Raw genomic sequence first — 123,962 nt, 5'->3', positions numbered from 1 at the left:
CATTAAACTATAATTTGATTCAACTTATATATATATATATATCATTATTAAATCATGTGAAAATTGATGTTGTGAAATTTCATTATTTAATTTGATTTAAGTTGGAGAATCATATCTCCTACCCATGTCCAAATTTATATCAAATGCCAGAGATATATACAAGTACTTCAAAGAAAGATGAAGAGTCAGAGCAACATTAGTGCACTACTTTTACTTTGTTCATGGGGATGCAAATACTAGGAGGTTGAGTAATTACAGCTTTACCGCTGTCACAATTAGAATTTAGAAGTTAAATTGCAACTTTCAGCAAAAGCAAGATCCAAGTCCCATTAGGCATTCCAAATGTTGCACAATGGCAGACCAAATTAATAGACAGTTTCGAATTTGATCATTCAATGGACTTTTACATGAGATTCAAAGTGCACAAAGAATTAAAGTTTTAATTCAAAAGTAGAACAAAAGCAAAATACCTGAATGTCCCTGCCCCAGTCTACATGATCACGGACAACAAATGTTGTTTTAAACCTCTCTGATGAAACATCATATCTTGGCACTATCGGCGCCTTCCTATCTGACAGTGGCATAGTTGCTCATCTCTTATATTGAGATACAGGGTCTATGTTCTCAAAGTAAGCCGCAAACTCTTTGAATGACTAAACTTTTCTATCACCAAACAATTTAGCTATATATATTTCCGAATAATCTAACAATATATGCTATGAAAATCAGGAGTTTTACGGACCTAAACATTACATTTGAGCCCTTACTTGGAACCATACTCAGACATCATCAAAGCAGGGTCCCCCTTTCCGATGGCAATAATGAGTTCGTTCTCAAATCTGACTTAGAGACGACAAAGTTAGCAAATATGGGCTAACTGAGAAATACATGGGGTAGTTTGTTACCAATGTCAATATTCAAGAGAAAAGAGATTTAGCAGCAAAAGAAATAGGATTCCATATTCTCGACAGAGAAATTAAACAAATCACTTCCTTTCAGTTAGACAGGTCATTCTAAATAATATGTCATAAAACATGATAATATTTGATTAGATTCTGATTCTGATTCACCCAACTTATCCACTACAATAAAACCAAGAACAAAAACCTAAAATATCTCGTAGAACTATAAAATCCTCATAATGGGAACTTAGCAACTCCACGGTTTACTCCTCTAATTCATCTTCTTTACTACCACTCAATAATATGGAAGAGAATCAAAGTCATCCTCATTGTAACTCTTTGATTTTCTTTTTTACCAATCCAAACTGCACAGTGAACTTGCATACAATCCAATTCCATACCTCATAAAACAACAATCTCAATTTTTGCTTACCAAGTTGCTAATTCATTCAAATACCCCTCCTTAACATCTTAGACGATAAGCAGACATCCAAATCAAAATCTAAAATAGAAGAAGGTGATTCAAGTAAATATGCTGCAAGGTTTGACGATCATTTAAACTCAGATATGTCAAAATCAAAAACACATTGAAAGTCAATATCTAGTAACTTCTTCAATAAATTTATAAAAGGTGAGTGACCTTGTGCAACCTGCATCACAAGAAAATGGCAACAATCCATTTGTCAAACACACGGACATCAAAGATGGAAAACTCTACATTCATATAGAAATCCTAAACATTTACCTGCGAAGCCATAATATTTACTCCCAAAGGTTCACTTTAACTCCTTCGCTGTCTTAGTTTCTGGGACATCTCCTGTTCAAATCACACAGCCATCTAACTATACCAATGACATAAAGTAACACTCATACTACAAAAAATGTTGTGTAGGTTTTGGCTTCGGCAATTGGATCCAAACAATGCCAACTAAGTTCATAGTTTTCAACAACTGATACACCAAACCATAATTATATGTAACTTAAACATAACATCTTCAAATAAAAGCTAAACAAATACTGTCGTCGATATAAATCGTTAGGATTCCATCAATATTGCTAAAGTAGGCTCACTTTGGAGCACTCTATTCACCTGCAGAAATAAAAAAAAAAAAATTGATTAACAAAATTTCTCTGCATAATGTTCTTTGCATTTCAATTCAACCACACAAAGTTCATGATATTGAAAAAGTAAATCAGTAGAAAACACTTAATAGTACCCGGAATCTCCGTACAATCTTCTCAAAGCTTGTGGAGAACTTCCGATGAGAACACGGCCACGAAGAATAACACCGCCGTTATCAAATGCTACTCCAAAATTACACCTGAGAAAAATAAGCTCAATTTCCATACACTTCCTTGGGAACCAAATGAGAATTTGAAAGAAAAACTCAATTTTTTTTAAATGACCGTTTTAAAAGAATAAATTAATGTTACAAACTTTCGCATATACATGTAGTTAGGACCTTCAATGTATCATCTGCACGACCAGCAATGTACACTATAATAATTACTCTACTTAAAAAAATAATTCTGCTCATACACTAGATAAAAAAATCGTAACAATATCCGAATAATTTTGTCCATTATTCACACTATGTAAATTAAAATTATCATTATTTTTTTTCTAGGTTAAACACCCTCGGTAATAATCGGTAGAGGTGAGCATTGACCCATAATTGGTGTAATTTATATTTAGTACCAAAAAAATTATAAAAATAATTAAAACTTCTAAATTAATTATTAGATTTGAGTTGGGCCATTCATTATTTAAGTGTTTTCAATGAAATATTGTTCTCTTCACACACAAAAATTAAGTTTGAACAATTATATTTATATGTTGTAGATTAAATTTTTTAATAGATAATAGGGTAAACTACATGATTGATCACTTTTGTTTAAGTTTTGTACATTTTTTCTTATTAAATTCGAAAAATATAATATTTGATCACTTTCGTTTTTATTTAATCAAGATGTGATAATTGAGGGTTAACTACCCCTTTAACGGTTGCTGACATGACACAATGAATATATAAAGTTAAAAAGGGTAAACTGCACAAATGGTCACGATATTTGATTAAGTTTTTCTGTTTTTGTTTTCCCAAAGAAGTTTCAAAAGTAACAAATTGGTCACTAAAACATCAAATGAATCTTTAAACAATTATTTTATATCTAATTTACCCCAAAATTTTCTAATTTTCATTTTTTTCCAAACATCTCATCACCAAACAGTTTCATTGTGCGATCAACAAGCCGTGTTGGATTGGTGTTGGATGAAGGGTGGTTCACGTTAGTGGAGATGGTGAAGCGTTTGACAAAAAATAAAAAATAGAAAGTTTTTAAAGTAAATTAAATATAAAATCATTGTTCAAATGGACTATTTAATGTTTTAATAATCAATTTATTACTTTAAAATTTTGTGGGATAACAAAAATTAACTCAAACATTAGTGACCATTTGTATAGTTTATCTTTTTAAATTTTATATATTTACTGTGTCACGTCAGTACTTCGTTAAAGGTCTAACGACATTTAACTCTCGGTGAGCACATCTTAATTAAATAAAAACGAAAGTATTCAAATATTATATTTTTTAAGTCAATAAAGAAAATTGTATAAAACTTAAACGAAATTGATCAATTATATAATTTATTCTTGATAATATTTTGTAATCACTCAAATTACTTTTAAAAAATTCAAATTGTTCGCAATACTCTTAATTTTTTAAGTTAAATAAATTTATATTTAAATTTATGAACTCTAAAAAGATACCGATCAAACTAAAATTGCATTAATATTATTTTTATTTCTCGTATTTAAGTTTTGTTTGTTAGATTTAGATCATAGTTGACATTAAAAAATATTATCGTTTACCAACAACCAGTTGATCTAGTGAGATAGACATTAGATTCCTTTAAGTAAGGTCCGGGGTTCGAACCTTCGCATTTGCAAATGGAACAAATTGGGTTGGGAGGATCATCCTTGCCTTTGTATTACCCGATCCGGATTAGTGAATCAATAGATCGGATAGCAATGATTAATTCAAAAAAATATTATTATTTATTACCTCATTTTTTTTATTTTTTATAATATACAATTAGAGATGACGATTTAATTTGGATTCAATATATTTCTGACTTAATCTGATTTGATAAGATCAATATTGTTTTTAAATAAGTAGATCTGAATTTAATTGACTTTTATTGATTGTGAAATCTAGTCCGATTGAGTTTAGATTTAGAATGAAAAATATTTAATTCATATTTTATTGAATAATTTTTTATATATATTTTATCGGATCGATACGAATACATATTTTTACCCAACAATTCAAGTTGAGTCACATTCGTGTGAAAAATATATTTCTCAAGTCGAATGAGATTGTGATATGTTTTTACAATAAGACTAACTTCAGTCGATTGGATCTTGTCTAGTCATCACCTTACTATGCCTGAGACACGTGTAATCTAACAAACCATCTCCTCTACTTCAAATCTGAACCGTTGATAGAGTAATTCGTAAAATGCGATCGAAACCCTAAAAATTGAAATATATAAAGGCAAATCAACCGCGCTTGAAAGGGTTTCCATTTTACACTTTAGCCGGCTCGTCCTCTCTCCTTCAGTCTCTAACTTTCAGATTTCGGTGTCAGTAAAGCTTTTCCACCACCAATGAAAATGGGGTCAGATTTTTTTTATCTTATTTTTAAAATTGTTATTTTTTTTGCTCGTTTCAGGTTGACCATTGCATATAAAAGAATGCTGGCTTTGTGAATCAATTTTGACATCCCTTTGTTTATTTCAGTGAAATAGTACTTATAATCTGATTTATACGGTTAGATGTTTTGTGGGTCAATCATTTGTTATTCTGGGTGTTTGGTTAGTGAGAAAACTGCCGAATTTGTGGGTGAAAACGTCTTCGATTACCTGTTTGGTTAATGGTAAAATTGTAGAAGCAGCAATGGAATGTGAAAAACTAGGTTAGTATCTGTGATTAGGGTCAGGATCTTACTCAAAGCATTTGTCAAAAGAACCGATTGATGAACTTTTGAATCATTCCGTTTCTTTATATTTTGTATATTTGGCGCTTCTTTTCTCCATGATTGTCCTAGTGTTTGGTTCTGATTTTTATTAATATATTGGTTATGTTTTTAGTTTGTAATTTGAAAATTTGCCAATATTCTAACTGAACTGAACTGAATTATATTTTTGTTTAATTTTATTTGTTTGATATTCTTTACAATATAAAATTAAGTATTTTATTTCTAAATTGATGGGAAAAAAAACTTCAGAATGCCAATAAGGAAATAGAATATTTTAATCGATCAACCAACGAGTTGAACTGTAGTATTTCGGGTTGGTTTTGGGTATGTATGGTATTTGGTTTGGTTTTGATAACCCAGAATGTCACACATTATTTGTTTTGTTTTGTTTTTTCCCCCTGAGATCGAACAGTGTCAACCTTATTTAAGCCTTCTTAGGGTGATTCATGTTGTATTATTTGGAGATATGTTTTAAAAACGGAGCTTTGTGCAGGAAGACTCGTGGAATGGGAGCTGGTCGTAAGCTGAGGACCCACCGCAGAAGGCAGAGGTGGGCCGACAAGGCATATAAGAAATCGAATCTTGGAAATGAATGGAAGAAACCATTTGCTGGATCTTCACATGCCAAAGGCATAGTTCTTGAGAAAATGTAAGAATAAATTTGCACTTTATATATGGTTGGCAGGTTGTGCTTGAATCCAATTTGTAACTGTACAATTTCGTATTTGGCTTTTACATAGGCATTGAAGCTAAGCAGCCTAACTCCGCTATCCGAAAATGTGCTCTTGTTCAGCTGATCAAGAATGGAAAGAAAATCGCTGCTTTCGTACCCAATGATGGTTGCTTAAACTATATTGAAGAAAATGTAAGTCACACCGTTATACTCACCTTTTTAGTAGAGAATTTCATTGATTTATGTTTATATTTTCTCGGTTGCCAAAATGTTGTTCCATTAACCGGCATTGTGAAATAGCTTGTTGTAGATAAGTGACGACGGTGCCTCACTTTTTTGGTGTTTCCTACTCTAAATGGCATTCTTGGTTTTGAATTGGTGCGGGATGAGGTATTGATTGCCGGATTCGGACGAAATGGTCATACTGTCGGAGATATTCCCGGAGTCAGATTTAAGGTCGTTAAGGTTTCCGGTGCGTCTCTTCTAGTACTTTTCAAAGAGAAGAAGGAAAAGCCGAGGTCTTAAAAGATCACTGATAAGAATTTAGCTTTCAATTTCATCAATGCACTACTTTTCTTCCCTGGAAGCCTAGAGTTTTGGATTTTTTGTAATGAACTTATTTATCTCAACTCGAAAACTGCCCCTTTTCGTTTCAAATTCATATGTTAAAGTTTAGCCAAATGTTATTTATGTTGTTTTACAGAATTGAGCCCCATTCTTTACAAATCCAATATTTACTTTGCACATAAAATTAAGGTCCCTTTGTTTGTTAATGCAACAACAGAGTAAAAGTTTGTTTAGTTCAAGTCTTTGAAAATTAATTCTGATTGTATCAATTTTCACTGAATCTAGCGGGGTGCTAAAATGAGTCTCATTATTTTGTTAAGAGTAGTTTTGTTTTCGAGCTTAATGTTTTAATTGATAAATTGTTCTTGTAACATTTTGATTGTTTTTAAAGTTAATAATCACTTGGATAATGTTGGTTATTCACAATGACTTAGATTTAGGTGTAATGGACAGGACTATTGATTTAAGACAACTTATTTTAAAATTTTGATTTTATTATGAATGATATTTGTTTCTTTTAAATAAAATGTTGTAAGTGTAAATAGAATGGATGATCAAGCTCTGATAATGTTAAAAAAAAAGAATGAAATTTAATTTTAAAATTTTAAAATTTATTTTGAAAGCTTAGAATTAAATTTTATAACAGAAGAAATAAAAAAAATAAAAAATTGTAACTTTAAACAAAAATATGATTTTATAACAAAAATACTATCCATTAGAAACTGCGAGTAATGTAATATATATCCATCATAATAAAAATAACGGCCAAAATGGCCGCTCGCTCAATCCATAATTACCACTACATCACCACCACCGCCACCACCATTTATAACAGCTCTTTTCCACCGCCACTGCTAGCCTCTCCTCCATTCCTCAGTTTCCCTTCTTTCTTCACCTTGTACTTAACCACTGTATTATTATTATCCGCCATTGGAGTTGGAGGACCAGACCGTTTCACATTATTACTTGCTTTTGGAGGAAACGACAGCCGCTTCTTCGCAGCGGGGGGCAATCCTCTCTCCGGTATCACACTACGCCTAGGTGGACCCGACAATCTGGACTGCCTGGTTTTCGTGACTCGGGTCACCACCGTTGTCGCCTTAGAATTCGGGGCCGCTGCCGCCGAGATTACATGGCCCTCATCTTCTCTAACCGATGAAGAACCTCCAATGGTACTTTGTCGCCTCCGGAGGTGATCCCGTGTGGAGTCATCATTCCCTCCGGGTCTTGTAACGCTTAGATTTGGCTGTCTAATTTTACTAGAAACTGATGAAACGGAAGCTGTCTTTGACGGCGGATTCAGAAGTGATCGCCGGACGGGAAGTCGACTGGTCCATTTAGAAGGTGTTGGCGATGGCTTGTTATTATTATCGTTGTTAGAGATGGAAGAGACTGTCACAGTGTTGAGTGGTGCATTGTTAGGTGTTGAGGTTGACATCTCCCACGGCCGAGCTGCCATCCATCTCTCTAACCAACTCCATCCCCAGTGGGGATTCTGTTGATCCATTAACCTCTGACTCGCTGCTTTAGAAGACACCTTCCATGGTCGCTGTATTAAACATTCATTTCAATACATATCTCAAATATATTCGTATCAGATACATATTTGTATTCATACAATACCTGGTGAGTGAATGCATAAGCTAAAGCTCTTTCCCTTTTCTTTGCAGCTTCTTGCCTATACTGTTTTATTTCTTCAGTTTGTTCCTTGGATTTTTTACTATCATGCCAGTCTGATCCCATCTGTTTAAATTCCCAAACGTTAAAATCCGATCCGGAATAGTTGATAAATAAAAAATAAAATAACTAATTCATGTGAACTTACAGATGCATTCTTGTCCCCCAGCTCTTTCTCGCGTTTCATTTGAAGGTGTTGCTGAAGCATCTGGTTTTCTTCCGATATTCTACGTCTTCTTGCACGATTCCGGGATTGCAGCCGAGCTTGAGTTTGCATGCATCTCAGTGTAGTCGTCGTTTGTTTTACGGATTGCCCTTGGTACAATGACGATTTCAACCTCTCCAACCTTCTCAAACCTCCCGATTCCCTCTTTGCCTGACAGATTCATTCATCAAATACAACTAATTGTTCATCAATGGCATGTTTCATTCTACTTACGATACTATATTACTTAGACTCGAATAAGAGTATTAGACATGCATAAAATGAGTATCTCATACCAAGTATTCGCGGAATGCAGTTTGAATCTTGATAGCAGCTTTTTTCTCCAATGATTTACGTTGCCCAGAAGCGGCGTCAGCAGCTTCAGTGACGGTTTTCTGCGATGAATTCCGTTGCACGGAAGCGGCGTGAACAGCTTCAACAGCGCTTTTCTGCAATGATTTGCGTTGTGCGGAAGCGGCATGAACAGCTTCAGTTGCGGCTTTCCCCGAGGATTTGCCTTGTACGGAAGCGACGTGAACAGCTTCAGTAACGGCTTTCCCCGATGATTTGCCTTGAACGGAAGCGACGTGAACAGCTTCAGTGGCGGCTTTCCCCGATGATTTGCCTTGAACGGAAGCGACATGAACATCTTCAGTGGCGGCTTTCTCCGAGAATTTGCCTAGAACGGAAGCGACGTGAACAGCTTCAGTGGCGACTTTCTCCGAGGATTTGCCTAGAACGGAAGCGACGTGAACAGCTTCAGTAGCGGCTTTCCCCGAGGATTTGCCTTGAAAGGAAGCGACGTGAACAGCTTCAGTGGCGGCTTTTTCCGACGATTTGCCTTGAACGGAAGCGATGTGAACAGCTTCAGTGGCGGCTTTCTTCGCGGATTTGCCTTGAACGGAAGCGACATGAACAGCTTCAGTGGCTTCTTTCTCCGAGGATTTGCCTTGAACGGAAGTGACGTGAACAGCTTCAGTTGCGGCTTTCTCCGAGGATTTGCCTTGAACAGCTTCAGTAGCGGTTTTCTCCAGTGAATTGACTTGTACGGAAGCGACGTGAATAGCTTCAGTAGTGGTTATCTCCGGTGATATGTGTTGTTCGGAAGGGATGTGAACACCGGAAGTGGCAGCGGTGGCAAGAGCGACGGAATAGGCCTGTTTCTTATGCTCATTTTGAGCTTCCGGTGATTTGGCAAATTCAGCGGGTGTAGGTTTAGGCGTTTCAGGTTCTCTTTTAGGCAAAGAAACTACAGGCACGGAATCCTTGCTTTCGCCAAGCAATTTTTTCTTTGATTTAGAAGTTTCCTGATTAAACAAAATTCAAACCATAAATTACAATCAAAACAGTAATAGCAACAAATTAATTAAAAATAAAAGGTACTTATAGAAAAATGGTTGTCTCTTGTTCTCATATGTAATGGGGTAAGGAGAGGTAAGATAGTAGGAATGGTTGTCCCTTGTTCTCTTATGTAATGGGTAAGGGGAGGTAAGATAGTAGACTGCTTTTAATACTATATTGGGAACAGCTTCCGTAGGAGACATCCGAATTATGAAATGCCGGGACTCGATCCCACAACCTCAAGGTTAAGAACCTTGTGTCCTACCAACCAAATAAATAAATATTATTGACTGAAATTTATTAATTAAATTATCTAAACCTTATCTTTCTTTGAGTCGGGGGAAAATGCCTTCTTCACAACACACAACCAATCTCGTTTTCTTCCCATCTGTCAATATTTTTTTCTTCATAACACAAGAAAAGTCATGGAATTTCAGCTCCCATTCCAGATTTGAAATTGAAATGTGTTCATTAAAAGCAGAAAAAAAACTCATAAATATTTCCAGAATTTAAATAAATTTATGTAAAAAACATATCAAAGGCAAAAGTATAGCAGGACAAAAATTCAATACCAAGGAATTCCCAGATCTCTTTAAAGATATTGCAACCTTTTCCCTCTTTCAATCTATACCGATGCAAAATGGTTGATTAAAAAAAAGGGGGGGAAACCAAGAGAGAAATAAGAGAATTTTCGCCAATGGAAGAAAAGCTTGAAAAACAGAGGAAATTGGGAAATGAAAATAAAAAACATCGGTTGCCATAGCCATTTTTAGAGGATAACACCAGAAAAAGTTGAACCTAAAGTGCATTATTATAGCATCCAAAAATACTTTAAATGATCAAAACATAACTGCGTCTTTCATAAGTGATCGAATTTGACAAAAACCATTTGGGGTTGTCTAAAGATTACATAAATTTGAAAGGTTGGATGAGAAATTTAAAAAATGAGTATAATTATTATTTTTAAATAAATGAGAGACTTAATTGAAAGTTTTTTTTAATTGAATTGTTTGATCTAATTAAAAACTTTTAAAATATTAGGCTTAATGTTAAAATCTAAAAAAATTGTGTCCTTATTAATTTTTTTCAAGTTTTTATATTTTAGAGTGGTTGATAATATTCACTTTGAGGTCACTTAACAAATTCTACAAGATCTAAAACGAATTTTTCGATTTTTAAGACCAAATTCTTATCGGTTACTTTTCATCCATTACTATATAATATAAATTAAATTTAATCAGTGTTTATTATCATTCATAAATATGATATATATATGTAATTAATAAAATAATAATCAAATAAAATTTTTCCTAATTTTTAGGATCAAGGCCATTAGTTATATCAACTTTTATCTATGATGACTCGTTCACATGCCATGTTGAATTATAAACTTTTAATAAAATTCGAATATGAATAAGGAAAATTATTTGAAAATTATTAATATATATTTATAATTAAATATAAATAAAAAATATTTAATTTTAAGAAAAATTCAATAGAATCATATTAATTTAAATAAAAGATTATAGTATCAAAAGATAGACTCAAAAATTTAATTTTTAACGTAAATATATTATTTGTTTATAATTAAATACCAAAATACATCCATCTTCAATTATTTAATGAAATGGCATTATTCAACAAAAATGAAATTTATATTGTCTAGGATCGTTTTAAAATTTTAATTAAGTGATCAAAAATTATAAAAAAAATTAATTAAATTCATTTATCATGTCATTATACTTCCTCGCATCAATATTATAAATGGTCGCAAAAACATTATCATAATCAATAATAATTTTTATTGGTCAAAAGATTAAAATATTTTTTTCTCAATTTAAGGTTATACTACGTACAAAATAAATTCAATAGTCATAATTTAAATGAAATAAAATTTAAAATATAATCCTTTATGCTCAACCATACTGAAACGTTGAGAAGTTTGCTAGGCTAAAAGATTGAATTTGGGCTTTCGATGGACTTTATAACAGCTAAATTTACTATTTAGTTGTTATAAATATTACTGCTAATGCAGTTCAACGCGGGCATTTGGTCTAGTGGTATGATTCTCGCTTAGGGTGCGAGAGGTCCCGAGTTCAATTCTCGGAATGCCCCATACGTCTATATTTTTGTCTCAACTTTTGGGCTTTAACAAATTTTTTTTTATTACAGCCCATTGTCTGAAAAGATTCTACTTTTAATTAATTTGTGCGGGATAACAAGCCAATTATTTTCTTTATTTTCTATTATATATATATATATATTTTTAAATATAAGGAGAGACATAGACCAATTATATCAAGTTGATACTAAACATTCATGGGGCTATAAACGTCTCTATGAAAAACAGCAGAAAAGTAAGTATGGACAACATCGAAAAATTTTAAGTGGCTAGCTAATGTAGAGAACTCTTTGGTGATTTTATTAGTTATTTCGTGTCGGATAAGATTGATTTCTATAAATCAAATTTTGTTGATTAAAGTTTGATGGTACAAATTAAGGAGTAGGAGTTGCCCGGGTTTTCCGAGGATAAGAGATTAAAGATATTTATATTATCAATTTAGGCTGAGATTTTTTTAAAACCTTTGAGACCATGCTAGTTTGAGACTTTCATAGATATCACATAACTCCGCTTGGAGCACCGAAGTAATGTCGGGTGACTTATTGAAACCCAAAATAAAGTTATTTTGGTTGTTGCAAAAGATATCTCCTGTTGAACTGACATTGTTTATTAGAGATACCGCACCATCGGTATTGACTCTGACCAACATTCTCGAGGGAGCTCTCGTTGAATATTAAAATAGTTTTCCTTCGTGTTCAAATTTTCTTATTGTCTAAAACTAAAAAAAATTGTTTATATTTTATCATTTAAATAAATGGTTAGATAATGATGTGTCGCGATATCATTGAATTAGAATAAATATTTAAAAATCGTTAATATGATACTATACCACATTAATATTTAAGTTCATATAAATATACTATGTTAATTTTTACATTAATTATTAGTTCATTAATAATTTTTATCGAGAGAATAATTATTTTATTTAAAAATAAAATATCAATAATTAAGATATTTTAGAAGATAAAAAAATATTTTTCAATAAAAATTTAGTATTAATTTTTACATCATGCCAAATTAAAAACAAATACATGTAAGAAAATGACCAAAAACGTAAAACCAAACTGAACATTGAAGATTTTGATTGCATCGAGTAGTCTAATGTAAAAACCTTCAAAAAATAAAATAAAAGATTACTTTGGAGAAAAAAAAGGGTAAAACAAGAACAAAGAGAAGTTGGATCATTTTGCAGCTTCCCCACTTTCACTTCACACGAGAAAAAAGACAAGCCGTGAACAATTAAAGCACGGATTATCAAAACGACAAAACTTCTTCCTCTGTTCATCTTCATATCTGGTAAATTATCGTATCTTATTTTATTTTATTTTATTTTATTCATCCTTGTTGAACATGTTCGAATCTTAAAAGACCCTGGCAATATAATGGTTGAAGTTGTCCCTATTTGTAATGAAAACCCAGATCTTGTTTTGAATGGGGTTCATTTCTTTTTGGTTAATAGACTTCGGAAGTGAACTTTTTCTTTTAAATTTGGATAGAAAATGGAAAACCCAGAATCAAATCAGCTTCCTGAAGTGGATTCATTGCCTGATGGTTTTTTTGAGAGTGCTTCAGAGATTTTGGCTCCCAAAACTCCGATTGCTGAACAGGAAAAGCCTTTGCAACCTGATTGTAAAGAAGATGATTTAATTTCCAGTCAGTTTGGAGCAAACGAGGGACAAGAACAAATAAATTTCCCTGTGCCATTGTCCGAGGCGGATGGTTTCAACGGATTATCTGACTCGGTAGAAGGTACATTAGTTGGTCTCGTGTCGAGCAATTCGGTTTCCGAGGCTGTCAAATGCAATGAGGTGAAGGAAGTTATAGGGGAGCGTGAAAGTACAGAAACATGTAATTTTTCATACTTTTGAAGAAAAAAAATTCACAATGTCCTGTTTAAATTTCATTTATGAATGTTAGGGCAGTTTTTAGGGTTTTAGTGCTTGTTGGTGGTTGTTTTTTCACAGGCATTGAAGGAGGATCGGAAATGAACTCGACTACTTTGAAGGGTTCGTCTTCATCAGAGAGCGTAGATTTGCTGAAGAATAAAAAACCAGTTAGTAGTTTGTTGTACTTTACTAAGTTCTTTCAAATTCTTATGCTTGTAGTTACTGGTAGGGTTTAGTATGAGCATCAACAGTTTGAGTTTAGTAATGACTATTATATTAAAGGTTCAATCAAGTGATAGTCGATATTACAATTCGGGTGAGTGTTGGATATGGGTATGTCCCACATGTGTATGTTCAACTTTTTAAAGTTTTTTCATGTATTTAGAGGGCCAAATCTCAGTGACATGTCCAAATATTCATCTTTATATACTTCCACTTTGATTTGAGTTGAGTAATGAATATTATTTTTAAGTTTTAAAGAAGTGGTCATATAGTTATTTATTGTTTGTAAGGAAAACATATTTTCCTTTGTTTTCTTTCCTCTGTCGGTTCTTAACGTTTGACCTTTTCACATGCTTTTTCTTGATGACAATTTTTTCCGCAACCCAGGATGATCTAACTAATGTTTGTTTAGGAGAAAAAATGAATGTCGTGTCAGATGAATAAGCGGTTTGAAGAATTTCAGAATTTTATTTTTCACTCCACTAATCTATTTCACTGAAGTGTTTCATATATCTCCATTTTCTTTAGATCCCTTTGTATGATTGGAAGAACTCTTTACATGCAATGGTGATGGTTTATCACTATGCCACGCATTTTCAAGAATATTACAGTCGGTCTGTTGATCTAGGCTTAGTTTATACTGAGTTTATTTACATGTGCATATCTTATATTGCTTTCACCCAAATATAGTGAACTCACAGTAGTCTTAATTGGACGATTTATTATCAGGAAACTACAGAAACCAAACGCAAGAATGCAAAACGTACATTCAAATCAGAAAAGGAATTCCTTGAGTTCTCTTTGAAATATCAACAAGTTCTAGCAGAAAGAGATGCTGGTAAGTTGAAATAACATTTATGAGTTATGATGTCCGAAATGTCACTTCCATTTGATTAGATGAATATATATAGGTCTAGCTTCCCTGCTCTGCCAAATTTTCAGTTCATATCAGTAGTCTAATTTGTTTTGATGTAAAGCTATGTTGCTCTGATGCTTTTTTTTTTTTTTGAAATACCCGTGACCTACTCCAAAAATGTGAACATGCTCCTGTCGGACACACACCCATATTCTAGTCACATTCTAGTCCGAAAAACATAGATATGAACTACTATTAGTCTATTATGCTGCCAAGAATGATACTTATTCGGTAAGTTTTAATGCTGGTTTTTATTTCTGCATGTAGATGTAATTTCATCTTTCTACATGTTATGGTCACAAATCCAAAATTTACATCGGCCAATATTATTTCTTCTTTTACTTAAAGATTTGAGTATCAAAGATTGAAAATGAAAAAGGTTGATTTTCCATGAACGTGATTAGAGGTAACTATTCTCTCAACCATCTTGACGTAGTGAACTGTGGCCTAATGATACCCAATTTCCAATAAACTTAACTTAGTGTCGTCTCTTGTAATGAGTTATTCCTTTATGATTTCTATTGCACTTTAATCTTTCATTTTCTTTCCTTCTTTTCTTAATTGTTTTTTTTTTATAAAAATGGGAGGTCTCATTAATTTTCTTAATTGTTATAATGAGGAGAATATTCTTTTGACTTCACAAGGCACAAATATTTTCATTCCATGGATTTGTTGACCAATTAAAATTTAGATGCAGGTGGTGCATGTTAAGAGTCAAGCAAGTTTTGTATGATATAAATATCTAAGAGGCAAATTTGACATTTATATAAAATTTTATAATTAAAACGTTTCTATGCATCTTTAACATGATGGAGAATAATTTTATTTTATTTTCTCTTTTCTTTTTTTCTTTTTCCTTCTGTTGAAGCTATTGCTGTTCGAGATAAACTTGAATCACTTTGTAGGGAGTTACAACGTCAAAACAAAATGTTGATGGTATGATTCTCCTGGAATACTTTATTTATTTATTTATTTATTTTTTCTTAGTATGTTGATGTTTGAATAAGGTTATGAGTTATGGATCGACCTTGAAATTAGTCTCCTTTTATTAATAATCCTTCCATTTTTGTGGTTTGGGCCATTTATCAAGCTACTAAAGATACATTGTTCTAAATTTCTTAAGATAAAAGGGGTGAGTCGTGGAGTAAGCCAGTAAATGCAGAAGCATAGAATTCCTTGCACTAGGTTAGATGCAACTTGCAAGTATATTTAATTTCTGAGATCGCCCATTGCTGCGTCTGAACATAATCTGTGCAAAATCTTCAACTTGCATGACAAAGTGGTCTTTGTTCATCTTGGAGTTGTTTTTCATAATTTCTTTTATGAAGGTTCTGATGGCTTGTTCATGATTTCGCAGGATGAATGTAAACGGGTATCAACAGAAGGACAAAACTTAAGACTGGATTTATCAGCCCGGTTCCAAGATGCAATCAAGGTTTGATATCCCCATTTTGATTTTCGAGGTTATCTTTTGGATGGGTTGCCTTCCATGCTGCCTAGCCTGGCAATATCTAGTTATGTTACTTCACTATTTCTTTCAAGTACCCTTGTCCAACATTTATATCCAATGCATTTTCAGACAAAGGTAGGGGCATATGACCCTTTATGGAAAAACTTGAAGGAAAAAATAACTGAACAATCCCTCTCTCCGTATATGTGCGCTAATTTGCATACCCATGTTTGTGTCTGTGTTTGCTTCTAATAGCAAGCAATTAGATACGAGTTTTGGCATGTGCAAAGTGTAAATGTTTCCTCAACTTTGGATAACTTTGCGGAAACTTATTGTTTTTAGTTCCTTTTCTTCATTTCTTAGATATTCTACAATTAATTTCATTTTTCTCCCTCTTATAGGATGTCAGCAATAAGCTCGAAGAGCAGAAAGAAGATTGCCTATCTCAACTGAAGGAGAATGAGATGTATGAGACTAGAAATCTTATCAAATTGCTATATTCTTTTCCTCCTTTGACATCTGTTGAAGGATGAAGAAACCCGACCGGACTGGTTGGTCAGACTGTTTTAATCAGGAACCGGATGCCTGTCCCGTCAGGTGCTATATTGTTTTAGTGCCTGCCCTTTTGTTAATCGTAATTGTTTTTTTGGGGAATTGTTCATATATAGGTTAAGAAATAAGTTGAAGGAATTTGCTGATCAATACGCTCTCTCTGAACAACAATATCAGCAGAAGGTATGGTTTGACATCCTGGTATATCTAAGGTTTTTCATATTGAAATCCCAATCAATTCTATTATCAAGACTGTCAGCTTTACTCTTATGTTTCGGGCATTGTATGCACAGCTGAAGAAAAAAGCACTAGAACTACAGCTTTCGGATCTGAAAATCAAGCAACACGAAGAGAAGTTGATCCAGGAACAAGCACAGATGAAAGTATATGCTGAGCAAGTGTCGCAGTTATTGGCAACTGAAAAGAATTTGCGGATGCAGTTGACAGCTGATGGAGAAAAATTCCAACAGTTTCAGGTCAAATTATTTCCATTTCACTTTTCATCTTGGTTTCATTCGCAGCTTTTTGCGTTTAGGCTGATGAATAGAATTTCCAGTATTTGAGTGTTTGTATCATTTGTCTCGGATGGCTGTACTTCGAACGTTGTCGGTTAAGAAGTATTTTGTCGACAGAAAAGTAGTGATATCTTACTTAAAGTGCTATCATTGACAGAATAGTAGTGCAATGCCTTTTTAGGCAATTAAGAAGTGATCTCTATGTTACTCAGACTTGAGGATGGGTGTCAGATTCAAGTATGTATTGGACATGTGTATGCTCTATCTTTCTATTTTTGACGAGATAGCAATCCCGTACCCATTTGCTAATATTTTTTGGACATGGATACTATAGGTAAAATGAAGAGTCGGAGTGATATAGAGTGATACATCTTTCATGTTTGAGGTTTTTTCCTATAGATATGCTTGGACCTTGAATGCACTTCACTCTTCCAATTTCCTCTCTGTATTGACTGCCGAGAATCTCAGCCTGAGATGCGGCACCATTGCAGTCCGATTTGTGTTTCCATGTCCTTTTGATATGCCGTTGATATTTATCTCTCTCATCTTCATGACGTTTGAATTTATTTTTAATTCAGGATGCATTGGTAAAGAGCAATGAGATGTTTGAAACATTTAAGCAAGAGATTGAGAAGGTATATGTACCTTTTATCCTTGAGAGGCACTTTCCTCAAAGCTCTACTTTTTGACTTTTTCTATTGATATATCTACGATTGCCATTTGCGGTTGTCTTTTGTTACTTGGACTCGGGTGTGAGTGTTGGATGTGGGTATGTATGTGTCTTATACGGGTATTTTTGGTGGGTCATTATCCTTCTATCCATGTTGAATACAGCCATACAGGTGTCAAATATGTTCATTTCAAGAAAAACTAAGAGTCGGAGCAACATAATGGTTGCCTATGCTGCTTTGGCTTTTCATTTTTCTTTAAATATTTGTGTTCAACACTCATATCAGATGCATATCTAGACATTGGAATAGGGATATTAGGATCCTCCAAGTACAGGGAGAAACTTAGAAAAAAGTTAACACACCTGTGTGAGCCACGTCGGACACATTTGAGTCTAATTAACATACGCAATAGCTTATTATGTTATGATTTTGAAGTTACCTACTCCCCCCCCCCCCTTTATGTACAAATGTAGATGACAAAATCAATCAAGCAACTCAAGAAAGAAAATTTGTTCTTGAAGAGCAAATGTGACAAATCAGATGTTACTCTCATAGAACTTGTGGAAGAGGTAAATAGTTTTGAAATGTGTCGTTTTTTAAGCATTCATTCACCAGAATTAGTATCTATATCGAAAATGCTATCGAGCACTCACTCGTATCTTTGCTTGAGCAGCGTGAGCGATTGAGGAAACAACTGGAGAAGACAAAGAATCAGAAAGAAAAACTCGAATCGTTGTGCCGATCTCTTCAAGCCGAGAGGAAGCAAAGCTCCAGCTTGACCAACGGCTCAAACTCAGTGGCAGATCAAATGTAAACATATATGTACGACAAAAAGATATGGATGCAATATGTGAAGTATGATCTAAAAGCTACTGCATCTCTTTTGAAGAATTTTCTGAGTGTATGCACATTTTGGTATATTATTTGGTGTAACAGTATGCATCATTATTGTATTTGTGAAGAACTACCTCTTTAGCTGGTGGATTTCCTTGTAGGGTTATATAATTTCCTACTTTTTACTTATGTTACTTTTACCCAGAAATTTACACCACATGAGAATAACACTATTTAACATGAATTTTCTTCAGGAATATAGAAAAAGATTAAATTGAAATAACTTGTATTATAATTGAAAGTTTAAGGATTAAATTGATTCGAAAGATATATGATCATATAAATAATAGCTAATTATAACTAACAGCAGAAATACCTAACTCAACCTAAACGAAGAGAAAGAAAGCAAGAAAAAACAATAATGAATATCAGTTTTCTTTTCCATTTTTCGAACATTGATGAATTTTTAATTAAATATGAGATATTTATATGCTAAATTTTATTTTATAAAAATCTAAAAACTATAATTAATATAAAAAATCATTTCATCTGACATGAATACTTTTTTATTATCTTCAAGATTTAATTGGATTTCATAACTATTAAAACATAATTTAAAAAAATAGATTTGTCTAATAATTAAACACGAGATTACAAATATTTATTTATTTATAAATTATAATTATTGATTAAATAAGTTTTTATATAAAATATTTTGTTTGGTGTGTGAATATAACACAAGGACATGTTTTTTTTTTGTTGTCGAAGAATATAACACGAGGACATGTGAAAGTATGGGCGTGGGACTTATCCACATGAAACACGAGCTTTAATTTCTTTTAAAGTCAAATTATAATTAATTTTCTAAGAAATACACTTCCTTTGTTTTTTTAATTTATTACCATTTATAAATAATATAATTCATAAATTCGACACTTAAGTTAAACTATGGCCGCCACGCGCAAAGGTTGACCAACTCCTCCAGCCCACAAAGGCGTGTGCTCAAACGTCGACGTTTTCACTTTCCAGAAATTATTTTATTTCCTTCTTTCTTTATTCATTTCTCCTTCTTCTTGTTGATATCGTAATTGTAATTGCCAGCTGAAAAAGGTACGGATTTTTTTCTTCAGATTTTTTTGTAATATATTTTACTTAATTTCATCGCTTTATCTTTTCGAATTCTTAGATGAGTTGTGTAGATTTTTGGTTTTCTTAGCTTTCATGGTTTGTTCTTATTATTTTTAATGTTTTCTACTGTTTTTTTGGGGAGGATTAAGCTAAATTTTGTTCTTTTAGGGTTCATGTATGAAATTATGACGGTCTGACTATTGTTTGTGAATGATCTGAGGAGTAATCAAGAATTTTTTATTTTTTAGTAATTTTTTTAGATTTTTCTAGGTTTAATGACAGATTATTTTTCAAAGTAAATTCAGGATTTCTATTAAAATCTGTTGGTTTACTTATTGGCTATATTTTAAAATGATTTCAGTTACATATTTTACTGGTTTTTGTTCTTTGGTCTTCATGGTAATTATTTTTATTAAATTTTTTCGTCTTTAAAAGAGTAATGTACAATCTGCTGTTTAAAAACTTTGGCTTTATTCCCAACTGATGTGACTAAAATAAGAATGTGTGATTTTGATTTAAGATCTGAATCATATCGTTTTTTAATTAATTTCCGAGATTTGATCCTTGTTCATGTGTGATTTTAGTAAATTCCATGTTTTTTATAACAGTTGAGGTTGTGATTTTAGTTATGTTTTCCATAATCTGCTGTTTAAAAGCTTCAGTTTTTATTCTCAACTGCTTAGACTTTGATTAAACATATTTGATATTTCTTTAAGATCGACTTATATTGATTTGTTGGGCAATTTTCTCCCATCATTCTTGACCGCATTGGCTCAATAAAAGATGTTTGATTTCGGTTTAAGACTTTTTCGTGTCAATTCATGGTGTAATTTTCTGGCTCTAATATTTCATTCACAAGTTGTTTTGTAATTTACATGTGTTTGACAGAGCCGAAGTTGGGATTTTCATAATGTTTTCCAGTCTGCCGTTTAAAAGCTTCTATGTTTCTTATTGTGTTAGGAGTGCTTTACTTTGACCTGATCAATATCTTCGATTTTATTCTGTGATCAACTGATACCATTTCCTCACTGGACCGTTTAGATATGCGGCTCTTGTTCTTTGATCTATAGTTGCTCTTGGATTGTTAACATTAACTGTTGATTTATGCAGGGTTCAATCAATTTTTTCTTGATAGTTAACTTGTTTTACATGGCGAGTCATATATTAACCTTAGCACTTTTAAGATTTTATTTCAAATGTTTAATGGTTTTGTTCAGATTACGCTCGAAATGGATTTTCTCTTCAGAGGCCTAAATGAGGATTCTTCATCTTCCCAAATGGACATTCTCAGATGTCCATTTTTTGAGAAACATTAACGAGCCAACTAACTTTTCCTTCTCGACTGTCATGCCTTTCGCCATGCCGGTATGATTTTGTGTCTGTCTTGAGCTTTATGCTAGTTGGGTCTTGTGTTTTACTTGAGTTCTCATTAGGGTTTTATTTCTTGGCCTAAGGTTCGAGGAGCCAAAGGTCCAATATTTGAAGATGGTCCCAATTTCGACATGGCATTCAGGCTTTTCCATGGACGTGATGGAGTAGTTCCGCTATCTGAACGATCCTCCTTGCGTATTGAGAAAGCAGATATTGAAACAACCCCACCGAAGTTCAATCCTTTGGCTGCAAAGGCAGCCACCATTAGTCTCTCATCATTTGGACCAGGAGGGCCTTTCAGTTTTGATGCATTTTCTAATAAGTGGAACAGTCAGAAAGGAAAATCAAAATCATCCAAGAAAGAGTCTTCTTCACAGGTAGTTGAACATCTGATCTTTTCATTTCTTGACGTTAGTTTGGACCTGTGAATTCAAAGTTAGAATAATCAACAAATTTACTGAAGATTTTGGATTATTGTTTTGACATCATTCCATCTAATTTTCAGGGAGGAAATTCGAATCACGAAGCATTGGGCAATGAATGGCTGCAAAATGGGAACTGTCCGATTGCAAAGTCGTTTAGGGCGGTTAGCGGTGTTTTACCACTAGTTGCTAAGGTTCTTAAGCCACCTCCAGGGATGAAATACAGGTGCCCACCTGTAGTTGTTGCTGCTCGAGCAGCACTAGCACAAACCGCGTTTGCCAAGAATCTCCGCCCGCAATCCTTGCCCACAAAAGTACTGGTGATCGGGATGTTAGGCATGGCAGCAAATGTTCCGTTAGGGATATGGCGGGAACACACTGAAAAATTCTCACCATCTTGGTTTGTGGCTATACATGCAGCCGTTCCATTCATAGCCATGCTTCGGAAATCCGTCTTGATGCCGAAAACAGCTATGGCTTTTACCATTGCAGCATCTGTATTAGGACAGGTTATTGGCTCTAGGGCAGAACGGTCCCGATTGAAAGCAGTAGCGGGAAAACAGTTAGGTATCGAGGGATCATCGGTTTCCGTCCGTGGTGCAAATCAGTCAGACATTGTTGCCGTTAAGAACGGGGATTGCAGGAAAGATGTTGAATGGGATCCAGTCTCTCTGCAGGTGGCAATGGCAAGGCCATCTTCGTCCACCGAAGTTACCGCCATTACTGCATGATAGTGTAATTCTGTTGTGTGTTTAAAACAAAAGTTTAATGTTGTGGACCGTATGCCGTATTTGTTTTCTCGTGTTCCTTTTGGGAACCAGACACCATGCTTTGTTTCGGCAAAAAAATCATGCAGGTAATAAAAGATGCAGAAAGACATTGTCTTCGTATAGGGTATAATGTGCTCCTTTTTTGGTTTAAATTAAAAAAAATCAACTAAATCTACCGGTTTCAGTTTAAGACATTTTTCTGTCATAAGATTAGTTTGTTAGTTATTGTCTTTTGGATTTTACAACCAAAAACTGATTTTCATATTGATTTTAATTATTTGGTTAGATCAATTTTGTTTAAAAAAAAAATTAAAGACGATGAAATCGATTTAATAGAAAAACCAAATGCTCACCAACTTGTAAAAAATAACGAAATTAAGAACTGTTTACTTTTGTTTTTTTAAAAATAGTTCCATAACCGGCTGCATTATGCACTTTCACAAGGATAAAAAACCACTGCTAAACTGATGGATTAATTTTATTCGAAAATTCCATCATTCATTTCTGACCATTGACTTTATCCGGTTTATCTTTTCAAACTTTATTCGATGGAAGGCCGACCCAATCAAACAGTGGACAATTCATCGACCTCGCCGCAGCAGCATTGGCTCCATGCAGCAACCGCTGCATACGAACAACCCGTTTCCGCTATCAATGCCGTCGACGCCACTTCCGCTACTCAAAGGCACGGAGATAACTTTTTCTACTTTCCATTTATATATATATATATGATCTTTTCTACTGCTATTAATATATAGATAAAATCGTCTCAGTGACAAAAAATACCTTATAATATACGATTTTAACCAATTTTTTTTGAATTTACCAAAATGACCAACAAAACCGCAATGCGAAATAAAAACCGCAAAGCGATCTCCAGAATCGCAAATCAGTTCCCAGAATCGCAACGCGATTATGAAGAATCGCAATGCGATAGTACAAATTCGCATTGCGATTTTCCATAATCGCAACGCGAATATGAAAATCGCAACGCGAACATATAAATCGCAACGCGATTCTGACTATCGCAACGAGTATCCGTAAAATCGCAACGCGTATCCGTAAATCGCAACGACAATACGTAAAATCGCAACGCGTATCCGTAAATCGCAACGCGTATCTGTAAATCGCAACGAGAATACGTAATCGCAATGCGTATCCGTAAATCGCAATGCGAATACGTAAATCGCAATGCGAATACGTAAATCGCAATGCGAATCTGTAAATCGCAACGAGATTCTGACAATCGCAATACTGAATTTCAAATTCGCAACTCGATTTCTGAATTCGCAACAGGTTTTAATTTCGCAACACAAATGTTTTGGGTATATAGCTACGCAGCAGCAGCAACTCATAACCTAAATCCCTAGATCGCAACTCATTCCATCTCCATCTATCACTCTCTCCAGTGACATCCGTTCCTATATCCAACGACATCCTTCCCCATCCGGCAACAGGTTTTAGTTTCGCAGCTCGTTTGTTTAGTAAATTAATTTACAATAATGAAATCATCTAATGTTGATCATGTTTGGATAGATTTATGTTTTGGAGGGTCATGGGAGAATGTTAATGGTGTTTTACAATATATGCCTTTACCCATGAATCTTCAACTAAAACTGTCATTAAAAAAGTTAACTTATGAAACTCTAATGTTATGTGTTGCAAATAAATTGAATTTAGAGCCCCTAAGTGGATTTAGGCTATCTTATCAGAGAAATGGTAAAGTTTATTTGTTAACCGACAATGAAGATGTTGAACGATTCATTGCTTACATTAGTGTTTCAAGTGATGATGTTACATTGTGTGTTGTTAAACCTAGAAGTAGTGAAGTTGGGTCAGTAGCGGGTAGTAATCAACTAAGTTTTTCAACCCAGTTTATGGTGCTCAAAATTTAATGGTTCCACCACAATTTCATCACCAAGCAAATATTGTTTCACCACATTTCCAATACCAAACACAATCTCAAAACCCAACCTTTCCCTAATCCAAATCCCAATCAACTTTCAGCACCAAATTCCGGTTTTCGTATTGACCAGTTAGACGATGATGAGCCAACAGAAAAAATTGTGAGTACTAGTCAGTATTCGAAATTTAATCTTGGTCAATATCCGGACTTTGATCTTGGTCAATACTCGGATTTTGATGATTTTTCAGAAGAAGAAACAGACCCTGCGTGTAATGATTTTGATATTGGTTAATACCCGAATTTTGATGATGAAACAGCTGTTGCCGAGGAAGATGTTGTTGATGATAATGAGGAGGAAGTTACGACTGTAAATGAACATGTTGAACATCCATTCTGTAATTCATATAACACTGAAGAAGAAAAAGAAGAAGAATAAATCCCCAAAGAAAAGTCCCCGAAGAAAATGCCACGGGAGTATAACTGGAATATGCCAGAATTACTTCCGATACCGGAAGAAGAGTTGGTAAAGATAGCAGTTGATTGTTACACAAAAATTATTCGTATCAAGAAAGATGATTGTTTTGATACAAATGAAGACTTGAAGATAGCTTTGTATACGAAATGTGTGGAAAGATGGCTATCATTAAAGTTAACAAATCAAGCAAAGATCGTTTCGAAACAAGGTGTATGATTGACAAAAACTGTATGTGGCGTATGATTGCAAAGAGGATAAAAGATTGCGAAATGTTTCAAGTTAGGACTTTTATTGATAAACATACATGTTCAAGAACCCAAGTTTTTCCACACCATAGACAGGCAAACAAAAAGGTGTTGGGTGGTTTTCTGGCTGAGTTAATGTTTTTGAATGGTAGGGTATATCGGAGACATGAAATTATGACTGACATGAATGCTCGGTTCAAGATTAGTATCTCATATTCTCAAGCTTGGAGAGCCAAATGTTATGCCTTGGAATTGTTGAGGGGGTCGCCAGAAGCATCGTTTGTCCAATTGTCGGCTTATTGTCACAATTTAAAGCTGAAAAATCTTGGGTCGGTAACTCATATCAAAACAGATAGAGATGGACACTTTGAGTTGCTGTTTATCGCCATTGGTGCTGCGGTTAGTAAATCAATATAATTTTGTTGACTCATTTTTGTTAGTTACATGCATTTCACATTTAAATGATTATATTTCTTGTGTATATGATTTTGTAGATTCGTTCGTTTATTAATTGCATGCGCCCAGTTATTATAGTTGACGGAGCACATTTAAAAGGTCGATACCTTAGAGTAAACTTATTAGCAGTAGCCATGGATGTTAACAATGGGATACTACCAATAGCTTACGGGGTTGGCAAATCTGAAACCTCTGATTCATGGACATGATTTATGGGGCATCTTAGGGATTGCATAGGTCCTATTACCAATCTGACAATCATATCTGATAGGGCAAACTCAATTGACAACACTGTTAGAAGGTGTTTCCCAGATGCTTTTCATGGACTTTGTGGTGTTCATTTGTATAGAAATCTAAAATCAATGTCTGCTGGTATAAAAAATCACAAATGGACATACTGGAAGGCTGTAAAAGCTTATCGGGAAGTGGATTTTAATAAGCATATAAACTGTTTAAGACGTGTTTTGCCTCAGTGTGCTCAAACACTAGAAGATGTCGGGTTTGAAAGATGGTCAAGAGTACATCAACTTGGAGCAAGATATGGTTTCATGATGTCTAATAGAATCAATCAACGCTCTAAGTCATCATTCCCGAAAATTACACATTACTATGTTAATGGAGTTTTTTCGAGCCTCTATTCAACAGTGGTACTACAAGAAAAGAAACCATGCAGATATTATTTCTTTAAATTCGTAACTTATCATATATTTTTACTAAGTATTATTTATTTAAATTTACAGGAACATTGGAACATCATGTTACACCATGGACAAAAAAAAAGATAACGAAACATGTTGTGAAGTCAACGTCATGAAGAGTTGAACCATGTTCAAACACTTTGTTTGAAGTATTGGATAATAACTTAAATGGGCTTGTCGATCTAAATGCAAAGACGTGTATTTGTATGAAATGGAAAACATCTGGTTATCCGTGTGGCCATGTTATAAAAGTTTCTCTTCATCTAAACCAAGATGATTCAAGCGCATACGCTATGGATTGCTACACTACATAAGTATATCGACAGACTTATGGCGAGATTATCTACCCTATTCCACATCCTTCTGAGTGGGACATACCAGATGACTTACAAACAGTTTTGTCACCAGCCATGGACAAAAGGCTACCTGGCCGACCAAAACGTCACGATCGTATGTCGTCTAAGGGTGAAGAGAAGAAGAGATCGACATGTAGTCGGTACAAGGAAAGTTGTCATACAAGGTTGACATGTGGATCATCAGTGCCATCACAATCATCTTTTCCTCTACCAAAATATGGATCCTCATCAAAATCCCAATCACAACCGGCTTCACCTTTTGGGACTGTTAACTTAGGTGATTTTTAAATGCAAACGTTGTATTATGTGTGAACTTTTAACATTTTCAGTTAGGCATGTATTAGTAACTTGAGTTTGAACATTGCTATGATAAGTTCAGTTGTTATCACTTATTAGACATTCATTTGACTATCGCAATGCGGAATTGACTATCGCAACGCGGAAATTACTATCGCAAGGAGAGAATCGCAATGCGAAATGAAAATCGCAACGAGTGAATCGCAATGCGAAAATGAAAATCGCAATGCGAAATTTTATTTTCGCATTGCGATTCACTCGTTGCGATTTTCATTTCGCATTGCGATTTTCATTTCCGCGTTGCGATAGTCTGTTTTGCATTCAACATAATGCAGATTGAAATCAACAAATCAACTATTACATTTCAATCAATTAAACAAGCACAAATATTATGTACACATCAATTAAACAAATCAACATTTACAAATCAATTAAACAATCAAAAAATAATAATGAAATCAACTTTTGCACCCATACATCAATTTCACGCAGCTCACTTCAGGATTAACCTGCAGAAACCAAACATTGAATCAACAACACTTTTCTACACATCTAAAACCTACAAACAACAAATTATTGAATTCTAGCTACTTAACCAAATATTTTCAAACCAAAAAGAGCAAAATGTTTAACAACACTTGCATTTGACTTACAAATTGTTTATGGACACTTTCATAACGCGGATGTAGGTAGGCAGCGTCTCGCATATATCGCTCTAGCCATAAAATATCGAAGCCACAAGCCTACTACACCTCTATCTCTATCGGTGGGAGGTAGAAAATGTGTACTTCCTGTCGTCAAACGCTCCAAGCACATGCATACGAGAGGACCACAATCCCCTTTGGCTTCCTTCGTTTGTTGTGGTGCGTCTCGTCTCTGCTAACTGTAATATTGAGCTTCTTTGGCTTCTTTTTTCCAGAACGAGTCCAATAATTTATCGCATCCAAGAATTTAGCCAAATGAGAGCTTCATCCCTTAATAATATCTCTTAAATCAGCCAATGATATGTAATTTATCATGTTGTCATATACTATTGCCTTAAGGGATGGGAGCTGAAGCTCGACGAGAAGCCAATGTTTACTTTTCAAAACAGGGATAAACACATGCAATCATAAGTAATAATTCATTCATTTGCGCACTTATTTATGAATACCTTTAAACTCAATCTAAAATAAATACTAACCTTATCGACCTCCCACCATGCAGGATAAAGTTTAGCTTGTCCATTGCCCAACATAAATGATTCATCTCGTTGATTCTTCAAGTGAACGGCGTTAAAAGACGTCGGCATAATTGTATATCGTGTATTTCTTTTATTTTTCTTAAGTTTCCTAATTATTAGAAGACGTGACACCCACGCATCGATATGCTGTTTTACAAAAAAAGACATATATTAGTGACTTACATAAATTTTAAAAAATAATAATCAAATTGAAATATAAGAAAAATATAAGACTTACATAAATATTAGTGACCCACCCATCGCCACGCAAACTTTTGCGGTCATCAAAGGCAGACGACAACTTAGTCCAGGTAGCTTTCCATTTATACGAACCCCACGGAAACAGATTCCATGCATTTAGGTCCTCTACCAATAATATTAGCTCCTGAGGAATAGGTTGTCTGGCCTCTCTGCCTAAAAAGCCGGCAACCAAAAGTACTAGAAGGCATACTCGGACAACATTGACGTCATTCATCAGAGTAAAACCATCTTTCTTATTAAACAATTTCTTCAGGTCTTCGACGTGTAAGTTCGGCTTCTCTATTGACTCATCAGGAAAAACCCGGGATAACCATGATGGGCGGGTGATATGACGAGTGTACCGGCCTACATCATCGTGTCCGAATCGTAGACCAGTGATTAAGCAGAACTCCTTCCGCCCAAAACAAGTATACGCAGGTGGAAAATGAACCAATCTCTTCCTCACCATGTTGTATACTGTCGGGTAGATCGCTAGTCATGGTCTGAAGCCATAAATGGGTCAAATTAGCATCTCCACCCAGATACTGTACTCTCAGCCATGGCCCGAAGCAGGTTTCCTCAAATAATTTTCTTTGTGCAGATGAAAGCTTCGAAGCAATTGTAGTGGCTAGGCTAACTTTATTCCTTAATGTCAATGAAGCCGAAAAAAATTTCTACAAAAACAATAAACATACCAAGTTAGATATACCAAAAACTACACTGTGAAGATATACCAAAAACAATAAACATAAAGAGTAGTAGTTTATTATTGAAACTAAAATTTGCAACACTGTTTTGTCTTTTGGTTGAAATGAAAATCGCAACGAGAGAATGAAAATCGCAACGCGGAAATGACTATCGCAACGAGAGAATAGCAACGCGAAATGAGAATCGCAACGCGAAATGAAAATCGCAATGCGATTTTGGTTTCGCGTTGCGATTCTCTCGTTGCGATTTTCATTTTGCGTTGCGATAGTCAATTTCGTGTTGCGATTTTAATTTTCATGTTGCGATTTTAAGTTTAGAAACTATTCTTCTTCTGCAAATTGAAACTTTAATGGATTGCATTACTTCAACCAAAAGACAAAACAAAGACAAATACTAACTTCACAGTGTTAAAGACTAAACAGTTTAGCAGTATTGGCAGCAATCGAATGAATTTAATAAGAAATCTAAGTGAAATGGTTAATCTATTATTGAAATTATCAGTAAACTTATCATCAATTTCAATATGAAAAACCTAAAATAATGCAAAATTTTCAAAATAAAAATAATTAAAAAAACTAACCCTCGGAGGTTGATTTTCCATTTCTGAATGATTGTGAGGGATTTCTGACCGTGAATGGTTGTGAGGGATTTCGCCGGAGATGGGGACGGAAATCTTCGGAGATGGGGACGGATTTCGCCGTAGAGAGTGAGAGATGGAGATGGGACTGAGTTGTGATTTTTTTAGGTTTTAGGTTATGAGTTGCGATTACGGGATATACTGTGAACGGTTCAGTGTTCCGATAATTTAATATTCGTGTTTGGAATTTGAAAATAAAATACGCGTAGCGATTATAATGGCGCTTTAAAAATCGCGTTGCGATTTTCGAATACGCGTTGCGATTTTACGTATTTGCATTGCGATTTACGGATACGCATTGCGATTTACGGATACGCATTGCGATTTACGTATTCTCGTTGCGATTTACAGATACGCGTTGCGATAGTCAGAATCGCGTTGCGATTTATATGTTCGCGTTGCGATTTTCATATTCGCGTTGCTATTATGGAAAATCGCAATGCGAATTTGTACTATCGCATTGCGATTCTTCATAATCGCGTTGCGATTCTGGGAACTGATTTGCGATTCATGAGATCGCGTTGCGATTTTTATTTCGCATTGCGATTTTGTTGGTCATTTTAGCAAATCCAAAAAAAGTTGGTTAAAATCGTATATTATAAGGCATTTTTGGTCACTGAGGCGATTTTCTCTAATATATATTGTTTTGCAGGCTTCAAAAGGAGCTGATGGATCTCATGGTATGTGATTCTTTTCTGCACTTCTACGTTCAAAATCATATTGTGTTCGTATATTGTGTTGATCTGCAGATGTGTGGAGGGGATCTTGGGGTGTCGGCTTTCCCGCAAGGTGAAAGCATTTTTACATGGATCGGCACAATCGAGGGCGGAAAAGGAACAATGTATGAAGGTTTTGTCATACAAGGTTTCCTTGCATTTCATGTCGGACTATCCTTTCAAGCCACCTCAAGTGAAGTTCGAGACCATTTGCTTCCATCCCAATGTGGATCAGTTTGGTAATATCTGCCTTGACATTCTTCAGGATCAATTCCACTTTGTATATATGGTTTTTGTTTACCTTGTAATCCAAGTTACTCATGAATTCATCGTTTATATATTTACAGGATAAGTGGTCCTCTGCTTATGACTGTAGGACCATTCTTTTGTCTGTTCAAAGTCTACTGGGAGGTATGATTGCTTTCCCTACTTGATTCATTCTGGCTTACTCGCATTTGTGTGTGTAGGGTACGGGTATATATCCGATATGTTTATGTCACTATGTTCACTTGTTTTTGAAGCTTTTCCTCGTATGCATATATGTATTCGACTTTGTATACGCCAAGTAAAATGAAGAGTCAGATTAATATAGATTTCGTCTACGAAACAGATTAACTCGTTGTTCTGCTGATTGTTTATGAACTTCATTACACGCAGATCCGAATCCCGAGAGTTCACTCAACAACTATGCCGCGGCACTTTGGAACAATAAGGAAGGTAGAACAACTTTCATAATGCTATGAAACTTAACTGTATTGCTAACTTTTTCCCTCTTCTCCAGATTACAGAAAAATGGTTCGAGCACGGTATTTTGGTGGGAAGCATTCGCGAGCTAATACGCAGAATCCGTTCTTCGATTCCATATCGGACCGGCATGTTTGTTTTATGATGGAATTTTCTGACGAACCTTCGATGTAAGAGCAATAAAGACTGGGAATTCAGTAGCAGTGACCTCAATCAATGTACATACGAATAGTTACTGGATTTGATTCTGTGCCTTATTACGAAAGAAACACAGAGAAACTTGAATAAATCTGAGAAAAAAATAATTAATTTCGATTTTAATAATGTTAAAACTGTATCCTTAAATTAAGTGTTATTGTACATAAAAATAAGTTGGAACTAACAATCTCCAAAATGTTATAGTCAATTGAATCTTGAATTAAGATTTAGTTCCCAACTTGAACATTTGCAAGCACTCGTCATTTATGCCCAACTTGTGCTCTGTTTTAGTATAAAAAAACCTTAATATTTAGATTATAATTAAGTTGACCGACCGGATCAAATGAATAGCTTAATCTGTAAACATATCAATAATTAATTGAAAAACTAAAAATCCGTATATAACATGAATCTCATTGGGCCAATGAATCTGCACATGCAAGAATAATTGGATTATTTTTTTTAATCAATACCATATTATGTGCCTTATGTTCCCATTGACTAAATCTTATAACAAACACTTTGTTTTATTGAAATTATTACTCTGTTTTTCTTCTTCATGAAATTGCAAAGTTAAGTACAGTTATAGGTTATAACTTTGGATTATTTATGACTGATTATTTATAGTTTATTTCTTTTGCTTGTTTTTTTTTTGTTTAGATTGATTGATTCGATGAGTTGAGATATAATGGAACGAATTATAAAGAGACAAAAGAATGATTAATTCAATACTAAAGAATGCAGAAAAAGAAACAACTCTAATTTCTTTAAAGTGATTGATATTTATCTGATTTTATAAAAGATTGCAGTGGAGACATGGGGACAGAAAACCAGAATCAAATGGACCTACATTACCCTATGTTACCTCCCTTGCATACAAATGCAAGCTCTTGTGTTTTCAAGCTTTTTGCTTGCAGTTACTCCTTCCCATTCTTATTATTAATCAAATTAAACTTTCGATTTTATCACTAATAGATTGCCTACAACAGAAAAAAAAGGGTTTTGAACACGTCATTGTCAAATTCTTACTCTAAAAGTATGGGTAGATATATGAGTTTATATTAGGATGAATGAATTTTAACATTTTAGAAGAGGCGAACTTGAAATTTTTTAAAGATATCAAAATAAATTAACAATAAAAAATATAATAAAAATATTTAAAAATATATGATAGTTTAAAAATTTCAATTTTTTTAAAAAACGACTACATCCAACCGTCCTTCGACTTGATCTATCCCTATATCCGAGGGAACATTGATAGATTCAACTTTGATAATAGACTTAACACAGTATGGATTTTCAAGCTGCGTGCAGATTATATTCCCTTTTGGATTCTAATAAATTACTTTTATCAAATTATCTTATGTATATCATTTTTTATAATAAGGTTCATTTGGTTCACGGAATGTAAGATTACCAGTGGGAATAAAAGATTATCAGGGAATATGATTACTGGGAATGTTGTATTTTGTGTTTGGTTAGTTTAGTAAGAATGTAAGATTACCGTGTTTGGTTAAAGAAATAAAAGATTATTGGAATGTATATTTGACCAAATTGTCCTTATTATATATTTGTATAATATTACAAATTGTAAAATATTTATATATTTTCTTTAAAAAATTAAATTCATAATATTTATATAATTTTTTTACAAAATTAAAAATATAAAAAAGGCTTAATGAAAGGGTAAAAAAATTTAACCCCTGAACTTCATATAAAATTTTAATTATATATTTTTTTTTGTAAATCTAAAATAATTTAAGGATAAATTTGTAATTTAACCTTCGTAGAATTTTTATTATTCAATGACAGAAGAATGATATATTTTTGGAAAATAAAATAAAAATTTAAGGGCATTTTAGTCCAAAACGACGGTAATGTTACAATACATAAGGGAATGGAGGTAATGACATTCCCGATAATATACCCCAAAAAAACTACTATTGGTAATGAGATTCCCATCTCATGAAAATCTCACAATCCTTGAACCAAACACCCCCTAAAGGTATAATTTTAAATAGAATCAATTAAACTGTTGAGTTTTTATATTATTTTAACCTTTTTAGTTTAAATTTACAAATATTTAACTTTATAAATTTAATTGAATTTTATATTTTATTAATAGATAGAAATATTATTAAAGGATCCGTATTCAGAAAACCCGGCCCAATTTCAGGTCCACAGAGATCTGAATCTTGATTTGCAGATTAAATATTGGATTTACCTATTTAGTAAGTCAAACACTAATCTGAATCTCCATTATTATTATTCTTAGAGAAACCGGTAAATAAAAATGGCTGAAGCAATGCTTACTCCTCACAATCACAATTTCAACTCCGCCATTAAAACACCTCACTTGCCCCAAAACTTCTCTTCTAAAAAACCCAAAGATCAACAATACACATGACAACCACAAATGGCTACTTCGTAGCACCCGTTTCTTTCTTCTTCATCGTTGTTTCTTCCTTGCTATTTGTTACAGCTTTTGGCTATGGATCACCTGGCCCAATCGCGGCTGCTTTCGGAGAAAATGGGTTTTTTTGCGCCATTGAAGCCGGCGGGGAACAAGAGATCATTTGTTGGGATAAAACCAATAAAACATCTTCAGTTTCCTCTTTTGACTTCGTTCCTTCCATGGCGTCTCTCTCCGGCGGTGAAGGGTTTCTCTGCGGCATTACTGCGAACAACTCGCAAGCGTTTTGTTGGGATTCCTTGGATTTTGGTACAAACCTTGTTCCTAAAGCTTTTAGATATAATTCTTACTCACAGATAGCTGCTGGGAGAACTCACGTTTGTGCTATCAGAGGGTTTTATTTTTCAAGAACTGGCGATTCCGGTTTTGTGGATTGCTGGGAATTTCATCAAACGCTTGGTAAAAGTAATTTGACTATGAGTTTTGTTGGTGATCATTATGCCAATAATGTTTCTGTTAATAACATTGTTTCTGGGGATGGTTTTAGTTGTGGGGTTGCTAAGGAAAGTGGTTTGATCTTTTGTTGGGGTCCAAAATCCAGCAACTTGGGAATTTCTAATGCGTCTAGTGAGTTTGAGGTTTTAGCTTCTGGGAAAAGTTCAATTTGTGGGGTTTCTAAGATGTCTGGTGAAGTTGAATGTTGGGGTGATTCGAGTGAGTTTGATCTCCCACCACGTAGGACTCGGTTCACTAGTTTATCGGCTGGCAGACAACATTTTTGTGGCATTCGTGAAGATGATCATGGAGTGGAATGCTGGGGAAGAAGCATTAATGTTTCTTCAGTTCCAAAGGCTTCTGGTTTTTTGGCTATTGCTTCATCGGACTCCACAATTTGCGGGGTTCGAGAAGTTGACTTGGTTCTTGATTGCTGGGGGACAAACAAGCAGTCTTCACTCGATTATAGTCCACCTTTGCAGCTATGTAGCCCTGGTGTGTGCTCTCCAAGATCATGTGCCAATGGAAATTTTACTTTCAATGCAAGTATCCTTAATGAGCCGGAGTTGACATCCTTATGTGCTCGGAATGAGTTGAAGATATGCTTGCCTTGTGGGGCAAATTGTTCCAAGGGCTATTTCCCTTCGAGTACATGCAGTGCCAATGCAGATCGAATATGCACTCCTTGCTCACTTTGCCAGAACAGCTCTTGCTGGGATGTATGTGGACTTTCGTCTGAGTCTCAGCAACAAAAGCAGCTAGAGATTAAAAAGTTGGTGGTCATCATTGGTTCTTCTGTATTGGGCTGCTTATTAATTCTAGTTTCTTGCTGTATTTTTACTCGAATCTTCAAAGTGAAAAGTGAGGGCAAACGTAGAATTCAGTGTTGCTTTTGCATAGGCAAACCAGTTGCAGAGGCTGATCCCAATCCGAATCCACTTCCGCCTTTATCCTTAAAGACGTATGTTGGGGAGACGCAAGTTTATAGGCTTTCAGAACTGAAAGATGCTACTCATGGATTTAAAGAATTCAGTGAGCTCGGAAGAGGGGGCTTTGGTTTTGTGTATAAAGCTGTTCTTCCTGATGGTCGGCAAGTCGCAATCAAGCGAGCTAATGCTGCTACAATAATTCACACCAATAGCCGGGATTTTGAGGCAGAGTTAGAAATACTATGCAATGTAAAGCATACCAACATTGTGAACTTAATAGGCTACTGTGCAGAAATGGGGGAAAGATTACTTGTATATGAATATATGCCTCATGGCGCACTTCATGACCATCTTCATGGGGACCTCTCGCCATTAGGTTGGGACCTGCGATTGAAGATCGCATTCCAGGCTGCAAGAGGACTTGAGTTTCTTCATAATGAAGTCACACCCCCTATCACTCATCAAGATCTCAAGACTTCAAATATACTTTTGGACTCCGAATGGGGTGCAAGGATAGCCTATTTTCGGGTCGTAAGTGCTAATACAAGCACGGATGTGAGTGGGGATATGGAGGATGATGTTTATAACTTCGGAATCATTCTATTGGAGATATTAAGTGGAAGGAAGGCTTATGATATAGACTGCACGCCTCCAGAAGTTGTTGAGTGGACCCTGCCTCTAATAAGGAAAGGAAAGGCAGCAGCCATTATCGACCGGAACATTGCACTACCGAGAAATGTGGAACCGTTGCTTAAACTCGCGGATTTGGCCGAGCTTTCGTTGAGGGAAAATCCCAGTGAAAGACCAAGCATGAGCAACCTGGTAACTTCATTAGATCAGATTGTCAAGTGTGAATTAATCTTGTCATGAAAATTCATATGAATGATTCAAACATTTTTTTCCTTTTGTTTTTGCTTTGTCTCCTACCAGTTGGGGGGAAGAGATTGTAACTACATCATATTCCTTTTTCATTTGTTGAGAGTTAAAAAAAACAATAATTTCTGTTATCCAATAATATAAGCAGATTAAGCATTTTATATTTATTAATATACGGAATAGCTTTATAATTTAAAATCTGTTTCGAAGTTTGTTTTTTCTTAAACCCTATCTTTGTTATCCTTCTATTTTTTTAGATGCTTTAGCGTTTACCTTTATTAATTGTTTTATTCCATTATTTGAAAAAGATTTTGACCAATCAAATCGTATGGTATTTTTAACTGAAAAATGTTGTAGATTTTTTAAATTACATATTAAGTCACTTAGATTTTACTTTTGTTTAATTTAGTCCCTGAAATATTTTATTTAATATGAAACTGACCCTTATTTAGTTTTAATTTTATATTTTTATTTATTTTAGTCCCTAGAAATTATTTAATTCAAAATTAACCCCCATTTATTTCCACTTTTTATAATTTATTAAATTATTTTTAATTTGTAATATTTGTCTTCACTTCAGTCTCTTAAAATTTATTTGATCCAATTATTTATTTTTTATTTTTATAATTTTGTTCAATATTTTTAATATTATAATATATTTATTTAGTTTAACCTTTCAAAATGTATTGAAGCTGAAATTGACTCATATTTATTTCTATTTTTTATAATTTGATTCTTAACCATTGTTCAGTTTAGTCTCTAAAAAAATTAGTTATTGTATAATTCATTTACTTTTGTAAAATTGTTCTTAACACGTACAATATTAGTCTTGATCTAAATTGGTTATTTTAATTTCTATAAATTTGAGTATTAGTTTTGAATTTTAATTTGTGGCTAGGTCTAATAGAAAGAATACGACATTCTTTAATTTATTGAATATTCTAGATCGAGTTTGTTGAGGTTACTGACCTCCTTATTCATTCTTTTTTTGCATCCATCTTATAAGGTGAAATGGTTGCAAAATACATTAGGGTCTTTTGTAATTATCACTTTTTATATTTTTATTTGTGTAATAATAATATTTGTAGCATATACTAATAAATATAAATATTTTTTATTTAAAATATGAAAAAAACCCCCAAAATAATCCAAATTAAATTTAATCTCACATTCAAATTTAAAGCCCAAATAAATTTGAGCCTAACCAAACATCGATTGAAGCCCAAAACAAGTTGATCTAAAACTCAATTCCAACTTTTCACGCCCAAATTTAATTTAATTTAAAGCCTCTAGTTTGAGAAAATTTTAAGTAACTTGTCTCGATTCAAACAAGATTCGGTGTCTATATGGTGTTAAAATATGATATATTTAAATTATTGTTTTCTAAATTTTTATATAAATTTATACAAAATGATATTTTATTCTAATAATATTAAAATAGTTAAATAAATAATTTTTAAAATTAAGATTTACAGTAATCAGATTATATTTTTTAAAAGAAGCTGATGATTTTATTAAAAATAAAAAATATTTAAATTACAATGAAGGTTTACAACCACAACAGTAAAATAAACATATGATAAGAATATTTTCCTAAATACAATAAAACTATACAAGGAAAATATAAGGAAAATGTTAAAAAAAACTTAACCAGATAAACTCGAACAAGAGATAAATACGAATAGATCTAACTGAATCGGCAAACAAACTACAAAAGAGAATAAAGGTATTGAAAGACAACCGTAATACACAAATCAGAATTGAGCAATGTGAAAATACTATCCATGAACACAAATCATATATTCAAATTCAATCCGAAGGTCCAAAGCAGAGAAGATCATCATGATAAAAAATAAGTGTCATATTGATCAATTGTGACGATGTCAAATCCAAACATAAAAAAATAAACGAAAACAATTGTTAAACAACATAAAAAGTGTCATAAAGGTAGAAGAATACGTGTCAAAAAGGTAAAATCATTAAGAATAATAAAAAACGATATCCTATAAAAAAATTAAAGGAAAAATAATAAAAACCGACGATCGACAATCAATACCAAAACTAGTGTCACTATCGATCACAAAGATAAAAAAAAAGACTAACGGCAACTATAAAAAAAGAGAGAAAAAGAAAACAAACCCTAGTTGCTACTTTTAACTTTTTAATCAAACCACATATTTATATTCAATGTTTAATTTTTATTGATTGTTAAATGGTTTTATAAAATATATTCAGCACTTGAAAAAAATAATGGTTATCAGTTTATTTATACTTTGTAACGATTGATTCCAACTATAATATATAATTTATTTATATATTATACTGATAAAGTCGGATCATAATCATATTAATATGTTATAATTATAAAAGTAAATCATATGATTGAATACTTTCGTTTAAGTTTTATATACATTTTCTTATTGAATTATAAATACATAAGATTTAATTATTTTCTTTTTTATTTAATTAGAATATAGTCATTAAGTATTAATTATCGATAGAATTACTTTTTTTGTCGACCCTAATTTAATCGAAACTTTATTTTTAAAAGGATTTACATAATGAACATTGGGGGGGGGGGAATGACTATTCGTCTCTATGTTTAATGCTCTTTATGTTATTCCATCATTTTGTTTTGCCTTTAGATAATGCATTCTTATGCTTAAAGAACAAGATTGTTACTTTGAATGTCAGCATGAAATGGAATGATTAATGAATTTAAATGGGCAATGTTCAATGATCTTAATGATTATGTATGTTTATAGAATTGACAGCATCATTTAATTACGGGACCATTCCTTTTTAGATGTTGGAGTGGATATGATCATTTTATTTTAAACTGAACAAAATGAATCATAGCGATCCTCCTGTAGTATTAAGTTATCGATCCAACTGAAAGATTTCCGACATCTAATTTGGCGACTCTGTGAAAAGGATTTTTACAGATATAAAAAAAATGACTTTATTTTAATTTGATATTAAACCCTTTTAGTTTAACGATATAAAAAATTAGTACAATTTTTAATTTTTTTTATATAGGAGTAAATTTTAACTCTGTATTTTATTATAAAAGGACACTAGTGTTGAACGTCTGCCCGTGGCTATTGTCATTTAGGTGGTGTTTGTTTTTACAGAGATAAAAGTTCTGCAGTATGCGGATCACATCTGCAGGCATCTGCAGTAGAAGATATAGATCAAAAGTCTGTAGTTTGCAAGAAGAAGACTGTTCGTTTTTTAACGTCTACAGACTGTTAAAATAAACTGAAATATAAATAAACTGATTTTTTAAACTTAAAAGAGTTTTGCTATACTAAGATTTAAATAATTTTAGTTTTAGAATATTGAAATTTAAATAATTCATACAACTACAATAATATTTTTTTTAGAAAAATAAACACCACCTTATTAATTCTATTATAAGTCTCACATAATCACATGTATTATTAGTTTTATAAGTTTTATAGAATAAAATTTATAAATGATCATTAAATTATATGATATTTTTAAATATGCAATTATGTAATACTTTTAATTTTTTTAAATATATATTCATAATTTATTTTTATAATTATACGATATTTTTAGAAAATATTTTTTAATTTATCAAATTATTTTATGATTATTATTTTTTATTTAATTGTGATTATATTTTAAAATCTTAATTATCAAACAATGAAATCATTTTTTATTAAGCAATGTGGTTTAAATATTTATATTTTGTATAAAAAAAGTTAAATATAATTTAAAAATAACAAATCCAAAAAAATATTATATTTAAACTTAAATAAAAATAATTAAAATAAACATAAAATTTTAATAATATATAAAATAATTTATATGATATAAAATTAAATATCTATAATATAATATTTAATATTTAATTTATTTAAAAAATTAATATTAAACTTAATATCTATAATATAATATTAAAAAATTAATATTTAATTTATTTAAAAAATTAATAGTAATATTAAAATTAAAATCAAATATAATATAATATAATATAAAATTAAATATAAAACCTCTTTGAAGAGGTAAGAAGATGTCTGCATATATAAGACCGCGTCTGCGCCGTGCAGACCACGCGCAGATGTTAGAAGAGCTTCTGTCTTCTAAAAAAAATGGTCTGCGAAGCCCAATGTCTGCGCAATGCAAACATAAGAGCTTTGCATACCTTACACAGTAAAAACAAACCACCTTAGTAACACTGATGAAAGAATGGAATAGGAATAATCTTTCTGCATGCTTCTTGTGTGCATAAAACCATGAGAATAAGTTAAAAATCCCATGGGATAGTAAAAATAAAATTAACAGAGCCTTTTCAAATAAAATTAAGGGTAAATTAAATGTTTAGTACCTAAATTATCGCTTTTTTTATTTTAGTATCTAAACTTTCATGTTTAGTTAAACTACATGTTTAGTACCTAAGGGAGCCGGCTTTCCTTTTATGTACAAATGGTAATTTATCTACTCTATTTATAAATAAATTTATTTAAAGATCGAATTGGTTCGAACAGGATGTTAAATAAAATCTTTTATAATTCAAATTCATCACTTGTATGAGACTAGATCAAAATACACGTGATTAAGAAGATCTAAACTCATTGAGTGATTTCAATGGATAAAAAGATTATTGTTCTCTCTAAAGGTTCTACGTTTAAACAATTATGTTTGTAGTATGTGTTGTCAGTGATTAAGAAAGACTGTAAACAGTTATTATCTTATTTCACTGAATCATGAATAAATTTCTTTTTATAAATTTGAAGTAAGTACAATATAGTATCTGTTTAAAAAGTAACTTTCAACCTCTCAACATTGAACGCTCATACTCCTGACATCTATGGTACTCAAACCCAGATCTTCAAGTAATAATAACAATTTATTTATCACGGAAGTCACTTAGTTTGTGCAATAATAGAAAATTAATTATTAATTATTAAAATTGCATTAATTATCTTTTTCGATGATAAATAGAAAGAGTATTTTTATTTAATTTTTTTCGATGATAAATTAATTGTGAAGAGTGTGGGAATCCTTTTCTCAATTCAGCTTCTTCTTCTTGGAGATATTTCCTTTGTTTCTTTCTCTATATAATTCTCTGTTCCCCCCCCCCCCCCCAAGCGCACTCATATTTTCTCTCCTTCTTTCTTTAAAAGAAATTAAAATTAAATATTTTCTAAGCAATAGTCATATAATCATCCATTAAGTTAAGGATTATTTATTATTTTTTAAATATAAAGTTTTTGGTATATTTCATTATTTTTCATTAAATTCAAAAGAATGCATTAATTACATTTTTAGTTGGTTAGCATTTTTCTAAAATGACGTTAAAAATATATGTTTTTTAAATGTATGTTTATAAAAAAATCTATGTTATTAATAAATTTTTTGAATTAATACTCCTATTCAACTCACTAGTTTAATTTTAATTATCTATTTTTATTCATCCAACGGTCTTAAAAATATGTAAAACTTTTTAAGTTTTACACTATAAGTGAATCTTAGCCCTTAAAAATTATGAATATACTTATATTTTATCAAATTATTAATACTATTAAGAAGATACTTTTATCTTTTTATACTTCCATTTATTCTTAAAAAATAGTTAAGAATCAAACACAAGATTAATAATCTTTGTATAAAATCTTGTATTACTCCAAATATAATAATTTGTTAATTTAATATTCTAAAATATAATGTTTTACATAAAGTATTTTAAAAATAATTTTTATATTATTAATAAAGTCTTTAATTGAGTTGATGTTACAAGACAAATACACCTATTCAGCTAAAAACTGATCAAAATGTATTTTTTATTATTATTATTGACATTACTAAAAGAGTATTTTTATTTTTTTATATTTGAAAATGATTTATTATTATATTACATTTCCACATGGTTTTCTTAAAAAAATATACTAAACAAGAAGAAACATATGTTTTCCAATATTATATATATTATATAGTTTACATCACATGCAGTGATAGGGAAGTTCAAGTAGGTGAATAGACATAAAGAAGGAGGATAAATTAGGTAGCAAAATAACATGCAAAAATGTAGTTCCAAACCCCTAAAATTACATAATGTCAAATGAGGATCTCAGTTCATTATGAAAAAAGTTAAAGGTATGGTCATAATTATTGTTTTATGAAAAGAATAAAAAGGTGATAAACTATTTTATATGTGTTTTTTTAATTTTATTTTAATGAAAAGAATAGAAGATAGAGGAATCCAAGTATTTCCAACAACTTTAAGACAAAAAGAGGCTCAGAATTGAAAAGCAACCTTTGCTTTAAGACCTTGAAAAGGGAGATTTCAAACATAAGGTTAGCTTAGGAATTTGCTTGCTTCATAACCTAACACCATTCCTCCTTATTTTCTATTTTTACTTTTTTTTAATTATTACATAAAAATATAAATATTGAGATTTTAATTAATATCAACATGATAAAAAAATACTATAGTATTATAAGTTATTACCCTATTAAAAAAATAGCATATTAAATATGATTATAACACGTTAAAATATATTATTAGCACAATAGGAAGGGATAAATTATTAAAAAAAACTAAATTATAATCCCTCCCTCTTTGCTTTTGGTGTCTATATTTAGCGGCCAAAGATGGGGGAGGGTTCAACTTCAACCCTCAAATCTTCCTTATTTCCCTCCCTAAAGGAAAAGAAAAGGAACCCCACAAATTTTAGGTCACCCCTCCCCTTTGCCCTGACTTTTCAGCCACTTTTTCTTCATTGTTTTATGCCAATTCAAAGTGATTTTATTTGGAAAAAAATAAAGAAAATTCCCACCATTTCTTTCCCTTTCCCTCTCTTTGTTATTTGATTATGACATTGATCCATGTTTTTTGGCTTCAGATTTCCCCATAAATATGTCCCTCTCACTTTCTCTCCATTCACTTATTCACCAACGCAATAGTTGTAAACTTTGGGTTGAGAGAGATAGAAGATGATGTTGATGCTCATCGTCATCGTCGTCCCGCAGCATTCCCCTCGTTCATGCATTTTTTTTCTTTCATTCAAAACATAATACCATGTCATTTATATATGTTGCATCACCATCAGCAGCATGACATGTCCATGTATGTATGTGCCTGGCTCCCTGTATGCCATTTGCAGAGCGCATTGAACTTCAATAGTCTCCGTGAATGGCGTATGAGGAGCCATGCATGTATTTCATGTGTTTCATATCTGCATACATATATATTCCATGTATTATATACATGTTTCCATGAATATTCTTCTATTGCAGGCTTTTCTTTTCTTATTTGCTTGCTTTCCAGGCTCAAGGATACCATTTTCAGGTTTTTCTCTCTCATTTTCCCCTTTCTCAAGAAAACAAAAGGTATCTCGTCTTCTCCTTCCTCCTTAATCATTTACATCTGTTTTTAGGGTTTCTTCTTCCTCACATTTTCTCGGAATTTTTGCAGAGAGAATAAAATTATTAAAGACATTCTTCCGGGAAGATTTTAATTTTTGTTTTCCTTTTTTCCCCCATTAGTCATCAAGTTTCCATGTAATTTATATGAGCTTTATATAATTTCACGCTGCACTTTGTATGGAAATCTGTAGCTTATAATTACAGTTTGATTATGAAAATAAAAAAGAAAATAAAATCTTAACTGTTCCTGACTACATGGAAGTTCTATGAAACATTACATAAGTTGTCTTATCATTCTTGTAACTTGTTATTTAGTATTCCACTATTGTCTGAAGGATCTTTCATTTGACCTCTGGTAATAACATCATTATTTTAATTTAAAATACAAAATAATTTCCATATATGTATTACTTAAAAATTATCTTTATATTTTTTTAATAGATTTTTCTTATTAAATTAAAAAGGTAATGCGTTTATTGTACATTTATTTGTATGAACAGCACCTTGATAAATACACGCATTAAACAATTTAAGAGTGCCTAAATATATACGTAAAAGGGGGGGGGGAAGAGATATATTCATAGAGATAAAAAAATAGGTTTATTAATTTAATTGATCTTTCTTTAGTTATTTATTTATACTAAATATTTTACGATGAAAAATATATACCTTTAACTAAAACTTAAACTCGGATTAAACCTAATCCTTTGAAATACTACATTTCCATGAATACAAGAGCAAGTCTCTCCTTGTTGGAAAATACCTAAAAGAAAGAATGAATCGTTTATTTATTTTATTATATTATATCTATACCATCATTGACTGAAAAAAAAAGAACTTAATTTCAGAGTAAAATATAATGTGCAATTCTTTTTCTTTTCCAAAATAATAATAATAATAATTCGTTCTAGGGTTTTGCAAAAGTTAAAGTTTTATAATAAAAAAGAAGCATGTGCATAGCATTATCATTATGCGTTGTAGTAAAAGGAATCTAATAAATAAAAAACATTTTTTTTAAATTTTTTTTATGTTTGAATTGTAATTGGTGAGAAAGGAATAAAGCTACACTGTCAAAGTGAGTCAAAAAGAAGATTTGGGTCAGGCATGATCAAATGGGGACAATTGACTGCATATTTTATTCTTTTTTAAATAATAATTTAAGCTGGTTTTAATCTCATGAAAAAGGAAATTATAGTTTAAGTTTTTAAAATGATAATAATTCTTGAAAAGTAGGGTTAGATGCCTTTTGTTTTGAAGTATGGCAGACTTATATAATTGCAAGTCATGTCAATAATTGGGTAACTCAACATGAATAGGTCAAAAAGGCATTGTTTTAATTTTAAAGCATGGAATACTGGAATGCACAGTATTATTCTTGTGATTAAAATATCTAAGGAGAGCATTGAAAATGTTGGAATTACAGTGGAGGGATCAGATTGCATGAGACATATAATATAGGGACTTTTTATATGATTTAACCTTTAAATAAATAAACAAACAACAAAAGCTATCGATATCAGTTCAAGTAGCTTAGGAGTAAACCAGCATTGTTTTCAGTAATTCAGTTGCAAAATTGAGATTGTGAAGTGATTATATTTTCTCTCATGATAATATATATAATATATATGTGTGTGTGCAGCTGCAGTTGTTTTATAAATTAGGGTAAACTACACGTTTACTCGTTTATCACTTCAACTATCATTTCTATTCTGTTTTGATCACTCAAATATTAAAAAAAATCATACATAATATTACGTTTTAGTTTTATTTTTAATCACCCACCATTAGAAAATTAACAGAACCGTTGATGTGGTATTTTTTTCAACGAGGATATGTCATTACATTATGGTGACATATCAATATCACCTTTATTTTTTTAACAACGAGTGACCAAAATGAAACTAAAACTAAACGCTATGTATGATTTTTTTTTAAAAATAATTGAATGATCAAAACAGAGTAAAAGTGATAGTTGAAGAACTTATCGTATAATTTATCATAAAAATTATTGTGGTTAAATAGTAATTACAAGTTGGTGATGTCTGAAAATCCTAATTTAATATTCGCTCTTAAGCTGTTAAGCATTAGTTTTAATTATCTTTTTGGTCAAATGGATGATCCATTAAAGGAAAGGATGGGCCTAGAAAAAAGTACACACCTAAAGGGCCAAAACCCAAACTATTACAATATTTTATATATAGAGAGATAGAACAATGTTACACAATGTAATTTTTTTAAATTTTACATATATTTAGTATAGTTAGATGAATGAAAATAGATGATTGAGATTAACGATAGGAAATGAGAATATATTCACTGAAAAAAACTAATGAGTCAATCTTAGTCATCTATTTGCACTCATCTAACGATACTAAATATGTATAAAACGAAAGAGTTTTATATTATGTAAGTGGATTCTAACGGTTTATTTTTTAAAATATATTATTTTTTAAACATGATAGTAATTATCAAATGTTCTAACGGATTTGATACTAGGTCTTTTAGGTAAAGTTAGATGATCCTTACATTGTGGATGAAGAAAAATAAATTTGAAAAATTACTCCATAATAAACCTTTACAATATTCATTCTAAATTAATTGACTAACAAATCAAATATTGATGATTATATTAAAAAATAATAACATACACAAATAATCATATAACTATTAGTATTTTTCTCTTTTATTGTCCCAATTATAAAATAATATATTGATTGATCAATTTTTTATACTTCAATTGTTAAAACTGAAAATTGGGCGGAATTATATTTTATTCCTCATACTTTCAATTACAACAAATAAGTTCTTTATATAAACAATTTCCTGTAACTAATTCAATAACTGATATCTAACAAACAAAACAAACTAACAAAATGTGTAACTATATTTAAAACCATTTAACACTTTCTATACTCCTCCTCAAGTTGGTGGTTGTAAAGAGGTCTTTAAACCCCAACTTGGAAACTAGATACTCATGTTGATGCACACCCAAAGCTTTAGTCATCAAATATGCTTGCTGCTCCCCTGTCTTGGTGTGTTCTGTTTGTATCAAGCCTTCTTGAATCTTCTCTCTGACAAAGTGACAGTCTATCTCAATATGTTTAGTTCTCTCATGGAAAACTGGATTAGCTGCTATTTGCAAGGCTGTTTTACTATCACACATTAGTTTGGCTGGTGCTATATTTTTCAAGCCTAATTCTACCAGCAAACCTTTTAGCCATACTATTTCTGCTGCCGTCCCCGCCATGCTTCTATATTCTGCTTCTGCAGAGGAGCATGTTACAATGTTTTGTTTCTTGGACTTCCAAGAAATTAGAGACATTCCAAGCTTGATGCATAAACTAGTTATCGATCTTCTAGTCATAGGGCAAGCAGCTCAGTCAGAGTCACAATATGCAATCAATATGCACTCACTCGTAGCACTTAATAAAATCCCCTGTCCTGGATTTTTCTTGATGTATTTTACCACTCTCAATGCAGCTTCAAGATGTGATTGTTTTGGTTTATTCATAAACTGACTGAGGAAGTGAACATCATAGACAATATCTGGCCTTGTGTGAGTCAGATATATTAGTCTACCTATAAGCCTCTGAAAAACAAATTTGTCTTGCAACAGTTGTTCATTGCTACAAATTGCTTCATCATACTCAGTTGTAGTAAACTTCTTATTCTGCTCAAGAGGTGTCAAAGCTGGTTTAGCTCCCCATGCTCCAGTTTCTTCAATTAACTCTAGAACATACTTTCTTTTATTTAGCATAATTTCTTCCTTTGATCTTAGAACCTCTAATCCTAGAAAGTATTTCAATTCTCCAAGGTCTTTCATTTTGAAATTCTTATTCAAAATGTGCTTCAGTTCTGCTATCAGTTTCTCATTACTCCCAGTAATTAAAAGATCATCAACGTATACCAACAAAACAACTATGTCATTCCCTTGTTGTTTAGTGAACATCGGATAGTCATATTTGCTATGTATGTAACCAGCTATAACTAATGCTTCTGATAGCTTCAAATTCTATTGTCTGGAAGCTTGCTTCAGTCCATAAAGTGATTTATGCATCCTACAAACCTTAGACTCCCCCTGGCTGCAAAAACCATCAGGAAGCACCATATAGACTTCCTCAACTAAGCCACCTTGTAGAAATGCATTGTACACATCCATTTGGTAGAGAGGCCAAGAAAATATGGAGGCTACAACAAGAGCAGTTCGAACAGTGACTAGTTTAGCAACTGGAGAGAAGGTATCCACAAAGTCAACTCCTTCTCTTTGATTAAATCCTTTAGCAACAAGGCGAGCTTTAAAACGCTCAACATCCCAATTAGCCTTGTACTTGATTTTGTATACCCATTTGCAACCTATTGGAACTTTCCCTGAAGGCAGAGTAACTATGGATCAAGTGTTGTTTGAGTCCAAAGCATCAATCTCTTCCTTCATTGCTTGGATCCACAAAGGGTTGGTTATGACCTCAGTATAAGTTTTGGGTTCACTTAAATGAGAAGTAGAAGATAAGAAGCTTTGAGTTTTATAAGGTAAGTGAGAATAACAAATGAAATTGAAAATAGGATACTTACTTGGAAGGGATGAAGATTGATAGGACTGAACATAGTCATGTAGCCAATTAGGAGGTTTGATAGTCCTAGTAGACCTTCTATTAGGTAAACACTGATTTTGAGGTAAATGAGGTAAACTAGAACATGGACTTGAAGATGGAATTGGTAAACTAGTTGAAACTTGAGGTGATGTAGAAGAAGAAGAATAAGGAGGAGGAGAATGAGAAGGCACATGAGGTGAAGAATGAACTGGATTAGATGGTACATAAATTTCGAGAGTAAGAAAATCAGAATCAACAATAAAAGGCTGAGCAGGAAAAAATGAGAAGTATTAGTTAATGGAAATGAAAAAAGAAAGAAAGTCTCATGAAAGACTACGTCACGATTGACAAAAAAAGATTTTGTATGAAGATAAAAAAGAAGATAGCCCTTTTGAGTTGATGAATAACCCATAAAAACAGAAGGTAAGGCCTTTGGAGATAATTTATCTTTATAGTTAACTTTGGTTGTATAGAAAAGACAACCAAATACTTTTATATGAGAAAGATTAGGTGATTTCTTATAGAAAGCTTCAAATGGACTTTTCCAATTTAGAACAGCAGTAGGGAGCCTGTTAATGATATAACAGGCTGTTAAGACACACTGACCCCAAAATTTGATAGAAACATGAGAATAGAATCTAAGAGCACGGGCTACCTCTAAAAGATGTTTGTGTTTTCGTTTAGCAACCCCATTTTATTGGGGTGTATGAACACAAGAGCTTTGGTGAACAATACCAAGGGATGAAAATAGTTAAGAAAATTATCACTAAAGAATTCACCACCATTATCACTACGAACATATTTAACTAAAGCAGAATGATGAGTTCGAACAAGAGTAAAGAATTGCTTAAGAAAAAGAATTGCATCACTCTTAAGTCTAAACAAGTATACCCAAGACAACCTAGTGTGATCATCTACAATAGTAAAAAAAGACCTATAACCACTGTGTGTTGAAATCCTATAGGGACCCCACAAGGTGAATTAGATCAAATGGTTTAGGTGATCTAGATGAACTAGTAGGAAAGGGTAACCTAGATTGTTTTGCAAGAGGGAAAACAGAACATTGCTTAACAGAATTCTCATTTAAAGGAACAGAACATAAAAAATGAGTTTTATGCATTTTAACAGAAGTGGCATGCCCTAAATGTGCATGCCAAAGCATAATATTATTTTCAGATGAAACATACATACAACCAGAACCAACTTTGCATTTAGATGATGACAAATCAGAAATAACATTTGTAGATGACAAACCAGAAACAAGGTCTTGAGAGTTGAACAAATAGAGACCACGAGCTTCTCTACCAATCCCCATCATCTTCCCAGTGAAGAGATCCTGCAAAATGCAGAAATGAGGATAAAAAACAATATTGCATTTGAGGTCTTTAGTGAGTTTTGATACTGACAACAGGTTATGATTAAAATGAGGAACATACAGGACATTTGGGAGAACATCAACTGAGTTAAAACAAAAACTACCAGTATGGGTGATTGGAGCAGTTTTACCAGTAGGCAGATGGACAGAACTAGGCTCACATGAAGTTAGAGATTGCAAACAATGGCTTTCAGACACCATATGGTTAGTAGCCCCTGTATCAAGTATCCAACGAAAGGAATTAGAAGAAGCAAATGAGCACATAGAAGCAATACCTACCAGAGTAACTGCTGCATCAACAGAAGGAGTTTTATTCAAGAGCTCAAGAATTTGATGATATTGAGCTGTTGTGAAAACTGGAGCAGGATCAGCCATGCGTGATTCACCAAAACGGGACTCATGATCTGAATCAGCCAGTGAGAGACTAGAGACAAGAGCTGCATGAGAATTCCTTTTTTTGGTGAATTTGAAGTCTGGAGGAAACCCGATTAGACGATAATAGTTGTCTCGCTTATGGCCTTTTAGTTTGCAGTAATCACAAACACCAGTGAACCGCTTTCGATCAGAATTTCCAGACGCACTAGAGTACATGGCAACAACACCCAAATCACCAGATAACTGACGTTGTGCTTCTTCTTGCACAATCATTGAGTAGGCTTGATTCACGGTAGGTAAAGGTTGCATAAGTAAAACTTGACTACGAACAGCCTGAGTAAGTTTCATTAAGTCCCATAAGAAATTGCAACAGCTTATGCTGCGCAATATGTTTAGAATTTTACAGAGATGCCTCGCAATTACAGGATGAAAGAGGAACTAGGGCATGAAAGTCATCCCACAACAATTTCAATTTCGTAAAGCAAGTGGAAACTGTTGAATCACCTAGATGTAGAGTAGCTATTTCACGATGGAGAAAAAAAATTCTGGATCCATCAACCTTGTCGAAACACTCCTTCAAATCATTCCAGACATGAGCGGCGCTTGAAGCAAAGACGATTCCAGCCGAGAGATCACTGCTCACGGTGTTGAGAATCCAGGACAAAACAAACGCATTGCAGCGTTCCCATTGAGAGTGCAAAACTTCACCATATTCTTCTTTGCAGCAAGTACCATCAACAAGACCTAACTTGTTCTTAGCCAGCAACGCGATTCTCATAGACCAACTCCATATGTTGTAATTTTCGATGCCAATCAGGCGATGTGAAACCAGAACGCCGCCCTACGTATCAGATGGATGCAGAAATAGAGGGTGATTGAAGTCGAGCACGGCGGTAGCAGCAACGGTGTCCCTCTCGTCGAAGAGAATCGAACAAAGCAAAACCTAATTGAGAAGAGAGGATTATGGATTGAAGGAAGATACGGGAAGAATGAGGACGGCCCAAGAATAGCCTAGGCTAAACTGATACCATGTTAAAACTAAAAATTGGACAGAATTATATTTTATTCCTCATACTTTCAATTACAACAAATAAGTCCTTTATATAAACAATTTCCTGTAACTAATTCAATAACTGATATCTAACAAACAAAACAAACTAACAGAATATGTAATTATATTTAAAATCATTTAACACTTTCTACATCAATCACATACCATTAATTCAATAATAGAAAAATGACATAACCATCAACTCTATATATGCACGTAAATTCCACCTATTTTCCACGTGTTTGACACTTTTAGTGAGCATATACATTCATATAATCTCTTGTTTTCTTGTTTGAGTTGTAAACTTACTTTATTTTAGACGTTAGTGAGCATAATATATTTTGATTTGAATTAAACATAAAACTTTATCTTGTTAAACAATAGCTTGAACAATAGGGAACTTGAGTTTCCTCAGAGGGGCCAACTTCTTCAACAATAGCTTGAAAGGCAATATTCCCAGTGAAGTTGGCCAATTGAGACACCTTCGTTCTTTGAATCTAAGTCACAATAATCTCCAAGGTAACATCCCCATGGTGAATTACAAAAAGCTAATAGTTCAGGGTGATTAATCTTTTTTAATCGTTGGTAATACACACTCTACAAATACAATTATTTGAACTCAAGATTTTAAGGGAAAACAACATTTCTTTTAACCTCCCTGACCATTCATTAAGTTTATATTTGAATTTAACTTAAAAATTAAATATCCGGACAAGTTCCTTATATAAAGGGACTTAATCTAAAATTGAATTGAAAGAAAACACAATTGATACGAAATGATGCTTTTAAAATTTTAAAATCCCATTACTTTAATCTTACGATTAAGTGAAGATCTAATTGGGGTTATAAACATAAGTATAATTTAAGAGAAAATATGTATAGTTTATAGCTTCATAAATGTTTTTATTTTCCAAACCAAACTCCAATAATATGTTAGACTTTTACCCTCCATTGCTGACCATTTCAGTTTATATAATGTTAGTTAAATTTTGATTTTTTCTTCTTCTATTTTTTAGTTAATAATTGAAGTTCAATTAATAGTATCCTGAATATTATATAATATTGTTATTTGTTTATTTTTGAATACATAGACCTTGTATTGAGATCCTGCTGGAGGGCCATGTCGACGTGGCTAACATTGACAGAGCAGGGGAAATGCAAGAATTTATGGGCAACAACATTAAAGAGTGGATCATAATCAAATTGACTACACATGTTACCTTGCCAACGAGGAAGAGGACCAGGACGTAATGTTTGGAACCATAATTTGGTCCCTATGGACTAGGCGCAACAAACAGATGTTCGACCAAGATTTCAAGGGAATGACTGTTGGAGAGTAATAGAAGTGAGAGCATGATACAACATGGCGGAGGGCCAATCGTTAGATGAGAGATTAAATGGCAGCCACCACCAGCGGTTGGATGGTGCAAAGTTAACACGGATGGAGGTAGACGTCTGCAGACAAACGTAGCAGTGTGCCGGGGAGTAATCTGAGGTATTTCAGGTGGTGAGTGATATTTGAGGCGGAACTTTGGGAGATTACGAGGGGACATGGAAGCTGGGGTAAAACTAATTATAACACGGAGATTACACCAATGTTTCCAACAACTACATCGTACTAAGGGTGTTCATTGTTGAAAATCGAAACAACTGCATTGTTAAAACAAGAGTTTTTACCGAACAAGATGTCTAATTGGAAACTATTATTCATTAGTGAAAATTTCTCTGTTTTTTCATTTTGGTAATTTTAGCAGACAACAGCTACAACAATGCCCTAGTTCTAGAGTAGGCGGACTCTCTCACCTGATGTAAATTGGCATCACTGCAATCTAAAGAGTGACGATTGAGAACTATTTGCTAATTTCCGATTGTGAAAACTGTAATGTTTCACTTACGAATGGAAAGATCAATGTGCAGGTAAGCTACACAAGCCACGAAAAACAAGAAGAACGCAGTCGTCAGCATCAGAGGCTCTGCAAGCATGAACATTGGCTTGAAGGTGTAGTAAACCTGCAAAGAGGGGTCCACAGAAATGTATTAGATTGAGAAAATCGTGTTAAACCTCAGTTTTATGACCAAAACAGCAATTTATTCTTTGTGATATAGAATTGAGTAATTTGACACTTTGTACATCCGATATTGGTGCCAACTCGAAAAACAAGTCCACATCAGCATTTTGATAGTTTTCCATAACAGAGTTGGCAAATTTTAATTATATGCACAAATATCGGACGGAAATTTTCTTATTTTACTGTAAGGACTATAATTCACTTTTGACTATAATACAGGGACTACCTAGATGCATTCGAACATACTCCAGAAGAGTACTTACATATTTCATTCTTTCATCATTTGAAAGTTTCAGTTAGCATGGTGATCTATGCACCAAATTATGAGGACATGGACTCACCATGGTCAGAGATAAAATTGATACCAATGAAAACATGCATGATAAATTACCTGGAAATGAGAGTTATGCACGGGAACGAGATTTTTCTTTTCCATGACCACCACAGTCCTTCCCACAACATCAAGGTAAGAATATTTGGTCTGCAAGATTTAAATAAAAAACATCTCAGTTGACACATGTCAGGAGAAACATTTTTCTTGCACTACCTTAGAGTACCATACCATGCATACCAATATGAAAACTGCAAAAGAGATTACTATATTGGGAATAATTACCTCGAAATGCTGCTCCACAGGAAACGGAACCACAGCAGAAGGGTCTTTTGATCCCTCGGGTAACACAACCTGAAGCATAACATATTAGTTCTGATCATAGAAAATTCATGTTTCCAAATTTTGAACAAATGGAGAAACAACTATAAAAAGAAACCGAGGTTAACAATATGAATCCAAGATCATGAAACTAAACCTACTTTGACGGTTAACTTGTCAACCACTGTATCAAGAAGGGGGCATCCAAAGGTAAAGTTGAGGTAACGCCTGTCATCAGATGACTCAAAAAGGAAGTCTTGTAACGGTAGCCCATAACCAATGAGAAAAGTTGCTTTCCAACCCCCAAATAAAGGATATCGTGGTTCAATTTCCAGTTCTGACTGTAAGAGCATAAACTTAATCAACTATCAACATATACAGAGAAAACAAGAGCTATAGAAGAATACAATGAAGATTCAAAAAACCTTTCATATTGTACTAACTTTTTCCTTAATTGGAAACATGGAAAGAGATGCAGTAAGATATAAATGCATGATTACATACTGGAAAACCTTCATGTACAATAGTAACAGAATAGAACTAAGCCAGGAAAAAAAACTTGCATTTGAAACGCAAGATGCAATGGACCTCTTTCAATTCTAAATTCACATGAAATAATACCCATTTTTCCGGCAAAACATGTTCCTAATTTATTTCAAATAGAAACTTACATGCCACCAAGAAGAATTAAAAATACAAGGGTTTTAAACATCCACAAGGTCACACATTCAGGAAACTGGGATAAAAAGCCTTTATATCTAGGAATAACTCATAAATCATAAAAATTCCAAAGCGGAAAAGGTAAATGATTTGATTGTTACAAGTTTTGCTGCAAGGTTGAGAAATAGAGAGAGAATGGAAGAGAAACATTTGAATACCTTACGGGAATCTGTACGCAGGTGTGATGATGAGATGTTTCCTATTTCATCACGGTAGTAGACAGAATGAACCCTTGGAGGTAGTCTAGCCAGAAGGTAACGCAATGAGGACACACCATTCAAAGATGGCCTGGATTGGTAATCAACCCTGAAAACAGTATGCAACAAGTGACTGTGAAATCAATCATAATTAAGTTTTTAATTTCTCGATCTTTCAAGCAGAGTCCTACTAAGCAGTAGCTACTCTACCTTGAAAATACACCTTTGTGCCGGGCACCACCATGAACCAATGTGTACTGCTCTGTGACCTGAAGGTTGCCCCAATGAGATATCTCAACTTCACGAACAAGCTCCTCAACCACAGGAAATGGGCTATTATTCTCAAAATGTATAAGAATTGGAGAAAAGGAGTATGAAGGACGATCCTCATATGGCCCATACTTCATTTCAGTGCCTGCACGGTTTGTGGGTTCCACCCTTGTGAACGATTCCACCTTAGTACTTGGTGCCTTAAGAAAAGTTGTTTGTTGCTTAATATGATATGGTGACAATATTAACGCACTATCACGATAAAATACTAATTGAGATTCTGATTGGCCTATCTCTGCTGGAAAAGGTTCTAGGGAGTGTGTAAACAAGTACAGTACTTCTAGGGTCGTACTTTCACCAGAATTTAAGGGATTAGCCAAATAAATAGTAAAATATTTAGTCTCATTAGGTGCATCAGGCAGTTCAGTCGGTTTTACATCAAGATGGACTATAGTAGTTTTCTTCCGCTTTCCTTTAGTTACTAATGCTTCAACTGTTGCTAGATGATCAACCTGAGTGGGTGGGAAAGCAAGCAGAATTTCTGAAGTAGGCGTACTACCAGCATTCTCGACCTAAAAGAGAAGCATATATATACAATTATGCTTGACAAAATACATGAAAATCTTGAAATCTAGAATTATCTAATCATCATTCTATTGATGCTAATACTTAAAAGATTTCTCGAATTAGTTCACTTGTATAAACCAACAAGAAATTATAGAAGTTAAGACTGTTTTGCTATTTAAAGTCTGTTGCACCAGAAGTCGCTAAAAATAAAATAACTACCTAAAAATATTTCACTGAAACATAATTGTTTCATTAAAAGTAAAATATGCATTTCTCTATTAAAAACAGTTTAAGTCTCTCTTTTTTTTAAAAATGAAAATGTTAATTCTTCAAAAATATACGAATTAGAAAAACCATTATATTTTTATATATAATAAACTCGTAGCATTTAGAGAGAAATTACCTTCAAAGTTAAGTATACTTTGACAATGTGAGAGCTCAAGTCAATCTGCATCAACAGAACACAGCATTTAGGAATAAGTAAATCCAAATACATAAGCTCAAAAGAAAACAAATTAAACAAAATGAAATAAAAATATTAAGATCGAGCATCTTGCAGTTTTTATTTTTGTAACAATTGGAGCTTTTATAATCCAAACTCATATATTTTTTAAAAAAATATTTGAACCATATATCATAATTTAACAAAAGAAGCCAAATTAACCCAAAAATATTAAATAAAAAAGCTCAAAAGAAACCAAATTAAACAAAAAAAAAATTAGATCGAACATCTTACATTTTTTTACCAATTGGAGCATTTAAAAATATAAAGTCGTATTTAATTTTTTTTTATCTAGAATCAGTTCTTTAATCAAAATATTTTGAAATTTTGAAACGTGCATCATAATTTCGACAACTTGGAATGGATCTAAGATTAAAAATTGGAAATATAGAAATGAGAGAGAGAGAATGAGAGGTTTGATTCTTACTCTACGCTCGGCGTTGGAGATCAAGAGATTATGTGAAGGAGATGATCTGCAGACGAAAAATAGAAGAGATAAGAGAGTGAAGCCTAGGATTTCTCTAGCCCTGATTGGAGCCTCCATTGGAGTTGAGTAGCTTGGTCGTGTATAGAACTAGAAATAAATAAGAAATGGTTACCTGAGTCTACTCTATCGGGCCTTGTTACTTCAATATGAATCTTTTAATGGGCCTCTTAGGGGATCCGCATCGTGCGATTATATTCTTAGTTTACTCAATTTGTAGCTTCATTTTTCGTGTCAGGCTTTTAATTTTTTTAATGATTTTTAATTATGATAATAAATTAAATTATTTATATTAATTTCATTAAATAATAGGGTAAATACACAAATGATCTCCCGACTATAGGATGATACTTTGTTGAGTCCTTCGACTATTAAAAGTTATAAACTAATCACTTGAATATTCATATGTTTTAAACTCATCATTTTCCATTAAAAAATTGGCGACCGTCTGAGGTGGACGTTAACCTAATCACTGAGATATGATAAAAATACAATTACCTAATTGTTTGACTTGTATTTTGTGGATTGAGTCTTTATATACATTAGGTCGTCGAACCGGTGCTTAAAAGCAATGGCGATGCCAGTAGCTATCATTAAAAATATGATTTTATCATATTTGAATAAGTAGGTTTATGTCCAGCTCAAACGACCGTAAAATTTTAACGAAAAATGATGATCGTTTGGAACATATGAATAGTCGAGTGACTATTTTGTAACTTTTAGTAGTCATAACTCAAAAGAGCAACGCTGTACAATCGATGGATGATTTTATAACATTTAATAATCAGAAATTTAATAAAGTAGTATCATATACTCGGGTATCATTTGTGTACTTTACCTTAAATAATTATAATAGACAAAAACATTTTATCATGTTCCTATGATTTAGAATGAAAGACATAATTAACTAAATAAAAATTATGAATTCATGTTAAGATAACGTTTAAATTGAAATTATTTAATGAAATTTAGTTTAAATTATGATTTTTATTTCTTGGGCAGGCGGTAATCCAATTCAACAGGGGATTAATGCATATTTAATTTAACAAACAATTATTATTTTATTTAAAACCCTAGTTTGAATTAAATAAGTAAAACCCTAACTTACTATTACTCAAACTACAAGTTATCATCCATGCAAGAAACAAATATACACACACACACTAATCGTTAATCTTCATAGTAGAACAATGCGGAAGGTGGAGACAAACCGTATAAAATACCCGGAAGGATGGGAATTGATTGAGCGTACCCTTCGAAAACTACAAGCAAAGACGAGAGAAGCCGAGAATAACCCTGACGATGGTAAGCGAAAATGTGAGACATTATCGCCTATTTTCAAAGTTGCACATCAGAAGAGCCTTTGACTTTTATCACCGCAGGAAGGCAATATCTAAAGAATTGTATGAGTTCTGTTTGGAGCAAGGCTATGCAGACCGCAACCTTATTGGTAAATGGAAGAAGGCAGGTTGCGAGCGTTTGTGCTGCTTGCAGCCACGGGATCACAAATTCGCTACAACTTGTGTCTGCCGTGTGCTCAAACACCTAAGGGAGGAGAAGGTTATTGAATGTGTTCATTGTGGATGTAAGGGCTGTGCAAGCGGAGATTAGACTTGCCTTGTTGTTTTTGGCCTACTTCTCTATGTCAACGATGGAAAACTTATATTATAGTTGCTGTTGCACTTTTCATTAATTTCTGTAATTTTATTTGTGCTGCTCTAGTTTCTGAATATGGACTTTAACATGTATCTAAATTATTATTTTTATTCCATTTTAGTATTTTTAGGCTTGTAAACGAACCGAACGTTCAATGAATCGATTGCGAACTGTTCAGCGGAAAGCTCATTTATATTTGTTTATTTATTAAACAAATGAACATGGACAAGATTTTATGTTCATTTAATTAAATGGACGAACAAAATAAAGGGCTCGTTCGTTTGGTAATTTATTCATTTATGTTCGTTCGTTTATATTCCGACTAATCTTCAAACTCGTTTCAAATATTAAGACCTAATTGATTTTAACCTTACACCCATTAATATTTTAAAATCCAAATAATTTTATCTCAAATAAAAAAAGACCCAAATCAATTAAAAAAATATAAACCTTAAAATTATTTGAAAAGATAAAAAACTTTACAAACTCAATTAATTTTATGTTTGTTCGTTTATGTTCATTTCCCGTTCGTTTGTTTATCATTTTAACGAACGAACACGAACAATAAATTTTCTTTCGTTTAGTTGTTCGTATTTGTTTATTTATTCGGCTAAAGTTAAACGAACGAACCTGAACATTCCCTCGTTCGTGTTCAGTTATAGACCTAATAATCTCTAAGGAGAAATAACAACATCTTTTACCATCCAAATTTATGTAAAAATATTTTTTTTATAAAAGATCGGTTCATATGGATGGAATTTATGTAGTCGGACCGGTAATCTAATCCTTTACAATTGTGTAAGGATAGAATAAAGATATAAACTTGGAGGTCCCATACATGTTATTTTCATCATGCAAGTGGCCCAATATATAATATCACCCAATCTTACCTCATCATACCACCGAATATCGCACGGTCCACACAATCTGCATTAACATCTCTCCGCACGTTAACCCCAGCTAACTTGCACCAGATTGCTTGACCAAAACCTAGCTTCCTCTCCCTGTTGTTTGCCGCTTTGTGAAGAGTAGTGTCCAGATTTTCAAGCGGCTTCTGGCGGTTCTCCAGGTTTTTATTCTTTCCCCCTAATTTATTTGATAGAGTTTTCATGCGACAAGTTTATAAAATTTACCCTAAAACTTTGGAGTTCTATGTAGTTTTGATTGAAGGAAACAACGAAACGAGTGAAACCCATGTCGGCAAACGCTTTAGAACAATGGTATTTAGTGGTTTAGAGAATTGGGTTATTGTCAATTTTCATACCTTTGAAACATCAATAAGCAATGTATGTTAAGGGTTAATGATTTGATTGGTTTATGTTGTTCTTTGTTGTTTAAAATATTTGTTGTAAATGGGAAATGTGGAAATACCAAAGTGGCTTAAACGGTTGCCGTTGGCACCTGAATTTCGGCCGACAGATACCGAGTTTGCTGACCCCATTGCATATATATCAAAGATTGAGAAAGAAGCTGGTTCTTATGGTATATGTAAGATTATTCCACCATTTCCAAAACCATCGAAAAAGTACGTTTTTAACAATTTGAATAGGTCTCTGTCCAAGTGTCCGGAACTAGGAAGTGACGTGAATGTTGGTTTTGTTTCAAGTTTTGGGGATAGTGGTGGTGATGATGGGGAAAGAAGGGCGGTGTTTACGACTCGACATCAGGAGCTGGGGCAGAGTGGGAGGAGAATAAAAGGGGTGGCTAATAGTCCACAATGTGGTGTTCAGAAGCAAGTGTGGCAAAGTGGGGAGATTTATACATTAGAGCAGTTTGAATCCAAGTCCAAGACATTGGCAAAGAGTTTATTGGGTGTGCTTAAGGAGGTATCACCATTGCATATCGAGGCATTATTTTGGAAGGTGGCTTCAGAGAAGTCTATATATGTGGAATATGCTAATGATGTCCCCGGATCATGTTTTGGGGAACCAGACGGTCAATTTCAGTATTTCCATAGGAGGAGGAGGAGGAAGAGGATGTCATACAGGAGGGAAAACTCTCAATGCAAGAAAGATGAGATCGATACTGTAAATAATTCACACAGGGATGAGATTAAAGATACTTCCATTAAAAGTAATCCAGATTCATGTGTAGAAACACCCAAGTCATCAACTACATTGTCAACCATGGTATCAGATGAAAATTCTCATTCTAAAAGAAAGAATGTAAATGCTGGCACTGATATGGAAGGTACCGCTGGTTGGAAGCTTTCAAATAGTCCTTGGAATCTTCAAGTGATTGCTCGCTCAGCTGGCTCTCTTACACGTTTTATGCCTGATGATATTCCTGGTGTTACTTCTCCCATGGTTTATATTGGCATGTTGTTTAGCTGGTTTGCATGGCATGTTGAAGATCATGAGCTTCATAGCATGAATTTTCTTCATACTGGCTCTTCAAAGACTTGGTATGCTGTTCCTGGAGATCATGCATTTGCTTTTGAGGAAGTTATCCGCACTGAGGGTTATGGTGGTAACATTGACCGCTTAGGTACAACATTTTTTGTCATCATATATTAGGTTGTTGTGTATTACATCGGGGTGGGTTTTAATAATAGCTTGCACGATTTCATTTCTTGATTTATGGACTATAGTAAATAATTTGTTGGACTCTCTCATCTGGAATTGCTTCAATTTTTCGCTCACCAGTTGTAGAATATATGGAGGCTTATGAAAATGTGGTTTTGCTAATTCTAGGATGTTTTAGACTTATGTCCTTCGAGTGGAACATTTGACATCCATCAGACTTAGTTGATTATTGCAACTTTTATACCTTTCTTGTAACTCAATTTCAGTATCCTTTCTTGCCAGCTGCTCTGTCATTACTGGGTGAGAAGACAACTCTTTTATCACCTGAGTTGATTGTCGCATCTGGCATTCCTTGTTGTAGGTGAGTTGCTGTTGTTCTTTTGAGTAATTGTATCCCTGGTCTCCCTTGGTCATGTAATGATATCGAACTTGCAGATGTGAGGATGTTAACATCCCATTATCGGAAAACTTTTGAGTGCTTCATTCCGTACTTTTGAAGTTCTACTTATGTTTATTCTGTTGTTTCTTCAGGTTAATACAGAATCCTGGTGAATTCGTTGTGACTTTTCCGAGAGCCTACCATGTAGGATTCAGCCATGGTAATTTCTTTATATTTTCAGCTTTATGATGATTTCATTGATCCTCTATCTCCTGAATGGGGGATTTAATTCCTGCACGTTTTTGTTTTATTGACCATTAGAAGCACGAAATAGAAAATGTGCAAATATTAAATGAATGTGTCTTTTCTTTGATGGCATAACTTATTCAGGAAAACTGTTCTCTTTCTCTCTTTCTGAATAGGAACACATTTTAGCTTGACATGATCTTGTAAGAATGGAATGGATATGTTCTAATAGGGGTAAACCATCTGAATGATAGGTATGTCGTAACAAATTTATTTATATTTGTGAAAATTTGGGGTTCCGTACGGGATTGATAAGTTTCACTTAGGAGTGTAAATGAGACAATGGTATTTGCAATCTATTCGAGTTTGACTCGAAAAAAGTTCGAATGGCTCAATAATTAACTAGCCAAGCTTTTCATGTTCAATATAAATTTTAAATATTTTTATATTACTACATTACATTTTTACCCTCATTATATATAATATTAACCCTAGACTATTTTCAAAGTTTTCCCCCTTCCCATATCCTAAGCCGACAACCCCTCCTTTCCCCAAACCCTTCTGCCGTTCACCTCTTTCCAATATCCTCATCCGACAGCCACTCTCTTCCTTTCCCAAACCATCAACCATTCACCTTCAATTCTAAAACTCCCTGCTCTTGCTTTCTTCAACAGTAAGAAAATGACTTCTTAATCAAGTGGGAATCTCTAGCATCAACTTAACCTTGTGCATTTAAATTGACTTTACATCAGATAAGTCTGGTGATTGAGTCATCTCAGTTTTTTTTCTCACGCTCTTTTCATCAAAATTACATGCAAGCAAAAGAACTATTTCCCCCTTTTTTGGTCAATTTTCCATTTCACTTATGACATGTAATCCCTGGCCTTTGCTTTCCAGGTAAAGTTCTGGGTTTTTTCCCCTTCTTTTCCCATTTGGGTATCTCATAAGATTTCTATCTTGGCTTAATCAAGCACAATTTTGAGTTTTAATATGAAGATTAGTAATTGAGTTTGCTCGAGCTCCAGTTGTTCGATTATACCTTGAGTCGAGCTTGATCTTAGAATTTGATGTTCGGTTGAGGTCGAACTGTGTATTGGGTTGAGCTCAGTTTTGGTAATTAATGATTATTGTAATTATGAGAATAATAATTATCTTTTTCCCTTTTAATTTTTTTTTCATTTGGGAGAAGAACTATAAGACGGGATGTGGGAGGATTTCATTGTCAAAGCATTTTGGTCTGGGTTGGGTGGGGGATGAGGTTATATATTTATCATTAGTGATCAAGGTCTTGCTGCTGGTGATCTCATTGATGAGCATGTTTGAAGTTATTTAAAATGAGTTCCGACTTCTTATTGGAAAAGATTCTTGACGAATTGGATTTTACCAGGGAACTAGAATTAGGACCAACAGGCGTTATACATGTGTATCTATATTTCATAAACCCCCACAATGTGGAAGGGCCTTTTAGCGTGTTCATTGTGAACCTACATATGAATATTGTCTCAGACTATGTTGCTTCACTTCTTCATTGTTCTGGAAGTACCAATGTCCAATGCATATCCGAACATATTTATGGAGATATGATCCTCCCTGAGGCCTGAACCATCCAAATACATTGAAATCTGTGAAAAAATTGAACATACATTTACTGTAGACTTTGCTCTCTCATTCTAATTCTCATCAATTGTCATGGTCAATTGTTTTACTAAACAGGTTTTAATTGCGGGGAAGCCGCAAACTTTGGAACTCCACAGTGGCTTCAAGTTGCTAAAGAAGCTGCTGTGCGTAGAGCGGCTATGAACTATCTTCCAATGCTTTCTCATCAGCAGCTGTTATACCTTTTGACCATGTCCTTTTTGTCGAGGTCAGTTTATATTAATTTAAGCAAAGCATGGACCAAAGTAATGCTATATCTGTTAGTTTGGAAATCTGGCACTGTGAAGATTTATATTATCAATATTTCGTAGCTCAACAGATGAGGGTTGCCCGGTGCAGATAGCACTTATAGACCTAAAACAGTGGGCCTACAGGCAGCTATATCTGTTTCCAATTTAAAGTTAATAAATTTAAGGCTCAGTATAGTAATACACTATTGCTCCGACACTTTATTTTTGTTAAATCTTTATGTTTGAAACCCATGTTTTTAGTTTTTAGAATAATCTGTAACAATAATTATGGCATCATTTTTGTTTATATGGTTTAATCAACTGCAGTTAATCCCTAATAACTCGCCAATTATGTGATCTTTGTTTTTTTAATTAGTTTATTCTTTTATATCAAATTTTGACACAAAAAGAACTGTGTTTTTAGTTTTTAGAACAACCTGTAACCAAAATTATGGCATTATTTCTGTTCTTTAATCAACTGAAGTTAATCCATAACCCACCAATTATGGCATCTGTTTCTCTTTTTTTTTGGTGTGAATGTCAAGCTTAAATCTTAATGAACATAGAGTTCTGCATAAATCTTCCATTATTTTCTAAAATTTGGTTGTAGTAATATCAATTGAACTGTTTAGTTGTTTCTAAAGTTTGTTTCTATTAATTTGTTTCCATTCCAGGATACCAAGATCCTTGCTACCTGGTGCTCGCAGTTCTCGTCTGAGAGATCGCTTGAAGGAAGAACGAGAGGTGTTACTAAAGAAGGCTTTTATAGAAGATTTGTTAACCGAAAATAAATTGTTATCTCTTCTTCTAAAAAGTGAATCGACTTATCGTGCAATAATGTGGGACCCTTTGTTACTTCCTTGTGTGAGAAAAGATTTCCGAATTGCCCAGCGGAACTGCTACAGATTTTACTATGCTGCAAGAAAATGTTTCTGACATTCACAGTGAAGATAAATCTAATCAAAAGAATCTCTTAGATGAGATGAGCTTCTACATGGAAAATCTGAACTATTTATATTCTAATGATGACGATTTGACATGTGATTTACAAGTTGATTCGGGGACATTGGCTTGTGTGGCTTGCGGAATTCTAGGCTATCCATTTATGTCTGTGGTACAACCATTCGAGGGAGCAACTATGGAACTTCTACCTGCGAATCATCTTTCATGTCAAGGTCCAACAGTCTTGGAACCTAACAATATCCATTCTTGCCCTGTTGAAGGATCAATTTCGGGTATGGGACCCCTTTCTTATAAATTTTTGTTTCTCAATTTTATCATCAGTTCATCTTTGACTTCATGTTGTTCACCACTCAGACTGTAACATAGTTGGATTATTTTCCCGTAAGTTAAATATCTTTTGCCATAAACTTGGAGGTTGGAACTTATGTTGCTTTGAACCGAAGAAGTTTGCTTCACCATCTTTCTGCGTTTATGAAATGATTATTAATGTAAATCTCGTGCTTTGTTCTGCAGACAATCTCAATCATGTTGTGGATCTATCACTTCCTTCCAAGGATTCACCATTACCATCAATAACTAAGGTTTCCGAAGGATGGAACACCTGTAACAAATAACAAATATCTGAGACCTCGGATTTTCTGCCTGGAGCACGCTGTTCAAGTCGATGAGCTTTTGCAGTCCAAAGGCGGAGCGAAAATGCTGGTAATTTGCCATTCAGGTAAGATTGACTTTAGATCTATCTTCCCCGTTTATTCTATACATCAGATCAGTTTATCTTCATTTAGGCTTCGAACCTGTTGTTTTCAACAACCGATCAAAAAGTAGAAAAGAAAAGCAAACCCGTGGGGGGTGATTATCCATTCCCAAGATCCGTTTCCAAATCATATTTGGACACGAGTATGGAGATATGATCTTCTAAAGATCCTCCAAATACATGAAAAATTATTAAAAAAAGAATTGAACCCATCCCTGTTGGACTACCCAACATCCGTTTCCAAATCATATCTGGACACGAATATGGAGATGCGATCTTCTAAAGATCCTCCATATACATGAAAAATTATTAAAAAAAAATTGAACCCATCCCTGTTGGACTCGTACCCGTATCTGAAACAACCAAATCTGAGTTGACATAGGTCTGTAGTATTTGCTACTATCTATTATTCAACCATTTCATGTATTTGCTTGTGTTGTAGTTTTGAATTAGTTCTTAACATCTATTCTCTTATCTGTTAGATTATCAGAAAATAAAGGCACAAGCAATACCTGTTGCGGACGCTATTGGTATCCCTCTCAATTTTAATGATATTCCACTAGATGCCGCATCCGAGGAGGATCTCAATTTGATCAATTTTGCGATTGATGATGACCATGAGAAAATTCAGGAAGACTGGACCTCTGAACTTGGTGTTAACTTGCGGTACTGTGTCAAAGTCCGAAAGAACTCTCCATTTAAGCAAGTTCAGCATGCACTGCCATTGAGTGGTCTTTTCACTGATAAATACAGCAGTTTGGAGTTATTAAACATCAAATGGCAGTCGAGAAAATCCCGTTCAAAAGGCAAATTAAACCATCCATCACCGTCTAAACCACAAGAAAGTGTTGAAACGAAAGTAGATGAAATATTGGTGGAAAAGCTTGATAGCAACATTTCTAAATATGGGCTGAAAATTATTCAGTATTCAAGAAGGAAGAAAAGAAAACCGGATTTTTCAACTGGAGCTGGTGGGGTCAGTGAACATTTGAAAAATGACTTGCCAAGAGAAGATTTGGCTGCTTCAAGTCAACTTCTTGATGAACATGGTGGAAATAAATCCAAGATAAATACCAGAAGTGAGTCAATTCCGACTCAACTTGAGATCCTGACTACCAAAGTGGTACAAAAGGACCAGAATGAAATTTTGGAGGAATTGGATCCGGACGATGAAACTCAGAGTTTGACAGCTTGTGCTAGTTCTCAAAAGAAATGTGAGATCAAGCTTATGGAGAGTAACACTGTGAGTGATGAGATTTCTCCTGCCGGCGAGTGTCCCAAATGCTGCATTTCAGTGGATTATGAAAGATATGTGGAGAACACTGCCACTGCTACCGAGGTTGACAATTCACTTTCTGAAGGACGGGGTGAGGAACCGGATTCCGGTTATGGTTTGATGAATCTTGGTAATTCAGCAAATTCAAGTTCTGCTCAGCGATGTGCTGGAAGATTTGATAAAGGATTGAAGGACATAACTATTCTGAAGTTTTCTATGAACTCATGTATGACATCTGAGAATGAAGTGCAGCAAGAAACTGAAGCTACCAGCAAAAATAACTACAAGGCGATGTTAAGATGTGAAGATCTGAAGGAGCCTTGTGCTGCAGTAGATTCTTTTGATGGTACAACTTCCGAGAATAAAGCACAGAAGCAGGAAATCCAGATTAATGCAAGCAAGGAAAGGGGCATTGATCAGTCTTCTAATGCAGACTGGCATACTGATGTGACTTTAGATGTTGAAGTAGTGCAAGAAACTCGAGCTACAAGAGGAACCGCTGGGGATGAAGTTATAACTGGTTCCGATTTGCCAATCCAAGAAAAGCAGCCTACTCACGTGGTGATAGAAGATTGCTCTCAGGAGAAGCTGTGTGCTGCTGCAACAGCAGATAAAGGAACTGTTTCTTGCTGTCATAGACCTATGAATCAGAAAACTATCGCTGTCCAGAAGTACTCAAGAACCAATAGAGAGACTTATACTACCTTGAATGTAAATGATGTCGATGAATTTTGTTCGTCGGCAGAGAATGGAGATCATGAGTCTGTTATGGCAGATTGTAAATCAAGTATCATGTATGGAAGAAAGAGGAAGATAAAACTGGAGGAAACACCTGCAAAGGTTGATGGCTATGGCTTTATTAGAAGTCCATGTGAAGGGTTGAGGCCGAGGGCTCGGAAAGATGCAACCACCAGTCTTAATGCATGTAAAGCGTCTTCTGAGAGGCTGCCAACAAAAGAGACGAGAAAACATTCAGTTCATACTCAGAGTAAGAAGAAAATAAAAAATGGGTCTCATGGATGTGACCTGGAAGGCTGCCATATGAGTTTCGAGACAAAGGATGAGTTGAGGTTGCACAGACAGAATCTGTGTCCGTACTATGGCTGTGGAAAGAAATTCCGTTCCCACAAGTATGCAATCCTTCATCAACGAGTCCATGATGATGATAGGCCCCTCAAATGCCCATGGAAAGGTTGTTCCATGTCATTCAAGTGGGCATGGGCTAGAACTGAGCATATACGGGTGCACACCGGAGAACGCCCATATCAGTGCAAGGTTGAAGGTTGTGGCCTTTCTTTCAGGTTTGTGTCTGATTTTAGCCGGCATAGACGAAAAACCGGGCATTATTGTTAGGTGGACTCTTCAACCCGAAAGTTTGTCATTATAGTTTGGTTTCATCTGTACGGTCGTAACAGATCTAGCGGATTCATGTACAAACTCGAAGATTCTGATTAGGCATAGTCTAGGACTAAACTGATCCTTTTGTAGATTGGCATTCTCCAATCATCTGAATGCTATTAGGAGTGTCAGATCCTTCTTAGCTTATGTTTCCTGTTGTTTGTGCTATGACAATCCTTTCTTGTAGAAATTACTCAATTTTTTCATTTCTTTTTTGAAATATTTATATTCCATGTTCATGTCCGGCACATAATTCAAGAAGGTGATCTTGAGATAAATAAATTGAAAGAAAACTTAATAACTGTCCATTAAAGAATTAAACTTGCCTATGCATTATTGAGTTAGCTTTATGAGTAGTTTAATTTATTAATAATTAAATTTTAATGAAACTAAGTTGATAATAATGAAAGTTGAATCCGATAAAATTGCGGGATTGATCCATTTTTCATTTAAAAATATAACAGTAAATCAACACCACAATAGCATAGAAATCCATCATTTCTCGTCTTCTGAAACAAGCAAATACAAATCTCATTAAAAAAAAAAAAACTGGATATTTCTGAAGATAAAATTTCAGTCTTTGGCTAACTTAGAATCCAACTTTAAAAAAAAACTTTTTTATTTCACTTTCATAATGCTCACGTAAAACAGCTAAACATTGGCATTCTGGTAAGCTTGAAGAGAATCACCGGTAAGCCTGCAAATCCTCCATTCAGGCAAAACGTGAGCACCCATTTGTTCATAAAACTTGATAGCGTTTACATTCCAATCCAAAACCACCCATTCAACTCTCCCGTACCCCATTTTCACCGCCTGTTTCGCCACCGCCGAAAGCAGCATTTTTCCAAACCCTTTCCTCCTGTAGCATTCCCTGACGAACAAATCCTCAACATAAAACCCTGGTTTCCCTAGAAATGTCGAGTAGTTGGGAAAAAACAAAACGAACCCAGCTATTACTACTTGATCACTTCCATAATGAACCGAAAAGGCATCCTTTTCAGGGTCGTTCAAAGGGAGGTCGAAGTTGAAAGTTTTCTCTATGGGGGTAAAAGAAGGGGAAGGGGAAAGGAGTGGAGGTATAGGATAAGAGGAAAGTTCGAGGAGGAAAATCGTGAAGGACTGGAAAGGAGGGGAGAGGAAGAGGGTGGAAGAGAGGGAGGATTCCGTGGCGGAGAAGAGGTGGATCAGCTTTTCAAAGACGGCCATTTGGTGAATTAGTTTGTGGATGAAAGGGACGTCTAGAGGGGTAGCTAGGCGGATCCTGGTGAACACAGGGTGGCCTATCGGGGCTGTTTCCGGTGGTGCCATGCGTGGCTCCGGAACATCAGATGGTGGCGGCGGTGGAGCAGCGGCGGCCATTGGACTTGGGGGTGTTTGCGAGTGAAAAGAGAAGTGAAAGTTTAGGTGATCTAGAGAATGCGATGTGGGGAATAGAGGGTGTAGTTTGTGGTCGAGAAGGGTTTTATATGTGGGGGGTTTTGTGGTATAAATGTAATATGTGTGGAAATGTAAGGGTGTTTTTCTTGGGATTGAGTTTTTTAGGTTTAATGATATTTAAGGTCCTCGGTTTTTTTTTTTAAAAAAAAATTAATGTGATTCTTGAATTATTTTTATATTTAATGTAGCCTTTAAACTAAAAAAAATGTGACTATTTAATCAACATTTTTCATCGTTAATAATCACAATGTTAATGTGACAGTTCTTGATATTGATGTAACGATCTATTATAATTGATGACATGATATATAGGTTAAATTAATTTTTTAATCTAATTTAAGGATTAAATTATTTTTTTAGGTTTGGAGTTTATATGTATGTATATTATTCTCGTCTTAATTTAAAAATATAGTTTACTTTTATTTTGACCTAAAAAATATTTTTGTATATATGTTTAATTTAATTAGACCATACTATTAATGAATTAAATATATTGTAATTTCATATAAATTAAGTATTAAATTTGAATTAATATATATGTATATAATGTTAACAATTATAAGCTAAATTTTAAATTTGGTTCAGCAGTTAGGTGTGTCGTTATTTTCTGTAGGCCTTAGGTTTAAATCTCCATTCTCTCTTATTTTCTTTATTTTTTAACAATAAGATATAATTTAATATATATTTTCAATTTTAAATTAATTAAAAATTTCGTTCAGTGATTAAATATTATCTTAAATAATGAAGATCAAATACATAATTATATAAATTTATTTAATTAATTAACACGCCAGTATCTCTATTAACAACCAACTATCAATGCTTTTATTGAAACTTTTTATTTTAATAACTAAATAATTTTATTTACAAAATTTATTTTATAATTTAATTACTATACATATAATTTACTCTTGTATTTAATATATAATTAGTGATAATCTAATGATTTCCATTTCATCTGAAAAGGTAACCCGCGCACCTAAACTAATCTGAAATGAAAAAAAAAATAAAAATAAAGAAGCACATGCAAATTTCAATTTTACCTGTCACTTTCTTTAAGGCAGTCTCAAGATAAACAGCTGTTTGATTTCATTACAAAACGCCGACACGAAAGTAAATAGATGCGCATTTTTATTACATTAATCAAGAACAATACCTTTTAAAAAGATATGTGACCACCTTCTCTCATGTTCTTTCTTTTTGTTCAATGCTTTTCTTGGTCTACAAGATTTTGTGTGTCAGGCTCTTCTAGCATATGTGATACACTTCATGATTTTTTTTTAATTTTTTGAAAAATTTTATAACTTTGAACAATATTATGTCTGTTATATCATTGCTCTTATGCAGAAAGTAAGGAAGAACAGTGTGTATGCATATAAGATTTGGGGTTCTACAAAACTTGAGGTTTTCCTTTTGCATCACCCAATTTCAAGCTTTTGAGCTCTCGTAGTTTCCTTATCCAAAACCCCAAGCTTCTTCAATGCCATTTATGAACTTTCATCTTCGTGGCTGCCTGAAACTTCTGGATCCGGATTCATTGTTAAATGAACCTGCCATTGTCAAATTCACAACCACAGATTAGTATCAGATTGCATAACGGTGATCCAACGGTTATGAAGTCCGGGTTTTAATGTTAGATACCGATATGTGTTTGACTCGAATTCGTTCATTATTTTTCCAAGTTTCTTCATGTATGATCTTTAAATAATAACATGGCCTATCCGAGTCAAGCCGACTCAAACCCTATTTGAATGTGTTTTAGCAAGGGATTTCAATTTTGCCGAGTCAAAGCCTGACCTAAACCAGGTCATGAACACATCTAATAGGAAGTATAACTACCATTTCATAGATAGGGATTACCATAGTGATGACTTATTTCCAGACAATGTCACCCATAAATTTAAGTGCCGGAACACCTCTAATCTCCAAGTCAACTAAGGGTGACTGGATCAGCTTCAAGCTTGATAGCTCGGGATCTCTCTGGACCATATCAAGAGCACGCATCTGATCCTGAAACATTAATCGAACGATGAGTACTTTGAGGGAAGAGTAAGCCGAAAAGGAGAATGTCAATGGAATATTCATAGCATATTCTAGCATTCATAGCATATAAGGTCAAGTCAGATAGAAACCGATAGATTCAGGTTATTTTGCAGACTCTACTTATAATCTTTATATAAAAGTAAAAGATGAATACCCTTACTTTTCGCTTAAAAAATCCTGCAGTCAGATGCCGATAACGGAAAAATCTGATTTAACAATAGAAAACAGGTCCACCCCACCCCAAACCCGATATTGAAAAAAAGATTCATCCTTATAAGATCAAATCAGTTCGAAATCCAATGAATTCAATTTATTTTGCCTCCTCATAATCTTTTTACAGAAGTAAAAGATAAATATACCTTCCTTTTGACTGCACAAAACTTGCAGTCAGAGGTAGATGGAGGAAGAATCTGATTAACAATTAGTCTCTTCACAGGAACATTTTCCTTCTTCAAGGAGGCACTTAACCTGGAGGACTCGCTAACCGCCATCACCTAAGCAAAAGTACGTAAAATATAAGCGATTTAATTGAAATAAACAATCATCATAATTGCAATGGAGTGGAGTTGGACAGGGTGGAGCACGGTATAGGTTGAATTATCTACATCTAGCTTACTCTTGCATGAATTTTAGAAACCTTTATCTCCATGAATATCGGTTACACCCGTAGCAGCTCCACCATGCGCTGCCTCAATTTTCATTAATTGTTTTACTTAATATTGTAAAAAGTTAAGTTACAATTTATTCACGAATGTAATATTTAATATTCTTTGATATATATTTTAAGGGGTAAGATTGTAATTTTAAAAGGTAGACCAGCGTGGAATAGAACAAGCATTCGCCAAAAGCACTCCGTTCCACTGCACCCTTAATTTTAAGAAAAAAGTCTTCCATTCAGATCAAGCTTAACAAACCTTATATGTAATGGAAGGAAAGGCTAATGTAAATAATGCTAAATAATTAAGTACTGAAATTGAGGCTGAACTACAATTGTAAGTGGCAATACCGTCGGGATTGTGACGATGACAAACTCCGTAGAATCTGCATCACGGAAAAGGTCTCTCACTTTTACCATCCTCTCCCTCAATTTCTCCAACTTGTCAGCCTGCACCAATAATATATGGATAAATAGTGTTGAAGAATAAAATAAAATGATTAAAAAAATGAAAACAAGATGACAATCTTATCTATATCAGTCTTACAGAATTCTGTTGGGTTTCTTCTTTCCCGAAAACAGATTTTATGGCGGAGGTGGCTGAAGCAATCTTCTGTCTAAGCTGTATATGGCAACGACAGTGAAAGAAATGAATTTAGTTCCTTCAAAACTAGATAAGAAAACATATATACATATATATAGAGAGAGAGAGATGTAGGATTACATTATGTAAAACCCTTTAGTTTTACATTGGCCGAGATATACAGTTGAAGATGAGGAGTTTTTTACAGGTAAAAGAAAAAAAGAGATGGATAATGCAAATGCACAAAGTTTTTATCTTAGCCATTCATTTACACTCATTGATCCTAAATCAGTGTAAAATTAAAAAAATACAGAGTAACTGGATATTATCCCATATATATATATCATCAAATATAAAGCTAGTTCTGGATTCGTAAAAATGATTGATTTGACTAATGATGATTCGATTTTGTAAGACAGCTATGTCAAAAAAGGACAATCTTCTGAATTCTGCTTACATTGTCAACCAACTCAACCTCACCACTCTCGATGAATGGAAGGCTTTACAACTATGTTGATAAGACTCTAAAATTTTCAATTATCTGAGTCTAATACAGACTAGAAAAACTTACAAAGGCCCCTCTAAATACATGGGAAAAACTTAAAAAGACATGAACATACCCATGTCGGACACGTACTCATATCCGACACTCACACACGAGACCGAGTAACTTAGCTTTACATGTGAAATCAGTTAGACATGCCAACTCTGTGAGTCACAATCACATGAGAAATCATCTATCTTAAACTTAAAAGCATCTCTAATATAGTAAGAATGAACCACAAAGGACAATAAGCTCATCTTTTAAGAGGAAGATGTTACTTGTCAGTCATTTTTCATAACTGCGTCAGACACATTTGTATCCAACACACAAACCCGAATCTGGTTGATTTTGAATATCAAGTGCCACATAATAGGAAGAATAAACTCATCACTCACCGTTGGCGCAGTGTCGAAAACTATTCGAGTAAACATATTATATTGTGGTGATTCAAGAAATTGCATCACCTAGCAAGATCTTTAGCAGTCAGTATACAGCAAAATATATGAAAGCTGCAATAAGACAAGGAAATAAGCCGGGAACATAATGCTACCTTTGAAATTGCAATAGCTTCATCTAAACCAGGAGGCGGAGTGTCGAGCAGCTCTCCCAATTGCAGCTCTCCTAACTTCGAAGTTAAAAGAAGCATGAGAAGCACAGATCATAACTTATAAAATCCAAAAATGTCAAAGGAATAAACAAGCCGAGACCTTAGAAAAAGCAGCTTACGTGAAAGATTAGGACCCACATACAATCAGGAAATTCATGAAGCAAAATTTTCTCATTTCTCCTATGGTTAGCATTTTATACTTGCCAAGCTACTTTGGTTTCATGTGTCACCATATGCACGAGTGTGAGCATAGGTACACCTGAAATCCGAATTTTCTTCGGGTTATTACTTATTTTATTGATTGTGCCCACCCTGTACAAAAAATTTATGTTGTTAATATATGTGTCCTCCCTAAAAAATATTTATGGATTCGCCACCGGGTATGCATGCTGTGTGTGTCTTCCGCATGAAACACAAAATGATGCATTAGCCATTTAGGGAAATTTTGGCTTATTTAAAAGATTAATGGCAACAACTTAAACAGCGAGGCCATACATGGCATTACACAGAAAAAATAGTAAATAAAGCTTCACCTGTTCTACAAGCATCCCAAGGCCCATGCCATCCATGAATTCTTTGATCCCAGTTCCACCATTATTCTTGGTTGCATCTCGAAACTCTTCCCTAGCCTTCTCCGGGTTTATCTGTGACAAAGCTATAAATTTAACATACATTTACAGAGCATACAAGGCAATAAAAAACCATCAAAACAATAGCTCTCAGGTAGCTATCTCCTATGGAATACGTGATCTCAAGGATTACGCGCAACAAACACAAAATAACGTCCCAAAGAAAAATTAACAGGCATTCAGGAAGTTTATTCCACGTACCTCAAGAGCACACAACGGAAAGTCAGGTCCTTCAACTGGCACTAGCATCCCTCCAGTCAAATCCTAGATCAAAAGTAAATACATAGACCGAGCCCAAACTAAGATAACCATAGAAATAAAAGCATTGAAACAAAAAAACAAGGGAGTGGGTTAAACCTGAGCAAAAGAATCACTCAAGGAATGAGCCGGATCAGTCGAAACCACCAGAGTATGGTGTCCATTATTTGCGAATTTAACTGCTAGTGAAGCTGCACAACTTGTTTTCCCTACACCTCCCTTGCCACCTAACATGTAATACTTGCGTTCGGTCCCGGAAACCATTTCGTCAAATCCTGCAACATCTTCTGCAGGAGCAGCCACAGATCTCACTGCTACAAAAGTATAGAGATGAATCATTCAGAAGCCATAAGCTAGGATTAATCCAAGGAAATGCCACAGCGACCTAAAACTGCTTTGCTCAAAGTCGAGGGGAGTATTGGATTCAGGTATATGTTTGACACTGGTATGCTCAATTTTTTAGTTTTTCCATATATTTGAAGGAACTTGTCCAATACCGTGTTTGAATGTGCCAAGCACAAATATTTCATGAAAATGAGGAGTCATAATAACATGGGACTGACGCATTACTCCATTGAACACAATTCCCTAAAACATTAAGCAACATCTCATAAAATAATTTCTTTTTTTCCATATATTGAAGGAACTTGTCCAATACGTGTTTGAATGTGCCAAGCACAAATATTTCATGAAAATGAGGAGTCATAATAACATGGGACTGACGCATTACTCCATTGAACACAATTCCCTAAAACATTAAGCAACATCTCATAAAAATAATTTCAACTATGTCATCTGATTGTCTCCTATAAATTTCAGGGGAAAAAAGACTTTTAACTACAAAAATGTATTCACGCAAGAATGAACTCCAACTTTCTTTCTATGTCGCTGCGACTCTTAATTTTTTTGTGACATTTGCTCCAACTCTACATTATTTTATTGAAAGTGCCTTGTCCAACACATTTCCAGATGCTAGCAAAAGGATATGACCCTCCGAGGATCTCCAAATTCATGAAGAAACTTGAAATAAAACGAACTATCCTATCACCATCTTTCAATTTCCAGTAATTTACTCCTCTAATCCACTAAAACTAGCATTTCCTTCGCTTGTTTTTAACAAAATTTTCAGTTTTATATCTACAACAATCCTCAGTAGCTTACATATTTCATATTACATAAAAATTCCATTACTTGCGAACTGAACTAACCAATGGATCATCCCACTACAACCTGAAGATAAACTTAAAAAAAATCAAAAATTTTCCTATGTACTTAACAACAATTTATTAAATTTGAAATCGCTCAATAATCCTACTTCTTGTAAATTAAAAGTTTAAAACTACCCAATTCAAAATCCATTACAACAAATAAATAATAATAATTAATATAAAAAACTTAAAAAACACATTAAAATTTTCCAAATAAATAAGGAAAACAAAGCGAGGCCCTAGAAAGATATAACCAATCTAGGAGAGAGGTAAAACAAAGTAAAGGAATTACCTTGAAAAGAGTTGTTGGGTCTTTTTGTTTTGATAGAAAATGAAGGAAAAGCCGAAGATAAAGTGTGGAGTCTGGGTGAAAATGAAAGAAAAAATCCAACAGGTACCATTGGATTCCTTGCAAAAGGAGATGATGATGATGATGAATATGAAGTAAATGAAGCATGCCATGCTGCTGCTTTCGCCATTTTTGCCTCTTCGTTTTTCTTTTCAAGCTGTTCTAAGTAGTTAAAACACGTCAATGAGGTGTCCTTCTATTGAAACAAAGAAAACTTGGATAGCAATGTTAATCAACTTTGCCTAATTCGCCAATCCAATTTTGCGTTTTCTTCCGGCTTGAATTGTATTGATGTTCCGTTTTTGTTCATACTTTTATATAATAATGTTGAATTATGTTAAAATAAGATTTTTTTATTATTAAAAGCTTAATGTTATAAAATAATTATTAAATTTATTAAAATATTATAAAATAATTTTTAATTTGTTTAAATAAATTAAAATTAAGAAAATATTTTCCAATCAAATAGTGACATGTGTTATCACTTAATTAGAGACTAATTTTGTTATAATTATAATTAAATTAATAAAAATATATAAAGATTAAAGATTAAATGTGTAATTATAGTATTTTTTAATATCTATATCATCTACTCCATTAAATATCAACTACTGTAGTTTAAGCACAACAATTAAACAATTTGGTCTAATTGTTAATATTAAAATATCATTGATAAAAATAATAATAATAATAATAATAATAACTAAATAATTATAAGTATAATTTATCTTTATATATTTACAATACGTCTTGTCTTCAAGAAAAATATCTCTCCCACGAAATGATATCATATCTGTATTATATTCACAGTATGTACAAATATCAAATGCTTAAAGGAATCATGGAGTGTAAAGATAGAAAAGTAAAGAGTAAATTATAGGAATGACCACTTAACTATTTATCCTTTTTACTTTAACTATTGATTTTTTAATTTTATCAATCAGGCCATCTATTTAAATGACAAAAATTGGGTAGAAAATACCGCATAAACGAAAAAAAATGTAATAGAATCCCTTATTTAAAAATAATATAAATTATAAGAATATAGAAAATATATAATATGGCTCGAACCAAGTGAAGTTGGTGATAAATAAATTATTATTATTCCTTAAGATTTTAAGCTCGAGCACCATGAATGCAATTACGCAAGGGTGTGAGTGTTTAATGTTAAATGGTTGAGAGTTATATTTGAACAAATACTACCTTATATTTACCCCAGAGTACGCTCAGTCGGGGAATAGTTTAAGCTCGAGTTTAACTTAAAAAATTCAATTTAAATTTGATTAAGCTTCATTTTTAATGTTCGAAATCAACAGAAAATTACTTAAACACAATTTATTAGCCTCATTTACCTTAATAGAAATGAGCTTGGTTCACATACTCACTTTAAGCTCCATTTTATACAGGAGTTCAAACTGAAATTTTCAAAACTAATTAAAATAATATATATATATATATATAATAACAAAAAAAAACTCAATTAAATTTATGAATTATCCAAATTAAACATTAAAATATTCGAATTTAATTCATTCAATAATTCAGAATAATCTAACTCAAGTTCAACATGAAAATGATCAAATAATTCAAATTTATATTCAAACTGAATCCCAATAACTTACCATCCCAATAAATTATCAGTAGTTGATGTTTGATTTCCTACGAAAGCTCATTCCGAGAGCAATAAAATGTAGTAATTAATCTTATAAAGATTTGTATGTCATTTTGAATATTTTCTATTGCCAGTTGAGCTTCGTAAATCATATTTTCATGGATTAAATATTTATTATATACAATGGCACATCTAAAATTATTTTTGACGGTAAACTTATATATATATATATATTAATAACATAATTTTTTATTATAAATAAACATAATTAAAATTTTAAGATGAACACTATTAATAAAATGAACAACAAACATAAAAAATTTAAATTTCAATATAAATAGGTGCATACAATAAAATCCAATTACGTCCATGACTGACCATATAACAAGATTATTTATTGCCATCTAAAGCTGAGAATTATGTTAATTAAAAGCTCAAAAAAGCAATAAAAATAGCATATATGAAAATGAACATGGATTGGAGAAAAGGTTTAATTATGAAATTCAAAACAATCACAGAAATACTAATCAATGACGCATGGACTTCTCTCATATCAAAATGATTGTTTACTACAGCATATGCTTACACAGCAAGAATTTTTTTATAAATTTTGACTTATAATTTGTCTTTTTGCACCCACTTTTGAATTTATGGTGCAAATAAAGTATTCAACATTTTAAAGCCAGCGGCTTTAAGCTATGTTAATGTCTTCCACCTTCTAAACTACATTTTTTCCTTAAAAAAGATTACAAATAATATACTTTATTGTTTGCTGGAAGGGTACGTGCCTTATATAGTTATATCCAAATAATTATACCGTATATACATATATATTCGGATATGCGTTGGATTGGATGAATTGAATTCTCTTCGATTTGTTCAAAATCCCTTTTTTGAAGAGAATGACAACCAAATCTTTTCACTTCACCCACTTTTACTGCATTGTTCTTCAATTCCCAGACATAATACCATAATCTGAGTTTGGTGTTTATTATATTCCGTGGAGGGTTCTTGGTTGGTAAGCTATTAGATCATGTACATCTCTTTGTTATTTCCTTTGGAGCCCCTTAATTTTGCTTTTTTTGGATTTCTGGGTATTTCTGATTTGTTATTGATTTTTTGTTTGTTTGAAGCATTAGTAAAAAGTGAGTTATTTCTTGAAATTGTTCCCTTTATGACAAAAATAAAAGTGTCATCAATTGTTATTTTTGGCTTTTATAGTTCAAAATGTTGCTGAATTTCTTTGCAGCAGATGTAAGAATTTACATAATTTTCAAGGTTTCTTGGTTTGCTGGGTGTTTGAGAACTTAATTGCACTGGAAATTGGTTCCATTTGAGGCTTTGGTACAGTTTAGTTGTGGATTTGGAAATTGGGTTTTGATTATTTTGTGTCGAAGATTTTTTTTATTAAACCTATGGTTATCGAGGTTTGTTGGAAAAAAAGAAATGCAGACAGAACATTGGTATTTTGCTGTCATGTTTGACTTTTAAGGCTAATGCCGTTTGAGTTGATAAGGGTGGTTTGTCTCATGTTCTGAATATTAGCTGGAAAGTGTAGTTTGCATTGATAAGGTTGTTTTGCACCACTGAAACTAATTTCTGGTCGATCCTGTTAATTTGCAGTGAAGCTGTTTGATACTTTGCGGCAATGAAGTGTTTGTATTTCAATAGTAAAGTGAAAAATGATGAACCAAAAACTACAAATTCCATTTCAATGCAATCCTCCACATCTGTTTCCATGTCAACTGAGAACGAAATGAGAAAATCCGGGTCAGAGTCGAATTCCAGGAATGTCTCAGATTTTAGCTCAATTTCATCCACCAAGAGCTCATTTGCTGTTATGTCTCAAAGACGGAGTAATCTCAGAGAGTTCTTGATCTCGGAGTTGAAGACTGCAACAAAGAACTTCAGTCGATCCCTGATGATCGGTGAAGGCGGATTTGGTGGTGTTTATAGGGGTACAATCCGAAGCTCAGAAGATCCCCACAAGAAAATCAACATTGCTGTTAAACAGCTCAACCAAAGAGGGTTTCAGGTCAGCTTCCTGGATTGTTAACCACTGGTAACAAAAACAGCTTCTGAAACATTGATATAAGCTCTAATTCGGGGCGAATTCCTTTTGTATATCATGCCTGCAAATTTGTCTTCATTTCTGTGCATGATTTACCATTTTATTTCGCATAGGCTCTATTCTGTACTGAGAAGCAAAACAATTTAGATAACATAATTTAGACCGCCATGATTGACATTTGAAGTACAAACGACTGTCCTTTGATCTCCAGAGCGGCCGATATCTCATACTGAAAACAAAATTGATTCACGGTGTATGTTCTTTTATGTAACGTATGGTTGTCAAATGTGTTTACACTTTATGTTCACAGGGGCACAAAGAATGGGTGACGGAAGTAAATGTGTTAGGGGTGGTTGAGCACCAAAATCTGGTGAAATTAATGGGTTACTGTGCCGAGGATGATGAAAGAGGAATACAGAGACTACTGATATATGAATACATGCCCAACAGGAGTGTGCAGGATCATTTGTCGACTCGGTTTCAAACAACTCTTCCTTGGGCAACCAGGTTGAAAATCGCCCGGGATGCTGCTCAAGGCTTAGCATTCCTCCATGAAGGAATGGATTTTCAGGTACTTTTAGAGTTACTATAATGTAAATCAATCCGAACATAGGTGTAAATGAGATATTTGTGCTTAAAAAAGATCGAATTCGGCTTGTATGATCAATTAACAAGTCGGTTTCAAAGAATTCTATTTTATGATTGCTACAGATTATCTTCAGAGATTTCAAGTCTTCAAATATTCTTTTGGATGAACATTGGAATGCAAAGCTTTCAGATTTCGGGTTGGCCAGATTGGGACCTTCAGAAGGATTAAGCCACGTCTCAACTGCAGTAGGTTTTAAAGTTTCTATAAATTATGTTTTTAACATTGGAGCTTTTCTTCACGAATGTATCAGTTGGTGCACTTTGCTGAGCAGGTTGTAGGAACCATTGGATATGCAGCGCCCGAGTACATTCAAACCGGACGCCTCACCTTCAAAAGTGATGTTTGGAGCTATGGAGTTTTTCTTTTCGAACTCATAACTGGTAGGCGTCCCTTGGATCGGAACCGCCCCAAAGGTGAAGAAAAGCTCTTGGAATGGGTCCGACCACACATCTCCGATATAAAAAAGTTCAGGTTGATCATCGACCCTAGGCTCGATGGCAAGTATTTGATCAAGTCGGCTCATAAACTCGCAGCAGTGGCTAACAAATGCTTGGCTCGTCAACCCAAATTACGTCCCAAAATGAGTGAAGTTGTGGAAATGGTGAACGGGATTGTTGAATCGGGTGATACGGTGAGCCCCCAACTGGATTCGAAGAGTACGAATATATCGAAAAGAGAGAGCTTGAAAACAAGGGTTTTTGATGTAATAAGTGGGGATCATGGATGTTTGATTTGGCGAACATGGAAGCCGAACGTTGTGAGAACTTGTTAAAAGACTGGTTTGCATTTGGTTGAATTCTTACAATCTTGGTAAAAACCACTGATATCAGATATTTTTATATCTTCTAAAAATTGAACTTTTTTCTCAATTCCTTGATTTTTCTGTTCTTTTTTGAATTTTTGAAAGAATTTTTTTTTTAGAATTTCTATTTTGATATTTAAATATGAAAACAAAAATTTTATTTTATTATTCTAAATTCTCTTTTAAACAAATAATATATTTTAAAAGAAAATGCCACATACCTATATCAATTAATTTGAATTATGACATTATTAAGCATAAATATAATGGTTAAATGGATGGTTATTATCTTTAAAAATCTTAAGTTTGAGCATATTTATACTATTTTTTAACATATGTAAAAATATATAAAAATTAATATAAATTTGAAATAGATAAATTAGAATTTATTAAAAATTGAAAGGGAGAACTAAACGTCTTGTCATAATGATTGTTGATTAATTATTGTTAGGTCAAATTATTAATTATACCAAAATAATATTATGTAAAAATATATTTTAAAAATTTTCAATCAATTAAATTTTAAATATATATTTTATAAAATTTAATTATTTAAATTTTTTAAAATAATGATGATCAAAATTTAAAAAATTTAACATAAAAAAAATCAATAAAGGATAATTTTTTATGGAACGAGATTGTATCATTTAATGTAATTAACCCAAAAACATAATGATTTCCTAAACGGATCAAGCAATGAAAATCAAAATCCACACACTCGGTTTTAGTGTTTGACTGGTTTAAAGGTCCAATAAAACTCGCTATGAAGTTAAAATCAAGTAATCCCCATTTAAACAAGAGAAACCCCAACTCGACTCCTCTGAAATAGGCGAGATATGGCTACCGAAGAGGAATCGATAGAACAAGCAGCTGCTTCGCGTCGAGAGAGGCTTAAGGCTCTTAAAGCAGCTCAGGAACTATTGAATGCCCCAGATGAAAGATTCTGTTCAAGCTGCTGAGAATCAAACGGATGAAAATAATGAAGAAGAGTAAGTTAAACGGCTTATAAATTTTTCTGTTTTTCTTTGTTTATTAACATAATTATTATGCATTATGTTTTAGTAATTGGTTTTGTTTATCTTGTGGAGATATGGCTGTTTTGGACAATGGATATATGATTAGTATGAAAAAAACTTACATGTTTTGTTTAATTTCTAACCCAGAAATTGTTTTTTCTCCTTTCTATTAACGTAAATTTAATATGAACTATGTTTCAGCATTTGTTTCATGATGTGTTTTGTTTATCTTGTAAAAATATGGCTGTTTTGAACTAAGGGTGTAGGAATATCATGATTCATAGTTAAAATTGACTAATGTACGTAGGGTTTAAATGATTCGAGCTGAGTAGAAACAGTATGCTATAAAGTTGAGCTTCAACAGTTCTTTCAATTTCAACTTCATTAGTCTTGATTATGTTGGATTTTTATTTTTTCTTTAAAATTTTGTTTCATACATGCACAAACACATATTGGAGTATTAAATAAAATATATGCTTATAATGTTAAAAAATTAATAAGTTCAGTTGGGCTTGCAAGCTGTCTGATTCAAGTACTAAGATACTGGGGTATGGATTGGTCGTTTGCTTGACTTGCTTACAGCACCAAATAGGACTTTGTGTGAAAAATTATTTACATATGAAGCTGCTTGCTGGTTTTGGGTGTCCTTTTCAGAACTAGAAGAGCAAAGAGACGCTCGGGTTTTCTTGTTATGGATAACTTGGAAAAAGAGGAAGGTAAGGAAGGCTTTTGGTTGTGTGGTGGAAAGGACCAGAGATTGCCTCTGTTTCTAAGAGGCTTTGATTGTTAAGATTTAAGAAGGATGAGAAGTTGGGCGGATCTGGGAACTTTTATTCCAATGGATATGCTTGCTAGTGTGGTAGGAATGAGGTTAACATAAAGTTTTGGAGAAAAATTTTCTATCCTTCCAATTTTCATTTAACCGAAGTTGTATAAGTTGAAAGGAAAATTAAGGATGAGGGAAATGATCCTATCCATTCATATCATCACAGTTTTTGCAAGTTGAGCAAATGCGGGATTGTAGGTTATTCTTGAGATGGGTAACCCTTGTTATTCATTGCCTCCCTGAAAAATTCTTGAAAAATGAACAACACTGTTCTTCCTTAATTCTCTTCACTTTTCTCATAGATCTAAATAAATTTTAGGTATTTGATATTTACTACTTGAACCAAGATGAATCACAGAACTTATATTAAGAGGGTTGTCTGTTTACTTTCCTTGAAAAAAAAATCAATCATAAAAAAGGTACCACTTCGCTGGTGGTCTTTTTTTGGTACCATGGAGTTTTCAGCATGAAGTTATAGAATGTTTGTTGACATGGATGTCTGCTTGTTTCTCTTTCACCAACAATTTTGATCATTAACATGTGTGCCTTGTCCTTTTTGTTCTGCAGTAACACTAGCATGAAGTTCCGAAATTATGTACCTCATGATAAACAGCTTCAGGAGGGTAAGGTTGCTCCTCCCGTGCTGCCAAAGTTTGAAGACCCTGTTGCAGCAGCACCTCCAGCACCTGAAGAAAAAGAGGTGCTTGTTTATTGTCAATATCATGTTTAACCAAACAGTGTTTCTTTCTGTTTGTTCTAATTGTGGATCAAATGATGTAGGATCCATTTGTCAACATTGCTCCCAAGAAACCAAACTGGGATCTTCGAAGGGATGTGCAGAAGAAACTCGATAAGCTTGAAAGGCGCACACAGAAGGCAATATTCAAACTTATGGGTAAGCAAATCAACCTATTTCTTCTACACATACAGACTATTCAAATTAGATTCAATTTTCATGAGAACCTTAGATTAATATCAGCCATAAAAATGAGTTTCATGCCCCGAATCTGCATTAAAGTCAGATTAGCTGCACGAACCCTAGTGACCTTGGTGGTAAAAGAATTGTTATTCCTTGAGGTCCCGGGCTCGAGTACCAGAAATATCAGGGGTGTGAGTGTTCAGTGTCAAAAGGATGAGAGTTATCTTTAAAAAGATTCTACATTGTAATTACCTCAGATTATCAAAAAAAAAAGTCAGATTAGCTAGATTTATCGTATATCAGCTGACACTTGTTGGCCACATTTTTGGACATGGGATGGGGATATGACCCTCCAGGCTCCAATTACGTGTAAAACTTAGAAAAAGAAATCGAAGATACCCATGTTGGATAAATATTTGTATTCTAACATTCACACCTAAGTTAAATTTTTACTCGGATTTGGGTGTAAGTGTCGGATATGGATATGTATTTGATACGGAAAATGTTAGATTTTCTCTCTCTCATGATTTCCCACATATTTGGAGGATCCTTGGAGATTATATCCCATACCTAAAGAAAAAAGAGTTAGAACAATTTTTTTATACATAGGGACATTTCCCAGACCCCATGGACATAGTCCTTTATTTACACTTGAATAATTGAATTTCCGGGATCATGTGCTATCCTGTAATTGATTTACTGTGATTACTTAACGTCCAGTTGGTGTCAAATGTTTTGTTTTGCAGAGCAACAAGAGCAAGAAAAACATTCTGATGAAGGAGGAAACGCCATTGAAGATTAGAACTCGATATCGAATTAAAAGACTTGTTGAACCGCTCCTGTCATTAACTTACCGAGAATGTATTGTTTTTCAAACCGACTTGTATGATTCCTTGTTTGCCAAATCTTGTAGTTTTTTCCCCAGAATTCTGAAATTGTAACAGAAATCAATACCCAATTTGTGTTTTACTTTTCCAATGGATCATGGGCAAGTAGCTTTATCTTGTAGGTACAAATGACCCCAGCCCCCCCCCCCCAATTTGACCAATTACAAGGGTCAAACCAGTAAAGAGTCCACATGTAGATTTGCAGACATCATGCGTGATAAGTTAGAATAATATAAAAATGGTACGTAATGCAATCTGTCACGGAATACCCTTTTTCAACATTCCTTTATTACCAAGTTTCCCTTGGAAGAAAATAAATAACACATGGATCACCCTTTATTTTAATTAACCGTTAATATTCGATCTATTAATCAATTATTTCGGATTGAATTTTGTAAAGGCTCATTATAAGGGTGATTCTCTCAATTCAATTTGTTTATTCGTAAACATCAGGATTTGAACTCTTAATCTTGTTTAAAAAATCTAACGTCTCATCCCACTAGACTTCGTACCACCCATTCTTTATTAATCTTTTGATGATTATCCTCTCCGAATGCCTCAAGTTTTGTTTCTGGTCGCAAAGATAAATAAGGAACAACAGAATAAGACAAGAATTAAGTACCAAGTTGTTCACACGTTTGTTGCAGTTTAGGTGTATTTAGTTTTCAACGTTGCTTTTCTTAATTGGATTAGGTTCGTATGGTAAAATTCATTAAATCATTATTAAGCTGAATCAATCCGACTATTATAAATTTGAAGGAGGTTGCGGTTATTTTTATAATCATATTGATTTTAATATTTTAAAAGTTATATTTTATATTTATTTTTTTACTTAAGTTTAAATAAAATAATATAAATTCATATTTAAATTATAATAGTTATATCAACTAAAACAATATTCAATTAACAATACACATCTGTTATTAATTAATAATCTATATTGTATTAAATTAGTTTTTTTAAATCGTGCATATAGTTTGATCCTTGAATGTGTTTAATAGTTGTTCAAATGATAATATATGTAGTTTTAATCTTTTAAAATTAGAATTTACACCGTAATTAGACTTTTGAATGGGTCAAATAATCGTTCAAATATAATATTTTTTTTTATTTTTTTAAAGTTTAGAATGAAAATTTGAAAAAATACATTAAATAATGTAATGTTTTAAATTAATGCAAAAAACACACATATTAGAACTATGTAATAATGCAATCCAAATTAAAATTTAGATGTCTCAATAATTCTTTGTAAAAGAGAAAAAAGAAAAGAAAGATGTCTCAATAATTCCAATAAAAAAATTATTTTTTCTTCTTCTCGTTCTTCAACAGTATATATTAAAAAACATTTATGTTTACTGTTTATAATATATTAAATCAGGGTTCGAGATTTCTTGATTGATAATTGTTTTACTAATTATTATTTCTACCTATATCTAATTTTTAGATTCGTTCAGATAAAGAATTTAATCCAATTAAAAGGGTAAATTATATCATAAGTCAATCAATTATTAGTTTGATTATAATTTGGTCACTAAATTTCAAAGATTTACAAACAAATCATTTAATTAATCGATTATAATAGATAATTTATTTTACCATTAGAAATGAAACGGACGATAAATTTTTAATTTTAACTAAAAATTAACATCCTTTACTTATTTAACAGTAATTTGACTAATTTGTTACAATCAATGACCCGTTTATAACCTTTTAAAATATAATGTGCCATCTATAATATTACTAATAACCTGTGGTGTAACTTAACCTTGAAAAAATAAAACTCGGAGGGAAACCGGGTGGGTAAAGCTCCAAAGAAAAGTATAAAGGCCTCGCCTTCGGCTTTGGCTTCTCCTCCAGGCTTACATTCTCTTCAACCTCTTCAGGTAGGATTTGTAATCAATTATTTATCTTTTTCAGATAAAATTTCGTTTCGTTTTCTTATTTCAAGATTCTATTTTAAAATCCCTAATTTCACCATGTAGTTTTTCCTGATTTGTTGTTCATACATTGTTCTATTATATGTATATTTTTTAAATATCCCTTGAAATTTCCGATATTGGAAATATTAGTTACTTTTCATGGAAACCTAGAAGATGAATTGGATTTCTGATGGCATGAGAAAAGAGTGATTTGTATATAGGAACCTTTGAAGCATGCTATATTTATAGATATATAAGGAAATTTAATGATATTTAATTTAATGATCTGTGAAAGAATCGAATCAAGAAGAATATCAGAAAACCTGGTGGAATTGATTTGTCTCTTGTTAATTTTGAAACTTATATAATATAAAGATGTGAGGAAAATAATGATGAACAAGATTGTGAGAAATAAAAAGAATCTAGATCCGATGGGAAAAAAACTATCAATTAGATTATATATAATCTCATTATTGTAATTGAAATCGAGACATGAATATGGATTTAAAAATTCATTCATCACCATGAGTAGTCGAATGAGATTAAAATATAGCCTAATACAAAGACACAGTGAAAATATAAAATGTTTGATATTAATATTCATTGTATATGTTAATTTTCACTGATTCTTTTAAGTAACATGAGAAAATTTTGATATCGGTGGTCGCAGCTTAATTCAAATCAATTATATCATGTTATAGAATTTTTTTGTAATGATATTTGTTGCAATAGTTATAACGGGAACACCATAAGCCTTTTTTAAGAAATTGGAATATGGAATTAGGTTTTTTTTTAGTCTTTTTGTTCTTGCATGCAATGATTGCTCTTTCTGTTTTCTAGGTTTAGGTTATTGTGTTCTTCTAGAATCTATGTTAAGAAATTTCTATGCTAGTTTCTTTGGACATTTTCCATAGTATTATTGTTATTTTTGTATGGTTATATTATCATGTGCTAATTGTGATTAATTTACTTTATGTTCTTGTCTGCAGAATTCCTTTTGTGGAGTATATATTCAGTTAGGAACGTACATTTTCCATAGTATTATTGTTATTTTTGTATGGTTATATTATCATGTGCTAATTGTGATTAATTTACTTTATGTTCTTGTCTGCAGAATTCCTTTTGTGGAGTATACATATTCAGTTAGGAACGTGAACGGTGTTGTCTTATAAATTTTAATAATGATTACATGTGATATAGATCCTGATGTTGTTCGATGGGGTCTCCAAGATCTACAAGTTTGTGTATTAGGCCATTCTGGTGCCAGTGGAAGTGTCACTCAGTATGACAAAGATGATAGTCAAACTGGATATATAAGAGAGGGTTATCAAGAACCTGAACCTGAACATGTAAATGTGGAGAATGATGCGGTTATTGCACATGCCCTTCAAGAGGAACTTTCACGACTTGCTGCTGCAGAGGCATCTGGATTTAACAATCTTTGCCAAGATTCCATTCTTGCTCAAGATTGGGTTGTTCTTCCCGGAACACAATGTAGTTCTGGTAGTTGGAACTTCTGAAGTTTCCATTCTGAGTCAATGATTGTATTGGCTTTTATTAATGTAAAAATTTTGCTATTGTATAGATCACGAAAATGGGCAGAAAATCATAGAAGATCTTAACCAAAGAGGTGGAAATGAAGTTAAGCATGGAAAGTGGGATATAAATGATCCTATCATAAGTAGATGTGAACAAGGTGGTGACTCTGACATGGGAGACAAAATTTCTCTAGGTGAAGACATGTTGCGCATTGATATAATCGATCAGTCATCTGTTATTGATGGTCAAGTAGAGAAGAGGTTGAATGACATGGTTGCTATTCCTGTAAGTACAGTCTTGGAAGGTTTTGTTATTTATTGGGATTCTCTTTCAATCTCTAGTTGATCTTATATTTATTATAATTTTGATGCAGTCATCATGTTTTTAGTTAGGATTTGCCTATTTGTTTCTTTTTCACTATTGTGTATTGAGAAAACACGTGGCTCACATGTTTAGTTTAATGATGATTGCAATTTTGCAAATTGATTACCAAATTTTCTGGTGAATGTTATGAAATCTATTTGAGTTGGTGTATGCTTTGTGGTACACAATGTTGTGGGGATGAAAAGATCACTGTTTATCACGTGCTGAAGTTAACTCATATGATATATTTTCTTCGTATGAACTTAATGTTATAGTAAATTGGCACTGCTTGAGGTGCTTCGGGGTTCGCTGATGTAATAAGTAAAGGCAAAATTTAGTTGTGCATATGGATGTGATTTCATGAACATTTTAACTCTTTAACAACGAATTGGATCAGAGTTGACATTTCTACTTTGATGATTTGCATTGTACAGCATGTACCTAAAATTAATGGAGAAATACCATCAGTTGATGAAGAAACTTCAGACCATCAAAGGCTGCTTGATAGGTTCGGCTTGAAAATTTCCTTTATATAGTTAATGGAATCTCTATTTTCTTATACTGTTATTTTGTGGCAAATAAATTTCATCACCCTAATTATTTTCCATTGATGGAGGGGCCCTTTGCACCTTATTCCTTTTAAAAATAGTACAATGATAAATTTACTTGTTAGGGGTTTTTTTATTGTAATTTTGTAAAATGTTTCAACTCTTGTATTGGTCCATTTTGGTAAAATAATTATTATTTTTCCCCTTTCCTCAATCGTTTTTCAGTAGTATCTTTAACCAACATGTTATTGAATAAGTTGTTTAACCAAAATTGTTCACCGTTTTGTTTTCTTCCCCATTTTCTTAAAAGAAATTCTTTTGCAGTGAAGTTATTAGGTCAAGTTTTTTTGGATGATTTTTATGAATGTTCTATTTTAATAGCATTTTAATTTAGGATTAATTGTTTTACCATTCAGGTTGCAGTTGTATGGTCTGGTTGAGAATAAGGTTCAAGGTGACGGTAACTGTCAGGTTGGTTTTCATTTTAAAGATATTTCGTATTGGATAATAGTATGCACAGGTGCTTTCACTTCTGAATTTGTGAGGTATAGATCCCTGCACATAAACATATTGGTTGAAAGGGGCCTTAATAGGCACATGAACAAATTGGATGTAGATTCTTTTGAAAACCTTTTTGTGCTAATAGTAATAACATGAATTTCTTGCAATACTTCACTGTTTATAATATTCATGGTAATTCTATAGTGTATGTTTAGAGTTATTATAGGATGGTGGAAATTTGGTCTTCTAGCAATCACTTTACAGTTCATAATTTAGTGGATGTGGTAAAAATGCTCAGTATTGAAATGTGAATAGTTTGGCCCCAAGTTTGTATGGACTTCTAAAGTAATGAAATGTGGAAAAATCCTTTTCATTTTTCTTCCTCTCTGATTCTTTTCTACTTGGTTGAAAAGCTTTTATGTGTTTTAAAACCATGCACAATATGTATGGTGATTCTTTTGGTCATTAGTTACTCAGATTATGCATCCCACAAATTGAAGCACATGGAAACATATATATCTGCATTTATCTAGAGGAATTAGTTTGCAGTTCTTGGTTCCATTTAATTTGGCTTTGATTTCCAATTGAATTTATACACCATTTTACAAAATTTTGTCATGAAACTCTGTTGAGGGCTAGTTTTCTCTAGAATATAACTTCAGTGATTGATGCTTAACTTTTATTAGAACACTTTGTTATTTCCTTTAGTAACCTTTCTTATTTCATATGTTCCAGTTTCGTTCATTATCAGATCAACTTTACCGTTCTCAAGATCACCACAAGTTTGTGAGACGGCAAGTTGTTTATCAGGTTGGTTGTTTATTTTAGCTAATTTAGTTTCTTTGGCGCATAGTTGAAACCGTTAGTCTTATGTTTCTTTTTTCTCATGATATGTTGATTTCGTTAGCTTACATCGAATTCAGAGATGTACGAGGGTTATGTTCCAATGGCTTATGGTGACTATTTGAAGAAAATGAACAAGTAAAATATTCATTTCCGTTCAACTTTTTGACTAGAAAACTTTCTAAAAACACTTTCATGCTTATTATAGTTATTTACATTGATGAAGAAGGAATGGGGAATGGGGTGATCACGTTGCGTTGCAAGCAGCTGCAGATCTGGTATGTCAATGACCAAACTCTCTAATTTCTATCAAAAAATGATCAAACTCTCTAATTTCTAACTTGGTTTTACTACTTTTTTTCCAAGTGGCTGTTGAATTGCAAGAACTTGAATCTAGACCATAACTTTTGTATGACCGTAAGGCTTAAACTTTGCTAGTATGTGAACTAGTTTTTTCTTTTACACAACGTTTTATGAATATTTTCCACTTCAGTTCTATATGGATGTTTAGCTTCTGAAAGAAATATTTACATGTAGCTTTACCTGTGCTGGTGAACTCAGTTATCACGAGGAAAATTATCTGAGAGCAATGTTTTGTTCATATTGCCTAAATAGATGAAAATGGTCACAAATTTGTGGACTATGTTGCTCCAAGTCTTTATTTTTCTTGAAATTCCAATGTCTGACACCTGTGTCCAACTTCCAAGGACTCTCCGAGTATATGGGAGTATTGGAAAAAATTGAACACATCTTAACATTTCTTGGATGCATATGTGAACCCATGTTAGACATACACCCGAGTCCAACCTCCAAGGACTATCCGAATACATGGAAATCTTGGAAAAAATTGTATATGCTCTTGTTGGACGCATACTCATGTTAGACACACTTCAATCCAAGTAATTTAGTTAGTGTCATTCCTATTCGTTAGATTCTAAAGCTTTGAAGCTTGTGTAATAAAATACCATGCAATTTAAAGTTCTATTTTAGAAAGTAGTGGACTTTATTTCTACTTTTTTCTAGGCAGTTACTAATTGTGAAATGAATTAGTTTGTAGCTTCACGAACGGTATGCTTGACAAGTTTCTACAAAGAGTGATTTTTACAGATATATGTAAATAAAATTAAGACTTAACATTTCATATCTTGCATTATTTTTGCAATACCAGTTTTGCTTATTCTGGTCTGGACCATTTAATAGATAACTAATGTAAATTTTCTGTTTGATTGCAGTATGGCGTAAAGATATTTGTATTAACTTCCTTTAAGGATACATGTTATATTGAGATCCTTCCACATCGTCCAAAGTCTGAACGAAGTAAGATCTCAATGCTTTATATCCTTCTCTTTTTCTTGGGTTGATTATTGGAAGTGGTAATAATATAATTAGATCATGGTTCTTATCGGTAAGATGTTCAGGTATATCATTGGTTTTTAAAATTTCAAGGGAAATATTCAAGTTATAATACTTGTTTCTTGCACATGCAATATTTTCTGCAGTATAAAATCGAAAAACCACAAATTCAGATATGTAAAAGAGAAGTATATTTGTATGTTCTTTAAGCTAGTGAACAAGTATAGGTTGTGGAATTCGTGGATCCTTAATCTTACTGATCTTTATATAAAATACATTTGTATGCAGTTTTGCGAGATTGTCTTTCTCACACCATGATCCAAATTGATCATCAATTTGCATTTTTACTCCTTGAATTTGTATAAAATAATATTTTTGAGTTGTCTGCATTTGCTGTAAATTATAGTACTGAGCAGTTATTTAGAGATTTCCATCACGAAGCTAAGACTGAGAATTGCACAATTGAGAACTCTCCACCTTGTAGAATTGGACTACATAATGCTATATTTGTCTAATATGGCCGTTCTGGATGTTTGAATTTTTATGTACTTCACTTGATACTCAATTCCATTTTGCTTGTTTGTGTGGTGATTTTGCAGTTATTTTCTTGAGTTTCTGGGCTGAGGTGCACTATAATTCGATTTATCCCGAAGAAGGTAATCCTAAACACAGCAACATGCATATATTTAAACTTTGTTGCGATTCTTAATTTAACCCGAGTAGCATAGAAAACATAACCCTGGAAGTTTTTAGTTTTTTTGTATCCTCAAGACACTGATTGCCCATAAATCAAAGTGTTAGTGAGACTTCTTCATTATAACCCAAAATTTAGTGAATCATTGGGGGTCGAAATTACGAAATGAATCTGGAGAAACAAAATGAAAAAGAACTAATTCAACTCCTTTGACTTAGGTTGAGCAGAAAACTATTATTTTGAGTTTGCTTGTCTATTTATCTACTCCATGGTTTTAAGAAATGAATACGGGTACTTGTTTCTGTTTTTAATGCATTTATTTCTCCAAATAGACATTATTTTATCTAGACTCGTAATTTTTTGATGTATCTATGTCTGATTTATGCCCAATTATTCGGACATGGGTACAAGGTATAATCCCCCGAGAATCCTGAAAAACTTCAAAAAAGCGTGCTCAACCGTGTAGTTGTTAACTTATTGTCATCGTTAGCGCCTTAGCGGAGTTATTTACAAATCATGGCCCATATTCGTATTGACACAAATGTTGTTTTACGTCCAGAGCTACCGATGTTAGAGAGCAAGAAAAAGAAAAAATGGTGGATACATTGAAGGTAGGAGGATGGCTAACCTTGTTGACCATAAATTCAGATCTAAATCTCTTTCAAAGGACATTTTATATGACTTCTGGTCTCTTTCAAACGGTGGGAGGGCCTTAGGTTGCTTTTGCTAGCAGTACCTTGGAGAAAGGTACAACTAACTATTCTGTATTTCTTTGTACATGCAATTTTCATGTGTTTATATATATATATATATATATATGACCTTTTCGAGACCCATTTATTTTATTTTATTTTTTAATTTTCAAATTGGTGATAGGGAATTAGTATAATAGCATAGCATCTTCGTTGTAATTTCGTAGTGATTCACTGATTCTTTCTATTTATTTATTTATTCTTTCTTGCAAAGTAATTGAATTTTGGAGGCATGTAAATGTAACCATGATCTGCTAATCTTTTATATCTGAACATGAAAGGTTTAATAGAGACAAAAATATGTTCTTAAAACTCACGAGGTACATTCATTTATTTATGATTAGGCCTACTTCATTAACAACCAAATATGCTTTGTGGCCTCAGCCTGTTTCTGCTATCAACTGTAATAATAGACACCCTCATCAGGTTAAAAACAAGTGCACCCCAAGACTAAGCAAATCAAACTATCAAAGTGCACCATTATTAGATACGAGTATGCGTCCAATATGCAATTTTCGTATTCTAACTTGTATTGTTGGCATTTTCTGGAGAGTTGTCGTTGAATCGAAACATGCATAAAGGAATAATCAGTTCAGTCAATCATGAATTCATAACTTCGTTAATATGGCAGATCATGCGTGTATTAGAAGAGATCCTATAGTGGGAAAGTGTAAAATCATAAAAATAAATCTCAACAAGATTCAAGGATATGGGTAACTGTACGTTAGATGCTTTTCTTTCTCTGTTTAAGAGTATCAACTACAGGTATATATACAAATATAGGATACATGTGCGTACAATTTCTTCGTTGACTGTTCATATATTCTAAAGGTCTTTGGAGTTCATTTCATCGTATTTGTATTTGGAATTGTGTCAAACACAAGTATTCAAGAAAAATAAAATCGGAGTATCAGATATAGGTATATGTCCGACTTTAGAATCTAATGTTATTGTACCCAAAGGACTGAAGAACAAGTTTGGCAACTCGGAATTTTAAACCAAAATCTCCCCACCCAAACTCTAATTTTACAATGGAAGAACTGATGAATTCAGAAAAGCGGCTGCTCGAATCCATCATCTATCATCCGTAGTAACAAGGATTAGAACAAAGGAGCCGAGTATATGAACATCATGAGACGCCGAATTCCTTCAAACTAGCTGTAAACTATTGATGCTATTTTTTTAGTTTGTTAGTTCCATGGTCTGAATGAATGGTAAGAAAAGATTCATATCCCCCAAAAGACTTCAAATTAAACTCCTTTGGAAAAACAACTATACATGTAGGAACATAGATTCATTTATAGTTACAAGTGTCAGATACTGAATGTGTCCAACATGGAAATATTCAGTTTTTCCAAGCATTTAAAGGATATTCAGAAGTCTTTGGAAAGTCATATTTACGAATCCATATTTGCATGTACGTCGGATATGAAAAATTCAAGAAAAATGAAGAATTCAAGCAACATAAGCCAGAATGGTTTGACAAACAAGGAAATTACGCAAGGTTCGTTGTGATAAACCAGATTAATAGTATCAGAGATCTAAAAAGAAACTTATCTAACCTCTGATAGTAATCAGCTGCCAACTTTTGCAATTTCGATTTCAAATATATACATTTTCTGCACCAAGCTTGCCATCCTACAAGTTCAATCAACTTTGTGTTAGGATCAAACTCGAAATATCAATAAGAAAATGGAATGATAAAACATGTTGATCTGGATTCTGCAACCAGATAGACTTTTTGGACATTAATTTAAATGCTCCATGTATATCTAAAACAACTTTGTTTCAGGATCAAACTCGAAATCTCAATGCTCAATTTATATCTAAATATGAATGAGAACATTAAATGGGAATAAGAATTGATATAAATAAATACGATTCTCAACAAAGCATTTCGTGCCTTGACTGGAATAATTAACTCTTTCTCGGATGCATCAAAAGACAAAAAAAGCATACAAAATTCATATCAAATCAAAAACACAAGCCAAAGAATCATAAAACCAAAGAATAATCAAAGACTCCTCAACTTGTTGAGCTTCAGCAACGACTCTATCAAATTGATTCTCACTGCAAATTTGCTGCAATTCAACTGTCAATGGCGCAACATCCAACTCTTCGAAATCCCCCCCCCCCAAAAAAAAAAAAAAAAGAACCATTAGTTTTTTCATCGAAACCCAATGTTTTTCTCTTCAGAGAAAACCTATCAAAGCTGGAAGATGGGATTTTCAAGAAAGGGTACTGAAAAACAAGGAGAGTAAGGTGAAGGATTGAGAAGTCATTAAACGAAAAGAAATGTATTTTTGGTGATGGTTTACAGGAAAAACACATAAGTTGCATGTCTAATTCAATCAAAAGAAGAAAAAAATGAACGAGTCAAACCTTGAGTTATGGAAGTAAATAAAAGAAAAATGGAGGAGGGTTAAGGAAGATGAAGGGAATACCTGCGTGAGAATGATGAGGGACTCATTTAGACATTCCTATTCTCAGTCAACTGTCCCTTCTATATAATGACTTCATTGTCAATTTTAATGACAGGGATACGGGAAATGTTGTGCCAATCTTTTCCTTTCTCCTTTTGGCAATGTTCCTTCAGCAATGGACAATTCACAATGAAGAGATACAAAAGAGAACATGGGAGCATCGTTGTTGGCGCTTGGAGCTTTGGACAATGGTATATATACAATCTTTGAAGAGATGTGAGGTGTTGAAAGCTCTTAAAGTCCAAAGACTTTAGATTTGGAAGATCAGAGATAGTGAGAGATGTAAGAGAAGAGGGCAGCATATGTTCATCTGGAAAACGCTTCATCTCTAACTCTGTATCCGAGAGTTCGAAATATGTAAGTGAAGGGAGTGTTTGTAAACAACGTTCCCCTTTCCTGATCAATCTCGCAATGATCTTATCACTCCCTAAGATAGTGATGTATTTTAATTTGGAGGGCAAACCTTCTGGAAATGACTCTATTTCTGGACAATCTCCTATTGCCAACATCAGAAGGGATGGGAAGATGGACTGCAACTTCAAGTCATCACATCCCAGAAAGGAAATATATTTAACATAGGGAATGACCCTAATGGGAAAGATTCTAGTGGATGACACTTCTTACTTCTTATCTGCAAGGATTTAAGGGATGTATACAGCAAGGTTTTGGAACAATTCAAGACTTTGCAGCTTATGATGCACAATTGCCTCAGCTTAATAGACACACCAGAGTCGGGAAGGGATGTGATACCAGAACAATCCCGCAAGGACAACTTTTCAAGATGAGTGCATTGTTGCAGCATCTGTTCCAATATGGAACCGTTGATATTCGAATCTCCAATCACCAACTCTCTAAGCCCGCAGGGTAATGGCTCCAATTGCAATGCATTGCATTTCTCTAACTCGAGTTTGAAAATGCTTGGTGCTGTTGGAAGCGAGCCTCCAAGCTTCTCACAATCTTCAATCTTCAGTTTCTTTAAAGAAGGGAGGTGTGGGCAGAGATTGGTCAGCTGGGACAGTTTCTTAGGCACAGCTCTTGCAAAAGAGAGAAAACTTCATCACTCCAACAAAACCATTCTTCCCACTCTGCCATATCCTCAAAGCTTAGAATTTCAAGAGATCCAAATGGTTTATCCGAAGCGTGCCTATTTCCGTAAAACTCATCACCCACTGTTACAACTCCGCTGAACCTTGAAATAAGGAGAGATTTCAGAGATGATAATTGCCCAAGTGGTGGCAAGGAAATGCAAAAATTACAATTCCATAACTCCAACGATACGACATCTGAGAAGGAAGAATGCCCCACCCATTCCGGAAATCTCGTGCCTTTGTAGCTTCTAATAACAAGATGTTCCAAGTTTATATGAGGCTTCAGTTGTTCAAGTACTTCTCGATCATGCTTTGAATCGCCATCAATATCATCATTTTCACCCCATATTAATTCCAATTCCTTAAGGTTCACCTTATCTTTCAAATTGGCAGCTTTGGCATCCATTTTACATGCAACAGTTTTTAGGCCTGAAATGACAAGTCTTCCACGTAGATGCTTGAGCTTTCCCAACTCAGTAATGCTTGAACCAGTTTCCTCTGCTAAAACAAAATTTGTTAATGTTCGAAGATCTTTCAACTTACCCATTCCTTTCGGCATCCATGCGATCTTTGTTTTCCTAATATCGAGATGCTGCAAGTTGACCAATCTCTCCATGTCTTTTGGCAACTCACAAAGGTTTTTGCATTTAACCAATTTTAAAGTTTGCAAATTAAAGAGTGTACTCAAAGAGTTTGGCAACCTTCTAATCGATGTTTCTGAGAGATCCAAACTTCGCAGATGCTTCAGATTACCAATTTCTTCTGGTAATTCACTGATATTTTCATACTTGGCCAAAGAAAGCACTCGAAAGCTTGATTTAACCAACAAATCATGAATTAGCACATTGCTGGCATAGGAAGACATCAACGAAGACCTCATGTTTAGGAATGTACGTAGACCTTTTGCTTTAGGTAAAGTCTCGAATTTCTTTCGCACATCATATTCTTCTTGGACATTGGACAAATGACGAGTCCTTTCGGTTATTTCACATGAACCACCACTACCTTCAGGTAAAGCCTCGAATTTCTTTGGCACATCATATTTTTCTTGGACACAGGACAGGTGACGAGTCCTTTCAATTACTTCACATGAATCACCACTACCTTCCAATCTACAAACAAATTTTCCGGTGATGGATTTAGCCAAGTCACTAATTAAATCATGCATGATAAAACCAGATTTCTTCCCCTTCGACTGTTGAAAAAATGACCTCAATCTCAATTCTCTGAAGTACTCATTACCTCGATCTTCTGCATTACCGTTGTTTTTGGAAAACTCTAAAAGACCTTCAGCCATCCATAAGCAAATGAGTTCTTCTTTCTGGAATTCATAATCTTTAGGGAAAATTGAACAATACGCAAAACAACGTTTTAAATGTGAAGGAAGATAATAGTAACTCAATCTTAATGCAGGAAGAATATTGCATGCATCATCTGGTATGTCCCAAAAGTTGCTATGTAATAGTTTACTCCATTCATCAGTATCTAGTTTACAACGCAAAAGACCTCCAAGTGCTTTTGCAGCCAAAGGGAGACCATTGCATCTTTTGACGATTGCTTTACCGATTGCCATCAGATTTGGATGCTTGCTGGGGCTTGTATCATCAAATGCATGATTTGCAAACAACTTCCAACAATCATCATCTGATAAGACGTCAAGATAATAAGTCGGAACGTTCCTCATGATCGCTGCTACGTTATTGTCACGGGTTGTTACAATAATCTTGCTATTCTTGGCCCCAAAAGTGAAGGGACTTGAAAGCTCTTTCCAATGAACATAATTCTGGTTCCAAACATCGTCCAGAACAATTAGAAATTTCTTTCCCAACAGCTTCTCCTTTAGTTTAAGTTGAAGCTGATTTAAGTTCTGGTTTCTATCACAGCTAGGAGTGATCTCTTCCAAAATGGTTTTGGTTATCCTGAAAACATCAAATTCTTCTGAAACACACACCCATGCTTTGAGCTCAAACCATTTGTCCACTTTCTCGTCATTGTAGATCAATTGTGCAAGGGTGGTTTTGCCGAGCCCACCCATACCCACAATGGGAATCACATCAATCTGGTTTTCAGTCAGATTTTGAGGGTGCAACAACTTCATTATTTCTTCTTTTTCACCGTCTCTGCCATAAACATCAGATTCATCCAACAAAGAAGTTGCAGGCACTCTTTGAAATGCCTTTTCTCCTCTACAATTCTCTTTCAGACCCAGGATGTGTTTTTGGTTGACTAAGTACTCTAGTCTCCCAAGGACCTCCTCCAGTTTTGACTCCATCCCGTCTTTGAAATGATTGAGAGAAAGAGAAAAAACGACTTACCTTCTTCACTGTTTGATTCTGGGATTCCATCTTGTTTCGAAGAGCTTCAATAGCAATCTCATCAAGGAGGTCCTCCGCATCATAAACAGCATCTTTGAGTTCATCAAGCCAACTTCTGACGGTTGAGTTGCTAATCTGCTTACTTTCAGCATCATCCAACACCACTTTCACGGATATCAGGGTTGGCTTCAATTTCTTCAACAGCACGGCTTCAAGTTTCTTACCCTTGATAAAGTTCAAAACATCCACAGAAACAATTCTATCAAGCAGGACCTCCAAGGAGGCCGATAGAAAAGCTTCAGCCACCATAGCCATTTTTCTTTTCTTTTGGGTGTTTTGCTGTAATGCAAAGTTTGAAGTTGAATAAGAGAAACGAGATCGCAAACTGTAGAAGAAGAAAAAAACAGTGCTGAAAGTGTTTGAAATAAATAATAAAAGTACATTAAATATTAAAACACAATTTAAATATTTAATAAATTTATACCTCAAATCATTAATTATCTAATTAAAAAATATAACAAATGGACCAATATGAAGCAAACTTATTATTTTAAAGACAGTTTTATTTAAAATAACAGTAATAGACAAACACTTGTATTGATATGAATGGTCTTCTTGAAATCTTGTCAAAAAAAATATTTTTGTTCGTAATAATCTTTTCTCACTTAATGGGAATGACGACAAACAAAATATAAAAGTTAAATTTAAAAAAATATTTTAACCAAACATCTTATTATATATGATAATATTTTTTTTATGAAATAAGAGAGATGTATGATAATATTTTGATGTTACATAAAAATATTAATTATTATATTTAACATAATATTGACGATCTCATAAGTCAAGAAAGACAAAATATCTCTAACTTATAATCTATTTACCAAAGTTAAGTAGACTTTCTCAACTTATTTAGATTAGAGAGTGCGTGTTGAATAAAGATATTTGTAGGACACGTGTAAGTTCAAGTTTTTAAAGTATTTTGTCAATGAATTTCATTAAATTGGAAAATGAAGTCTCGAGAGCGACACCTCTGTATTTGAAACAGGTGATTTCATAACGTATTTTCTTACAAATAGCGGATGAGATCAGATAAACCATGTAAATTCTTTGTACAAGCTTTGTTGATCTACTCTCGTCAAAGATGGCAATGGTGCTATTTTCTCGCTCAATGGTGGTCCACAGAAATAAATCATCGACAGCCCTGATTTCACATTGTTGGCCACCACTAGGGTTGCACAGAAGTCGGATTTCAATCCGATCCGGATCGATTTTTATCCGATCTGGTTTTTTTTCATAGAAAAAAAATCGGTTTATAAAATAATCGGTTCGGTTTCTAACCGGTTTGGAGGACCGGATATCCTAACCGGTGTAATCGGTTTCGGTTTTAAAAAAATCGGTTTTTCTAAAAATCCGGTTATAAAAAAATCGATTTTAATATTATTAAAATTACATCGTCATCAATTGCAACAAAATTTACGATAATTTGTTGAAAACATTTTGATATTTCGATATAAAAAATTAAGTTAAATGAATTTTAAGATTTTTCAAATGATTTTCTAAGAATATTCGATATAATTATTTGAATATTAAAACATTACTTCAAATATTTCAAAAAATCATTTTTAATCCTTATTTAAGTGTAAAATTAAGTTTTAATCTTAAAACAATTTCAAAATAATCTTTCAAAGTATTTCGAACCATTTCAAAGCCAAAAATTCCAGATTGCTCAGAGGGAACCGATTCCCCCCAAGGAGGTACCGATTCCCCCCAAGGAGGTACCGATTCCCCCCTGAATGATTTGGCTCCGAAATTTCCAGAATGCTCGGAGGGAACCGATTCCCCCATAGGGGGTACCGATTTCCCCATAGGGGGTACCGATTCCCCCTATTCAACGATCGAAATATTTAAATTTTACACTTAGGGAACCGATTCCCTATGAGAGGGTACCGATTCCCCCCACGCTCCAAGCATTTTTATTAAATGTTTTCACACTTAAACGACTATATTATCTTCATTAATTATCCCTAACGTTCAGAAGTGATTCAAGGTGTATTTAAGCAAGCTTAGAAACCATTGATCAAAGACAAGAAACATCAAGCAACTAGAATCAAGAGAGAATCAAAGAGAAAACATCAAACCTCAAGTTTGAGCATTTCAAGCATATTTTCATTCAATATTCATTTTGCTTTCAAGAACACATATTGTGCTCAATTGTATTCATCTTTGAGTGTTCTTTTCTTTGTTCTAGAATTGTGCAAACAATCTACTTTGTGAGGATTTCCTTGTAAGTTTGCAAATTTGTATTGTTCTCTTTGGGAGAGAGTTTTCTCAAGAATTTGGGGTATAATTCTTGAGGGTTTGTAAGGTTATTCTTTGTCCTCAAAAGAAAGACAAATTAGTGAATTTGTGAAAAATCCTTAGTGTGGATAGCTAAGGTAGTGGACGTAGACTTTGATTGAGAAAGTCGAACCACTCTAAATCGCTGTGCAAATCTTTTCAATTTTCTGCAAAAGCTTCCACCGAAATTTTAATTGCCAATTCACCCCCCTCTTGGCCGATTCCGTCAATCGATTAACTCAACATAATTAAAATACTTAAATACTTCCAAGTTTGATAAATTCAAATACTTAAAAACTTCCAAGTTCGATAAATTCAAATACTTAAAAACTTCAAGTTCGATAATTGAAACAAAGTTTACGATAATTGAAATAAAGTTTAAAAATAAACTACATTGCCATCTCTTCTTCATCATCTTCGCCTTCTTCGTTTGGAGGGGATATTCCAAGTTCGACTTCTTCAATGTGTAAGTTTGCTTCCAAATCGACATCAATTGAATCTTCTAGGGTGGTGATATGTTGCTTACGAGTCGCTCCATCCAAATAATCCTTTAAACAAATGCATACTTCCACCGACTCGGGACTTAGTCTTGATCTCCGTTGCGATATAACTCTGCCACTAATAGAAAAAGCGGATTCCGAAGCTACCGTAGAAGCTTGGACGGTTAGTAAATCACGGGCCGCCATGGCGGCTAGAATCGGAAATTGTGCTTCCTTTTCTTTCCACCAAGCCAAAATATCCAAACTTTCAAACTCTTCAAATGTCATTTTGATAGGAAATCGCATGACATGTAATTTCCCAACTTGCTACTTGGGGTGATAGTACGTGATCGTTTGGATTGAGAATTTACAAGAGTGTTAAAAAGATTCAAATTTATGTTACTTGGACGTCTACTAGATGATTCCACATTCATTCTCATTTGATCGTGTATTACACTACTTGATCCGCATTTAGTTAAATAAATTGCAAACATGTCTAGAAAACATTTGTTAAAATAATTTATTTGGTTTTGGACAAAGTTGGGTTCATCATCGGTTAGATTAAAAGCAAACACAATTTGTTCAATTAGTGGTTCAACCCCGCCAACATTTAACGTTGGGTTTAAAGCGGCGGCACAAGTAAAAATGGGGGGAATCTCTTTAAAATATTTTAAAAGTTTTTCCTTCATTGCAAAGCCAATTTCTTGAAAAACTTCGGTTTCAAATTCAAAGTCATTTAGTCGGGTAGCCAACAAAAATATTTGATTAAGAACCAACGGGCTAGTAGGGTAATAAACACCGGATAAAAAAGTTGTTGCATTTTTAAAAACCCCAAGCAAATCGGTTATTTTGGCTATAGTTTCCCAACTCGAATCTGGATAAATGTTTGGGACATGACCCCTCTCGAAAATCCGATCGTGAAATGTTTGCAATGTTTCCCTTTGCCTTAAGGCAGTATGCATCATCATCCAAGTTGAGTTCCAACGAGTTGGACAATCCAAATTAGGACCCAAAGTTTTTATTAACGGACTTACAAAATCGTTTAATCATTTAGTCTTTTTGTTGTTACAAAGAACCGATTTTATCATTGTTTTAAATTCTAATCTAATCGGCTCAATAACCTCCAAACCGGCTTGCACGGATAAATTAATTATGTGTGCAATGCAACGGGTATGAAAAAACGCACCGTCTAAAATCGGTGAAAGTAATATTTTAAATCTTGGAACCGCGTTTGTATTATTCGATGCATTATCAAAGGATATAGAAAAAACTTTATTTTCTAATTTATAAAGACAAATTACCCTTTTTAAAAATGTAAATAAATTAATACCGGTATGCGGCTCACCGAATAATTCAAACACGATTGTTCTTTTCATCATTTGCCAATTATCTTGATCTAACCAATGTGACGTAACGACTAAAAAAGAATTTTCGGTATTATGAGGGGAACTCCAAACGTCACATGTAAGCGACACACCATAACGGTATTCTTGGAATCCTAAAATCATTTTTTCCCTCGCCGTACGCCACATTTTTATAACATCTCTTCTAAGGGTAGTACGACTTACTTGAGTATAACGTGGTTGCATTAGTTGTTGAATTGTTGTCGTGAAATCTTCATCATTAAAGTGGTCGAACGACAATGCTTTTGTAATCACGAACTTTGTAAATGCTTCTCGTAATTTTTCGTTGTCGTAAACAAAAACACCACCTTGTGGTGTAAGATTCGATTGATTATGATCCGATCTTGAGCGAAGTGCCTTGCATGATTTTGTCAAATGGTTCTTCAACGTTGTGTTTCCTTCCGATGCAAGAAACTTTAGACAAAGTTTACAACGCGCCCTCCTCGAGCCATTTGACATCTCACATAAATCGTAGTGATCCCAAATATCTTTGTTTCGAGTGTGTTCGATCACTCTCACGACTTCAATGTTTCCCCCGACGGAAGATTCAGCCGTGTTACTCATTATAAACAAAAAATTACAAAAATAAGATTTGAGAGATGTTTAGGTGTTGTGTAATAAGATTTGAGAAAGTTGTAATCAACCAAATACATCCCCAACCTATTTATACATGTTTAGGGTGGTAAAATAATAATTTTTTTAAAGAAAAAAATGCTAAAAAACGGTCACAAAACCCCCCAATGGCTATATTAACGGCTAGTTTTTTAAACCCAGACCGGTTTTTTTTCCGGATAAAAACCGGTTTTTTATCCGGTAAAAAAACCGGTCTAGGTTTTTTTCTCCAAACCGGTTAAAATAACCGGTTTAAAAAAATCCGATTCGGTTAAAAAAAACCGGTTTTTCCCAAATCCGGTTTCGGATATTTTTTTCGCAAAATCGGATATTCGGATTTTTTGTATACCCCTAGCCACCACCCTATGCTTCACACTTTTGAACCTTCCATTCGTCATTACCTGAAATTCCATTACAATCATTGAAAAAATGGATTTTTTGGTTGAATTTTTCTTGTTTTCATGTGTTTGGATTGAAAGAAAGTTTCTTTTTTTTACCTGTAAGGAATCACCAATATTGATGAAAAATGAGTGCTGGTCAGGTGGGACTGGAATCCAAGAACCGTCTCTGAGAGAGATTTGAAGGCCGGAAGTGTTGTTTGATCCTAGAACCGAAATGATTTATGAGTCATTGTGTTCACCGAATCCAATCACATTGCTGTTCAGAGATTGAAGAACATCTGGGCATGGAGGGTAATGGCAAAGCCTAAAAATAGAGTCACTCTGCTCATCCATCATCAGCTTACTTAGCACATTCCTCGGTTGAATCTTTAGCCCATCGGCCACCATTTCCAGTATCTCGCACGCCATTTTCTTCACCGCCGCCATATAATTATTCAAAGCGACATTGGAAACAACAAAATACACAGTTTCAAAAGCCCGTAAGGCCGTAACAAAACATGACAGATATCCTGTCACTGGTAAGAAAAAAGTACCTGAAACATTCTGGGCTTTCAGTTGCGATGTTGGGGTCTTGGTTGGTCATGAGGAGGAGATATTCGACCCAACCAACATCACCATTGGGACCGATCATTTTGTTGCCATATCCATAAGGTTTGGGCTGCCCTGTTTTCTCTTTCTCACAGAGCGGTAAAGAACTTGGTGGCTTCAGATTCCAGTCCGGAAATGAATTCCTTGGAAACCCCATGGTTGATCACCTTGAAGAATCCGAATTCTTCACAGGCTTTGATTATCTGGTGTTTGGAATCCGGTTTCCTGAGGTCTACCGATAATGATGATGAAGGAGGAGGAGGGTTAAAGGGAGGCAATGTTGCACGTCAACAACCTTATTCAAAACGAACTAAAAATTCAGTGATTATATTATAAATTTTAAAAATTGAATGACTAAAATGCAAACACCCTTTAGTGAATATTTATATAATTTACCCTTAAATTAATTATGTTAACATCAACACATACTTAGATATATTTATTTAATTTGACATTAAATTTTATTGAAATCTTTTGGTGAGCAATCAATATTTATTCGAGTTTAATATAATTGAATACAATTTTTTTCTTTGACATAACTCAGTGTATGAATCTATTTTTGAATAGGTAACGAGGTTTTGTATAATTTGATTGATATTACCTAAAAGAATAGTGATAATAGAAATTCAAACAAATTAATTTCTTCTTACTTATCATATCATTCATCAAATATTCAATATATATATATATATATACAGTTACATCTCCATTAATTTCTTACTTCCATAACCTTAAACTCCATCATCTACATACATATATAGTTTGAAGGACGTTGTGTATATATAAATATAACATGAACGAGCTTCATATTTGATCTAAATTTGATCAAACTTCTCAGGGATTGGTTGAAACATCTGAAGCTGTTGAACATATTGTTGAACTAAAAGTATGATCATTTATGTATCGACTGGGTGCCGATGTACGATGAAACCCTTTAGGCAAGCAACCCTTCACGTCTTGTTTATGAAAACCATGTTCCATTCTAGTTTTTAGATCGAATGTGACCAGATCTTGAGCTTTGGACACTAATGGCCTCGTAGCACCTACAACGATCGTTCCAGAACTCGATTCGGTTATTCGAGACGAGGGAGATAGAAAAAGGAAGAAGTAGAAGAAAATCTTGAAGAAGAGGGTGGTGGACATTGTTGGATTTGTAGAAGATGGTTTTGCGATGGGGAGTCGAAGGAGGGGTTGGGTTTAAATAGGGTAGTGAGGCCGACTCAAATGTGTGCTAGCTAAGAAATATGTTAGCCGGTCATAGTACAAGTTGATGCGGTGGACAATGGGAGAGTTTTACTTTTGAACAATGCAAAGTGATGAAGCTCGTGCATTCCATTAATCGCTAAGATAAAATTAGACCTACAGTTTAGGGTAGACGATATAATCAACTTGGCGAAGAAGTCAACGTTCCGGATATCATATACGTGGGGAATTTTGAATGGCCCACGTGGAAGTAGTAGCTTACCCAATTTAGCCAGCCTTCGTTTAATTACAATCCAAGATCTTTGGACGTAATCTCCTTCATACTATCTATCTTAATCTGAAGCCACGTGTCTGCAAATATCGATAAAATATAGAAAAAGTGAGAGATTTTGAGGGGGTTTGGCCAACATGCAAAATCTCAACTGCTTCCAACAAAGCTTGATCTCGAAGAACCCGTCGATCAAGGCTATACAGATTGACGTGGCAGATTGTTGGATTCACAGATTCCAAATTTGTCATTGCAATCTCATTGGTATTTATGGGATTTGTTGGACCACATTGATCATAGGGTGAACCAGATTAGCACATTAGAAGGTTTTCCAAGTCGATTCAGCTCTCCTCTCTTTCCTTCCAGTCTTACATCACATAGAATGGATAAGTTCCTGGAGTATTATTTATCAGTTATATTTCTATTCAGGGAAAAGCTTGGTTGGTTAGGAAGACTCATTAGACTAAATCTGTCACATTGAAGAAATCCAGAAACGTGCAGATGAATCCGGGTATGAGGCATTATTTGATGTCGAAATAGATCTATAAGCATAACTGGAAAAGATTCTTGAGCAGGAAGAATTGCTTTGGAAACATAAGTCCCGTAGGGTGACTGAAATACTAAGATATTTTCACTGTAAATACCATGACTAGAACAAACTTTAATAAAAATCTATGCTTTTAAGATTAGTGATGGGTCCCCAACTTTCCTTCCTCTACAGTGATGATGGTGGGGCCTATCCTATATCTTTTCCGTGCACAGTTTGACTTGGCGAGTCAGATATTGAGTAATTGGGGAGGGCGGTGACGAGTGATGAGATCAAACGTGCTCTTGTTGATATGGCCCATTTCAAGGTTCCCGGCTACAACGGTTTGCATGTGCACTTCTTTCGCCACATTGTTGATGAGTTGGCTTGGAGTTGGATCAAAGGTAAATTTGCAGCAAGATCGATTGAGCCGGACTTCAACAAGGCACCTAAAACCATGGTTTTCAGAACTGGACCGGTTAGCAAACCGGTCATGCTACCGGTTCACTGGTTCAACCGGTCAAACTGGTTCGACCGGTCAAAAGAATCGGACGACGTCATAATTATTTAAAAAACTAAATAAAAATACCAAAAATATTTAATAAAAAATAATTTTTTATATCACAAGTCATATTCAAAGCAAGTCATAACATATATAAGTTAAAAACCATAAAATCAAGTGAAACAAAATGATTCAAATTAACTACAACATAATATTTAAGGTAAAATATATTAAATAATAAATATAATTATATAACTATAATTAAAAAATAAATTTGGGGCTAAAAAAATCATAACAAAATGATATTGTTTGGTTTAATTTTTTTTAAAAACAATCCCACGTGGCTAAGAAACATAGAAGAGCATCCCAAAAGTCTAAATAGTAAAAATATGATAACAAAACAATCTCACATTGCTAAGAAACATAGAAGAGCATCACAACTAACTTCTATAAATAATAGAGGTAATTTGACATTCAAAATCATGGAGCCTTTTGGTGAGCATTGAATGAACTATTCTTTCACTTCAATCAAACTCGAATTTTAGACTTCAATCGAGCTTCTAATTTTTTTTGAGTTTAAGCCTTTTTGAGTTCAAGTTTCAATATTATATTTCGAGTTTGAGTTGAACTTGATAATTTTTAGCTTGTGAGTTTGAGTCGAGTTAAGCTTACTTTTAAAGTTTTTAAGTTCGAGTCGAGCTCAGCAATACTCAAGTTCAACTTGGCTCGTTTAACAAACGACGTTATTTGGTTTAATTTTTTTTTAAAAAAAAACAAAATTTCTGTTTTTTTTCGGTTTTTTCTAGTTTTTTCCGATTTTCAGCCGGTCCGGTTCGAACGGTTCAACGGTTCTGGCCGGTTCACTAGTAGCGGTTCAATCGGTTTAGATTGAACCGGACTAGGCAACGGTTCCCGGTTGAACCGACCGGTCTGGTCCGATTTTCAAAACATGGCATAAAACTCTCTTCAGCGGGCAGAATCATACAATCTAAATTAGTGATTATAGCTGTAATCATCTCAACTTAATTTATTTCATTCGTAAACCTTAAAATTTAAATATTGACTTTAATTAAATAATTTAGTACCCAATCATAATAAACCATACCTGATCCGTTAAAAATGCATACAATTGTTTCCATGGACACACATGGGCTCTGAAGGATAACGTTTGGGATCATGCACGGAGTTTTAAAGGACTACAGTGTGTACGCCTATTTATCTGGATTGTACTGCATTGATCTGCCTGCTCGTTGTATCCATGATTGCTTTTATGAACCTCTTGGTTCATGGATACGAGATAATCTGTGCAAATAGATTACGTATCAATGTTGTAGACGTGAGTTGGCCGACACATGTATACAAAAAATATATAATAAATTTATCAATAAGAATTTTTTAAATTTCATTAAGATTTTTTTTATTAAAAAAATAATCTGAAACATGAGTAAACTTGAGGTTGTTAGTTGTTGGGATTAGTTTGATAAGAGATGGACTAAAATTTAAGGAATAAAATTTTAAGAGATAAAAACAGATTTTTAATAGAAAATATATAAAATTTTGATGGGTGACTGCCTCCACCCACCGCTTTAAATTCATCTATATCAACATGTGTTTTCAATAGGATTAACAGAAGAATATTATATATTCTTGAGAAATATTCTTTGTGTTTGATTCTTATTCTTGAATATTTAAATAAAAAAAGTGTTTTGCCTATAATAATTTGAGAATTTCATATTTATCATTATATTATCCTAGGAATGTGATTTTGTCACAAAACAATAGAAAATTAGAAAGTTCCAACATCCAAACAAAAAATTAAGTGAAACAATAAACATAAATTAATATTTGTGTTGCATAATATATAATTTATTCACGTACCAAAATTCATCAATATACGCCCAAAACTTCGTCTGTAAATGCATAAAAGATTTGGACATATGATTGCAAATTGATTTACTATACGGGCAAATAAATATATCTATTTTTAATATGCTAAATTGAGTAAATTCCAATATACAAGTTGTAAGATTAAGATTTAATAAAATAACAATTTGAGTGTAAACATGGGGCTTTAAATTTTTTTAATTACAAAATAATAATAGTCTGTGTACGTGATAGCTACTAATAATATATATATATATATATATATATATATATATATATATATATATATATATATATATATATAACACCTTAATTTGAAAGTTGTGAAATGAATTAAGGTGCTAAAGTTTCTCATTTAAAACAGAAGTTAGATAAGAAATTTTTTTCTAGGACTTGAATCATGATTTATTTCATAAAAATATTTAATTATTTACTAGATACAAGTACAGTTATATCATTTAGTATAAATAAAAAGTAATACATTAACCATCAATAGAATATATTAGATTTTGAATAATTCTAACAAAATCTATACTTAACAAAAAAATGATACAAAAATTATATAAAAGTTGTTTATTTTAATGTTATTTATTTTATTTAAGATTTAGTGTTTATAAGTTTACATTTTGATACTTTAGGATTCAAATGTTAAGATTTAATACTTTAAATTAGAATTTATGATTAAAACAGACGAATTACATGTAATTTTATTTTATATTTATACCGAATAATAACTTTTATGCATAATTTTATCTTATTGGTTAAAGAGATGGTTATTAAATCTCAAGTTTAAGCATCTGTAAGAGTCTTTGAACTTTCATTGTCAAATAATTGAGAATCTTTAAACATATATTACTTTATAATCACTATATATTAATAAAAAAATAACTTTTATAAAAAAATTAAAATTAATTTTTTTAAAAAAAATCCACGTTCTAATGCCCGTACCTTATTACTACAAGCCCAAGAAAAACAAGCTATACGCTGGTTTCAATCAAATTTAAATAGGTAAATATAATTTTTAGTACTTAATTTTGGTATTTATGCATTTAATTTTTTTAAATACAGTTAATTATTTATTTTTTAATTGCACAATCAGGTATCCATTTTTTGTGTAATTAAGTATTTAACTTTTTTCTCTAATATAATTAGGAATCTAATATTTTTAATTACACATATTCAATTCTGATTGGTTCATACTTATAATTTTAACATCAATTAATCAAAGTGATAATATATATTACAGAATCAAAAATTAATCCTTAAAATTTTAAGAATGAACAAATGTAATTTAAAAAATATTAAGTATCAAATTAAAAAAAAAAATCAAAAAATCTAATTACACCAAAAAAGTATAGATCTAAATATACTATTAAAAATTAAATATTTAATTATATAATTTAAAAATTATGTATCTAATAACATAAAAAAATCAAATCTCATATTATACATAAATATTAAAAATTAAATACCAAATTATAGTTACTAAAATTTTTATAATTATACATTTCTATATACTTTTTTATGATTGAAGTTGAAAAATGAATTGATTTTCCAATCGATTAGACATGCATTCTTATCCATTTCATCAGACAATCATGGAACGATCCATGTGCATACTTTTGGAATTTTTATTTTAAATGGATAAATATTTTTTGTGTATTGTCCCTTCAACCTAGATTGGATCTGTACATTATATGCAAATATATTTTATGTTTTTCTTTAATACTATTAAAATTTATATCCTACAAATAATATATATTATGTATATATTGAATCCAATATGAAATTATAGATGCAAAAGCTATGTATGGTTCATTTATTGCCTATTTTGTCTTATAATCAATGCTCTAAACAACTTTATAACTTGATCAATAGGTTAAATTGATAGAATTTATATATATATATATATCGAATAGGATTCTATTACGCAATGTAAAACCCTTTTAGTTTTATACATATTTAGGATTGTTTAATGAGTGTAAATAGATGACAAGATTAAAAATAGAAAATGAGAAGATATTTATTGGGAAAAAAAATAAGGAGTCAATCTCAGCCATCTATTTTCACTAATTCATCGATCCTAAATCTATGTAAAACTAAAGAGTTTTACATTTGGTAAGTGGATCCTAACTCGATATATATACATATACATATATATATATATATATATATATATATATATATTATAAGGATATTTAATCTTCTTATATTTAGTCAAATATATAATATACTTTTTTCTGATAGTATGTTACCAATTCTTCTTTATATATATTTTTTTATATTTTTTCAATTATTTTCCATTAAATTATTCTAAGTAATGGGAATGATTAACTTTAAATAAATAATTTAATGGATTCACCTCAAAGAACTAAATATTAACTTTCTTGAAGTTAACTTTAATTTATTTAGAATTTAATTTTTATAATACATCAATATAATTTTTAAAAAATATTTTTTGTAATTAAAAATATAAGAAATGAATAAAATAAATAAACATTATAAATAACAATAAATATATAATTACCTTTTTATTTAAATTTTATTAAGTAAATAAATCTCAAGAGGTCATGTAATTTTCTTTAAAATCGAAAAGAATAAATGGATATTTTACAAATCATAATAATACATTGTAAATCAAATAAATGCCTTTTACCCTGAGATTTATAATGTATGAATTTTGAATCGAATTAATAAAAAAATGTAGTTAACCATTAGCCGAATTTAAATCAAATTCCATAAATGAATTCGGTTTGATATAAAGCTCTTTGTGTGATTTTTTATTTTGTATTTTTGGTTCGAACTGTCAAATAATTAGGTTATTTTTATCGTTTTGTAAAGGTGAATTAGGAGCTTGTGGACATAAATTTGAGAAGTGGAAAATCAACAACGAGAGGGACACAATAATATTAATGAGATTTGGACAAAGGAATATCATGTTCCAACGGAATCAATTAACACTTTTACGCTCTTATTTTTTTTTTCTTTTTAAGAAAATATCGACTTACATAAACAATTAAATAAAAAATTTCAAGCTTTTATGTGTGTGTGTGAGAGAGAGAGAGAAGTAATTGTAATGTATATGGTTTAGCACAACATGGTATTAGTAAATAATTTGATCTCTTTTATCTAGCTGAGTGTGATATTTTTAATGTTTAGTAGATGTGTTAATGTAATATTGAGTAGGGTGTTATCAGTGTAGAATTAAGAATTTATTAAGGTGGGCTTTAAATTATTTTTTATTTTTCATAAATATAATTTTCTAATTAGGGAGCCAGATGAATTTTTTATTTATTTTTTATATATCTCTCTATATATATAATTAAAAAAGTTGACGGCGACCAAAACTCCTCTCGACCGCATGAAGATCTGCCGGTGGGTGTTATAATGTATGATTTCAGAAAGATAATTAGTATTGAATAAAGCAGGATACTCGTTTCCCTTGGACAACACGATTTCTACTTACAATCAATCAGTTGATAGAGTAGTGGAATTGATCGATGCAAATGCAAAAACTTGGAATGAAGATCTCGTAAAAAGCATGTTCAATGAGGAGGCGAATAAGGATGGTAAAAAAACCCGAACCTGACGGGGAAAACCGAAAATCGAATTAAATGGGTCGGGGACGGGGATGATAAACGGGGACGGGGAAAACCCATTTATTTTAAACGGGGACGGGGACGGGGACGGGTTTGGTAATCCCCGCCCCGATTACCCGATTACCCGCCCCGATACTCGACCCGATAAATATTAAAAATAATTATATATATATATATATATATATATATATAATATTAATAAATTTAATTTAAATAAAAAATATATATTTAATTTATATATATATATATATATATATACCCGGCCCGATTCCCAGCCCAATACCGACCCAATACCCGACCCAATACCTGGCCCAATACCCGTTTAAATAATCGTTTGTGCTAAACGGGGATACCCGTTTCCCCGCGGTTTTCCCCGATTACCCGACGGGGATCCCCGTTTAAATCCCTGCGGTTTTTTAAACGGGGACGGGTACTGGTTTTTTAAACGGGGACGGGGACGGGGGGACCAATACCCGGCCCGAACCCAGCCCGTTGCCATCCCTAGAGGCGAATAAAATCCTAGGTATCCCTCGATATACAATTCCTCAAGAAGATTATCATGTAGACGTTTTTCCATAAATATCACCGGTGATCGGTATATTTACAGATCTAACATCGGTCGGATTATATTTTTCGATCTAACACCCGTAGCAGTAAAGCGCGCCTTCTGACCCACGCTATATGCTGATTTTGCGCCACGTGGAGTATAGTGCGCCCCATTCATCGAGCTATACGCTGACTGGGTTACACGTAACTATAGCGTGCCCCCTGTTCCACGCTATACCTATTTATCTGACATGTGGGGTATAGCGCGGTGCAGGGGGCGCGCTATAGCTTTAATTACCGAGCCGTTCACACCCCACCCTTCCCTATAAATACCTCATCCTCAATCACTTTCATCACACCAAATTCTCTTAAATTCTCTCAAATTCTCTCTCGTTTAAGGTATATTTTATAATATTTTTAATATTATGTATTTAATTTATTTAAGTATTTTACTTTATTTAATATTTTACTAATATAATTTTTTTGCAGATATATAATGGAAGGCGGTCTATTTCGCTTAGATGGAAATCATATATCTCGACACTTTGCTGATACAGTAACATTTTAACGTTTTAATTTAATTTAAATTATTAGTAATAATTTGTTGATTTATTTAATGCATGATTATGAGATTAAGAATTAATTTTTGTAATTATTTATTTTTAGGAGAAGGGCTGTATATTAAATCCTTTTATTAGGAATCTTAAGTTAGTGATACCTAGCCGTGTCTTGTTGTATTTAGTAGAGGCTGGATTTGGTTACATAAGTAGATATCAGGGTCACTGTAAGATAGAACCAGACCTTATTTCTGCCTTAGTAGAGCAGTGGAGGCCGGAGACCCACACATTTCATATTCCGTGCGGAGAGTGCACGATCACGCTTGAGGATGTTTCTATGCACTTGGGGCTTCCGGTGAATGGAGATGTGATATCATAGATAACTTTTGGTTATTGGACTACTTTGTGCCGGGAAAATCTAGGACGTGTCCCGGAAAGTTTTATCGGAGGTAGGATACCGTTAAATTGGTTAGATGCCAATTTTCGGGAATTGAGCGCAGACGCCTCTGAGGATGAGGTTAAGATGTATGCACAGACATGCATATTGCAGTTGATAGGAGGGTTGTTGATGCCGGATAAATCGCGTATGTCGAAACGATTTTTCTATTTAAAGTGAAAATATGAGATTTTGAAAACCACATCAATTTTTTGAATTATCTATTTCAATTGATTTTTAATTTAAAAACAAATGCGATTTAAAAACCTATCGTTTCGAAAAAATAATTTAATTTCCTTTACGATCGAAAAAATACGGCTCAAAGAGTCGCCACCAATATTTGATTAGGGTGTGATTAGGCACCCAAAAAAGTTTGTTATTTTAAATAAAAATTAATTTTAATTAAAACAACAAATTAAGGCATGCGTTACCAAAATCCGAGTTCGGGAGTCGGTTACGTGCAGGGAAGGATTAGCACCCCCACAGCGCCCTAAATCGGTACCTAATCGATTAATTAACGTCTTTGCAATGAACTTTACAAATTCAAATTTAATTTGACTTTTAATCTCATAAAACAACAAATATGAATTTTACAATATTCAAAAGCACTCAAATAAATTAAATTAAAATTACCAAGTTGTTTTAGAAAGATAAAGAATGTTCGATTATTTACAAATATCGAGACCAGATCTTAAAAGCTATAACAACATTTTCTCGATAATTTTAAATAAACAAACATTTCCTTTTCTTTCTTCCCAAATTTTAAGTGACGAATCAATTTTTTTTGTTTCACTTCCGGGATACGCTTTTAATTTAAAATAGTCAAAACGACTCTCTAATTAGTTAAGACAAGCCGCTCAAGACAATTTTAAATTAAAAGGGTATTACCCTTAGTTCGATTATATATTTATAAGTCGAGTTATGCACATGAGGGTATCATACAAATTATGCAAAAAAAATGTCATGTCAAAATTAATTAAACAAAATTAAAAAAATAGCAAACAATGTGACATACAAAAAATTATATACGTATATTTTAATTAAAAATCATAAATTATGCATATTGACATATTATGTACATATGTGACCTAAATATAAAAAACAAAATCATAACATGCTAAACTATAAATTTAAAAAGTATATATATACATGTTAAAATAAGGACTAAATTTAAATACACATAAAATTAAACATACTAATTAAAAATTAAAACAAATTATGGATTGCTCTGTAAAATGCGACTAAATTGAAAGGTCTAGACATAATTTACCCCTAAAGTCATGGTGACTAAACCCTAATTTACCCAAATATTTTAATGGCTAAATCCTAATTTAACCAAAAACTTTATTGTATAACTTAACTAAATAAATAAATAAATAAACCTAATATACTTTGATAAAACTAAACTTACCTGACGCAGACAAGCATTCACACAAACCTCACGCTTTACTCTTCTTCTCCAACTCTTCCCCTCTTCTATTCTTCATTGCTTCCACTTCACATGGTCAAAAGCAAGGCTCTTCGAGCCTAATAAACTCCGGCAGACCACCATATTTTGGTGGCCACTCCTACCCAAACCACCACAAAATAATCCTTAATATAAATAACCCAACACCTATGTTCTATGACAACCCGAACGAAACTCCAACCGAAGCAAAATGGCCACCACAACCCTCTATCGCTCAAAGCCCCAACAACGGAAGGAAATCTATCGACGAAGAAGAAAGGTAAATTTTCGTTTGGGTTTTTTACTTTTATGGGCAAGGTTCCATTTCTAATTCTTAAACGTTTTTTCTAGATTACTCTTTCTAAAGATAATATCCTAAATCGACCCAAGGATGTTAAACTAACAAGTTTATAATAGCCCTAAGGACGTATCCTTTAACCTACCATCACTGGAAATGGCTTCAATCACTAAGGTAAACATACTACTATTCTTTTGTGATTTTAATTTGATTTCAATTAAAAAAAATGTACACATATGAATATTATGAAAGTAATAGAAAATGGAAACTAAAAAATACCCGTTTGATTCTGTATATTGCTTTGGTTCAATGAAAAGTGGGGCTCTTTCCTTTGATTTTCGAACACTCTTTGTACAATCGCTTGATCCTTTTGATTCTGTGACCAAGATATATTTTACAAAAAAAAAACTATCCTCTAGTTCTTGCTCTCTTTTTGCTCTCGTGTTCTCTCTGTTCCTTGTGTGTGTCTTTTTTTTGTCCTCTCTCTTTTCTCGTTCTTAATCAATAAAAACTGCCCCTCACTCCATTTACAGTTTTTTTAAACTCCTGATAACCATTTTCAGTTTTCCAGGACTTCACGAACTGGAAGCTTGGATGATAACAATGCTGGGTCATTAGTCGGGTCTGCTCCGAATTAGCCCCGGATAAATCGAGCATCTACAGCGCAACCTAGTTCACTGCATGTGGTTGCGATATCTTAGCGACTTTCGTCTCGCCGGATCATTCAGTTGGGGCTTGGCAGTTTTGGCTTTGCTGTACAGGGAGATGTGTGGAGCCATTGACTACAGGCGTAATGCTATTAGCGGATGTCTCCTACTGCTGCAGTCTTGGGCTTGGTATCGATTGCCCTTTTTATGTCCCGTTGTGAAAAACCCATTCGTATTTCCACTACTTCTGAGTTAATTATAAATCTGATTTTGTATATTAATAATTTTATACATCGTATAATAAATATTTTTCCTTGAATAGGTGGTTTACTGATAGGAAAAATCATCAAGAGCTACCTGATGATTTAGAAAAAATTATGGTGCTAATCGATCAGAAGGCTGGCACACAAGTATGAATTTTAATGTTTAAAAATCGATTTTAGATTATAGTTATATAATTAGATTATTATTTTGATAAAAATTATATATTATTTGTTTTAGTTTGAATAAGTTCCATATTCTACTGGTGATGTGAGGGCGGTGATCCCACCTGAGTTGAGGGGTCCATCATATGTTTGGATGGCGATGGTCCCTTTGATCTGTTATGGGACCGTCGAGTGGCACTCCACTGATTGCGTGCTCCGACAGTTTGGTTGTTTTCAACCAATTATGGATGCACCGCGCAATATGGACGAGTTGCATAGCTTAGATAGACGTGGCAAGACATATACAGATTGGATGGTGAGGCATCGTGAGTGGGTCGTGTTGTGGGATGATCGACATCGGCGCCTTCCCCGTAGAGAGCCCATTTTACTTGACCTCTTGAGTGTTGCTGAAGGTTATTATGAGTGGTTCAACAGTAACGGGAAATCATTTCTGTTTCCCGAGGATGCATGAGGGCAGACCTTTCTGCGACGTCGACGGAGACGTTATCTGACACAACACCATCATCCCCCGACTCATGGACGGAGAGCAGGTGCTTCCGGTTCATCCTCAGCTGCACCAGCAGGACCTTCAATGCAGCCACTGCAGACATATATGATGCCGCCATCGCCTTTCCATTACCAGATGTCGCCGTCGCCTTCACCTGGTTTTATGACCCTGCCGCCGCCACCGTCACATATGGCCCCTCCTAGAGGGTATTATGGGTCTATGTTTACAGATCTATATTGGGGTTCATATGCTGGATATTTGGCGGGTTCAGCCTCATCACCCATGGCCGCAGCACAAACACCTCCTGTACAGTTTTCACACTCAGCGATGTCTGGGTTTTATGAGTTTTCCCAGTTTTCGCAGGCCGGTGAGATAGTCAGTCATACACCTCCAGGGTCCTTATTCTATGGAGGTGTTTCATCGTCATCAGCTCTCCATCAACCTAATGTACCTGCTCAGGATGACGACGACAACGACGACGACGATGATGGTGATGATGATGACAGCGAGGAGTCAGAACCAGTGATACGAAGAAATCCTCCTTGAGACCGACAGCCACCGCCTTGCGGAACACATTCGCGTCGCAGGCATCGATAGATTTGGTTTTTTATTATAGAGAAAATAACCTCTGTGACCAAAAATATCTTATAATATACGAATTTAACCAATTTTTTTTGGATTTGCCAAAATGACCAACAAATTCGCGACGCGAATTCTAATTTCGCAACCCATTTTCCAATTTCGCAACGCGAATATGTAAATCGCATTGCGATTTTCCAAATTCGCGTTGCGATTTTACAAATTCGCAACGCGAAAGTCAAATGTTTTTACGCGAAACACAATATTAATTTCGCAACAAAAATGTAAACAGTATTATCGTAAATCATCTCTAACCTAAATCCCTAAAGCACAACTCAGTCTCATCTTCATCTCTCACTCTCTACGGCGACATCCGTCCCCATCTCCGATGAAATACATCCACATTTCCGACGAAATCCATCAATCTCCATCTCTCATATCAACCCTCACAACCATTCACGGTCAGAAATAGAAAATCAACCACCGAGGGTTAGTTTTTTTAATCTCTTATTTTTATTTTGAAATTTTTGTATTATTATTAGATTAACCATTTCACTGAGATTGCTAAATTCATTCGGTTGCTGCCAATACTGTTAAACTGTTTAGTCTTTAACCCTGTGAAGTTAGTATTTGTCTTTGTTTTGTCTTTTTGTTGAAGAAACCCTAAATCACAACACCAAATTCGCAACGCGAAACTAAAATCGCATTGCGAATTTAAGTTTCAGAAACTTCTTTTATTCACCAAATTAAAACTTGAATGAATTGTATTACTTCAACCAAAAAACAAAGACAAATACTAACTTCACAGTGTTGCTAATTTAAGTTTCAAGAATAAACTACTACTCTTTATATTTTCCTTGAACATGCATTAAACCTATATGTTGTCCTTTTAAATGTTTATATAAATGCTTACTTCTGGAATGTTATCTGATGCATTTTGTGAACTATGATGGAATAATGACTTGGGTGAATACCGTGCTAGTTTGAAACATATTTGGCTTTGTTTTCACTGTTTAATATCATGTCTGATTATAGTGTATAATTTGTAGTTTTTGGTATATCTAACTTGGTATGTTTATTTTTTTTGTAGAAATTTGTTTCGGCTGCATACACCTTAAGGAATAAATTAAGCCTAGCCACTAAAATTGCGTCGATGCTTACACCTCTACAAAGAAATTTTTTTGAGGATACTTGCTTCGGGCCATAGCTGAAAGTGCAACATGGTGGAGATGCTATGTTGAAACATTTGTTTCTTCAGACCATGACTAACGATCTACCCGAGGGGGTACAACGTGGTGATGAGGAGATATGGTTTCATTTTCCTCCGGCACTGGTGTATACTTGTTTTGGGCGGGAGGAGTTTTGCTTAATCACCGGCTTAATCACCGGCGTATACAAGTTATTACTAGTATAAGTTTAACTTTGTTTGAGCTTTTATATTGTTAGGTGGCAAACTATCCATTACAGAGGCTGACACCCATAGAGGCTGAGCTTGCCACTGATTGGTGGCAAGCTAGTAAGCAGTTTTTTGATGGGACGGATGATGAGTACCCCCCACCTGGAGAGCCATCACCTATTCGGGCCGATTCTAAAGCTCGACACCCGGAGCCATCACCTGATCGAGCCTCTTCTCCACCTCCACCATCACCTATTCCATCACATCATCGAGCCTCTTCTCCACCATAACCTCATGATAAGCGACCAGCAAAGAGGCCACGATATTTATCTCCCTGTTCTCCACCTCCACGGGATGAGTTAGGGGAATTACGTGATGAGGTAGGTGCTTTGCGTTATGAGGTCAGTACTTTACGTGAAGATAATGGTGCATGGCATGATGAGGTTCGATCTTTACGTGGTGAGGTGGATTTTTTACGCAATGACAATGGTGCACGTGTCATTACGTCTTTGTTGAACTATGTTTCGATATAACAATTTAAGGCAAAATGGTTTTTGGACTTGAATTGAATTTACAAAATGTTTTTGGACTTAATTGAATTTATTCAAAGTTTTTAAAAGGTTTCAAAAATAATTCAAAATCAATTAAAATTTGGATTTGAGCCAAAAATATTTTAAGGAGTTTCAAGATTGCCCAAGGGGTATAGATTCCCCCCCAAGGGGTACAGATACCCCGGGAACATATACCCCCCTGCAGGTTTTTGCCTCCGAGAAAAACATAATGTTCAGGGGGTACCGATTCCCCCACAGGGGGTACCGATTCCCTCCTGTTCAACAGCCCAACGGTCATAATATTTGAATATTATGAAGGGGTATCGATTCCCTATGAAGGGGTACCGATTCCCTCTATTCTGGGCAACATTTTTTAGTATAAAAATCATCCCCAAACGACTCCAAAACATCCCCAACGGCTATATACGACTTCAAACTCATTCCAAGCTATAAATACAAGCTGATGACACTTGAAGAAGTAAGAGAACAACTATCCAAGCAATCAAACACAAGAGAAGAATTTTTCATTCTTATTTCATCTTTCTCTTGTATATATTTTGTTCTTGTGAGCTCAATCTTGTAAACACCTACCTTAGAGAGGTTTTCTTGTTTACTTATTTTATCCTTTTGTAAAGGGGAAAGGTTCTAGCTTATCCCGTGTAAAAGCTAGGGAAAGGTTCTAGTTTAGCCTGGAAAAGCTAGGGAGTTGTAAGGTTATCTCTTTTTCCTCAAAAGAAAGAACAAATTAGTGAATTTGTTGGAAAATCCTTGGTGAGGAGCTAAGGTAGTGGACGTAGACTTTGATTGAGAAAGTCGAACCACTATAAATTGCTGTGCAATTCTCTATCTTTCAATCTTCTTACTCCCTAAACACAAAACCGTTCCGACCCCTCTTTGCAAATCGTTCCGGTTGTCGTTTCGAGCTTCCGAAAATCCTAACAATTGGTATCAGAGCCTAAATCGTTAAGAAGGTTTAACCACCTTGAGACGGTCCTCGAAGAAGCTCTACCAATTCCCGACACAACCGAGAAGATGGCTTCCACCTCCGGCTCGTTCCACATGGAAGACTCCCTACCAACCGACAAACCTCCATACTTCAATGGAGTCAACTATCATCATTGGAAGAAATTAATAAAAGTATTCATCCAATCCAATGATCTTGATGCATGGGAGATAATCGAGAACGGCTACTCTTCTCCAAAGAAGAAGGAGAAGAAGATGAGTGACAAAGAACGGAAGAAAGCTCAACTTAATGCCAAGGCCATGCACATGTTGTTTTGTGCATTTGGTCATGAAATCTATGAAGGGGTTTCTTCATGTTCAAGTGCCAAGGAGCTTTGGAATAAGCTTGAGGAAATCCATGGAAACAAGAAAGAAGAACCAACAAAGGTGGTGTCTCTAATGGCTTGTGAAGAGCCCGAGGTATCTTCTAACTCAAATGAATTTAATTCATATACGTTTGATGAGTTACAAGATGCTTTTAATAGGTTATATTCGGAGTTTGAGACCATGAACTCCAAATATAAGAAAATGATTTCAAAATTTAAAATCGAAAATGATTTTCTTTTGAAAACAAAAATAGATTTTGAAAGACAAAATGAAATTTTGAAAAATGATTTAGAGCTTTCAAAATTAAAAATTGAAAGTTTTGAAAAAGAAAATTTTGATTTAAAAGTTAAGCTTGAATGCTTAACAAAAGAAAAAGAAATCATTTTAAATAATTCATTTAGTTCAATAATGACAATATGCTCACATTGTCATTATCATGGTCATAAGGAACATACTTGTCCTTTGAAGAAAGGAAAACGTTTTAAAATTAGGCAAGTATGGGTTCCAAAAGGAACAAGAGGCATTGTAACTAACGTTCAAGGATCCAAAGCAATTTGGATACCAAAATCTACTTAAATGTCTCTTGTAGGTGTGTGGAAGCAATTGTGATGAAAATGATGATATTCAAGATGCTCTAGCCACACATGAAAAAGGAATGGGTAACCTCTAAGCTTAATGCTTTTAATTTTGGTTATTTGGTTGCTCATTTGATTTTAAGCATGCATGAGTTTTGGTTTTAAATGATTATGCATCATTGTTTTAATCTCATGTATGTTGAAAAGATGATTATGATGAACATTTTAAAGTTATATTAATTTTTAAGAATTTTTAGTTCATCATAATAAAATTTTGGTCAAAATTGGTTGTAATGCAATTGATATCAATTTTTCAAATACTTTGATTTTACAAATTTTAAAAAAAAAATTGACCTAAATTTGAATGTTTATGCATGTGGTTTAAATGAAAATGATATCTCTCTAACAATTGATATCAAAATTTTCAAATGCATAACATTTTTGGAAAAGCTTTATGCATATGAACTTAATTTTAACAATTGGTATTGCATAAAGTATTTTAGACTTGGATACATTGAATTTCATGTACTACTAACATGTTTGTTATTCTTTGTTGAAATTCAATTTTGTTTAAGTGTCATTATCCTAAAAGCTTAATATTGTTTGAAATGCATTTATTGAGGGGGAGCTTTTGATTTTTCAAATGATTTTAAATGTAAAATTTACTACTTACTCTCCAAAGTTATTTTGAACATCAAAGATTGAATTATTTTTAATATAACAAAAAGGGGGAGAAGTTATGGTTTGAAAAATTCAATTTCTTAATGAAAAAGGGGGAGCTTAACATTTTCATATGTTTTCTAACAACTAGTATCTTTTTCATTAAACATTTTACTAAGGGGGAGTTTTGCCAAAAACAATTTTTCAAATGTTTTGTTATATCAAAAAGGGGGAGATTGTTGAACTATGTTTCGATATAACAATTTAAGGCAAAATGGTTTTTGGACTTGAATTGAATTTACAAAATGTTTTTGGACTTAATTGAATTTATTCAAAGTTTTTAAAAGGTTTCAAAAATAATTCAAAATCAATTAAAATTCGGATTTGAGCCAAAAATATTTTAAGGGGTTTCAAGATTGCCCAGGGGGTATAGATTCCCCCCCAGGGGGTACAGATACCCCGGGAACATATACCCCCCTGCAGGTTTTTGCCTCCGAGAAAAACAGAATGTTCAGGGGGTACCGATTCCCCCTCAGGGGGTACCGATTCCCCCCCTGTTCAACAGCCCAACGGTCATAATATTTGAATATTATGAAGGGGTATCGATTCCCTATGAAGGGGTACCGATTCCCTCTGTTCTGGGCAACCTTTTTTAGTATAAAAATCATCCCCAAACGGCTCCAAAACATCCCCAACGGCTATATACGACTTCAAACTCATTCCAAGCTATAAATACAAGCTGATGACACTTGAAGAAGTAAGAGAACAACTATCCAAGCAATCAAACACAAGAGAAGAATTTTTCATTCTTATTTCATCTTTCTCTTGTATATATTTTGTTCTTGTGAGCTCAATCTTGTAAACACCTACCTTAGAGAGGTTTTCTTGTTTACTTATTTTATCCTTTTGTAAAGGGGAAAGGTTCTAGCTTATCCCGTGTAAAAGCTAGGGAAATGTTCTAGTTTAGCCTGGAAAAGCTAGGGAGTTGTAAGGTTATCTCTTTGTCCTCAAAAGAAAGAACAAATTAGTGAATTTGTTGGAAAATCCTTGGTGAGGAGCTAAGGTAGTGGACGTAGACTTTGATTGAGAAAGTCGAACCACTATAAATCGCTGTGCAATTCTCTATCTTTCAATCTTCTTACTCCCTAAACACAAAACCGTTCCGACCCCTCTTTGCAAATCGTTCCGGTTGTCGTTTCGAGCTTCCGAAAATCCTAACAATTGGTATCAGAGCCTAACTCGTTAAGAAGGTTTAACCACCTTGAGACGATCCTCGAAGAAGCTCTACCAATTCCCGACACAACCGAGAAGATGGCTTCCACCTCCGGCTCGTTCCACATGGAAGACTCCCTACCAACCGACAAACCTCCATACTTCAATGGAGTCAACTATCATCATTGGAAGAAATTAATAAAAGTATTCATCCAATCCAATGATCTTGATGCATGGGAGATAATCGAGAACGGCTACTCTTCTCCAAAGAAGAAGGAGAAGAAGATGAGTGA

The 123,962-nt window shown here is 33.5% G+C and overlaps 10 protein-coding genes, 1 non-coding gene and 5 pseudogenes across 14 annotated transcripts; 11 read left to right on the top strand and 5 right to left on the bottom strand.

Annotated features, from left to right (window-relative positions):
* The first annotated feature begins 4,477 nt into the window (after positions 1-4,477).
* LOC120219045 (40S ribosomal protein S23-like) lies at positions 4,478-6,251 on the top strand. The gene is made up of 4 exons (XM_039215897.1): positions 4,478-4,580; positions 5,434-5,587; positions 5,677-5,805; positions 5,998-6,251. The coding sequence occupies exons 1-4, from the start codon at positions 4,570-4,572 to the stop codon at positions 6,136-6,138; spliced, it is 435 nt and encodes a 144-aa protein (XP_039071828.1). The 5' UTR covers positions 4,478-4,569; the 3' UTR covers positions 6,139-6,251.
* Positions 6,252-11,446: 5,195 nt separating this feature from the next.
* On the top strand, positions 11,447-11,518 carry TRNAP-AGG. Its single transcript has one exon. It is a non-coding gene; the product is annotated as a tRNA-Pro (tRNA).
* Positions 11,519-12,675: 1,157 nt separating this feature from the next.
* On the top strand, positions 12,676-18,727 carry LOC120219154 (beta-taxilin-like). 2 transcript variants are annotated; one of them, XM_039216025.1, is made up of 12 exons: positions 12,676-12,821; positions 13,022-13,274; positions 13,490-13,578; positions 14,363-14,471; positions 15,418-15,485; positions 15,907-15,984; positions 16,401-16,465; positions 16,668-16,734; positions 16,845-17,027; positions 17,645-17,701; positions 18,211-18,306; positions 18,411-18,727. In XM_039216025.1, exons 2-12 carry the CDS (start codon positions 13,025-13,027, stop codon positions 18,549-18,551), a joined length of 1,203 nt encoding a protein of 400 aa, XP_039071956.1. In that variant the 5' UTR covers positions 12,676-12,821; positions 13,022-13,024; the 3' UTR covers positions 18,552-18,727. The 2 variants fall into 2 exon arrangements, with proteins under 2 accessions (XP_039071956.1, XP_039071955.1); XM_039216024.1 differs by having other exon boundaries at positions 13,022-13,373.
* An 868-nt stretch (positions 18,728-19,595) lies between these two features.
* On the top strand, positions 19,596-22,384 carry LOC120219153 (annotated as a pseudogene).
* A 426-nt stretch (positions 22,385-22,810) lies between these two features.
* LOC120219188 (probable ubiquitin-conjugating enzyme E2 C) lies at positions 22,811-31,136 on the top strand. Its single transcript, XM_039216045.1, is given in 7 exon segments — positions 22,811-22,947; positions 30,155-30,182; positions 30,252-30,353; positions 30,355-30,498; positions 30,566-30,629; positions 30,876-30,935; positions 31,000-31,136. Coding segments are annotated over 7 exon segments (672 nt in total).
* A 2,317-nt stretch (positions 31,137-33,453) lies between these two features.
* Positions 33,454-35,908, top strand: LOC120219152 (serine/threonine-protein kinase-like protein CCR2). Of its 2 annotated transcripts, XM_039216023.1 has the most exons (2): positions 33,454-34,322; positions 34,356-35,908. In XM_039216023.1, exons 1-2 carry the CDS (start codon positions 33,564-33,566, stop codon positions 35,865-35,867), a joined length of 2,271 nt encoding a protein of 756 aa, XP_039071954.1. In that variant the 5' UTR covers positions 33,454-33,563; the 3' UTR covers positions 35,868-35,908. The 2 variants fall into 2 exon arrangements, with proteins under 2 accessions (XP_039071954.1, XP_039071953.1); XM_039216022.1 differs by having other exon boundaries at positions 33,454-35,906.
* A 6,731-nt stretch (positions 35,909-42,639) lies between these two features.
* Positions 42,640-57,847, top strand: LOC120219150 (annotated as a pseudogene).
* Positions 52,296-56,196, bottom strand: LOC120219144 (dolichyl-diphosphooligosaccharide--protein glycosyltransferase subunit 1B-like). The gene is made up of 8 exons (XM_039216016.1): positions 56,066-56,196; positions 55,540-55,584; positions 54,510-55,141; positions 54,261-54,408; positions 53,544-53,723; positions 53,347-53,415; positions 53,122-53,211; positions 52,296-52,671 (listed from the first exon to the last, which is right to left on the bottom strand). The coding sequence occupies exons 1-8, from the start codon at positions 56,180-56,182 to the stop codon at positions 52,549-52,551; spliced, it is 1,404 nt and encodes a 467-aa protein (XP_039071947.1). The 5' UTR covers positions 56,183-56,196; the 3' UTR covers positions 52,296-52,548.
* A 1,023-nt stretch (positions 57,848-58,870) lies between the features above and the next one.
* Positions 58,871-67,262, top strand: LOC120219187 (annotated as a pseudogene).
* Positions 67,263-67,766: 504 nt separating this feature from the next.
* On the bottom strand, positions 67,767-68,655 carry LOC120219148 (probable acetyltransferase NATA1-like). The gene has a single exon (XM_039216020.1). The coding sequence runs from the start codon at positions 68,562-68,564 to the stop codon at positions 67,857-67,859; it is 708 nt and encodes a 235-aa protein (XP_039071951.1). The 5' UTR covers positions 68,565-68,655; the 3' UTR covers positions 67,767-67,856.
* Positions 68,656-70,058: 1,403 nt separating this feature from the next.
* Positions 70,059-75,753, bottom strand: LOC120219151 (ATPase GET3B-like). The gene is made up of 12 exons (XM_039216021.1): positions 75,462-75,753; positions 74,061-74,272; positions 73,905-73,967; positions 73,608-73,718; positions 73,018-73,092; positions 72,800-72,931; positions 71,888-71,962; positions 71,692-71,790; positions 71,045-71,179; positions 70,503-70,652; positions 70,127-70,165; positions 70,059-70,083 (listed from the first exon to the last, which is right to left on the bottom strand). The coding sequence occupies exons 1-10, from the start codon at positions 75,646-75,648 to the stop codon at positions 70,515-70,517; spliced, it is 1,227 nt and encodes a 408-aa protein (XP_039071952.1). The 5' UTR covers positions 75,649-75,753; the 3' UTR covers positions 70,059-70,083; positions 70,127-70,165; positions 70,503-70,514.
* Positions 75,754-77,975: 2,222 nt separating this feature from the next.
* Positions 77,976-80,667, top strand: LOC120219145 (serine/threonine-protein kinase PCRK1-like). The gene is made up of 5 exons (XM_039216017.1): positions 77,976-78,148; positions 78,754-79,165; positions 79,512-79,772; positions 79,913-80,035; positions 80,122-80,667. Exons 2-5 carry the CDS (start codon positions 78,779-78,781, stop codon positions 80,620-80,622), a joined length of 1,272 nt encoding a protein of 423 aa, XP_039071948.1. The 5' UTR covers positions 77,976-78,148; positions 78,754-78,778; the 3' UTR covers positions 80,623-80,667.
* Positions 80,668-81,317: 650 nt separating this feature from the next.
* Positions 81,318-84,384, top strand: LOC120219149 (annotated as a pseudogene).
* A 2,908-nt stretch (positions 84,385-87,292) lies between these two features.
* On the top strand, positions 87,293-92,688 carry LOC120219146 (OVARIAN TUMOR DOMAIN-containing deubiquitinating enzyme 9-like). Of its 2 annotated transcripts, none has more exons than XM_039216018.1 (10): positions 87,293-87,722; positions 87,805-88,043; positions 88,556-88,629; positions 89,086-89,140; positions 89,906-89,980; positions 90,078-90,151; positions 90,243-90,291; positions 91,246-91,330; positions 91,966-92,022; positions 92,620-92,688. In XM_039216018.1, exons 1-10 carry the CDS (start codon positions 87,401-87,403, stop codon positions 92,667-92,669), a joined length of 1,080 nt encoding a protein of 359 aa, XP_039071949.1. In that variant the 5' UTR covers positions 87,293-87,400; the 3' UTR covers positions 92,670-92,688. The 2 variants fall into 2 exon arrangements, with proteins under 2 accessions (XP_039071949.1, XP_039071950.1); XM_039216019.1 differs by lacking the exon at positions 92,620-92,688 and adding an exon at positions 92,293-92,402 and having other exon boundaries at positions 87,850-88,043; positions 91,966-92,097.
* Positions 92,689-96,300: 3,612 nt separating this feature from the next.
* On the bottom strand, positions 96,301-98,782 carry LOC120219185 (putative disease resistance RPP13-like protein 1). The gene is made up of 2 exons (XM_039216044.1): positions 97,488-98,782; positions 96,301-97,388 (listed from the first exon to the last, which is right to left on the bottom strand). Exons 1-2 carry the CDS (start codon positions 98,653-98,655, stop codon positions 96,301-96,303), a joined length of 2,256 nt encoding a protein of 751 aa, XP_039071975.1. The 5' UTR covers positions 98,656-98,782.
* LOC120219184 lies at positions 98,760-104,678 on the bottom strand (annotated as a pseudogene).
* Between the last annotated feature and the right edge of the window lie 19,284 nt (positions 104,679-123,962).

Source organism: Hibiscus syriacus, unplaced genomic scaffold (genome assembly GCF_006381635.1).
Source record: "Hibiscus syriacus cultivar Baekdansim isolate YM2019G1 unplaced genomic scaffold, ASM638163v2 tig00110204_pilon, whole genome shotgun sequence".
NCBI classification, from domain to species: Eukaryota; Viridiplantae; Streptophyta; class Magnoliopsida; order Malvales; family Malvaceae; genus Hibiscus; species Hibiscus syriacus.
The sequence above is the reverse complement of the archived record's forward strand: the minus strand, read 5'-3'. Positions and strand labels throughout refer to the sequence as shown.

Coding starts and splice junctions, on each gene's coding strand:
- LOC120219152 (XM_039216022.1), top strand. CDS start 33,564: ATGACAACCACAAATGGCTACTTCGTAGCACCCGTTTCTTTCTTCTTC.
- LOC120219154 (XM_039216024.1), top strand. CDS start 13,025: ATGGAAAACCCAGAATCAAATCAGCTTCCTGAAGTGGATTCATTGCCT. Junction 15,985..16,400: donor GGTTCCAAGATGCAATCAAG/GTTTGATATCCC, acceptor TCCCTCTTATAG/GATGTCAGCAATAAGCTCGA. Junction 18,307..18,410: donor TCATAGAACTTGTGGAAGAG/GTAAATAGTTTT, acceptor TTGCTTGAGCAG/CGTGAGCGATTGAGGAAACA.
- LOC120219144 (XM_039216016.1), bottom strand. CDS start 56,182: ATGGAGGCTCCAATCAGGGCTAGAGAAATCCTAGGCTTCACTCTCTTA. Junction 53,416..53,543: donor TTGACAAGTTAACCGTCAAA/GTAGGTTTAGTT, acceptor GTTATGCTTCAG/GTTGTGTTACCCGAGGGATC. Junction 52,672..53,121: donor TGCATAACTCTCATTTCCAG/GTAATTTATCAT, acceptor CCCTCTTTGCAG/GTTTACTACACCTTCAAGCC.
- LOC120219148 (XM_039216020.1), bottom strand. CDS start 68,564: ATGGCCGCCGCTGCTCCACCGCCGCCACCATCTGATGTTCCGGAGCCA.
- LOC120219185 (XM_039216044.1), bottom strand. CDS start 98,655: ATGGAGTCAAAACTGGAGGAGGTCCTTGGGAGACTAGAGTACTTAGTC. Junction 97,389..97,487: donor ATTTGTTTGTAGATTGGAAG/GTAGTGGTGATT, acceptor CTTTACCTGAAG/GTAGTGGTGGTTCATGTGAA.
- LOC120219151 (XM_039216021.1), bottom strand. CDS start 75,648: ATGGCGAAAGCAGCAGCATGGCATGCTTCATTTACTTCATATTCATCA. Junction 74,273..75,461: donor ACCCAACAACTCTTTTCAAG/GTAATTCCTTTA, acceptor CTTTTGTAGCAG/TGAGATCTGTGGCTGCTCCT. Junction 73,093..73,607: donor TTGGGATGCTTGTAGAACAG/GTGAAGCTTTAT, acceptor TTAACTTCGAAG/TTAGGAGAGCTGCAATTGGG.
- LOC120219045 (XM_039215897.1), top strand. Junction 5,588..5,676: donor AAGGCATAGTTCTTGAGAAA/ATGTAAGAATAA, acceptor TTTGGCTTTTAC/ATAGGCATTGAAGCTAAGCA. Junction 5,806..5,997: donor TAAACTATATTGAAGAAAAT/GTAAGTCACACC, acceptor GAATTGGTGCGG/GATGAGGTATTGATTGCCGG.
- LOC120219145 (XM_039216017.1), top strand. CDS start 78,779: ATGAAGTGTTTGTATTTCAATAGTAAAGTGAAAAATGATGAACCAAAA. Junction 79,166..79,511: donor TCAACCAAAGAGGGTTTCAG/GTCAGCTTCCTG, acceptor TTATGTTCACAG/GGGCACAAAGAATGGGTGAC. Junction 80,036..80,121: donor TAAGCCACGTCTCAACTGCA/GTAGGTTTTAAA, acceptor TTTGCTGAGCAG/GTTGTAGGAACCATTGGATA.
- LOC120219146 (XM_039216018.1), top strand. CDS start 87,401: ATGATTACATGTGATATAGATCCTGATGTTGTTCGATGGGGTCTCCAA. Junction 87,723..87,804: donor CGGAACACAATGTAGTTCTG/GTAGTTGGAACT, acceptor GCTATTGTATAG/ATCACGAAAATGGGCAGAAA. Junction 89,141..89,905: donor AAGGTGACGGTAACTGTCAG/GTTGGTTTTCAT, acceptor CATATGTTCCAG/TTTCGTTCATTATCAGATCA.